Raw genomic sequence first — 120,317 nt, forward strand, 5'->3', positions numbered from 1 at the left:
GGATATTGCACTGATTTTTCTGCTTCTGAAGGAAGTACCTGGGTTTGTTTTCCCAGGACTGATGATGGTGCTGTTCATACAAAGCTTATGAGAATTATGGTACGAATTTGGGATACTCTAGTTTTACCTGCATACTTCATTTTAAACTCATTCATTTCCTCATTCATGTTGTGAGGAACACAGGAAGATCTGTAGTGGTCAGATGGTGTCCAACAGACGGTGCCTAGTGAAGGGTGTAAGAACAGAGCAAATATGTAGTGAACGTTTCTCTGAATATTCACTCAATATCTTGCAATTTGTGGCTCCAACACTCCCCATGCTGGAGGCAGTATCTTTGAAATTAATAGCCTTGCATGGATTATCTCTTCCATAATTCGGTACACAAGATGATAAAAAACAGACAATTGAGGAAATTGGAATAAATAAAGGCAAACAGTATGTTGGAAGCAGGATGAATGGTAGGAGAAAAAGCTGAATCATGAAAACAGGAATTGATACACAGTATATGGGGTGAAGAGCTGGGGAGGAAGTGTGATGAAGTCAAAGAAGGGAGATATTTGTGTCTAAAACCAGGAATTTGACATAAAATGAAGGAACAAGAACAACTGCTGTGGGACACAGACTAGAGATGAAAAGAGTGATAGAATAACTGTGACTGCATCCCAGGCATCTCTCTTACTTCTGTCATACCTTTGACAAAAATAACGCTTTTACCTTCACCTGCGTAATATTTGCTCCACTACAGGGCTATTCCTGCAATGACAGCTGATGGATTTCTTGCTCACTCACTGACCGAACAGTGATGTTATTTTAGACTTGCTCTTCACATACAGTGAGGGTACTGCAGAATAGCAGCCTACAGAAAATAACTTTGTTCTGGGAGTGTGCTGATTCCTTTAAAACTCGATGGAGGAGTAGAAAATGGATTTGCAATGGCAATTTTCATTTCCAAGTGGCAAAGTCTGAGAAGTTAAGGAAACCAATTACCAAAGCCAGAACAGCTAAAGGAATTGAACATGGTGGAGGCCTGGAATTTGTTAAATGACAGGTGACAATGATTTTAAATGAGAGAGGTGGTGGATTTAATATAGCCAAGACAGTAGGAAAACAACTGGCAAAGTACTAGGTAGGAAACAGTGACTGCAGTGGAGGCCTTGGTTTTTATAGATGACTTGTGCAAGGCAAACCTGGCAGCTTGAGCCATACCTACTACAGACCACAAAGTTCACCCTAAGAACATTTAAAAATTATATATATTATATTATATTATATATATTCTTTTAAATCAGTCATGAGAACACATGTTTCCAAAAGCCACCTGAGACCTCTTGCTCTTGGGTCCACCTAGTAAATTCCTCCTCGTCCACTGGCTTTCTGCAGGGTGATTTATAATGGGGCTGCTTCAGGCTTTGGCACATTCTCCTTGACTGGCGTTGGGGAAGCCCTCTCCCGCCGGCTGTGCCAGGCAGAGCCTGTGCAGGGCTGTGCTGTGAGGCACCTGGCAGCAGGGCTCTGCCGCCTGAGCCGCATTGCAGAGCAGCCGCTGCAGGCAGAGCCTGTCGTCCTCACCATGTTTTAATTTGCTATCCGCCAAATGGCTTCTTGCAAGTTTTTCACAAGACTTTTAAGACTGCTTTGGAGTCTGAGGTGCTCCTGGGGGGTTTTGACTGCATGATCCATTTAGCATTCTGGCCGGGAACCTCCTCCTGTAAAATCTACCGCAAGTCTCAGTGGCCTTTTGAAGTTTTCTGGTGAAAAAGAAAAAGCTTTCTTGCAGCTATCCGGCTGAGATCTTTCCTTTGTTCATCTGTTCTCGACGCATCCTGAAGAAACTGTATTTTTGGATCTGTCTGCTAAAAGCGGTGTCAGATAATCCCATTTCCCCTGTAATGAGAGGCTTCGAAGCTGCATGCTGGCTGCACAGGGGAGCTATGTGGTCTGCTCTCCTCTGTCTGCCTATGTTGTTCTTTTCTTGAATTACTCTGGTTTTAAAAACTTTCCCTGATAGCCAAAGAGCATGTCACTGCAGTTGAGTTTTTAGTGGCTGAGGAAGGCAGAGCTCCTGGCTGCGGGACACAACTGCCCTGGAGTTCCCTAAGAAACCCATCCTGTCTCGCCTCGATTTCAGCCACGGCTCTGCTCCTGCTTGACTGCAATTCCCTGAAAAAATCCATGCCTAAAGGAAGCATTCAGATTTCTGCTCCTGCAGGCACTTTTTCATGTCTTTATTAAGACAAGTCACTTCTAGGGGGTCCTCTGTGCCTTTTTTCTCTAATGACTTCCTCACTTCCTTCAAAAAGCCCTGTACACAGGGGAACACAGGCTTGGCCTGGAGTGAGACTGCACTGAGGAGCAGTGGAGCGATGAAGAACAGTGGAGCGGTTAATAAATTAAAAGCTATTTCATTATAGGGAATGAATGTTTAATGAATGTGGGATGACGTCTAGACAGTTCTTCAGCTCCAAATGGTATGCTGTCCTAGCGGAGAGAGTTCAAGCTACATAGCCAGCGCACTCCCAGCCCCTCTCTCCGCCTGTCCCAGCTTGCTGCGGAGGGGGAAAGGTTCAGCAAAGCTTTCCCGAGGCAGCAAGGTCCCTGCTCAGACTTGAATAGGGGCTGTGTAGGACTGGTGTTCTGACTACAGCATGGAGGTGGCATGGTGAAGATCTTCCACATCTTAGTCTCCAGCATTTCTGCAGCTGGACCTTGAGCCTCTCCTGGTGAAGCCCTGGGAAATAGCAGCCATAGCAGCATGAAGGTGCCTACAAGGGGAAAGCGTGCCTCCTACCATGCACGCAGCCAGAGTCTCCTGCCCCGCAGCACCCTACCTAAGAGCCCTGCAAGACCAGGAGATGCCAGTGGATCCCACGAAATAACATCTCAGCCTTTACCAGGTCATTGGCTCTGGAGTCATGAAGATACCCTGGCTGAACTCCAATAGGCATTCGCCCAGGACAGGGGGTGAGTGGCTGGGAGTCTTTGCTTCTTGGTCTCATGAAGGCCTTGTGTTTTATAGCTGCAGAAGAGGGGTTTCAAATGTAGAAATGATCTTATTTAGATGTAGGTGCCCCAAAGGTCCCTCTTGCAGTGCCGGCAGCACTAATTAGCACCTGCAGAAAGCTGACGCTGAAAATGTCAGAAGCCTTGTCTCCCTGTTATGGATTCCGCCCCCCCGCCATGCCCTCATCCTGGCTCTGAGCCCCTCCAGCAGCACCTGCAGCATCTCCTGCCTGGGTGCCCAGCCCAAGGAAGTGTTTTGTTGCATGTGGAGCTGGCAGTGGGGAGATATTCCCTGGGGATTCCTGGAAACCACAGGCTTAGTAAAGCAGCAAGGGTGTGACTGATGATTCAGGGTTTGGACCCAGGTCTCTGAAAATATACATAGAGAGTATATATATTTTCTTTCCTGCAGATGGAAAGAGGTAGAATCGCTTCCTATGGATTTTTTCCCCCTTTAAAAAAAAATCCTTCCAAAATGCAGGAGAAACCTTTTCAAGCCTTCTGCAAGGTGATTGCTTGCCAACTGCTCTGTCAAGGAGCTGCAAACTTGTGGCGCCTAATATCCCCTTGTAATGGCTCAGAGGGCTGGTCAGACCACAGGGCACTGCAGGAGGCCAGAGAGGAGGGCTGGGTGTTACCTTTTTAGGGAGTCTTTAGGTTTCCCTCCTTCACTTGTGTTTTTCCTCCCTGCCTTGCCAAAGCATTTCTGTATGGGTGCAAGAGCTTCGACGGAGAAATGCTGGCACCAAGCTGATTTGGAGAAGTTGACCACTGTGCCCACCTGGGCAATGGTGGGTAGCGTGCGCAAGGTAACCACACCAGAGGAGTTGATGGTGCAGGCTTTGTGGCACCAGAGGAAGATCTCCAGTACTTTTTCTCCAATAGAAGCAACAGAGAAGCCAAAATATGTTATTGTTCAAAAGTGCAATGAGTTTTAGCCAGTCTCAGATTCTCTGGAGTACCTGGCAGTCTGAGTGCTGTGAGTTGCCTAACTGGTGTTTGCTACCAAGAGAGTTTGGCAAGCATTTCTTCAGCGGCTGGAGGATATTTCACTTGTAATCTTCGCTTATGAACTGCAGATGCAGATCTATGTAACAGGATGGCCCTGGGCATTTAGCAGCACCAGCACAAACTTCCTGGGCACATAGAAGCAGGTCATGCAAGATCTGCCTGACTGCTGGGAAAACATCTGGCCAGGTTTTCCCAAGATGTGTGGCTTGCTGCTGCCATATGGCAGCTGTGAAGCAATAGTTTAGGCTAGAAGCTTTGCTAATGCACAGAAATACTTTCCGGGACTCCGCTTCTGTAGTGAGCCTGCAGCTAGCAGCTCAGAGCAGGAAGTAGTAACCACAAGTTATATATACAGCTCCTGACAGAGCTGCTGTTGCTTTTGATGTGACAAAATAAGAGTGATGTTTTGCAAAGAAATCCTGCATGACACCTTCTTCCGGTGACTGACACAGAGAAGGCAGTACCCAGGGCCTGGCTTCAGGGCCAGCCTGGCAGGGAGCTGGGATGGGAGGCAGGGGAGGAGCTTTCATTGCCTCCAAAAGCTGCACGGTGCTGGAGGCTCCCTTCTGAGCCATGGCAAGCAGGAAATGTGTCTGGCATGTTGCAGTGGCAAGGCCACCCGAGGTGCTAAGGGCTCGTGCTCTGCCCATCTGGCTCTTACAAACTCTGTTCCTGTTTAACTGAGCTCTGTTTCAGATGGCGCCGGATCAAACAGCAAGCAGCACAGCTGGGCACAACATGAGGGGTCTAGGCCTCAACCTCAGCTGAAACCATCCATAAAGCTGTTGTGGAGATGGTAGTTGTTACCCTGGAGCCACTGAAGGTGGCTGTTTCATAGACAGGGAAGGGCTCTCAGGTGGAGTAGCTCTGCTGAACTGAGTCCTCCCTCACCAATCGCCATGGCCCCAGAATTGTCCTGTCTAGCCCAGCTCCCGGGTCCCAGTCACGTGTGGAAGATGTAGCCTGGCCTCAAAGGCCACTCCATGCCTGCCTAGATCCCGACTGCATGTGTCCATCCTCTTCCTCTTCTCTCCCTGCAAGCTCTCCAGCGAGCTCTGTACCCATCATCTCTCCCGGAGCCCCGGGACCATCCTGTTGGATCACAGAGAGGCACTAGGGCAGGAATGAAGCAGGAAAGGGAGCCAAGAAGCCCATGCAACTGCTCATAATGCAGGCAGGGCTGGGAGCATCTCAGCTACAGCTGTTACTCCCTGGGTCCCCCAAAGGCTTGCAGCTCCTCACGTTCTCTTGAAACCAGCCTCTGGCTCCTCCACATCTCACCCTGCCACTTTACTGCCTGCACCCTGACCCTGCTGGCCTCCCAGCAGGGAATCAGGCTGGACTTGGGGTGGGGGGAGCAAGGAGGGTGTACAGCTGCATCCTCCTCTCCTCCTCACCCCAGGGATGTGAACGGTTGCCTTGCCTCTCCCATGCTGTTTTACAGAGTGGGGCTGACTACGGCTTCCTCGTGAGACAGAACACAAAGCTCCTGAGTGCGCTGGAGGACCTGCAGCACCGCTGCACCACCCTCACCAAGGAGAACAGCCTACTGGTGAGTGGAGGACATGGCCCTTTGGCCGGATGCTGAGCTGGCTCTGGGCTTGTGTGCATGAGGTTTGGGCTGCTCCATGGGGAGGGAGTCCTGGTCCTGGGCAAGCTGGGCATTGGCCACTTTGGGCTCAGCTCGGAGAGCTGCTGACACATGGCATCTGGGGAGGGCCAGGAGGAAAGGCAAGTCTGAATGCCTTGGGTCTCTCGGGTGCATTTGCATGCCTTCACACTTCACTGCACAGCCGTTGCCCTGAATAGGCACCCTCTCTCATCATATCAAGTAAGGACATCCTTCCTTTGCCCTCTTTCCTGCCATCTTTGTCAGTGCTACTTGCCCCCGGCACCCGCAAGAGACTTTTTCTGCAGCTGCTTGTGAAAGCTGGCAGAGAGCAAGCCAAGGCAAGCTGATGGCAGGGGAGGGGGAAGTTGCTTTTGTTTCCTCTTTAAGTGGAAAAGCAGAAACACTGATTCACTTGCTGCCTTGACTTTGGGTGAGCAGTGCAGCACTGCCCCCCGCTCTCACAGGAGCATGGCGCCCAGCTGCACCGCAGGGCACCCAAAACAAGGCCAGGTGGCCCAGCACTGGCTGCCCATTTCATCCTGCTCCCACATCTTCAGGTGCTCTTGGGCAGCTCCAGGTCCACAATGGCCAACTGGGAACTCGGTAAAATAAGCAGAGGAGATGTTTCCCTTCTTGTCTCCTTGCTGAAGCCCAAGGAACATCAGCCCTTGGAAGCTCTGTCACATGAGGATGCCACCACCCTGGCCATGCATCTGGGACCAAGTCACCTTCAGCATTGGTCAGGCTTATGAGCTTCAGGAGCCACAGCTATTCAGTTCCTCACACAGGACCCTGACTTGCAACAAGACCCTTGCTCACTGGTCTGCCAAGCTCAGGGTCTGCCAGCTCAGGCCCAGCTCAGGAGAGTAGAAATACACTGTGGAGGCTCAGCCCCTCAGTCAGCTAGAGCCCAGTGCTGCAGTTAGACTAGTGTCACCCCTGGCTTGGTCAAAGCTGTGGAGGCCCCAAAAGTTCAGCTGACATCCAGTGCTTGACACACTCCAGCCTTCAGGACCTGGACAGAAGGACCAGCTCTCAGGAATGGATGGACTCAGAGCTCTCAGTATGGTTTGGTGGACGCTAGTGCCACGATGCTGATAGTAGGTTCTGCTCCAGGCAGGGGATTGTGCTGGGAAATGGGGCTTACCAGTAACCTTGTTGCTGAATGCCACTGCACAGTGCAAGGGCAAGGACCTTGCTCATGCTAGCACTGTCTGTGTTGTGCTCCCTCCACACACCTTTGGAAACAGGTTATCCCCCATGGCTGTATCACTCTCCAAAGGAATTTTTCCCCCCATTTCCCAGCATAAAACTCATAGTACTTTCATATCTCCTGTGCTGTCACTGTGATTTAAAAAGGATCAGAAGAAGGTGGGAAAGCATCTGAGAAGATGCCAACACAGGTTGATTTTTTCCCCTTCAAAATGCCCTTGAAAATTTGATCACTTTATTTGCTCCACTCAACATTTAAGATTCATATCACCAAATTCAAAACATATTTTAGATAATTTTCTTACTATAAAAAAATAAATCCAGTATGACCTGAACTCCAGGGGTCTTTACCCTTCACTAGTCACCTGAATTTTAGCAAAGCATCTATTGTGTCAGCTGTCATCAAATCTTACTCTTAAAAATCAGTCTTGCCCTTATAACTGAAAAGAAGCAAATAGAGCAGTGAAAAAAGCAAGCGTCAGTCGAGAGATCTCACAGCGGTAGGAAAGAAAATAACTGGAAGGATCAGTTGACCTGACATTTTTGCTGATGTGAAAAGACAGCCACACAAATCTGGACGTGACTTTGAGAGCAACCCATTGGCAAGCTGCAGCTTATCAAAATGGATGGAAAACAAATACAAGGAGATTAAGAGCATACAGAATAAATAGAAAGAGAAAAAACTTTGGTTGGTAAACATGAAAAGGTTCTTTGCTGCTTTTTCCCCATTACCCTCTAACTTGTGTCTCAAAGTTGAGAAAGAAAAGACAACAGAGAAACTTGCAGTATACTATGGCAGTTCTCTCCAGATCTGGAGTGATGTGTGGAGTATCAGAACACCAGAAAAATAAACTAGAAAGATTGAAAGCCCAAGAGAAAAAGCCCCAAAGTTCAGGGGACACAACAGGCCCAGAGACGCACATGGCCTGCCCTCCTGGCTGAGTTGGACCAGCCAGCAAAGTGAGAGCTTGCAAAGAGTGGAGATGATAACTACATGCTGCAGAGGGAAAGCAACCATACAGGACAACCTGGGAATGAGGATGAGGGGCATCTTTGGGGGACCACAAAGTCACATTAACAGTAAGAAATATCAAGAAAAACAGAGGTTTCAATGACTGGAGAGGAGACGAGAGGAGGCGGGGGGGGGTTTAATGTTTGGATCAGTTATGTAAGAACAGGCAAAGTCCCCAGCGGAAGGACTGGGAAAAGCCCTCCACTGTTCCTGTGGACACAGAGCTGGTCTTGCTGGGCTGGGGATCTGGCTATCTCTAATACTTGCAGTGCATTGCTAGAGGAAGGATGTGAGTGCAGAGTGAGAGAGCACTTCACCTCAAACCTTTCCATCTGCTTTTTTAGCGTAGGAGCTGCTTCCCTGAGACTGAGGAGAAGGTTAAACACCTAAAGAGGAAGAATGCAGAGCTGGCTGTGATCGCCAAACGCCTGGAGGAGAGAGCCCGGAAACTCCAGGAGGCAAACCTCAAAGTCGTAAGTGTTTCACCCTACACAGCATGGGGCCACGCTCATCTCGTGCTGCTGCACTGGAAGCTGAGCTAGGAGAGCTCTTTAGCACTAAGATTTCTCACTTGTTATTTGTCCTGAGAGCTCCCTCACCTTTAGGTGACATAAAACCCTTCCAGAAGCGGAATGGCCAGAATTGCTGAGTTCGTGAGAAGGAACACATTCACTGGAACATCACACTGTCACCTGGTCCTCTTGCTGCAGCTACAGCAACCCTGCAGTTATTATGCTTATTTTTATGCAGAATTGGCTGAAATAGAAAGGCGTTTTCTTTTCCCCCTCCTTAAACCAGGCAAGGCCACACAGCAAACATACTTTGTGTATCAGCAGCAATAAAAGGATCACAAAACCCAACAAGCCTATATCAGGAGGACAAATTACTAGCTTCTTCTTTCATGCTTGGAGAGCTGGTTTTGAGTAATTTCGTCCTGCCTGGTTTCTTGCTGTAAATGTGCCCACCTACCTTAAGGTATTAATTAAGGTAATTAGCTTAGCTTACCCTGGGATGGTTGTGAAAATAATTCATCTGACTTCAGCAAAAAGAAACAGGAAGTATTTGAATAAGAGTGCAGTAAAGCAAAACCGGAAGGAGTGCAGTACTTTCCTACACCCCATCCCCACCTCGCTTGCATTTGTGCGCAAACCACATGTTATTTCTTTCTCCAACTAAACAGCCGTTTGTTACAAACTCTGTAGCTTTTGACATAGCACAGGAGTGCTGGGAGATGACTGTCAAATGCAGGATCTTGCAAATAAGCATTTGAGCAAGCCTCCTAAAGGTGTCTTGCAGCAGAGAAAGGGAAAACCTTTTTTTTTTCCTGTTGGAGGAAGACCAGGGATTGTGGTGGGAAATGCTAACCCTTTAGGACTAGGAAGGAGGAAGCGAGAATTTTGCCAAAGAGAAGGTGGAGGGAATTTTCCTGGCATTGTCTCATCTCTCTCTCCCTGGGCACTGATCTGCCCGTCTGTCACTGGGTTTTGGTACTTGCAGGAGAGTAGTTACTGCCAGATGGATTTGTCAGATACTATGTTAAGAGAAATCATTTTATATACAGCCAATAGCAGCAAAGCTCCTGCAACAACTGCATAAATACTGTTTTTATTTTTTATGAACAAAACCCTGGGGTGGTCACTGTTTAATAACTGTGTGAGCGCTGGAAGAGTTGACCTGCTGGGTTACTCACCTCAGAGAAATAGCCATAAGCTGGCCCAGGTCTCCTTGCAGCAGAAAATGCTTTAGTAGTGAAGGCTCATGGCAGGTTGGCGGGCAGAGGGTGTCTCGATGCAGGGCAAAGCAGCTACATGGTCAGGGAAGGGGACCTGAGGAGCTGAGGTTAGTTTGGCAGCAGCTGATCTCAGTGCCTGCTATGTGGGTCCTGCAGAGCCAAGGCCCTGTGCACAGCTTCTGCGCATGGACAAGGTGCTCCAGAAGACCTGAGAAAGAAGAGTTTGCAGAGATGCTCTTTTCCAGATCAGGGAGGGGAGAGAGCCTTCCCCTTGCCAGATAGTCAGGCTTTGTGCACAGGAAGAGGCAGTTTGCTAAATCCAGGGACTAGATGTGGCCCTGCTGCATGGCTGTACAGAGGGCTGAGACAAGCAGAGGGGAAAAAGCTGCCTGCTTGCCTGGCTCATGCTGCCGGTACTCAGTAGGAGAATTTGCCCTAGGGACAATCACTTGTGCTGATCCTCAGGGAGACTGTGGCCAGACATGAGACCTGATGCTCTTCAGGTCAGTCTCAGCTACTGCCTAGGGCTTTTACCTGGAGGCTACTGCCCAGGCCCATCTCTCCCTCCCCTCACAGTGCTCCTGAGCTCTCCACCCTTGCTCTCCCCTGTCCTTGCAGACAGCATGTGAAGTTGAACTGCTCCTTCGGCTGAAGATCTCCCCTGCACCACGCTGGTGCCTGTCCAGGCACTGGACTCTCACTTGCCTCCCCTTTGATGGTATCTTCTACCCATCAGTGTCTACCTAGGACCCTGCAAAAATCTCCATGTCTCTTCCTGTTTTGGCCACCTCAAACCTTATTCCTGTACTGGTCTTTCCAGCTGTCATGCACTTCTCTTTGCTATCTTCAGTCTTTCTCCCATCATCATGCTTTCAGCTCCCCTTCCTACTTGCTTTTGCTCTTCCTGCAGTCCCTTGTGCTGACTGACCCCACCTGCTGAGCACCCTCTCTTCCCCACCTCTTTTCTGATCCACTTCTCTAATAAGCCCTTCCTCCTTCCTTCCACTTTTCTGTATGTCTATTGTGCTCCTCTGTCTGCTTGTCTGCCCTTTGTGGCTAGGCTATGGTTCTTGGTGGTGTCCTCTGCCCGATGGCTGTTGAGGCAATGCTTAATAAAAAACCAACACGTGACTTTCTCCCTTGCTGCTCTCTCTCTGGTGTAGGTAACAGCTCCAGTGCCTCTGAAGGGTTCCAGTCTGGAGCTGTGTAAAAAAGCATTTGCCCGCCAGCGTGCCAGGGACCTGACAGAGCAAGCCAGTGCTCTCCTGGCAAAAGACAAACAGATTGAAGCTCTACAGCAGGAGTGTCGTGAGCTGCAGGCTAAACTCATTGCAGGGAAGGTGAGAAATTTTCCGGGACATCACTCGCTGACTGGGGACAAATGATGGAATACCAGTTGCAGGAATCAGGCTCCGGAGACTGGGATAAGGCTAACTAGTCCAAGTGCAGACTGAAAGCAGAGTGCCTTCAATATGTGAGTTGGGACAGGGGAAGCTGGGAGAGTGTATGGCAGAGACAGTGCATGGATCTCTCCAGAACAGCATGTGCGAGGATATTCCACCTCTCACCCTACAGATTCATAGATCCAAGCCGTCATTTTCAGCAGCAACTAAAATTCTTCCTGTGGAAAGCACTGAGAAGCCAGGGGTATAGGATGATCTTTCATAGTGCTGGGTTTCACCCAGGATGTAGAAGCAGGGCCTTCTTCACAAATTTTTCTTTAAAAATTAAATCAGCCGATCACATTTCCAAAACTCAGTCTAAATCTATCTTGAGCTGCAGCTTAGTGACTGCTCACAGCCTTTGCGAGGCTGACAATAACTACATGTATAAAGTTTTGTTACTATTACTAAGCGTACAAATCAGAAGATAAAGATGGTTGTTCATGAAAACATCTGCAATGCTGAAGTGTACAACTGGGCTGGTGACCATATGTTTCCTTTATTACCCACACCAGCACAGACCTTGCCAGGTAAATAGTGGGATAAAAGGCATAGTTCATCTCATCCTGAGAAAGATGTTTAAAATTGGTCAGACACATTACTCTCTCAAAGCACTTTTTTTTTCTGCAGTGACTTGAAAGGCAGCCTTTGCAGACATCTGAAATTAGGTGAAATGATTCCCACTCAAGGTGACTAAAACAATCTGTCCTGGCATGTCAGATACGTCTTTGTTCACAACTGGCCATTTTAAGGTTAGGTTAGCTAAGAAACTCTCAGGACAAGCTCAGTAGCTCTAGGATTCACACTGGATTCTCCCTTTTTCACTAATACAGATGTGGTCAAATGCAATACTATGTTCCTCTTCCCAGCTGAGCTGAATTAATACTTATATTTCTACTTACCATATTTACATAAATATTTAGGTAACAAACTTCCTTGCTGAAAGCAGATTTGTTTCTGCAGCTGAACTCTCCATGTGTTCATTTTCACTATGGGTTTGAAGCTAGATTCTTCCTCTTTCCCTAATGTAGATCTAGTCAGCACAAGAATAATTGGAGTTGTTCTATGTTTGTACAGAGGTGTCCTGGTGATCCCTTCTGACATTAAACCATCGGTGTTGTCCAGGTCTGAATGTGCTTTATAGTGTCATCGAGAAGAAATTTCCTTCTTATCCCACCGATTTCTCACCACAGACCCCACAGAAGGGGAACCAGACCCCTTCAAAAATGGTCTGATCTTCATACCAGAGCATGGTGGGCATCTGCAAGGGCTAGGACAGTGACAAATTGTAGAGGAACATGACAAAGGCAGATGAGCAAGATTCATTACCATCCAAAGAAATACACATGGTACAGTCTTCAGGGCTGATGAATTCAGCTGCTGCCTGGCCAGGGCATGGGTGACCACTTCTAACTAAGAAGGCAGGACATGACATCTGTTTATATAACCTGCCAAGGCACTGACAACGGGGCATTTATACATGAGCAAGGAATCTGCAAAGAATGCTAGAGAGGAAAATACTGTCTGTTCTTGTTTTTGTCATTTCTCTATCAAGTAAGCTGTTCATAAAATTTTAATTTTCAACTAATTAAAATTCAAAATTCACCTAATCTGTCTGCAATATGCTAAATACATTACATCAATAAAGGGTTTCCTATGCAGAGATATTATGCATGTGTTCAGAGTTTGTAACCAAATCACTTTTAATCTAGTATAATTAAATCAGCACAAATATTTTAATAGTTATGAAATGGAGCTATCGAGTCTCTTTCCAGTGGCAGCACAACCTGCACATCCAACTGCAAAATCATTTATCTTGTGTTGCAAAGTCAGGGCTCTGAAGAGAGGATAAAATGATTTCCTTAGGCTCATGCTCCAGTGATGGGCTTCCAACCATCTCCAGCTACAGCTAATATCAGGCTGCAATTTCTTGCCAAGAATTAGTTCTAACACTGTTTGTAGATGACGGGACAGAAGCTGATAAAGGCATTATTGGAGTGGAAGCTAGAAGAGGGATGAACATGGTCTAGAGCTGGCCTGTGAAAAATACATACCTGCAGCCCTTGGTGGCTGCCCTCCACATCACAGAAGTGGTGGATGCATCAGAGGCTGGACACGGCACTGGACAGGCACGCTGTGTTACAGCTTCTCCAGCTGGCAGTGTTTGGAAGCTGAGTAGTTCAGGAAAGAGCAAGGCAGCTGCAGGGGACATGGATAATAGAAACTGTGAGGAGAAAACTGAGCTTTTTTCTACTCTCTTTTTCCCCCCAGAACAAGCCTCCTTTGGAGGCTGCCTGCTGAAAATAGTGTCTTTTTTTTTTTTTTTTTTTTTTTTTTTTTTTTTTTTTTGGTGGAGGAAGGGAGATTTTGTATATAGCCATGCCCAATTTTTCATAAAGAACTATTACTGTGATACCCCAGACATGGGTCTGGTACAGAAGAGGGCTCAGCTTCTAATTTCCTGAATCTTTAATCAGTTCACATTAATGTTGCCTCAGTTTCCCCTTTGTAGCATAAGAATATGTTCTTCTGCATTAATTGTATCATATTTATAAAGAACATACTATTTTTAATGCCAATCAGAAGTGAACAGGGAAGCAGATTAAATTTGTCCTGGATACCAATTATGTGTTGAATTCACTGGCTTATGAGCTTTCCAGGGGAATGAGCAATGTCTCCTCCAGCAGCACATTTGTAAAGACAGGTTTTCGTAACTAGCTTTTATGGACATGTACATACATGTTTTTTGCAGCCTCCTAAAACATGAAACCCTTTGAAGAATTAAACTGGTGACATATCTATTTTTGTGAGAGTAAAACTGTACCAGTTTCTGCTGGCTTTGGATCCAGAGTAGACAGCAGTGATCAACTGCATAAGAGATGGGAGTCCACACATACTCCTCTCCTTGAAGAAGTTAGAAATCAAAAATTAAAATAAAAATCCTGAGTCAGAACTGAACAAGTCTCAGTTAGTTTTCATTCTGCCTAGCATTTAAAATCCTAACAACCACTGTGGACACACAGGGCTCCAGAGAATGCTGACATCCCAACCCAGGCAGTCAAGCAGTTAAGACTCCTGTTTTGCTGGGAAATGAAATACTATTATCTTGACACGCTCTCTGCTGGCAAGTACAACAGTCACACTTAGAAAAGCCCTCTTTAATATGCATTGCTCTGAGATGGTTGCGGAAGCATTATCGGCTAGCTTTTTATCTGTGGGAGAAATCATCATATATTCACACACAGGATGTACAGTGACTGTTTTTGAGGCTTTGGGGACCCAAAGCCTTTGTGGGCAATGTTACAGCTGGGCCCAGTTTTTGCCAGCGTCTCTCCAAATACACTTCAGGAGCTTGTGTATTAAATCACTGCCCTGGGTCTGTTCTATCTTTTCGAGCTTGGGAGCGATACAATGTCGTGTTTGCATTTCCTGCAGGATGACCCTCGTTGTCTGAACGTCATCGAGTTTGACCACCTGTTGCGGGAATCTCAGAAAGAAGTGTTACGGCTACAGCGACAGATTGCACAGAAGAATTTCAAGGAGTGTCTACGTTCCTCTAAAATTAGTTCAGGAGGCTCTTTGCCAAGCGCTGCCACGTGCTTGGGACCATCCATACCAATGCTAAATACCTGCACAAAAGACTCAGCCGCACCGAAGGAGGCCCACTTGGGACACCCGGCACGAGGAGTAGAAGCACACAGGAAGGTGAGACAAGTGGGACAGTGATCTGAAAGCCTGGCTGTTTAATTACTCAATTAATTGCCGTTCTCTGGAAGCTTCTCGCAGTGCATGAATGCTGCCGCCCACGTGTGCGGTGAATAGGTACCACGCCGTTTTCTAAAATGACCTATTAAAGTGTCAGGGACCATCTAGTGTGGGGTGAAACGGCAGCTCCTGACTGCCCGGCGCCGAGAGCGCACGGCACCGGCGGGGCAGGACTCAGGGCGCGCGGCCGGGCCTTGGTGCCTGCCAGCCCAGGAGCCCAGGCAGCACCTCCTTCTGCCTCTGCAGCTGCTGCCCTCGTGGGAGGCCAGCGGGGGGTGGCAGTGAAACTGCTGCCGCCCTAATCCCCTGCCGCCCGCTCACGGCCTTCCCGGTGGGCCCGGCCCGTGGCGGCCGCGCGGGCCTCAACGCCCGCCTCGGGCGCTGCAGCCCGCCGCGGCCTGCGCCGCGGCCCGCCGGGGCCTGCCCGGGCGGCGCCGCTGCCCGCCCCTCCCGCCCGCAGTGGTACGGGCCGCCGCAGGGCGCCGCCTCCCGCCCTCCGCCGGCGGGCGCAGCCGCCAGGTAAGGCCGGGCCCTCGCGGGGCGCCGCCGCCGCGTCGGGGACCGCGTTGGGGGCGGGCGCGAGGCGCCGCCGGCAGCGCCTCCCCTGCGGCGGCGCCTGCCGAGCCCGGCCCGGCCGCCGCGGCACCGCCGGCCTGGCCCGACGCGGCCCGGCCCGGCGCGGCCCGCCGGGGCCTCCGCCGCGGGGCCGCACTGCTCTCGGGCCGCGGCGGCGGGGGCTTTTCCGCGGCGCAAAGGTGGCCGCGGTGGAGGTGGGGGTGGGCAAAGGGCGCGAGGCCGCCGGCAGCCGGAGGGGAGCGGGGGGCGGCGGCGGCCCCGGGGCCAGCGCGGCCCCGGCAGCAGCTTGGGCGCCGGGTGCGTGTGGGCCGGCGGCTGCGGGAGCGGGAAGGTGAGCCAGGCCCCCCGAGCCCCGGCACCGCGCGTCCCCGGCCTGCGGCGGGGTCGGCCGGCCGGCCGTCTGCGGGTATTTCTTTACCCAGCTCCTTTCTCATCCCCTGCGAGCTTTGGGTACCCGTAACATCCTGCTGCAGAATTTCACATCTTTTGCCCGTGTGAGAAATTCCTACTTCCCATTACTTTAATTTCCTACCATCTCCTTTTATTTGCTGCTCCCTGGTTCTTATCGACGATACAGCGAATATTCATTCCTTGTTCAGCTTTTCCAGGCTGCTCTACAGATCTCTGTCCTGTCCTTCAGCCTTTTTTATTGTTGTTGTTTTTATACTGGAGAGTTTTAGCTTCTTTCGTGATTCTGTGGGTGGCAGGATTCATTTGGTGCTTTCCGCATCTTTGTCTCCTTTGTACATTTTCTCTGTCATTTCTGAGTTGAGGGAAGCAGCACTGCACACGGTATCTCAGATGCTGGTGTGTCATTGATTTATATAGTGACATAATGCAGTTTTTCCTTTCCTAATAGATCTCTTTGCCTTTTGTCTAAGAATGATTTTTATTGGAACATCATTTGTCTAATGGTACTCTGTAATTTTTCAGTGTCATGAGGTGCTCCTCACTCTTTGTCTCTTTTCTACATCAGTACTTGGAGAGCATGGCTCCTGCTGCCTCTCCTCTAGTCTTCTCATTTTACTAGATATATCTCCATGAGAGACTCTTCCCTCTCATCCTGTGACAGTTTAGTGCCTTCAAAGGTCTTTCAGAGGGCCATAGCTGAATGCCTTTGGAGTACCCAGGCAGACTGTACCTATTTGATCTTCCTTACCCATTTACCTGTTGACTCTTTAGAAACTTTCTGATGGATTTGAGTGTCTGTATCTTTTTTCCATATATATCTTTTTTTCTTTAAGTGTCTGCTTAGTCTGTGTTAAAATTTCTATCAGTTTCTGTAGAACAGGTGTCTGATACACGGGTCTTTGTTTCCCCAGATCCTCACTGGAATAGTTTTGATGTTTGCACCTTCCAGTTATTTTGTATTAAGGCAGTGATAGTTAAGAAGTTGCATGCTGCAGTGCATGACTTATTTATATGGAAGTCAGTTCATGCTAGAGGGGTTTTCCGGCTCTTGGTGAACATTGTCTGATCTTGGTCATTTGTGACTGTTGGCTTCCACAGTGCTTTTACAGCCATTTCTGCCAGAGACAGATCCTCAGCTATATTCTTCATGGTTAAGATTTCTGCTCTGGTGACCCTTCACCCTCCAAATTCTTCTGTGATGAAGAGAGATACACAGACCTGTTCTAGTTTTTCTGCTCTGTCCTCATTATCTTTGAATGACCCTTTTATACCTAGATTTTCAACTGCAGATTCTGTCAGATAAGAACATGTACTGTGGTCTTTCTCACGGCTGCTCTTCATTTCTCTGTTTTAGGAGAGTCTGTCCTCATTGTCAAAAATTTCTAGCTGAAAAATATCATGGAATCCATAAGGTTGGAAGGGACCTCTTGAGGTCATCTAGTCCAACCCCCCTGCTCAAGCAGGGTCACCTACAGCATGTTAGACAGGGTTGCATCCAGGCAGGCTTTGAATATCTCCAGAGAAGGAGACTCCACAGCTTCTCTGGTCAATCTGTTCCAGTGCTCTGTCACTCGCACCGTGAAGAAATTCCTCCTCACATTCAGGTGGAACCTCCTGTGGTTCAGTTTTTGCCCATTGCCTCTTGTCCTGTACATGCGACAACTGTAAAGAGTCTGGCCCCATCCACTTGACACCCTCCCTTCAGGTACTTACAGACATTGATAAGATCGCCCTTCAGTCTTCTCTTCTGCAGGCTAAACAGGCCCAGCTCTTGCAGCTGTTCCTAATAGGGAAAGGCTAGAGATGCCCCAGTCCTCTGATCATCTTTGTAGCCCTACACTGAGTCTCTCTCCAGTAGCTCCATGTCTCTCTTGTACTGGGGAGCCCAGAACTGGACACAGTATTTGAGATGAGGCCTCCCCAGGGCTGAGTAGAGGGGCAGGATCACCTCCCTCAACCTGCTGGCAACACTCTTCCTCATGCAGCCCAGAATACCATTGGCCTTCCTGGCCAGGAGGGCACGTTGCTGGCTCATAGTCAACTTGTCATCCACTAGCACTCCTAGGTCCTTCTGTGCAGAGCTGCTTTCCAGCAGGTCAGCCCCCAGCTTGTACTGGTGCCTAGGGTTATTTTTCCCTAGTTGCAGGACTCTGCACTTGCCCTTGTTGAACCTCCTGAGGTTCCTCTCTGCCCAGCTCTCCAGCCTGTCCAGGTCTCTTTGAATGGCAGCACAGCCCTCAGGTGTATCAGCCATTCAACAAAAGTAAGTGGCTGATCAATAAAAGTAAGTCTGGTAGCAGTAGTGAATGGGGAGTAAGGAGGCTGTCACCAGTCTCTTAGCTTAACCCTGTGACATAAGATGCCGCAGTTTACATGTGTTTGCAGTTTGCGTGTGGTGTCACACTGAGGATGAAGTTAGCTCTTGAGGCAATAACCACATGGTTGCAACAGTTAAAAAAAAAAATCAGTTTGCTCTTCTATCCAGCTCCTCAGTTTGGAGTGTCAGGGTGGTGGATTCCCTTTCAGAGAAGTCCCTCTTCCTCAGAGCTTAAAGAATAAGCTTTTCTTTTGCGTTTCCTTGGAAAATCCCTGTTCTGTGTTCTCCCTCTGATTTTCCTTCTTCTTTATTTAGGGATTCTTGGTGCTGGTTATCTCGGTAGCCACAAATCATAGTTTAGCAGGGTTTTCTTTCAGTGGCAGTGTTGGCTTAAACAACCTCCTGTTATCCACTGCTTGTTCATCATAAGATTGCACAGAGTTGCCGTGACACAGCTGAAGGAATGGGTCACAGTTAGGTGGCAAATGTTCTAGGACATTCTGCCATTGATAAAAATGCTTTGAGCAGGTTCAGCTTGTTAACAAATGTACGCTCTCAAAAGTATGTAGGGTTAGGATCACCATCTCTCTTTGACAGTCAGTACGTTAAGGCACCATGCTATGTGCTGATTTTTCCATAAGCTTCTCGCATAACTGGGCATCCATATTGCCAATTAAGTGTTTTCCTTATGAGTGCGGCCTTTCGTTCACAGTGTATTTTCCTTGCTGCTACCTCCTCAGCTGCCTTCCAAGTTTTTTGAAGGAGTGAGGGGCAAAGAGACATGTTCTATTTGCTTCCTCTTGGGGCAGGATTAAAATGAATGCTTCCTGAGTGCCAGTCAGAGCTTTTTAGAAAGCCTGTAACATTTTAAATTTACTTGGTTGCGTGCTTTAAACTTTCCAGTCATTTGTCAGAACACAAGTACTTAAGTGTCTGTTGTATGTTTGATTTTAACTGGTACAGCCTGAATATGGTCACCGGTTGTGCAGTCCCATCCTGATCATTCTGCAGGGTCTCTGCCATGATCAATACACACTGTGGTTAGTGCTTGGGTAGGAAGCAGGTGTTATACAGTTAAAAATAGCTTTGTTGTTGAGCACATTCCTTGCACCTGGCTAATTCATTGAGCATCCTGCAGTCCCTGCTGTGAATGAGGTGGCACAGCTCCAGATCACAGCTCTATTCATGATGTATGCCAGCCTCATTTACCATTTGTCTACTGAAGTGATGAGTCTGGGTTCTGCAGAAAAATAACAATACATGAGCTTGTGTCTGGGTCTGTGTCTCTCTTCTTGGGGGAAAACTGAATCCATGTGGGCTAATTTAATTTTGTAATTTTTTCACTGTGCAATCATAAAGTTGTCTGTAATTAGGAGTTTAATAGTTTTGTTTAATTTTTACTGGGAAATGAATACAAACAGGCAGATTTGACTAGCGTAGCTATTTGCAGGACAGCATGGCTTTGAATTGTTAAGCATAGTATATGTTACTGGTATACAGAGTATCTAACTAGCTGATAACCTTGCTTGGGACCTTATTTTGTTACAGCTGACTAAAATGCAACATTTTCAGTTTGTGAGAGAGTGTGATTTTTCAGGGTAGGGTGAGATAGATTTCAAATGTACTTTGTGCCAGATGGCTTGAGGGGGGGAAAAAAAAAGAAGAAGAAGAAGTAGTCTCAGAAACATTTATGTATTGATTTTTTCAGAGTGAAATGTTCCTGACACCAAGTGAGACCAGGGTTCTTGTTAGATGCCTTAGTCCTGCGAGGTAATTCCACTGGCAAAAATCTTGCCTTCCCTTTGTCTGAGCTTTGTCTGAGAGCTCTCAAGGACTAGGACTCAGAAGGTGTGTGGCTTGGATGGAGGATCTCAAGAATTCCAGCTCCTGCATGGTTCTTGGGCTGCCAGAGTCCCATGCTGACCTGGTTCCATGGGGATGGTTTGACATTGCTGAAGCTCATGCAGGATGGTGGTTTCAAGGTTTTCACATTTCGGGCACTAGCTCTTTAGCAGAGAATCTGAAAATTTTGATAATCTGGGCTTGGCTGTAATCTCTTATGTATTTTTGGCTTTCTGCAGTGGAGCCAGGAATTTAGATGTAGACTAGCTTAGATGTAGATTAGATACTGTCCTAATGACTGACTGTAAAGGGGGTTCAGACTGACTAGCATGGATATCTCAGTACTGTAGATGTTCAAAGTGAAATGAGAGATTCCACTTCTGATGAGAGATCAACCAAAGGTCATAGGGTTGGATAGGATCCTAAGTTCCTCAGGCTTGTTCGTTCTAGAAGTTGGCTTTGACAATATGAAAGATCTCCTGATCCTAAAATCTATTTATGAAAAGGAACTTTAACATTTAAAATAAAACAACCCCAAAACTTTCCTTCCTTCATTCATTTCAGGCCTTACCCTGCTGTCAAGGAGTTGTCTAGGCAGAGAATGCCATTTCAGATATATCAGCTGACAGCATAAAATTAAATGATTAAGGGTATGTTTTGTTTGTAGCCCAAGTTAAAAGGCTAGGCTTTTTTTTAAATATTTGTTTAGAGAATAAGAGATAAATGCATAGAAATTCATGAGGTGTTTTAAATCTCATGTGAAACTGTCTCTAGGCCATGTACTTGAATAAAAAATGGAGATTTTTTTCCTTCTATTTTTAAGTAGATCTCTACTTCTGAAGTGGCTCTTGAATACTTTTGTAATTGGCTATTCTTTTTTCATAAGTGAGTCTGAATATACATTGTGACAGTGGAGATAGGTGTGAGAGTGGTAAGTGTCCATAAAAGATTTGCCTAGTTTCTCCCTTCATCTAATTTGTTTGTGTTGGCACACATAAGACACATAACACATGTGCTGCCATTTCAGTTCTTCACAACTACCTGCTGAGTTGAGATTCTCCATTTCTTGGCATTTCTTGTCTGCTTTTCCCTCCCTTTGGATTCTGAAATCTTCACTGAAAACCTCTTTGCCACTTTCTGCTGTTTATAAAGGTCATGTTCTCTCTTTCGATGTTTTTTCCATTGTTTTTATTGCTTTGGAAGGGCCATGAAAGGTGTTGCTGGTGCCTTTCATTGAAATCCTAGATGAAGCATGAATGGAACTCAGGCTTGAGAGCTTCCTAGAGTCAACTGTTGCACTGTGGGATCAAACAGGATCAGTTGGCTCTGGGTACCTGGAGATGTCCTGTGCAGGTCTCTCTCTGGCAGGCTGACTAGTCTCTGGCATGGAATCCACCCTTTTCATGTGTGATGGTGCTGTTCAGAGAAGATGAGGGGTTTTCACATGGAGTTTTGCTCACCCAGGCTGTACTGTCATGAAAACATCTTCTCCTTGGTGTGCGCAGCTTGCTGTGTTCTGGTTGTCTCTGAGCTCGTTGGGATCTCTCTTCCTTTTCAGGTGGAGCCAAGTTTGTTACCTTTGGGACCTGCCTGTGAAGAACATGAAAATTTCCCTCCCAAAAATGCAGTAACAGACCGAGAGAGTAGCCAACAGATACAGCAGCTGGTGAGTTGTGGCCCTGTCAGTGGGTTCAAGAGGGGACTGTAGATATAGGTCTTTTCCTTTCAGAGTGAAACTGGTGTGTTTTCAGATGAAAGAGTACAATACTACTTCTTGGGTTTTTAACCTGTGGAATCCAAGCAGAGATTTTTGGGGACAGAAGTATTTCTAGGTGCAAGTATTCTGCGGAAGTGAGGAACCTGGGCTAGGCACAACTTGGAAAATTGGTGGGTAAAGCACAGGCCTTCTCTGCATGGAGGACATTGCTGTGTGACAGCTCCAGGTATTTTGCTGAATCTTGCATGCACTGGTAGTGGAATACTTCAGGACAAAGTGAGAGGGAAACATACCAGTAGACTCTGTGCTATATTGGATATAGTCTTATATGAACATGGATTAGGTATGACTGATGTGGAACAGATGTTGTGTGAGGAATATGCCTCTTATGAATTATTCTGGTAAACAAGAACAATTCGCACTGAGGTTCAGCAGTTCATATTTATCTGGGGAACCAAGAATGGTAGCGAGTAAATACAAATAAAGGTACGTAACCAGAGGATGTCTACTCTCTGTTAGATGTCTTTTGGATTAGAGTAAGAGTTGATCTAACACAGCTAGTATTTCAAGCTGAATATTTTACACAGCTCTGTCTCCCCCCCCATCCTGTCCTTCATCCATGATGCAAATAGAAACAACCTGTGCAAATAGGAAACAGAAAACTGTTTCCAAACATTTAAAGGGTCAGAGGAGAGAAGAAAGGGCCATAAAAATAGCTGTTTGACTTGAAAAGTGTTTGGTTTTACTGCCTTTTTAAAAATCGCCCTGGGTTTCTAAACTTTTTGTGATTGTTACAAAGAGATTTTCTGAAGAAAATGGTAAAAGCTTATATGGCATTGTGTCAGAGAAGCTGGGCTTGAATTTCTTGTACTTTGTAAGAACATGAGCTTGCTGATTTGTGTGTGCTTCTTTTGTGCAGGAATTTGAACTCAAAAAAAAGCGCAAAAAATGTGAAAACCTTGAGCATGAAGTGAGGAAAAAGCATAAAAGATGCAAAGAATTGGTAAGTATTCTTGCTCCTTCTGTTGTGAGCGTAACAGTAGAAAAGTTAGATTGTTGCGTTCTCCTCTTGGATATTATTTTGTTTATCTCAGTAAGGGGTCACTAGTGTTTCTCTTAGTTTCAGCAGTGTCACAAATTTCGGGCTTTAACTTTTGAAGCTGGAATTGCTTATTTACTCTTTCAGCAGGTTGTGGGTTTCAGCATTGGATGAAACTCTATGGATTTACTAGTTTGGAGAGGTATTTACCATTTCCATATGCACTCCAGAGAAGCATTATGAGATTTCTACATCTTGAGATGGTAGTTACAGATTCCTATGGTCATTTCCTTATGCTTCTTATTTGTTGGTTAAAAACCAGCCTCCCTTTAATTTCATGGAGGTTTTGCAGGTCATATCACAGGACCTGGATTTTTCCCTTGTGTTTGAATTTTGCTAAGCATGTTGTCCAAATGTAAAAGGTGGTCTTGGTGACCATCACAGTGTTTAGTTTCACCCAAGGGTGTTTACTCTTTGAACAGATATTTCACATCTTACTCAAAGCTCAGTTCAGGTAGGGTCTAAATACCCATAAGGCATAGCTCAGCCTCGTTGCTTGTCTACTGATAAATGTTTCATTTCCAACCATCACCCTGGCCAGGCTTTGGCTTTAGGCCACTCTGTGCTCCCAGCAGTGCTTCTTGTTCATCTTACCTGCTTCTTTTAATTCCTGTATTTTTGCAAAAGTAGTTTTATCCTTTGATGCAGTGTTGATTCTTCATCTACTTTCTGTGCAGTGTTGCCTTTCATAGGATATTATGTGTTGGAAAGAGCTTTAATTTAAGTTTATTTTTTCCAGTCTATAATCTGCCTAAAACTGAACATAGCCCTGGGATTGAGAAGGAGAGAACCATCAGAGCCAAGCGGGCTGTCTTTATCCACTGATTGCCTTATCCATATTCTCTGTAGATCTTGCATTGGAGAGGGTGAAACATAACCTAATTTTTTATTCTTGGGCTTTTCTGTCTCCACTAGCTAGTGTTTCTCTACTGTGTCAATCTGCAATTCATAGCATTTGCTACTGTTTCAAGATTCCAGAAGAGTGTCCTAGTTTTGTCTTACCCTTCAGGAGCAGTCTAAAACTATTTACTTATCTGACCCTCTGGCTAGTTTCTTTGCTGTTGAGATTTCAGTCACATACTTACGTGCACCTGTATACCAGGAACCAGGTGATTGTGGCTCTTTCTTCAACAATGTGTCATGGCAAAAAGCTGAGAGAAGAGACCTGTGGTCTTGCTGCCAAAACTAGTGGGGCTTTTCTCTAGTGCTACTTGTACGATTTATTTTTTTTTTTTTTGCCAGAGTCAACACTCACACTTGTTGCCACTGAATCCAAGCTACTTGGAATAGTCTTCCCATCTGTGATCAATACCTCCGCTGGATGTTTGGTTGCTGCAGCAACTTGCAGTCAGGCTTTTTTTTTCCTAATGGAAGTGTTCATATGCCTGGTTTCAGTTTGGCATCTTGCTTTTTAGCATTTGATCTGATTCACTTGTCTCAGAAATCTGTTGCTCTCAAGATCACCTTAAGGCATGGAACAGGTCAAATACGAGAAAAAGACATAATTTTAATGTTGATCTTCTAGGGAAATGCTTTGGGAGAAGTTATTCTATTCATTTTCCTAATTTTGTAGCGCGGAGGGAAGATTTGTGTTGCCCTATGTGATCTGTAGGCCACTCATAAGAGTAGTCATCTCCAAGGCTTAGCTGTATCTTTGTGGTCTGCACAAGGCACATGTCTTCTCCCTCCTCTGCATCCCTGTGGTAGGTTTCATTACTGACACATTTCAGCAGAACTGACTGACTGCTCACCTTTTGATTTGTAGGGAAAGAGTGTACATATTATGCAGCTGAATAGGATGGTCTTTGTCCATGACAGTACTTGGCCAGACCTGGATTATATTAAGAGTGAAGCTGAAGTGCCATGTGCTTCTGCCCACACTCCTAGTGAAATGTGTTGCAGGAATAGGAAGAAAAGTGTGCTGTTAGGAACATGGTTTACAAGACCTCTTCTTTACTAAGTCTGTTTGGAGAAATGTCTTTGTTGCAAGCTGATGTACATGGTTAGGGCCAAATCTGAGTGTGCTTCTTTATCTTAGCATAAAAGTTTCGTTGGAATTCATTAAGCTTCTTGAGGATTTCGCATGAGCTACAAACCCCTAAGCTACAGCATTGAATACTGGGGAAGTATCATTGCCTGCTTGCCATACTCTTTCACTCCTGTGTAGGCATCCTCTGTTGGCCACTGTCAGCAGTAGGATTCTGGGCTAGAGTCACCCTTGATTTGGGTTATTTTGGGGTCCTTAAGAAATAAATACATCACTGGATGTAGAATTGTTGAACAGTAGCTTTTCAGGATCAAGAAAGGACCAACTCACCTTAAACTACTGGGACTGAGACTTTGCTAGCAAAGAGAATTAGTTCTTGGGATATCCAGGAAATACTTGATCTACATAAAATGTTTGGATGGAAGAGAGTGTGTGTGTTTATGTGGAGTTGTTTGTGATTGTGAAACTTAAATTTGCCCAGTGGTCTACAAAGTGTGCTGTACAAACCCTCTGCAGATGGGCTAGCCCTGGCAAAGTCTCTCCATATGTCCATAGTCTCCTGCTTGCTCAGAGACACTGTTATGTAAGGTAGTGATAGCTGGCTCGCATTGCTTTCTTGACTCCAGCCTGAATCCTGATTTTTGAATTAGACCCAGCCATTTAGAACTTTTGTTGCTGAATTTGCAGTTTAGAACTCTTTTTACCTTTGTTATTCCAAATAATTTTTTCTCCTTAACTGAAATTTGTCAAGAAGACTCTGATTGTGAACCAACAGTGAAACTTGGCAAATTGTAGTTGGAGATGGGGGATAATTCCAGACAGCAGCGTTTAAATGATGTAACATTGGAGCTCTGAGGTAGACAAAGAAATATCTTTTTTTGTTTTGGGCTTTGGGGCTACAGAAATGGAAGAAGAAGCTTAACAGAACACCTGATATAGGGCTAGTATGTGTTTGAGCAGAGCTGTGTGCTTATGCCTTGCATCAGCATCCTGCACCAACAGGCAGAAGAAGCAGTGGAGCTGCCTGTTTTACATTCGATAGAAGGTGGCAGTGGTGTTAATCAAGGACCTTGGTGGAGTAATACGTACTGTTTCTGGACAGGAGATCCAGTTGCAGGAGATACAAAATGAAAATGCACGACTGACTGAAGAGAACTCGCAGCTAAGTGAGAAGGCTGGATGGGCAGGACAGGTAAAAAGCAGTATTTTTGTTTGTCAGGTAGAGCATTAGCTATGTAAGACTTGGCTGAGAAGAACTGAGTAGTAGGTTTTTAGGCTGCCAGCTTAGTAACTGTTGGGTGCCTGTCTGTGTACTTGTCTGTCCTGGGTGCCACATGGTAACTGCAAGCAAAACAGTAAACTACCCTGTGTTTATTACAGAAATTCAAGCAAGTGAGATGCTTGAGACACTGCTCTCTTGAGAGCAGTATGCTCTGCTCAGGGCACTGGTTGAGCAGAACCTGTCTTGGAGCACGTGTTTGAAAGTGGTCACAGTTACTTCTGGCATTTTACTGTAATCCCCCCAAAGGGTTGTGTTGGCTGATGATGGGGCAGAGCTTAGAAGGCAGGGAGGAAAGCCACTGCAGTGCAATTCAGAACTGCCCCTTGCCAGGTGGAAAACCCAAAAGCTTCAGGTCTTGGGGCAAAGGCAGTATATTTGCACTGTTCTGTATGTGCAAATAAGTAACCATTGCATTAAGGTCAGATACAAATGCATGAACATTTGTTTTGAATGAAAGCAGAGGTAGAGGAGGTTGGTGGGTTTTGGTAGCATTGCAACTAGGAATCAGGTCTCCAAAACAGCCTATTGAGATGTGAAAATAAATGGTCCTCTGTTATTTATTGTCAAGCCTTTCTTTCCAGGTTGAATCTGAGAATGCTGACCTGAAGTTGCAGGTTGTTTTGGTTACTAAGGAACGAGATTCTGTGATTCAGACGAATCAAGGACTCCAAATCAAGCTGGAGAATCTAGAGCAGGTGCTGAAGGTCAGTAAGACCCATATTGTTGGAAGGACTGTTTTGACACTTAGTGCTGTTCTGGATGGCACAAATTTTCTCTTAGCTCTTTTTGTCCAGTTTTTGCATCTATGTTTCTCTTGGGGATTCTTCTGTGCTGGCACCCTGGGACATGACCTTCCAAGGTGGACAAAAGTGCTGGAGAAAGGCTGCTGCAGGGGTTTGAGTGGGAGGGGAAGTATGGTGGCTGTCACTCATTCAAGCATTCTCTTTGACTGTGTTGCTCTGGCTTGTGGTAGGAATTTCTTACTTTCTCTTCTGTTTAATGATGATGTGAAGTACAGGCTATGTTTTGATTCTATGGCCTGTGATAGGACACAGGATGATATTTCAGTAGTGTTACCCTTAAACTCTGTGAATTGTTCTGCAGCACATGAGAGATGTGGCTGAACGAAGGCAGCAGCTGGAAGTTGAGCACAAGGAAGCGCTGCTAGTCCTGAAGGAGAAACAAGAGGAAGTCAGACGATTGCAGCAGGTATGCAGAGTGTGAGCAAATGGGCAATTTGCTCTCTGAATCCCTGGAAGGAGATGGGACTCCTGCACCATGTCTTCTTGGAGGGGTGGTATAGGGAGGAGGTATGTGTGAGTTTACCAGATAAAGTAACCCGGGGAGGCGTATCTTTGTCTAGGGGAACAATGTTACCTGGCAAAGTAAGGGGCTTTTCTCATGAATTGTAATTCTGATCTCTCACTGCTCTTTGTCCATAGATCAGAGATGCCTTCAGTCTGTCCAGCATTTTAAATATATAATGAGGTCTATCAAGGTGATGATAGTATTGGTAAAAGTGAACTTAGATAGGCTGCTTTTTTATTTACTCTGTTTCTTATTTCTTCTTAGGCTCAGGCAGAGGCAAAAAGGGAACATGAAGGAGCAGTACAACTTCTAGAGGTAAGACAAAAGAAAACAAGACAGATAAGGGGCTGCAGATTTGTTATGTTCTGTTCATAATGTCAGCTTTGTCAATGCTCTGGATTTTATTGATTCTTGTGCGGAATGCTGTAAAGTGTGAGTCTGTCACAAGATAGTGCTGCTGTGCACAAGTATCAGTTGTGCTGGTGGAGTAGTCACTGGAGTTAAAGTTTTAAGAGGTTCAACTCCAGCCTGTTCAGTCCTTGAATTCGAGTACTTCATTCAGACTGTGCCCAATATCTCTTTCAAGGATGCATATAAGTAACTAACCTCTGATCTGCCTGCTGCCTTTTTCAGGATTGTCTGCAAGGAGGAAGAATACTTGTGTCTGTGTGATTTGATATTTCTTTTGTGTATATGTGATTTATGCTGTTTATTAATAAAGAAAAGAGAAACATGGCCTTTGCCTCAGCATAACAAGTAATGAGGTCTGAGGCAGGTCTTTTACGTTAGTCTGGGACCAGCTGTATGAGTTCTCTGACATCTATAAAGAATTGGCTTTGTCATGGCAGCAGAATACTTAATGGTGCAGGCTGGGAGATACGATGAGCGCTATCTCTTGATTAGCACTGTCTCAGTCTATGTCAAGATGGCATTCAAGAAGACCTTGACTGTGAATTCCTGGAGCTGTAGAGGCAAAGCACTAAGCCTTGGAACTTGATGTGATAGGAGGAAGCCAGTGCTACGAGTGGGGTTAGATGTGATAGCACAGGAGACACCTTCTGCTCTCTTGGTCCACTGAAGTCTTCTGAGTGCAAGAACACCTTAGGCTAAGCAGGGTGCCTCATTGTATACCTGAATGACAGTGAGGTCTCACGTTAATGAGGCTGAAGCCCTGTGTGTAACAGTGACATACTGTCATGAAAGGCAGACTGAATTGTCTCTGTCCACACTGTTCAAGAGCTCTGTGGTTGTTAGGAGCCTAAGAGACTCTGCAACATCATTAGAGCAAGATCGTAAGTGTCCCTGATTGAGGAAATTGCTCCAACATCCACTCCTTTGAGTGGACCTGATCTGTATCTAGGCTGTGAGATCCCCAGGGTGCCAGGCTCCTACTAGGTGAGATTGAAAGTATTGTAGGTTGGGAAAATATCGTGGGGAAGTGACATTATGTATTGCCTGTTCCCAAGTTTTTTCCTGGGCAGCTGGTTTTGGCTGCAAAGACAAGAGCTGGGCCGATACAGATGTTTTTCGTATGTCAGATGACATTTAGGTGACTTCTTAATAACATTTAAGGGGAGAAAGGTTTTTGATACTTGGCAAATGTTTTTTGAGTTCATTGCACGATTGGAGCAGCCTCTTTGGTTTCAACTAGACAGCTACTTGTGTAGAGGAAGAAGGGGAGAGTCATTATAAGCTTGAAAGGCTGGTTGTGCTGTTCGATGAGGACCTCATCAGTCAGATATTCTTGTTTCCAAGTAGCTGAGACAGAGGTGCTTTTTATGAGTCAGTGACACCAAGAGGGCAGAAGAAAGAGAAGTTGTCATTAAAAATTAATTTAATGTGGAGTAGCAGTCATTTAAATGACTTAATTATAATTGTAGTCATTCCAGGACATCAATGTAGGATAGACTTAGGAATTTTGGGGTGCCTACTCTCTATATTTTCATTTTAAATGTGATTGGATTACTTTTTGATGTCATCTCAAGGATGGATGTGTGTGATGCATTTCCCTGTTGGAAGAATTCAGCCACATGATTGTTTTAAGTGTAGTTTCCATTCCTTAGAAATATTCAAAACCTGACTAGGCAAGGCTCTGAGCAATCCTGCTCTAGCTTACTCTGCTTTGAGCAGGGGGGTTTGGGCTAGGCAGTCTCCAGAGATGCCTTCCAACATCTACTATTCTTTGATCCTGTGATAAGGATGTCAGGGGGTGAGTAGAGGTATGGGTTAGTTTCTCTGTGAAGAAATGCTGTATATAGACTGACTGATGCAGCTTAGAAAGAAGACCTTGAGAGGTATGGACATTGGGATGAAAGAATTTAGTAGTGATTCCAAAGTAAATGAGGACATAAGAGTCTCAATTGCCTTTTATGCTTCATAGATGAAAAAGGCAACAGCCTAATTTCAAGGATCCAGTTTAGAATTTTGTTGGGAAAAATGACAACTAGACCTTAGCTTAGCTTTGCTTGTCTTTTCTGACCTGGGAGCAGGGTGCATAACTGAGCAGGCTGTTAGGTACTAGAAATTCTATCAAAACTGGCTTTTGAGCTGTGTCTTGCTTCCCAGCGCTCCTTGATCTCCGACTTGGGGAAAGGTCTGATGGAAGGAGTCAGTTCTGTGGTATTTAAGAGTAGTTGCAGTACTCTGGGAAAAGAAGATTTGAAATTTAGCTTATTAAACTTACTGCTAAAAGCTTATTGAAATTTGGAGGCTCTTGAAAGGTGCATGCTTGTACCTGCATTTATTTTATGGGGTTTGGCTTTAGTTTAGCAGGCGGATGCTTGACTTGGGGTGGTAGTCTCAGTATGAAACAGGCAGACGCTGTAACTCACTGAGAAAACAATCTCACTCAAACTGAGGGGTGTGTTACTTTTGGCAGGTGGCTGATTTTTTCACTAATGTGACTGCTGATGTGATTTTATTATCTCTTTTTGCTCTTTTCCTTGCTGACAGAGTACTTTGGATTGCATGCAGGTACCGATATAATACTATCAAGTAGGATGTATTTCTCCTCTGCCCTAACTTTGACAGTTGCTTCATGTATCTATTTTAACTGTACTCTGTAGAAGATTGCAAGAGTGTCATGTCCAAATAATACATGTAATGAAACGAGCTACTGCTCCAAGGTTGATGGAGCAGCTGCTTTTCTGTTAAAAAGCTTTGCTTTCTCAATTAATTCAAATTTGGAGCTTTTATTGGGCTTTTCCAGATTTTCAGTTTTGTCATCCTTCTGATGTTACATGCATTAGAAGGTCTTTTGGGAAATACTTGCAGTCTAAGATTGAAGTGTTTATTTCAAATGAAACTGTGATAAAGACAGGTCCTGCTGGCTTTGTAATTGGCTGGAAGGCAGGAAACAGAGATATGGAGAAACAGAACAACCGTTTTCACAGAACCAGTACTAACTAATGAAATAATAAAGATGTTATACTCTGAGATCTGTGCTAGTCAAGATATTCACAAAAGATTTGGAATGAGTTTTTGTATCAAAGTTATGGGATTTGTACCTGATGGAAAACTGTTTTTGACAGTCAGCTTCAAATCTGACTTCAAAGAGCTGTGGAAAGATCTGGGAGATTAAATGACAGATATCACTGACTATCAGAAAGTGCAAAGGCATGCATGTGGAGGAGAAGCCACAGGCCTGATCAAAAAGGTTAATGCAGCAATCAGAACTTTCAGAAAAAGAATTGGCCATGGCCCAAGGTCATTTTTAGCATAAGACCACATCTTGTAGAAGTAGCACTCGCATCTGTGTGCAGTGCTGGATGTTTCTTCAAACCTGATAAAACTTTGGAGTTAGTCCTCCTTTGAGCAGGACGCTGGACTGCAGACCTCTAGAGTCTCCCCTTCTAAACTAAATATTTCTGTGATTCTCTGATCTCAAAAACATATAGCAAAAGATATGGAAAAAGGTAACAAGGGAGATCTGGATGGGGAACATCATCTATATGAGGAGAAACATATTAGAGCAGCCAAGAAAGGAAGTGTCGGGGAAAACAGGAATGTGCTGATTGTGGTTGGATCTAGCTTAGTGGGAAAATAAGAGCAAGTTACTGAATTGATGGCTAAATTTGCACCACCGTGCTCTGCTCCCTGCGCTTGCAGCCTGTTCTAGTAATCTTGCTACTCAGTTGCAGTTGGTGTCTGGCTCCTCTTTGTCTTCCTTATGGGTTACCCATAGACACAAAAGTCTCCCTTCTCTCCTGTGTCTAGAGTTTGGTTCTTGCCTTCCCTGCGGTTCCTGACCATGTCCTCAGGTTCCCCTTCCTTGTCCATCTACTTCTGAGCACTGTCCTATAAACTCACTGCTTGCCTAGTTGTGTCTGAATGTCTGAGAACAGTCTGCTAGAACAATACATTGTCTGTGATGTGACAAAAATAATTAGAGGATGCTTGTGCATTGCTTTGAATAACACAAGATATAAAAGACACTTGACCATTTAATTAGGTATCTCAGAATTAAACTCAGGATTATCTAGGATATTGGCTTGGCCACCACTATAAATGGATTTAAACTGTGATCAACAAACTTACAGGATGGAGGTTTATGATGCCATGAAGTATAACATCCAGATGTATCTGCTGGCTCTGGTCTCTGGATCACAAGACAGGAGAACATGGTCCCTTAGTCATTCTGTGCCTGTCCCTTGTCAAAGGCTCTGACCCAAAGTGTGATCAGAGACAAGGTGCTGGTCTAGGAGAAGCCCGGTTTGATCCAATAGTTGTCCTCATTGTCTATAGTTTCTTTTCTTCATTAAGACACAATGCTTAGGAAAGAGCATTTATGTTAAAACTCTTAATTGAAATAAATATAAGTGCTCATGATTGCACAGGAATCCTAGGTAACATGGCTTCAGTGACCAGGAAATCCTAAAAAACAAAAGGCAAGTAAAAGAATATCACCTGTTGCCATTGCTTACAAAAAAGTCTCATAAGTTAAAAATGGATCTCACAGTTTATTTGAACTTTGGTACTGATAAGGCTGTCAGAGCACAAAGGCTCATGCTATGTTTTTTCTGTCTGTTAAGTCACAATGCTAAAGTGATAGATCCAGGTATCTGTCTGGAGGGTAAAGGAATGACTGCAGTTTCTCTCCATTTCTGGTGTGACCTGGGGGGTAGAAAGAGTTGACTCTGAGGAAGTGGAGAATGCAGACACTTCTGGAAGCTGTTAATGAAATTTGATGGTCTTGTTCAGTATAGAGGCTGTTTCTTCTTGCCAAACATCATATTGGTAAATTTCTTAAATAGTTGTTTTCCCTTAAAGGCAGAGTGCTCCTAGCCAGTTGGTAGGAAGCAAGTGATAAACTGACATGTTTTAAACAAGTACAGTGTGATAAAGTAAAATCACGTGCATACTCAGAAGTTGGTAGGGAGTGAGCCAGAAAGATTTTTGTGGTCCTCTCAGACAAGAAAGCTTCTTCCAGGTCAGATGTGTGTTAGAGCTGCTTAAAAAAACAGACTTTCTGTCTTACAAGGTATTTCAAGACATGATTTATTTTTGAGGTGGAGGCAGGAGTAGACGTTTCAAAAACAATTTATAGAATAGCAAATTTTGAAGAGCACAGTTCAACCATCTGTTTTGCTGTGTCTTACCTATGCAAAATGATTAGATGGGTGACTAGAAATCCTGATGTGATCTCAGCCCGAAGGGAAAAAAAAGGGGAATAAGAAGTGCTCAAATGTCACCTCCTTGCAAAGCAGAGCTGCACCTCAGCTAGATGAACTAGCACCAAATTAAATTTTCTGCATGAACTCTGTTGAAGAACTACTGATTAGATAAGAAATTCCTGTCCAGCACTAGTGGTTTATGTTTAATTATTACATGAAGTCATGAGCAGGGCCTACACAGCAAATCTCTCTCGGAACCTGAAGTGAGCTGTCATATGGTGGCAAGAGCGAGAAGAACAAAAGGAGCAGTTGTGTTATCCGGGGAATGAACTTGCCACAGCTAGGAAATAAATGGGAGTGTATAGGGATGGTAGAAAGGGTGGCCAGGACTTGGCAGCATTTTGGAAGGGGAGAAGCTAGAGATGGTAGAAAAAGAATACTAAGAAATTGAAACAAATATTTTTTTTCCCTTCTCCTAATAGGGATGAGTATTTTCTTCTCTGCAAGATGTCCCCAAAGAGATATCTACATCTTTTTGCTGAGAAGTAGCTTTCTTTTACTCACTGTGTGTGTAATTCACCCCTGTAGGACCTAGCTGCAAAGTGTGCAGGTTGCCTGCATCACACACTTGTTTCGTAGCGTGGGCCAGGGCGCTGAAGCTCTTTGCCCTTCCAGGAGCCTAGAGGAGCTGAGACCCAAAGGGAGAACAGGAAATCCTGTCCAGAAGCATTTGTGGGGAGGACAGGGTAACACTGTGGGAGCTTGCTGAAGCCTCTGCAGTGGTGGGGCAGATGGAGCATTGGGATGGCAATTCCTTTTGGAGACATGATATCAGTGCTCTACTAAATGCTCAAAGCCTTCCTGGTCTTCCTGTTTTCAAGGCTTGTTTATCTTTGACACATCTCACTGTCTTGTGCAGGGTTTGGATAGGATATTGACATTCATACCCAGCACTTCAGGAATATTTTTGATTCAGGGACTCCTAAATGAGTTTGTAGTTGACCTCCTAAGAAGTGATGAATCTGGAGTTTTCAAGAATAGTATAGGCATAGAGCTGTCAGTTCCTATTGACTGTTCCTGGACTGGGGACACTTTTAGGTCTCCGGAGTTTTGAATGTCACTCAATTTCTAAAAAGATGTAGCAAAGACAAGTGCAGTTTGAGGCTTGTTGGTGGTTTAGATATGTCCTTGTACCTCACCTTATATCTCTGCCTTCAGGCCCGGGTGAAGGATCTAGAAGATCAGTGCCGCAGTCAAACAGAGCAGTTCAGCCTCCTGTCTGAGGAACTCAAACAGTTCCGGCTTCAAACAGGAAAAATAGACCTTCTCACCTCTACACTGGTGACTTCTGAGCCTCCTCTCACTCTGTGCAGCTCTACCCCGCAGCTTCGCTGGGAGAAAGGTAATTGCTGGGTTTACTTGCAGGTGTTTTGACAAGCATATTGTTATTGGTGTAAATAGAAAGATGTAAAGAAAATGATGGAAATGTTTATTTAACTTTTGATATTGCTGTCTGACTTTCTCGACCTCTTTCATAAATACCTTTTCTTTGTTTTATAGTCATCAAAGAGAACTCAGTACTTCTGATCAAAGGGAGCCCAGGGTATCTAGTCTGTTGCACTGTTAAATGAATCACATGAACTGCTTTAAAGGCACTTTGGCACTCATTGCTGGTCTTGTATTCTCGTGTACTTAAAAGCATCAGACAGATTATTTTATTGCAGGTTCAACTGTTGTCCCTGCATTGCTGACTCACCAGGATACAAAGAAGATTCACAATGAAGAGACTGAGTTGGAAACACTACAGCAGATGCCTGATGCCACTGTTGGCTCCCCAGTTGCTGCTACTAGCTCTCAGAAACAAGCCAAGAAGGTGGAATCTCAGTCAAGCTCTTCAAAATCAGAATCCATGCAGAACAGTACAAAATCCTGCCCGACTCCAGAGGTCAGTATGGGAGACCCCTCTGAGTCTCTCCTTCCTATCCAAGAGAGAATAAATGCATTGCTGAGAGGACTGTATTTCCTGAGTATTGCATTCCTTCCTTCCTGGCTGCCTGAAGGAAACAATTTCAAAACATGAGAAAACCTGCATGAAAAATTGGAAAGGCTTTGCATGCCCGTGTCCATAATTCTAATTTGTACAAATTGCTGTGCTCCAGGAAGAAAGCAGCTGGCTATACAGCATGTTGTAAAACATACTGCTGTGACCTTGGAGAAGGTGGGGAAAAGACAGGGGGTGGTGGGGTGGTGGTGGTGAGTATTTTAGGAAAGCTCTGACTAAGGTTCCTTGTGACATCTCAGCCTCTGTTGACCATATTAATGCAATGAACTGTTATTTTCAGCATTGTGAAGGACTGCCCGGACTGTTTTAGGCCCCAAATTTTGGATGAGGTTTTAGATGCTCTTAGGTGTAGAAGTCTTAAGTAGTGTAAGAAATCATGAAAGGATGTTGAGTTAGCACTGGCAGAGGGATGAAGTTAAGAGGCTTTGGTTGTTTGTCTCAGCCACATATCACAAATGACTGTTACTTCTCCCCAGGAGGTCATACGTCTAGTATTGTGCAGTGCATTTAAGCAGGCTATCATACTCACTGCTAAATATCACTTGATGGGATAATTTAAGGGAAGACAGTGCTGTGAGTGGGAGTGGCGTGGGTGGCAGCTTTTGCTGTCTTGATCCATTGATTTCTAAGTGCTAATCTGATTGAGGCCATGCAGAGTGCCTCGTTGTAACCTTGAGGATGGTAACTAACATCTTGTGCTAGTAAGGCCAGAGCATTAATGGAGAGATACAGTCACGACAGGCAGTGCCCACCGCTGTGGGAGACCTGTGTGGTTGTTAGGAGATAAAGAGAAGCTGTCCTGTTCATTGACCAAGTGAAAGCCACACCAGGAAAGGAAAAGATACCTAACTATAAATTATCACAGAATTGATAAGATTAGAAGGGACCTATGAGGTCATCTAGTCCAACTCCCCTGCTCAGCAGGGTCACCTACAGCATGTTAGACAGGGTTGCATCCAGGCAGGCTTTGAATATCTCCAGAGAAGGAGACTCCACAGCTTCTCTGGGCAACCTGTTCCAGTGCTCTGTCACTCGCACAGTGAAGAAATTCCTCCTCACATTCAGGTGGAACCTCCTGTGGTTCAGTTTTTGCCCATTGCCTCTTGTCCTGTCACATGCGACAACTGTAAAGAGTCTGGCTCCATCCCCTTGACACCCTCACTTCACGTACTTATAGACATTGATAAGATCGCCCTTCAGTCTTCTCTTCTGCAGGCTAAACAGGCCCAGGTCTCACAGCCGTTCCTCATAGGGCAGATGCCCCAGTCCTCTGATCATCTTTGTAGCCCTACGCTGAATCTCTCTCCAGTGGCTCCATGTCTCTTTTGTACTGAGGAGCCCAGAACTGGACACAGTACTTGAGATGAGGCCTCCCCAGGGCTGAGTAGAGGGGGCAGGATCACTCCCTCAACCTGCTGGTAACACTCTTCCCAAGGCACCCCAGGATACCATTGGCCTTCCTGGCCAGGAGGGCACGTTGCTGGCTCATAGTCAACTTGTCATCCACCAGCACTCCTAGGTCCTTCTGTGCAGAGATGCTCTCCAGCAGGTCAGCCCCCAGCTTGTACTGGTGCCTAGAGTTACTAACTGCCTAAGTGCTGGCCTCTGCACTTGCCCTTGTTGAACCTCCTGAGGTTCCTCTCTGCCCAGCTCTCCAGCCTGTCCAGGTCTCTCTGAATGGCAGCACAGCCCTCAGGTGTGTCAGCCACTCCTCCCAGCTTGGTATCATCCACAAACTTGCTGAGGAGGCACTCTGTCCACTCATGCAGGTCATTGATGAAGAAGTTGAACAGGATGGGACCCAGTACTGAGCCCTGGGGGGCGCCACTAGCCACAGGCCTCCAACTAGACTCTGTGCCACTGGTGACAACCCTCTGAGCTCTGCCATTCAGCCAGTTCTCAATCCACCTCCCTGTCCACTCATTTAACCCATGCTTCCTTAGCTTATCTCAGAAGATGTTACAGGCTTGGAAAAGACTGAGGAAAATTTCTGGAAGCTGCTTCTGCCGGTAGCCATTAAGTGCATTCAGGATGCAACCTTGAGCTTAGGAAGTCCCTACGTAGCTGATTGCTAGAAACTGAGAAGCTATACCTGTAAGACAGGATTTCATGCTTGCCTTCTTTCTTGGACACTTCTAGCATTTAACAGAGCCAGCTCTTTGGGTTTTATAGGGTTTTGGTCTGAACTGGTATGGCCTTCTAATGTTCTGAAAGTAAATAAACATTTTGTTGAGGTATTTGTAGGCACTACAAGGGAACTGGAGGCAAAACCTTTAGTAAGAGTGAAATTCCTTTTGTTGAAAGACAGCTCTAAATTTTGAAGCCTGAAGTCTTTGGTGGAGCTTTTACTTACTTGGACTATTTTGTTACCAGCCTGCTGGTGTGAGACAGATATGCCTGAGGACTGTTCATATGCAGAATAACTGTGTGTTATTGCAAAGTATGTTCTGAAGGACAAATCAAAATGATTTAAACTTGTTTTTAAGGCTGTCACTTCCTGCCTGAATTAAATAAGCTTAGGTCATGGCTTTGTCTAGCTGAGGTTTGAAACCCTTCAAGGTGTAGGAACCTATCCCAAGGTTTCATCCCCCTCCTGGGGAAGGAGTTTTTTCCTAATATCCCACCTGAACACTTGAAGCTGCATCTTGGAGCTGTTGCCTGTTATTGCTACTTCTGCAACTCATCAGTAAATCTTCCAAACAGTCCTTGGTCCAGTGGGCAGACTAGCAGTGTGCACCAGCTTAGATTTGTTTACTGCCCTTGAAATCCTTTGAGAATTTCTTTATTGTGGTTTGGGCCATATCTTACGCTCCATCTCATGCTTTTTTTAGGTGGACACTGCAAGTGAAATGGAAGAACTGGATGTTGACAGCATCTCTCTCATCCCAGAGCCAGGCAGCCAAGGCCCTGCAAAACTGCAAGTCTTCTTAGCTCGATACAGGTACTGTGTCATCTCTTTTAGTCTTTGAGATTAGACAGATTATCTCACAGTTGCCTTCTTCACCCTGATCTCCAGCATTAGCCACTGTTAGGGATGGGTATTAGTGTGTCTATGTGTCTGTGTATTCCTTCATGGGAATTTTTGTGACATGTATGACCTGCACAAGCAAATCCAATGCACTTAGTTTAACAAAAACATAGCAAACTCATTAGTTACTCAGTGAGCAACATTGCCTGAAATTTTTCTTTTGAAAATGTTTTGGGATGGAAAATTGAGTTTTGAATTGACACATTTTCATGAAATATGTGTCTTCTGCAGAATAGTATGGTCTTCTTCAAGAAAATCTTATACTTAAATTCAATTTCTAAATTAAAATTTTTGGCTGAGGTCTTTCTGATTTGGAAAAAAAAAAGGCAAGAAAGGCAAGCCAATTGTTCCTATCCACTGATTTACTGTAGTCAAACTGAAATTCATATTCACAATGCAAAGAATATTGACATATCATTCATCTTTTAGACTATAGAAAAGGAGGAAAAAAAATGGGATGATTCAATGCTTGAAAGTAGTAGGTTAAATGTGATCTGTGTTCTCAGTCTGGAATTTTGGGCCTATAAGGTTTTGCCTTAGCAGTAGATGCTGTTCCAGTAGACTGTAAGCTAATCTAACATCACAGCTTGAAAGTGTTACTATAAAAGTTGCTATGCAAAGTAAATTTTCTAATTGTAACCATTTCAGCTACAATCCTTTTGATGGACCTAATGAAAATCCAGAGGCAGAGCTTCCACTAATTGCTGGAGAGTATATTTACATCTATGGAGACATGGATGAGGATGGCTTCTTTGAAGGTGTGCTTTAGTAGAATGAAATGTGACTGAACTGCTGTAGAGCATAAGCTAAGCAGCCCAAACTACAGCTTTTATCCTTTTTGGTGTCCTACAATGTGTCTCTCTTTCAGCACCTTTGAAAACATGGTCCTGCTTGATTTAATAGCCAGATGTAATTGAAACTAAGAACTGTGGACTGCAAATTTGTAATAAGGTTTCTTTGTGGAGCTGGCTTACTTAACGGGATCTAAGCTCATAGCTTGCTTGGGTGCTTTGCAAGAGCTGAGACAAATGCATGCCATGTTGCTCTGCTTGCTCTTTGACTGTTCTGGTTCGCTCTTTCTACTTTAAAGCTTCTTATTTATTTATTTATTTAATTTGTGGCTTAAAGAATAAAAAGATTATTCTTTATTAACATTTTCTGCTTTCCTTGCTTTCAGTTAATTTGCTGGAGGTAGAGTTTGAAAGGGGAAAGTATGCACAATCCTTCTGCTGCGCGTTTGATTCTGATTTGATGGTTCTTATGCATACCAAGAGTTCTGTAGTATCAGTCATCCTCACGGTTTCTTTTTAGACATCTTTATTACAGAAGCTAGCAAAACAATGGAGGGAGCTAAAAAGAAGGCCAAAGATGAATACAGCACTGGAAAGATGGAATTTCATGAGGAGAATACTACAGAAAACAAATCTGTGTGGCTGGGAGAAGAGACATACCGAGAGTCTGCATAGTTTGGGAAGGCTAGAAAAAGACATTTAAGTTAGTAAAAGAGCTGTGATCAGGAACAATGGGATAATGAAGAAGGAAAAACTATTAAGCTGATTATTCAAAACACTGTCTGATTATTTGGCTCTGGAATGTATGGAGAAGCAGTGAGTTTTCTCATTGTGGCCATTGGGATCTAACTAGGATAGTAATAGGAAATGGAGTGACCTTGGCCAGGGATAACCTCCCAGAGCTGCTTTCATTCTTGACTGCAGTGCAGTTATGACCTGGCATAGAGGAGGCCACATTGTCTTCATAGATGGTTTGGAAGGTTGAAAGGTAGTTTCAGCGGTAACAGGTTTCCTGTTTTTTGTTTAGGGGAGCTGATGGATGGCCGGCGAGGGCTGGTCCCCTCCAATTTTGTTGAGCGAGTTTCAGATGATGACCTCATGACGTTTCTGCCTTCGGAGCTGAATGATCTCACCCATAGTTCATACCAGGAGAAAAGTTTTGTCAGTGCAAGCACCAGCAGTGGAGATAAGAGTGATTACTCCATTGAAGAGAGTAGCATCAGCCCATTGACCAGTAGAGCAGAAGGAGACCAGGAGGAACCTGTTAGACATACAGCAGTGCCTTATCCAAGAAAATTGACTTTGATCAAGCAGCTTGCCAGAAGCATAGTTGTAGGCTGGGAACCACCGCTTTTACCAGCTGGCTGCCCAGAAGTACAGAGTTACAACATCTATGTGGATGAGGAGCTACGTCAAAATGTGAAGAGTGGCTTTCAGACCAAAGCAGTGATTGAAAAGCTGGATTTAAAGACAAAGGCTTACCGTGTGTCCGTGCAGAGTGTGACAGAGCAAGGGAGTTCTGATAGACTGCGATGCACTTTCTTTGTGGGGCAAGTTTTTTGTGTGGCACCAACTATGCTGAAGGTCAGGAGCATCACAGCCACATCTGCAGAGGTCACGTGGCATCCCTGCAACAGCAATTACAATCATGCAGTGTATCTCAATGGGGAGGAATGTGACATAACAAAACCTGGGGTGTACTGGTATACCTTCCGCAACCTGCAGCCCAGCACTCGATATGTTGCCAAGCTGGAGGCCCAGCCCTTGAAAACACCTTGGGAAGAGCTCCCAGAGGTGCAGGAGCAGAACTCAGCTGTGATACACTTCACTACCCCACTAGCAGGTATCAGAGCAGTCATAACCATCACCACTGTGCATGGAGTGCTTGAGGCAGTAAGCTCTGTCATTATTTTGCTCTGAGGCCTTGGGGCAAAGGGAAGCAAGGTTTATTAGGTTCCAAAGAGAGAGATACTGTACTGTTTCGTCTTAGTATTTTTCTTCTTTTATTTCAAAAAATTATTACCTTTTTGTTTTTATTTGCTCTGGGAGAAATCCCCTGTGCTGATTTGAGCAGCATGCCTCTCAGGCAGTGGAATATATAGTTTGCCATGACCTTCATTCACCCTGCTCTAAGGGTTGCTGCATCTTGGCTTCAGCTACTTTTGCAAAGTTGTCTTTTCTGTGCATTAAAACTTTCGCAGAACAAGACCACCTTGTTTGCTCTGTTTTTATCTATCATTTTCCAAGACTACCATAACTATTCCAGTGTGATTCTGCAGTGGCAAGACTGGTGCGAGAGTTTTCTCTTTGCTACTGACCAAGATTTAGTTTGGTGTTATGCTGTAGTGAAGCAAACAAAACAAAACTCTGATCTGCCACAGGTACTCCTGATGCTCCTCTGGATGTCCAAGTGGAAGCTGGCCCTTCCCCAGGTATCCTAGTTATCAGCTGGTTACCTGTCACTATTGATGCAGAAGGATCTTCAAATGGAGTTCGAGTTACTGGTTACGCTGTGTATGCGGATGGACAGAAGGTATTGTGCTGACATTGTGCAGGGCTAATGTTTGTGCATGTGGTTGCCTGGAGGCTGATGCTAGGGATAGCAGGCAGACACAGAGCTGCAGGACCTGGAAAACAGCTGGTGAGTATATGCATTAGCCAAGGCATGTGATGAATGTTAGTTACTATGGTGCTCCTGTGACCTAACCAGGACTGAGAGGTAATTTGTATGTTAGTGAGGTATAAAGAAAAAGGAAGGCAAGATCATGCTCTAAAAGGCAAGGAATTGGATTTTTACTGTGAGAGGACTTTTCTAAAAAATGCGTTGTTAGCATGGTGCATGGAAGCCAGTGCTGCAGGCTGGCAATGTAGGGGCAATCCCGACTTGTGGAGTCCAGTGTGGGAGACACATTAACTGGTGAATATAACTGTGATGGCAGAACTGTTTCATGCTGGTATCCGTAGGGGAGAAGAGTCAACTCCCATGTGGAAGTGACACTGGCTCTCCTGGAGCTTAATGAGAACCTCAAACCTGAACAGAGTATTTTAGGTCCTTCTGAGGAGAGTGAGAGAAGAGGCACAGGACTAGGTTCACCTCTCTTCCACTGACCCCTGCAGGCTGGACAAAATTCCTTCTGTGCTTCCCTTTTTGCTCTCCGTGGAATGGTGATCCTCCTCCCTGTAGCAGGAGGGCTCCAGGCTAGGTATATACCAGAAAGACTATATATCTTGGTAATAATTTGGGCTAAATTCACTGGAAATAAACAGGCAAAAAGACAGTCTGTCTTTCTGAAGCTAAAGCAATTTTACAATATCCTGCCACTAACCTTGTCTTTTACTACTCACTTGTCATTTCTTTTTGTAGAATCTCTGTAGGATTTTAAACTGAATCCAAGAGCAAGGCAGGTTTCATATCTTCTTGAGGACTCCCAACCTAGTTGCTCTGTGAAGCATTCATTGATAGTCTCTTAAGGATTTGATCTCTGTTTCCCATCCCAGTGTGACGTTGATGCTGTCTTCATAGGGAACCCATTACTATTTTATTTCCTGCCCTGGCTGCTTCCATGCTCTCCATCAGCATATTGGAGTCAGTGTCTCCATCCAGCCCTGGCAGTTGGTACATAGTTCTAGTTCTTGTGAATCTGAAATTTCAGTCTATACAGATTCTCTCTTCCTCATTGAGGTGCTTAGCTCGCAAATTTGATTCTAAATTCTTTGGCACGTAGTAGCGTTTAATTGCTGTTGGCTGAAGTTTTCTTGAGCATGAACATATGCATTTGAATATGAGTCCTTCTTCCTTCATAGCTGAGAATCTCATGAAAAAGCTCTTGAGGGATCAACTGGCTAGCTAGGAGCTCATTGTTTTCAGTTAAGAGAACATCAAGCATTTAAACTGCAGGTATTACAGAAACTCTTGTAGACATTCACATTTGAAACACTTGTGTGCTCAGCATTTCAGCTTTCAAATTTCATGTCAAATTTATTTATTTGTTTATATTTTGTCCTAGAGGGGGAAAAAAGAAGCTTAGCTAGGTGACTCAAAAGGGAAAACAAGGTAATTGTTTAGGAACAAAATCATTACTGATATTCACAGGAGGAACCTGTGGTTGGGAAAGGAAGTTTTCTGAAGGGATTTGGAGGCACTAGGAGTCTTTCCTGGCTACCTGACTGTTCTCCAGAAATGACATTCTGACTTTGAGACCAGTCTTGTCCTTGACTGTATAAGCTGGGGATAGTAAGTAGTAGTGAAAGTTGTTTTCAATTTTGTTTTTGGTCTGGATGTTACTGAGCAGTGCACTAAATCTTGCTCTCCACATAGGAAAAAGGTAGAGATAGAAGAGGCTCCATAAAACTTCAGAATTGATTTGTGATCCAGTAAGCATGCCAGGAGGAGGCAGTAACAGTACTTGGCCTGGAAAGAAATGATATCAGAGAAGAGACAGTGCTGCCCCTACGTGGGCTGTTTGTTTTGACTAATGAACACCAAAAGAAGATACCTGTCTAGATTTGTGATGTGTGAACTAGAGCAATTTCTGTGGCAGGACCCTTCACCAGAAAAAAAGGACAGTTAAGAGTGTCAGCCTACTCTCTTTCATGCTAGCCTTGTTGTGACTTGGTCCTCCAGGCAGCAATGAGCTTTGGGGACACCCTCCCAGCACAGTTTCTTTCGATTATTTCAGAGCAAGAGCAGCACAAATCTTGAATCCCCAGGGAATACCCTGCCAGTTGTCTTAGCAAGTTGCCACTTCTGTGGACGTAGGGCATGGGTAGAGAGAAGTACACTCCTTTGGGATTGTCCCCAGACTGGGGTGAGGTGTAGTTCTCCAGCCCATTCCTAAATCAGGAACGGGCAAAAGGGGAGCTGTATGAACAACCCAGCGTCCAATGCTAATAGTGATAAAGCAGCTCCAAGGATTTTCTATATTGAAACTGGCCTGCAGGCTCATGCCCGTGTGATATTGTGCCATTGGTTGTGAGAGAGGCAAGCCACAGCCATTTAAGGGAGTTCAGTGCAAAACAGAGCAATGCTGTGCTGGACATTTGCTGTTTATCCTGGAAACATCTTTCCTCTGTGCAGGTCAAAAAGAAGGAATCTACAAAGTTTTACCATGACAAGAGATGGAATAGCCTTTTAAGTGTAGGGAACAAGAAGAATTAGAAACTGGAGTAGGAGGATATTTTATAGAATATCCATATTTCTCAAGTGGTTATAGTAATAAGTTCTCTTTACTGTTCTTGCTTCCCCAATATTGTGCAGAAGGGTTGAAATCCTGCATTTCTATTTTAAAGAGCTTTGGGGGCACTTGTAAACTTTGGGTTTACGAATTGGTGCCATTTCTAGAAGCCATGAGCTATAGATAATAAATAGATCTTTCCTGGTTCTTTGCTTGCAGGCAATAGAAGTTACATCTCCAACAGCTGGGAGCATCCTGGTGGACTTGTCCCAGCTTCAGATGTTCCAAGTGTGCCGGGAGGTTTCTGTGAGAACAATGTCTCTGTATGGAGAGTCAGTGGATTCAGTTCCAGCCCAGATTTCCTCAGTCTTGCTGAGAGCCTCTCGTCATTCTTCACCTTTAGATTCTGCTGTTTCTACCAGTTTTACCTGTAGGCTGCCCTGTGGAGAATCCAGGGGTTCTCTGCCTATGCGCAACCCACCTACACACCAGACAGTTTCGTTCTTTTTTCGACAAAAAGTTCCCAGTGATGGTTCAGATGCCAAATTGACTGATCTTGCCTCTAGCTGTGATGGCTCAGCACGGTCTCTACTAGAGAAAGCCTCTTCACAGCTCCATGTCTCTCCCAGTGCTTCCTTGGTGCAGGTTTCAGGCACTTCCTCACCAGGACTGAACACTGCACAAGACAAGAAAAGCCTGACTGTCCTTCCTCAGCAAGCTGGCAGCACAGTGCTCCCAACTGAGGGCACAGAGCCTCTCTCTTCAAGGGAAGCAGAATTGAAAGACCCAGGTGAAGGAGTGGAAACACAGGTAAGTGCTTACATTGCCCACCCAGAACCATGTGTGCTAGGAAGAATTATTAGATCATTTTGCAAAATGGAATGAAATACCATCGATCCTCTCTCCGGTTGTGACATGCTGTCCCCTTGGGGCCGTCTTGAGGCCGTCCAGCAGGGAGTATGGACTGCCCTTATGTAGCTAGAGCAGGGTCAAGCAGATGAATTTCACTGCTTGATTACACATGTGCAAGCAGAGCAAGAATTCAGCAGCACTAGAAGGTGAGAAGGATGTTTCCCCTGATGACGATGTCAATGTTAGTCCAACATTGCCCAGTACTCAGACCCAGATTTGGAGAAGTCCTCTCCAGTCTAATGGACTTCTGCAAAGCAGAGTAGGCTGTCTAGAAAGATGGACACTTGTTGGGCTGCATGGTGAGCTGCATCTGGAGAAGAACTGGGAAGCTCTCATGGCACTTGGTATTTTGATGCACATAGGGTGGGTAGTTTCAGAGCTCTAGAGGACAGTTGTCACAGCATCTGAGAGATCCATAAGAAAAGAAGTAGATGATCTCTATGGGGCTCAGGCTGTGACAAGAGGGAAAGGTGCATCCCGTAGGTGTGTGATGTATTATATCAGGAAGGAAGATCTTTTTTACATTCTGACATTTGACATTAGGCAGGGTTTTGTAATTCTTGCCTAGAACCGTATTCCTTTGAGAAAGGTTTTCTGCAGTGGAGGGCAGCTCCTGCACATGAAGATAGGGTCTTAGCATTCCTTAAAGGTTCCCGTTGAACTTTTTGTCCCAACACTGTGCTTAGCTTCTTTCTGCCATCAACCTGCAAACAGTCTGGCTTGATAGCAGACTGTTGGTTTAGCTGTTATATTGAAACAAAAGCAGGTAGCCCCAAGTAAGTCACAAAGGCCCTTCTAGCTTAACAGTCTTGTCAGAAAGGGAGAAAAAAATCACTACAGACCTGTCCACGGGGTGCTAGTTTCCAATGAAAAGCAGAGTGAGGCTGTGTGTTAAACAGAAGCTCCTGTATTGACCTTGCAGTGACAGGGGGCTCAGGGGAGTGCTTCAAACCATTAAATTCACTGTGAATTTATTAATCATGGCAGTGTGAGTTTGCAAAGGCTTAGGGTTAGAGAAAAGGATGAGAAGATTTCTGGTCTGGAGCATCAGCAGCTGTGTGGGCCTAAGGCCAAAGGCCAGATGAATACACAGTAGAACTGAGAGGTTAAGTCCAAAACTATGAATATGATTCTTCATCTGCTCATTTGCTGCCCATGGCACCTCAGTTGTGATTCATTTGCCCACACTTAAATATCTAGGGTAGATGGCTATCTACAAGTGGGTCACTTTGCTTCCTTTGCAGTCAGTGGAGAAAAACAGGTACTTCTAGGGTGCAAATCACCTCCTTTGTTGAGATGTCTGTCTTCATTCTGCATCAGGAGAGGGAAATGGCAGAAGAAGTCTAAGCATCAGGCTATTCATGTGATCTAGACCTGCCTATCTTTCGCCTAAGCCCAGGGGGGATTTAGACTGCAGCGTTTAAATCTCCAAGGGCCTTATCCAGTAAATATTTTCTAGCAAATAAGGACAAAGTCATGCTCCATTGCAAAATGCAGTGGAGGTGACCACCCTTTTTTAAGAAAGGGAGTTAAAGAAAGAGGTGGTTGATGAAGTTTTATCTGCCATTCCCTCTTCAGTCCTTGGGATTTCACTCCTCCATCTCCCACAGGTTTTCCTAATATGAGACTGAGCTGACTGATCATCAAAGACAGAAGGACTGCTTGGAAATAGATCAGAATATAAAGTTTCTGTAATCCCACTAAGTGACCACACCAATAATCTGTGCAGTTGTATTCTGTCTTTATATTCTTCATTTGTTCTCATTTTTTTCACAGCACTCACCAGCTTCAGTGAGTGCTGGGGCTGTTTCTTCACCTCCAGCTCAAGCTAACTGTAAGCTGGTGCTTAGGACATTTGTTTGGGACTGGAGTGGGAACTGGTCTAGTGGTGTAGGTTGGGCTCATCTTGTTCTTGCTGCTCTAAAATTGTTGTTGCCAATATGCTTTTGTGACTTATGTGACCCCATGTGGCCACATGACCCACACTGTGTGGGTCCCACATACCATGATGCTATAGTGAAAAAGGTGTGTCACCCCTTGCAGCTAATGGCAGAGAAGAATTCATTTCCTGAGTGGCTAGCTTTCCTGGCTACAAATTGAATCAAAAAATCTTCATATCCTAAGAGATAGAGAATGCATGGTATTTCTATCAGAGAGCTGCAGGATGGAGGGGTAAAGGACTTATCCATTCACAGTGCCTCCCCCAGTTTTCATTGCCCTGTGTCAAGAAGGGGCTAGGTGTGGGATGTAGCAAAGTCTCAGCAGACTGGTGAAATTGGCTTAAGAGATGCTGGAAAGGAGACAGTTCTCGAACTTCTCAAAATGTCATTGACAGATCCTTCACTGAGGAACAGAAGTAGAAAATGCAGTGGAGGGCCTAGGAAAGGTTCTGCAGCAGAAACTGTTGTTTTCCTGATGATGAACGTTTTTGGTTTCTTTTGCAGATGGAGCTCTCTGTAACCAGAGCACCAGAGCTGGAAAGCCAATCCAACAGCAGTTTGAAGACACGTATGGAGACCTGCCTTGCATGCTCTGTGGAGGATTCACCAAAAGGACCCAATGCTGAAAGAGAGGCAAAGGAGAGGCATTTGAGTCCAGAGCCACTGCCCTCCCCCAGTCAGGCTGAAGGAGTAGAGAGCATTTCCCAAGATTCAAACACAAGTGGGAGCATCTGCCAAGAATTCCTGAGATTGTCCCCTGGCAAGGAGGTGACAAAAGAAATGTCCAGAGGAGACTCTGGAGTAGTGTCTAGAGTGAAGAAAGAGGTTTGTTTTACCTTTGAATCTCTGTCTAGGAAGGGATGTGGGTTTTATTTGACAACTTTGAGCTGCAGATAGGTTTTAAGGTCTTATGCATACTGTTCTTCTCCTTCAGGCTATGAAATGTGCCTGACAGATGTGTGTGTGTGTGCACACATGCACAGGCATGTGAGACACTGCGCTGAGTGCTCTTCTTCTTTCTTGCCACTCTTTAGCTGTATGTGTACTAGAGAAAGAAGGTGGAATGAATGCTATTTTGTTGCTGAAACAGAGAAATAGCCTAGAGGTCTGAGTCTGCATCAATAGCAATCTATTTTGCTTTTCAATAGCAAGAAGAGAAAATGTCTGAAATTGGAAGACGGCAGCTGGCCCTTTTTGCTGAGCACAACCGTAGTTCTGACCTTTCAGATATTTTGGAAGAGGAGGAAGAAGAGGACCTTTCTTCAGAAGTGCTGGAAGAGAAGAAACGGGATGCAAGGGAGCCCGGTTACAGGGAGAATGAGGAAAAGGTAATTTCTAGCAGAGCAATGCTTGTGGGGAGCACCAGTGCAACCATTCCATGTCATCAGCTTACAGGAGAACATGCCTGTCTGAGCCCAGCACTCAGTGCAGTGCTTGGCTAAGTTCCTGCCTGCTCTGCTTTACCTCCCAGTGTTGTCTTAAGCTAGTAAAAATGCAAGTTCCTGTGAAAAGGGAAGGTATTTATATGTAATAAATGTGTCCAGGGTTTAATTAGCTGGAAAAATACAAAATGTAATGTGAACTTTAGAACTCAGAGTGAAAAATCAATCCCATTGATCTAATTCTTAATATAGATACAAACAATGATCATATAGGAATCTGAAGTTCACCCATCTGTAAGATCCTATATCAACCCGCCCACCCTCTGAAAGTGAAACAAGCAAGTAACGGTCCGTGCTAAATATACATAATATTGCAAATTATTTTGCTTAGAGTTGTGCCATGGCTGTTGTACAGTTCAGATGTGGTGAATGAGGAAATACTGGTTAAGCTGAACTATGAGTGTTCATGTTCATTCATGTTAGAAGTTCAGACAGTTAAAGCTAGTATGTTATAATGTGTCTGCAACAGGAAGTTTGCTTAAAACTGTATGGCTGGAAAGTGGTATGTGATCATACAAATTATGGCATTTGGGGTGAGTGTGCATAAGGGAAAGTATTACAGTTGGATGTTTGAGAAGCTAGAAAGATCTACAGGAAATGTGATATGGTTGTATTGCAAGAGACCATGCTAATTCCTTCCATGTGCTCAAAGAGCAGCTATAATTCATTGATGCTGATCTATATGGCTGCTAGCCTGCAGCACAGATGGGGTGGATCTACTGAGCCTTAATAGGTCAGCAGCAGACAGTGTGATAAATCTGGAATAAATTTGCTGCCTCTCCTTTTCCCCTTCTGAAAGGGGTTCTGCTTCCCTAGTGAGGAGGTTGGATGTGTAGTACAGTGCTTTGGGATACCAAGGAGAGGCCTCCTCTTCCAGCTGGAAGTCTGCTGAGTCTACCTGGAAAGTACATACCAGATGGTGCTTCTGGCTGTTGAGATTGTGCTGGAAATAATAGAAAAGAAGTCCAGTTTCCTTGGGAGGAAAAAAGGGACGATGAGAACAGTCAGGAATGCCAAGTTGTGTCACTTCTTCCTGGATATCATATTGGCTTGAACATTTTCTTTTTTCCTTTTTGGGGGAGGGGGAGGGGAAGAATTACACACATCCTGGTGACTTGAGCAAACTTTTGCTTCTTTACCTGATAAAATGCTTGTTTTCTGTTTTGATTGTGAAGATTTGAGGGAGTGAGGAGCACAATGTAATAACAGATGCTGAATTGGGAGAAGGGCATCCAAGGGCAGGAAGCTTTAGGGCACTGAGCTCCCTATTCTGCTGTAGTAGAGTGAGGGAAGATGATAACTGGAGTGGGTCAGGCCTCAGCAGGCCTATTTTGTAGGCCTCTGCATATCTGGTAACATTTTGGGTTATTTCAAGTCTCCTGAGCTAACTCTTTCAGGAATTGTGGGATAAAAGTATGGAGGAGTGCTGATTTTAAAATGTTTAACCTCAAATATGTTGTTAATAACTTTCTCCTTGGTTATGAATGTGCGACAGAGTCCCACATTATAGAAGTTTACTATTCTACTCCTTTTGAAATACATGGCAGTGCTTTTTCTTCAAGATTTGTCTCTTCTGAGTCCCTTGATTTATTTTGTTTCAGTATAAAGCCAAACTTGCCTAAACATACTCTTCACTTGCTAGAAACCAGTTCTTATGTAAAAAAAATCCAAACAAAGGGCACAACTTTATAGCTGGCTAAAATAAATCTGACTGGATGTAATTTATGGTTGTATTAATAAATTCTGCATACTATTATTTGGTATTGGAGGGCTAACAAGCTAGTCAGGGCCTGGAGTGCGTGTCCTGTCAGGAGAGTTTGAGGAAGCTGGACTTGGTTAGCCTGGCAAAAAAGAGGCTAAAGAGAGATATAGTAGCTTCCTAGGAGTATTTGAAGGATGATTAAAAGATGAGAGAGCCAAAGTCTTCTTGTTAGGGCAGAAATTTAAAAAGAGGCAGCAGCCACAAGTTGATGCTTGGGAGGTTCATGCTGGATGTGAAGTAAAACTTCTTTCCCAGTGGGGTGATCTGTCCCTGGGACAGGTCTCCAGAGAGATGAGCGATCTCCATTCTTTGGTGTTTTCAAGCCTCAGCTAAACAAAGCCATTGATCTAGTATTGGCGACAATCCTACCGCAAACAGGAGATTGGACTAGAGAACTTTGGGGGCCCTTTCCAATCAATTGTATTTCTAAATATAATTCAGTACCACTTCTGTTTGAAAAAAAGTTACAGAGGTGAAGTGTTCGATAGCTCACTTACAACTGCGTTTTTGTCCCATTATATTTCAGGTTTCAGTTATCTCTAAGCAGCACTGTTTGTGCCTGTAGCTTATAATGTCATGATCTAAATTGTCAGGGAGGTTGGACTGGATACCTCCAGAGTTTTCTTCCAACCTAAGCTATGTTATGCTTCTAGTATTTTACCTTTTAATTTTATTATTAATATAGCAAGAGACAAAACATAAATTACACTGTTGGTAGAAGACAAACTTTAAAGTGGAACAGCATTTTCTAGAAAGATTTTTATAATCTGGTAGGTTCTTACCCAGCTGCAAGTGAAATACAAGTCTGTGTGAGCTGTTTGAGATAAATGGTTTTCATGTTTATTCACGGCAACTCTGTGTTCACCAGGATTTACATGCAACAAACTACTGTAGAGTTGGACCTTGGTAGACCAGTTGAAGAGACTAGGGAAGGTCCTCCCACAGCAGCAACACCTCCAGAGGGTGTACTTCTGCACAGTGCTGCTTCCTTCTGTTCCAGTGCAAAGACACAGAAAGATTAGGGAGGACAGTGGGGTCCTTGTGTGAGCGCAAACTGTGTAGTGTCAATACACTGATTCTTCTGGAGGTAGGAACCTGATCATCTCTAATATACAGTCAACAGCTGTGGAGGAACTGTGCTGGTCCTGCCCCCATCATCCCAGACCCAGGATGCTGAAGCTGTGGGGAATGAAGTGGACAGGATAAAAGGTGCTGCAGAAAGTTGTGTGTTTAGAGGGAGAGGTTGGGAGAGAGCTGTTCCATGCATTGGCCTTTTTCGCTTTCCACTGCATTGCTAGCTCATCTGATTGGTGGTTTTTTGTTTTCTTTCTTTTTCTTTTTCTTTTTTTTTCTTTTTTTTCCAGAAGAACCATTGCTATCTTTTGCTTCCTACCCTTGCTTCTCTGCAGATCACAGTCTCCGCTCCATCCTGCTGTGCTGGGTGGGAATCGGCTGTAACGTTGTCTCTCTTTTTAATGCTTATTTCCTCTCTTTTTTCCTTTGCTTGTCCTGGCTGTGGCTTATCTTGGGGGCTAGGTACAGATGGATCTTTGTGATACTGACAGCGATGAGGAGATTCTGGAGAGGATACTAGAACTCCCACTTCAGAAGAACCACAGCAAAAAATTGTTTAGCATCCCAGAAGTGACTGAGGATGAGGAAGAAGATGAGGATGAGAAGTGTGTTCTGGAGGAAAAGGCAGAACCTCAAAAATCCATGGAAAGGCTTACTCACCCTGCAGGAAGAGCAGAGAAGCCACTTGACATCCAGGAGCCATTTCTAAAGCCAGATGGAAGTGATAACTCCCCAGATCTGTCTGCTCAGACTCTGCAGGAGGAGGATGCTGTTAAGGAGAGTGGAGGGGATGCTGACCAAGAGAATCATACCTTTGGGCAGCTGGCTTGGAATCAGAAAAGGGCAAACTGGACCTGGGGCTACCAGGAGAGCGATATGAAGTCTATGACTGGAGCGAGTTCCCCTTGGAGCAAGAAGAAGGGAAATAATTACAGAGAGAGGATCCGGAGTCGGCCTGAGATGGGTAGGAAGAAACAGAATGATTTCACGGAGCACTGCAGTCGTCTGCTGGGCAACTGCAGCCCGTTGGGAGGCGGGTTATACAGAGCTCCTAGCCTCAGGGAAGAGCTGAATGTTGTGAGCAGTGCTGGCAGTAAGGAGGGGTTTGATGTGTACAGTCATGCCAGACAAGGCACCTCACGAAAAAGCCACAGGAAGGCAGCGGTTTCATGTCTCACAGAGGCTCCTGTGGTGGCAACACACTGCTCTGGCCCTAGGAGCCTGGAAATAGACATTGAATATGACTCAGAAGATGATCAGGATTTGACCTGCGCATCCCCCCCTGAGATCAGGCCATGGCCAGATGGCAGACTAGAAGGATCTCAGAGCTGCCAGGGAGAATGGAGTGATTGTTCCAGTCAATGTGAGGTTGCCTGCATTGGTGGCAGAAGGGACCTGACCAGATGGGAGATGACTGAAGAACAGGGTATGGAGTGGGCTGGGTCTCCGAGCAGTCGCCTGCGATTCCGCTGCCGGGATAAGGAAGTGCTGAGGTGTGAGAGCAGCTCTGAGGAGCAGGGCTGGGAATTGGACTGTAAGTCACCTGGCTGGAGAAGGAGGCTCGAACATCCTTGGAAGGGGATACGTAGCACCTCCTTGCACAAAAGGGTTGGGTGACTTTTCCTATTCTGGCTTTGAAGCAGCTTGTAGTGGCATTAGCTTTCCTTCTGCTTCCCCAGCCTGCCTGTATCTTGCTTTGTTCAGTGCTGTGCAGAGAAAGGACTGTCCTCTAGGATTATCCAGAAGAATATCTGGGAGATTCCATAGTTCTGTGCTGCTCTGTGGCTTTTCTTGTATTAGCTGCTTCTGCTTTTCCTGCTAAAAGGCAGAGTGTCACTGATGCAGTATTCCTTTTCGCTTTGGGTCTTCCTCCCTATGACAGGAGGCTGTGGGACCCAAATGAAAATTCCTAGTGAAATAAACTGATTTGTGAAAGCACTTGTGGATGATGACTGTAATGTCATTTCCTCCCCTTGAAATGCCCTTTCCTACTTCCTCATGCTCACTAATGGTGTCATCACTCGTTTCTGGCAGGGAGCCTGCTTGTATTTGTTTGGTTTTGTTTTCCAACTCCCGTGGTATTTTCAGCTTTAGTGTCCCCGAAGAGGAATGTTGCATTTGGATGCACTGATCTTTTGTGGAGTGCGTATGAGCTGAGCAGTGTTCATGTGAGTCGGAAGGCAGAGGCTGCTACTAACTCTCTGGTGGTTCCTGTTGCAGGCTTCTGGTAATAAAGATCCTAGGGGCCAGGAGTTGCCTGGCTCAGCTGCCTGGCAGGCTCCCAGCAGAAGAGGAAACAAGAGCATAAGAAGAAGCCAAGTGCAGAAACCTTTGCTTTCTAGTCCAGGTGAGTGGGCAGAGGGGAGAGTCAGCAGCAGGACAAAGGGAGGCTATTGGAAATTTCATGGGAGAAGCTAGTAGGCTGTGTTTGAGGGATGGGCAGGTCTATGGCAGGGGATCTCTGGGACATGTTGGTGATATTCTCTCTGGTCTGCACACAGGTCCTCCAAGAAGCACAGCTTCAGAAACTGCTGTTAAAGATGATGCCATTAGGATATTTGTGGCCCTGTTTGACTATGATCCTGTGTCTATGTCTCCTAATCCTGATGCAGCAGAAGAGGAACTCCCATTTAAGGAGGGGCAGATCCTGAAGGTAAGAGCATATTTTGGTGAATATCCTCTTTGTATGAAGCTATCCTATGTTAAAGGGACAACTGAATCTTGGGAGGCAGAACTCCTTTATTTTAGCAGTTTCTTTAGCTTCCTTGTTCTACTTTCTTTTCCTGTGTGTCTTGGTCCCTGTAGCAAACTGGTCTCTGGCCTTTTCTCTTGCAGGTGCATGGAGACAAGGATGCTGATGGCTTTTACAGGGGTGAATGTGCAGGAAGGGAAGGGTACATCCCCTGTAACATGGTATCTGAAGTCCAGGTGGAGAATAATGAAGTCAAGAAGCAGCTCTTAAAGCAAGGGTTCATTCCTGCTGACGCACCGATGGAGAGTGTAGGTACTGTATCTTGTTTACATGCATGCTGTGCTTTTGCCAGCATGTTTCTTCTCTGAAATGAGGAAAGCTCAGCCATGCTGTCAAGCTATGTGCTTTCACTTGTGACTATGTGATTTCTGGTAGATTTGTGTTCTTTGGCTGCTCTAGGGTCTAGGAAGAGGAGAGTTTTGAATGAGGCTTTTTCTGCACTTGGGACATACATAGTGTTTCTCCTGTGTATATTCTCTGGTGCCCACTGATGGCTAGATGCCTGTGGTAGCCCTTGCCTGGGGGAAACATAAAAGGCTGCCCGTACCCTGCCCCAATGCAAGTTCTCAGAAGTATAAAGGAGTTTAATAGCTCTGAAACTGCATAAAAAATAGTGAATCTGAAAGTTATCAGGTAGCTGATGATGGTGAAAAAGACATGCACATGTGTAAGTGCACTGAGTGTAAGCCATTGGTTCTCTGAGCAACCAGAGTGTAATTCCTCTTCGTTACTTTCCTGCTGCCATAGACCTGTATTACAGTCTCGTAACCAGGAAACGCCATAGAGGGGCTGGTCTGGGAACTTTGTTCCACAGACTCAAATGAGCATTCTTCTTGGGATGGATGTCCAGGCTCCCCTAGAGATCCTCTCTTCTCAGTCTTTGTGAGATTCAGGGGCACTTTCAGTCGTCTGTCTATAGAGCACTGCCGTGTGTAAGAGCAATGAGTTTTGAGACAAGGGGCACTTTATGGTGCTGCATAGCAGAAGAACAAGAGAATTGAATCAAATTTCAATTAATTCAATGTTTTATGAATTGAAATAGAGAGGTTTTGACTGGATCAGATGTCTTTCTATGCCGATAATTAAGCAATGGAATAGGAACCCTGGGGGGTGGAGGTGGGGATTTCTGTCCGTGGAGGTTTTCAAGACCCAGCTGGACAAACTCCTGAGCAACCTGATCTGAACTCAATATTAACTCTGCTCTGTGAAGAAGTTTGAATTAGAGACCTCCCAAAGTCTGTTTCCACCAGAGTGATTTGATAGGATGCACTCCACGTGGCATTTTTCACCTGTTGATAGTGTGAGGTTTTATTTTCCTCTTATACTTCTGAAAGTTAAAATGCAGGGAAGTAAAGAAATTTGGCTGATGTGTCCTGTGGTTTTCCTGATGGGCATAAATGTAACGTGGATTTCTGTCTATATTTGGGATGTGGATCATGCCACATCTGAGTTCCCATACGATAAATGGAGATTTGGTCTTTGCCTATGGAAATCACAGTGTCTGCTTCCCAGGGGAAGCATGTCTTGCTATTCTGTTGCCTGTTCACTCTTCAAGAGGCTTTGCACTTTCCATTCACTGTCTGTTTCTCTTGTCTATTTATTTGCTTTTTTGGTTTTTATTAAGGAAATGGCACATTTTCTCCACCTCCACGCCGCCAAACCGTCCCTCCTCCAAAACCCAGACGCTCCAAGAAAGGTCTGTGTCACCCACTGCTTCCTCTTTGATTTTTGCAGTAGCATTGCAGGCTGCACTGAATTTTTACTGCTTGTTTCCAGGACTCTCAGATGTTTCCAGGACTCTCAGATCTTTATCTCTGTACAACTGCTAGGAAGTGGAAAGAGAGCCCATCCTTTTTGGTCAAGCAGCATTGCTCCATGCTACAAACCTGGCTCCAGTGTTAGAAGTTTTTAAGGATAATGATGTCTTCTGTAGTTTTGGAGCTTGACCTCTACTTCTTATTAGGTCCCTGAGTCATGGATCTGGCATAGGCTTTGAGTTGCATGAATGGTTTGCTTTTGTTGTTTGCTACTTTGGTCTTTGTTCTTTTTATTGTTGCTTGTCACTTGTCTGATGTGTTCATTGTTGAAAGATGAATACCCACTGACAAGCTGTTTTCTTCCCCTAACAGAATTGAATAAACAAGAGAAGTGCAAGTCTCAGCCAGGTAAGAATCGCTCCTTCCTATTAGAGAAGAGGCATGTTACATTGGTGTGATCATAATACACACAAGTGTTTTACGTTCATGGGCTGTAGCTAAGGGCCAATGCAATACCCTGTAGTCCTTTGAAGCATTGTAAGAAAAAGGTTTTTCCCAGAAAAAGAAGAGTTTTAGTTTGTGCAATTTACCAGTGGGTGCAATGGCTTTTGGCTAAGCAGGAAGTATTTGAAGGTGAAGGTTTTGCTTTGGAGGAGCAGGGAGATCTCTTATTGATCTAATGCCAGAGTCCTTAAAATCCAAGGTCTCTTACAGGGTGAGAGAGAATGGGGGGTTTCTTTGTGCTCTCTCCGCTTAGGTGAGCAGTCATCTGTTGGGCTCAGGAGACACCAAGCCTGCAAACCCCTTCTTAGTCCACCCAGTTCTGACCTGACACAGGGATTAAATCCATAAGATGAAGAATTGGACAATTTGCGTTTTTCTGTAGTGCCAAACTTTTCTTTTGTAGTCTGTCTGTGTGTAACAAAGCCAAGCAGGCAGGTAGTTGCGATAGCACAGAACTTTCTCCAGGCTTCAAGGTCTGCCTTCCATTTGTCTGTCCCGAGCTCAGTGCTCCTGTGGCCTGGGCTGTTTGTTGAAGCTGTCTTGTGATTTTGTTGCTCGCTTGGCACTTGGAGGGTAAATTTTCTAGCTCAGTGGTAGAACAGTGCATGGAAGGAGGAAAAATGTCCCTCCAAAGCCTGTCAAAGCTAAGGATTATCAGGAGCCTGTTGTTTTCTGGGTGATTTCTGAATGTAAGTAGGACACTAGGATGTTGGAGCAGGGAGATATCTGCAGTTCTCTGCTTGTAATGAAATACAAGAGGTCAAAAAGCTACTTTACTGGATATATCTGGAGTCTGTGAGATCTTTCCCCCATTCAGTTTTCCCCTTGGACTTTTTTCATACAATCCACTCAAGCACAGTGAAGGAGCTGCTGTGATTTGAGATTTTGTCCTAGAATTTCAAGCTCAGGATATTCTCTTTTATTTCTGTACTGCAGAACATAAGCATCAGGACTTTGAAGCTGAACTGCTCCCTGCTCGAAGTATGGTGGCTGTGTTTGACTATAACCCCAAGGAGAGTTCTCCAAATGCCGATGCAGAGGTAACCAGCAGCTGTTCGCTTCTCTTTTAGATTCCTTTTTCTCCCTTTTTTCTCCTCTTTTATCCTATGACACTTAGTACTTCAGTCAGAAGCTACAGAATTAAAGCTTGAAAATATAACTGATAGAAGGGATTGACTAAAGCTATAAAAAATAGAGTTTGCTTGTATGTTCTTTCATGCATTCTCTAATAACTGTGTTCACTTACCTGCAAAGAACATGAAACACTATACTCCCAATTATTTTTGGGATATGTGTCTTAGTTGCACCATGCAAGCATCATGTGGCTTCCTAGGATTCTCTAGTGCGTAGATAGGGTTATCAAGCGAGTATTTCCTGGCTGTGATTTTTTTTTCAGTAGCTCTAGTAGAAGCCTAGGCTCTCGTCCAGAATTCTTTACTCTTCAACTCAGCAGAATTGGGAGAGAACTCTTTCTGCAAAACAACCTAAGTAAAAGCATACACTGTTCTCTGCTCCTCCCTAGCAGCATTAGTCTGCTCTGAGCAAGGCTAAACAGGAAGTCTGGATTCAGGTTATTTCCATGCTTACTGAAAAGAGTGTATGGCCAAGCACAGTACAGATAATGTTTGCCTCCCCAGCTGTCTCTGAATATCTCGTGAATGTGACAGAGCCTGCTTCTAATGACAAAGTGTTTTGGGGGTGATAGATCCTCTTGGAAGAGGTGTAATGAGAGCATGTGTCAACCTGCATCCATGTAGATATTCGCACATCTGGCCAAAGAACACATCTGAGCCTTTGTTGTGAGAAAAAGGTTGTTATTTTTAGCAGTGATTTGACCTTCACAGAACCCTTCCTGTGAAGGGAACTCAAATTATTGAGACAAACTGGTGCAGTTCTGTTGCATTGGTGGAAATGCACCCCGTTCACACTGCCAGAAATTTTGGTCATCTGTTTTGCTATGAAGGTTGCAGCTGCCGTTTGTGAACTTGCCACAAGCCAGTTCTGTGCAGTTCTTTGTGTCTGTGAATGAAGTTCCCTAGAAGCTTCTTTCTGCTAGAACAAAATAATTCATGGCCAGCAGTAGGAACCTGTGGCCTCAGAAGATAAACTAAGCACTAGAGATTAAGTATAAAACCTGCCTAGAGATCTCTACAGGTCTGTTCCAGTCCACGCTTTTGTGATTCTGTGAAGTGCATATAAAGCCATACTAGCTGGAGTAGGATTGTCCATTATACAATCTGTTTGCAGAGTTTCTGTCCTGGAAAAGCTGTTTCACTGTAACTGATGGGTCCCTTCACTTAGGAGAGACTGCTTTGGCCTGCGTCTTGTGCTCTGTGGAGTACTGGCTGGGATGGCTGAACGGATGGATGGATCTGATAGGGAAGGGTTATGTGTCTTGCACAGTAATGTTCTGTTCTATGGTCAAGTGTACCTGTTGGTGCACATTCCTGCTAGTCGTGAGTCCCTGAGCACAGCACACAGAATAGACTCGTATGAAGGGAAAGAGATTACGTATTTGCATTTAAAGAAATATAAGGTATTTCTGGTGGTTGTTCAGGTTGTTTTCAATATGCCTTTCCTGAACAGATGGTAGGCATCATTTTTATGCTTTATAGAAATTGTTTTAGGAGACAGGGTTTGTTCTTAACTTGCGAAATGCTTCCTTTGCACTGCATTTCGTAATGCCTCACTTAGAATCCTGTTCTGCATCCTGGTCCTGCAGGCCCTAACAGAATGGCTTTTCTTGCTCACAGAGAGATCTTGCAAGCAGCCCGGGGTGACCTTGTGTTTCTAGTGAGAAATTCCAGACAGTGCTCCTGAACTGTTATTCTCTTGCTTTTTGCAGGCTGAACTGACTTTCAGTGCAGGGGACATTATCACTGTGTTTGGGTCCATGGATGATGATGGATTCTATTATGTAAGTACCAGTGTCAGGAAAATCCAGTAGTTATGTGTGGAGTAGTGGGAGTCCATCTAGTGGCAGGAGAGCAGAAATTAGGGGATGAAGTATTCTGCTTGTGGAACAAATGAACCTGTTGCTGCTTATTGCAGGGCAGATTGCATGTTGTAGTTCATTCTCCTCTTCTAAATCCAATATCCAAATGGTTCTGAGCTGCTTTCTCTGCATAACTTCACTGCAGGTGTCTTGAAGCCTCAGATACATCTTACTGCACATGTATTCGCATCTGCTACAAGCTGATTTCTTACCAAGGATTCTGACACTTCAGTGTTATGCAGGGCAGGAACAACATAAGAAAAAAAAAAGTGCCAACCCCTATCCTGCCACACTTCAGTGTATCAACTTGTATCAGTTTAATTTGCTGTGGGCACCTAGGGACTGTGCCTGCCACAGAGGCGTATGTTGGGCAGAGTTTTTAGTTCTTGGATCATCTATTTCTGGACAGAAAGCAGTGTATCTTCACATATCAAATTTGAGGTTCACTTACAGGTAAAGTCTGGAGGGATCATTCTGCATGTCTTATTTGACCAAGCAAAGTTGATTTGCAGCCCTAGATGTCAGTGTGCATACAGACAATGCTACAGGACAATTGTGCCACTAATACCTCAATCTTTAAACAAAAAGGAATGAAAGATAGAAAAAGAAAAAAGAAATAAATACCAGGGCAAAGCAAAGGCCCTTCATAAGTCTGTGGCACATTCATGTTCCGGTTGCTTGCAGCTTATCAGTGGAAATGTTTTGAGTTTGTAGAGTGCAAATAGGCTTAGTAATTTGGAATTTATGAGTGATCACATTTTTGTAATACATTTATCATTGCTTTCTGTCATCTTCTGTCACTTTACTCTGCTCCTCTGTATTTTTGCATTCTCTCATTGTTCCACCACTAACCAAGAATGCAAATGAAATTTGCTGAAGATACTTCCAACATGAATGTTCCTGGGCCCCTACCTTTTCTCAGGCCATAGCCTAGCCTTCTCTGAATGGGGTTGCACCTCTATTTGTATCTCCATCAGCCAGAAAACCTGATGTGAGAATTGAATGTTGATCCTGCAGGGAGAACTAAACCAACAGAGAGGGCTCGTGCCATCTAACTTCTTAGAAGCTGTACCTTTGCATGGAGGCACAGTTGAGGAACTTCTTTCAAAAGATAAAGAAGCTTTTCCATTGAGTGCTGAGAGCCAGGTAAGACTGCATGACTCTGCAGTACAGACAACCAAACTATGACATGGGTGGGAACTGGAGACCAGAGGGTTATGCAGCATGCTGTATCTGATAGAATCGTGATAAAGGTAAAGGAAAATAAATTACTGCATGCAGTTGAGTGCATCTCATGTGAAAAACTCAAAGATTTAGAGAGGATAACTAAGAGCTTTTGTTAAAGACTTGCCTGAAGTGCAAGAAAAGTCTTAAAGCAACAGTTCACTGGGGCCTCAAGTCTCCTTATGGTGAGGTGATCAAAAAGCTTCCTAGCTCCCACCAGCAAATCTTTAGATACAAGCAGGAGTCACTGGTGAAATCCTGCTACACACAAAGCAGAGCAGCTGTCTCCCCAAGACACAGGAAATTCTTCAGATGTGTTCATGTCCATGCCAGGGAGTTCTAAAGCTGTTTACACCCAAACACCAATGGCCTTCTACCCACCCCAAGTTAGATATTTTAATCCAGTCCAAAGTATTTTCCAACACACACAAAGAATGCTGAGGAATTTCCCAGATAGATCTGTGAAATGGTTCTTAATGCTTTGAGAGCAACACACAAATCCAAGAAAAACATCACATTACTCTCACTGTTTAAACATATGGCTAAGATTTGGGTCATCTGCCAGATTCAGTCAGTTCTCAGTGGGTGAGGCCAAGAGCATGGCACTTCCTATGTCACTTCTGGGCCTTCACGCTGTGTTATTCTGGAGAATGGGAGGCAGGAGGGCACAGCTTGGTCCTAGCTCAATGTACTCATCCTTCAAGCTTCAGTTTTTCTTGGAAAGCTATTGGCACAGTCAAAGGTGCCAGAACCAAAGAAATGTTGAACAGCAGGCCCAGACTGGCTCAGAGCTGGTCTTTAAGCAAGTATGTAGCCCTGAATCCTCCTTTGTCAAGCTTCCCATTGGTGTCACCCTTTTCTGCTGTCTGCACCTTCTTTCATCCTGCTTTTCATGCTTAGCCCCTCCTTTTCTCTGTACCTGCCTCCTATTTCTCTATATTTAAGTGCTTTCTGACCTCCTTCAAGTATCTCCTCCAGTCAGCCCCATCTCTTGCTTCCACAGATACGTGGGTGCAGTATCTGTGCTACAGCCTCTGTGCCTTCCTATGAAGAGAAGATGACAGGCCTAGCAGGCCTGACTTGGAAATGAAGTTTGTGCATAGTTTTCAGCTTCATCTTCCAAATTCAGCAGCTGTCTGGGTCCCTTGAACTTGCCTGTCTAGAATCTTTGCTCTCACTTCCTTTGCTCTCAACTCATAAGGGCTGGTCGAGGCTGAGGCATCAGAGGGGTTAATGAGCTGTTACTACCAGGATTTAACTAAAGCCCTGAGGTTACACAAGTCTAACTGCTTGGGTGGAAATAGGTTTTCAAAGTGGGTTTTCTTCTCCACTTTCCCTCTCAACACGATTTGTTCTTCCCAAATTATACATAGAACAGAGAGTGCCCAAGAATACCTGAAGCAGTACAGCTATAACAGTTTGAATTCATAGTGTAGCTTATTACAGATCTGTCCCTCCTCTCCAGTGCTGACTGGCAAAAATGGCCTGTTTCAGATGTCAGGGGTCACTGTTCCATAACCAGCCTGAGTCCTTCTGGAAATCTTGGGAAATTCAGCTAAGCCTCAGGGCAAAAAGATGTTCTTGCCGCTTGTAAATATGAAGTGTGTGGTTTAAATGGTATTTTATTAAAGGGAGAAAAGAGAAACCCAAAAGGGTGATAAACAGGGTACATGCACAACACATCTACCCTTATTTAAAAGCGTCCCTCTTTGCATCCCTTTCTTTTGGTTTCTTGATGAGGAAACTGTGACACCAGTTTGGCCATGCTATGTCCCAGAGCTGTGTCATGGACCATTTTGGGTAAGAAGGCCCTATCTGGCCTCCTGCTGAGTGGGGAACATGAGCTGCTCCTAGTCCTTACTCTGCAGCTTGCCTCTTCCCTCTCCATTGGTGCTAGGTTCAGTAGAGGGTGACTTCCCCCAGGATACAGCAGTTTGGCCCGAATATCCGTGCACATTCACAGCTATAAAAAAATTTTTCTGGTTCATGACACTTTTAATGAAAATTCCATTGAAACGTGATAAAATGACCTACATAAAATCAACATGTTTCAGGCTTGCCTGCCTGTTAGTACTTTACATTTGTCTCCCCTTCTCTCTACTAGAGATGCACAAAGCTTCCCCTCACTTTGGCTTTGAGTCTGCAAAGCAAGAAGCTGCTGCCTTAGGTCAGGATAGATTTGGTGGCTGTGGGACTTGGCTGGTTCAGGCACTGCTATTCTTTGTAGTCTGTGATGTCTGGGAACTTGGAAAATTCAGCTGTTGATGATTAAACCAATTTTATTTCAGTCGGAATCGAAGTTAACTAGCTAGGCATGACTTCCCCCCACCACCACCCTGTCTTGATGCCCCATTTTGTGTAGTGACAGGGCTCCCACATTCACTTGTCTTGCTACCTCCGGATCCTTTTCCTGAGTGATTCTAGCTGAGCTCTCTTTAACAGTGCGTAGTCCTACATGCTGCTTGTGCTTTGCAATCCAAGTCTATCTAAACAGATTCCAGATATGAAGGGCATATTTGCCCACTTTTAACAGGAGTGCATTTACCCTTCTTGTAACCAAACCTGTATTAGTTAACTAAATTTAACTATGTTTAGTGATTACCAAGGGGAGACAGAACTTGACCCCAGTGTATTCTGGGCTCTGTTACAGGTTCCCAAGTTATGAGTAGAATATCTGATGAGTTAAGCTGGAGGAATATTTCCTTCTGTTAAAAAATACATATTCTAAGGGCCAGTCCTGAACTGAGACAAACTCTGACAGCAGTGCAGCTATACCTGGGGCTTTCCAAACTCCAGGGACATATTTGCTTCTGTAGATTTAGGAACTTGCTAGTTAAGTATATTGTTGGCATATATATCTAGGCACAACACAGACAGATGGGTAGATGGCTTGATGGGATGGGATGAGTTCTCACCTTAGCTGCTGCTCTTTGGGAAGGAGAGTGGGGCATTCATCAACTAGTTGGAGTGTGCAAAACATCAGCAAAAGCAACAGATGCATGGCAGCCTCTAGAGAAATATTATTTGAATCTTTTGAAAGACAGCATGATAAGTACTCTTCCATCAAAATTACTAACCCCAGCCTGAGACCAAAAAGATCAGGGAGCATGTGTATTCACCATGATATCATAACAGAGCTTTGGGCTATATTAAGGCTAGCTCTAATCTTAACAGAAGCTTCTCCAGCATGATCATGAGTGATTTTTAAATCACTTATAACTTCTTGGACTTAAAGTTTCCACTCAGTTTGTTTTTCCTGTTTCCCTTCCCCCTCCTATTATGTCAAAGACCTGTGAATAAGGACAGTTCACTTTCCAAATTGAACTGAGAAAGGGTGGGTCATTTGAATTACTTATGAGTACATCTTAAAATACTTGAAACCAAAAAAGATGAAGAGATTTAACTTTCAAACTGGCAACATTTTGAGATTAAGCTAAGCAAAGAAAAATGCAGCCCAAAGAGGACTATCCAAGAAGTTATGATCACAACCTAGGGCACTGAAACACTCATGTTCACTAACTTAAAGAAGTTGTTTTGATGCTGTGGCTATGGAATGGATATTTTTGCATTGGTAATACGCAGTTTCTCTCAAAGACTGATTGTAAAGCATCTTTAGAAAGTATTCAATTCTAATTAATTTCATGTATTTATTTCTGCCTATATTGTGCACCCATGGCGGTTATTTTCTTCAGAGAATGAGGAGGAGAAGAGTCCAGTGATAGATATGAATGATACGTAGAGAGAGAGAGAGAGAGAGCAACCATGTAAGTTTGTGTGAGAAGATCTTTTCAATCTCCCATTTAGCCTAGCACATTAAAAGGTCCTGCACCTGTAGTTCACTCATTTTCTTGTTTGTAGCTTGACTGCCTGGCTTGGGGCTCTGCTAGCAAGTCCAGCCTCAAGTCATGTGATGGCAGACCTTTACCTGCCAAATTGGGTCTCTGTTAAAGAGAAGCTGTGATCAGTTCAGCACATGAAGTGCAGCTGTTCAGAACAATTATCTGGTGGTTTTGGGGACTGTGAATGGGAGTGTAGGAGTTCTGGGTATTTAGGTTTAGAGAAGACCTGCTTTGTAATTCAGCCTATCCGTTGCACCATTGTGCAAGCGCATGAGCAACCAAAGCTTCCTTTAGCCTTTGCAGAATCCTGCTCAGGCTGACTACACCGTATATTCAGACTGTATTTTTCTCTTCTTGATTTTACTTCTTCCAAAGTATAGTCCAGAACAACTCCTGCCCACCAACAACTGAAGAAAATAGTAACAGCTGGTCCCTAAAACTGACCCTGTGTGGATAATTGTTCTGTCTGACAGCACTTAAAATAATAGTTTCATGGGTGAGGGGTGAGACCCCTGCTTTTTAGGGGAAGGGGTGGGAGATCTGTGTTTTTCTTAGCTTCAAGCATTCTGTTTTTATAAAACTGTGCAAATAATTATACCTGAGAGAGCATTGAGACCCCTCCCCGCAAAAAAACCTAACATGACTCTTCTGTTTGTGGACCATAATAGCTTTTATTAAGATCTTGCCATAGCATTTTTTTTCCTTTTTTTTTCCTTAGGGAAGAAACCCTGGTTTTAATATCATTTTCTCTTACCAGTTGAATCTATGAACTGTTCTTATTGCTTTTCTGTCATACAGTAATTTCTGAGAATATCTGTACATGTTTATGTGTGAGGGTGCCTGTGCATGTGGAAATCTGCCTAGGCATTTTGTACCACAGCTTGGAATCAGAAGGACTTGCCACCACAAAGACAGGAAACTACTAGCCGTTTCTTTTTGACTGTTTGATATTTGATAACGATGTTAGTACTGTGGTATCCTTATTACAGTAAATAATTGCAACATTTGTGAGTTAGCCTAAGTACCTGCATCTCATTTTCCATGCAGTTTTTAGGCCTAGCCCTTGAGGAGAAATTCTGTTGGGCCACTTCAGACTTGCTCTGAAATTGCCCCACCTTTGCCAGAGAGATGATTTTCAGTGGTGCATGGGCACAGAGCCTCAGCCACCCTGGCCATGCAGGGGGCTTCACACCCCTCTTACATCCTTTGAGGGTGCTGTGAAAATGACCCAATGCCCAAAGTTACTGCAGTGGGAGTTCACCGGGGAGATTTCTCACTGCGGGTTGGTGGGAGCCTTTCTGATGTTAGCTTAATGTTTCTGTGCATTTTATCCAAAGAATTTGCAAAATACATAAATAGCACCTGGACCAGCACCAGGGTTTCTTACCTTTTGCAAAGCAGCTAACCTAGTTGGCTACTAAGTTAGCCCATGTCTGGCTTACTCTGCCACCATAAATCTTGCATTACTGGCAGAATATGGCTCATTAACAGATATTTCTGGATTTCTCAGAGTTGTCTAGCACTTGTGCCATCAACACCAAGTATTATGTCTTGCATGTGCATGCTACAAGGAGATGTTGAGATGGCTGGAGATATTGTGGCTCAGCTGGAGGATTGGACCTTGCATACAGAGTGGTGCACTCACAAAAGCCAAGTTGTACTGTCAGCATGTCCCTAGCAGATGGAGCCTTTCAACAAAGACAAGAGTATTGCATACCTGGAGAATGTAGAAGTCCTCTGAATGAGTGGGAACAAAATTGCCAAGTGGAAATAGAGGACAGGGTCAGGAAAAATCACAGAATCACAGAATCCGTAAGGTTGGAAGGGACCTCTGGAGGTCATCTAGTCCAATCCCCCTACTCTAGCAGGGTCACCAGGCATGTTAGACAGGGTTGCATCCAGGCAGGCTTTGAATATCTCCAGAGAAGGAGACTCCACAACCTCTCTGGGCAACCTCTTCCAGTGCTCTGTCACTCGCACAGTGAAGAAATTCCCCCTCACATTCAGGTGGAACCTCCTGTGGTTCAGTTTTTGCCCATTGCCTCCTGTCCTGTCACATGGGACAACTGTAAAGAGTTTGTCCCCGTCCCCTTGACACCCTCCCTTCACGTACTTATAGACATTGATAAGATCGCCCCTCAGTCTTCTCTTCTGCAGGCTAAACAGGCCCAGCTCTCACAGCCGTTCCTCATAGGGCAGGTGCTCCAATCATTTGATCATCTTTGTAGCCCTATGCTGAATCTCTCTGCAGTAGCTCCATGTCTCTTTTGTACTGAGGAGCCCAGAAATGCACACAGTACTTGAGATGAGGCCTCCCCAGGGCTGAGTAGAGGGGCAGGATCACCTCCCTCAACCTGCTGGCAACACTCTTCCTCATGCAGCCCAGAATACCATTAGCCTTCCTGGCCAGGAGGGCACCTTGCTGGCTCATAGTCAACTTGTCATCCACCAGCACTCCCAGGTCCTTCTCTGCAGAGATGCTCTCCAGCAGGTCAGCCCCCAGCTTGTACTGGTGCCTAGGGTTATTTCTCCCTAGTTGCAGGACTCTGCACTTGCCCTTGTTGAACCTCCTGAGGTTCCTCTCTGCCCAGCTCTCCAGCCTGTCCAGGTCTCTCTGAATGGCAGCACAGCCCTCAGGTGTGTCAACCACTCCTCCCAGCTTGGTATCATCCACAAACTTGTTGAGGAGGCACTCTGTCCTTTCATGCAGGTTGTTGATGAAGAAGTTGAACAGGATGGGACCCAGTACTGAGCCCTGGGGGGCGCCACTAGCCACAGGCCTCCAACTAGGTTCTGCTCCACTGATTACAACCCTCTGAGCTCTGTCATTCAGCCAGTTCTCAATGCACCTCCCTGTCCACTCGTCTAACCCACACTTCCTGAGCTTATCTCAGAAGATGTTATTATGGGAGACAACGTCAAAAGCCTTGCTGAAGTCAAGGGACACAATGTCAGCTGCTCTCCCCTCATCTACCCAGCCACTCATTCCATCATAGAAGGCTATCAGATTGGTTAAGCAGGATTTCCCCTTGGTGAATCCATGCTGACTGCTCCTGATCACCTCCTTTTCCTCCAGATGCCTGGAGATGACATCCAGAATGAGCTGTTCCATCCCTTTTCCAGGGATGGAGGTGAGGCTGACCAGCCTGTAGTTGCCTGAGTCCTCCTTCTTGCCCTTTTGGAAGACTGGAGTGACATTGGCTTTCTTCCAGTCCTCTCCTGTTCTCCATGACCTTTCAAAGATGATGGAAAGCAGCCTGGCAACAACACCTGCCAGCTCCCTCAGTACTTGTGGGTGCGTACCATCAGGGCCCATGGATTTGTGGATGTCTAGCCTACCCAGAAGATCTCTAATCCTATCTTCTTCAACCGAAGGAAAGTCTTCTTTTCTCAAGACTTTCTGCCTCACATCCAGGCTCTGGGATTCTTGAGGGCTGCCCTGAGAACTGAAGACTGGAGCACAGAAGGCATTCAGTAACTCTGCCTTCTCTGTATCCCCTGTCACCAGGGCCCTCGCCCCATTCAGTAGTGGACCCACATTTTCCCCAGTCTTCCTCTTGCTACTGATGTATTTGAAGAAGCCCTTCTTGTTGTCCTTAACATCTCTTGCCAGAATTAATTCCAAATGACCCTTGGCTTTCTTTGTTGCATCTCTACATAATCTGACAGCATTCTTATAATCCTCTCAAGTGCCCTGTTCCCTCTTCCACATTCTGTGTACTTTTTCCTTCTGTTGGAGTTTTGCCAGGAGCTCCTTGCTCATCCATGCAGGTCTCCTGCCGCCTTGGCTGGATTTTTTTCTCCTTGGGATGCTCTGCTCTTGAGCTTGGAGGAAGTGATGCTTGAATAATAGTCAGCTCTCCTGGACTCCCCTTCCTTCTAGGGCCTTAACCCATGAGATTCAGCCAAGTAGGTCTCTGAAGAGGCCAAATCAGCCACCATACTGGTCACTGTAAAGGAGAGAGGTGCCTGGGTAGTCCAATGCCTTAGTTCAGGCAAGAAAGAGTCTGGTAATACTGTCAGTTGTGTCAGTTTAAAGTGATTGCTGCAAGACATTTGTTGACCCTCAGCTATCTATAGTTGGGAGGAGAGAGATATCCACACAAAACCAGAGTTTTTTTCATAGTCCTTTACTCTGATCTGCTCAGGATTAATTTCATACGTATTGTAGGTACTGTGGCTTTGAACTCTGGCTTTCTAGAGAAGAGGTTTCTGCTTATCTTGTAACAGAAATACTTTCTTCCTACAAAAGAATGAAGTGACTGGAATACAGTAGGCATAACTTCAGGCTTCGAGGTGAAGAGATATTATAGCTGCTTTTTGTGCTCCTCACACAAGGAATGGGGTGCTGAATCAGCAGTGGGTAATAGAGCAGTGCTTCATTTGCTTTTAACCTCAGGAAGTTTTAAATATATGAACACACCTAGAATCAAGTATGAGAGAGTTATGGCGATGGCAATAGTGTCATGTCTGCGCATCAGCTTAATTCCCAGGAGCAGCATGCAGCTAGGACCAAAGCATGTCCATTCTTGCCAGTGAACTACAAGTAGCTGCTGCTGTGACTCTAGGCACAGTTCCTCTGCAGGGCTAATGTCTTTGCTCTTTAATAATGCTTGCTCCTTTGGCAGTGAATCATGCGGCCTGTATCACTCTTCCCTGACAGAGCCATTGGCTGCTTGAAGACCTCTTAAGGAGCATGCACTTGTCTCTTAGTGGCAACCAAGCACAGAGTCAGTGAGGGCTATGATGTTTCAATTTGCTAAGGCAGAACCCTCTTCCTTGGCACAGCTCCAACCTCTGTCATGTTGTGTTTTGGAGAATAACAAGATAGGATATATGGCAGGGAGCTGGGAAGATTATTCCTCTGTCAGGCACGTTGAGATGGTTTGTAAAAGCTATGTGGAAGAAAATGCAGCAGGACAAGGGTTCTTCTAGGCTCTAGCAACCCAGAAAATCTCCCCTGGCAAGCTTTGCAACTTCTTGGGAAAGCACTTGCTCTCAAACACCGAATGGTTGCTGTCTGTACACCTAAACACGGTGAGAGCAGCTCTCAGGAAGAAGGCTGCTGCTGGGAACTGACTTGTTGCTAGCATGTGAGGAAGATGCTAAGCCAAGGACCAAAGCATTTTCTGACTTCCAAAAGCCCCTTCCAGAAAGAGTAGTGTACAGTGGGTCATTTGGAACTGTGGATCTCAGATAATATTCTAGAATGTTTGGATAACTTAGGCGTAAGAGTAAGTTTCCTTCTTTGAACCTGTGAAGGTCTTGCCTAGCCCTTGCTCTTATTACCTCGGTTTCTTCCTAATGGCTTTCCTTCTGTCCTAGTATGTACTAGGAGTCTGCTGATCTCTCCCTGGCTTCTGGTAGCCAGCAGGCAGAGCTGGATGTTTCCAGAGTAGTCTACTGGGCCCATGTGATAATCCTGTTGATATCTTTACCTCCTGGCTCTTAGGAGGTACTCGGACTGTAGTTTCCTCAGCTGTGAAGTAGTGTCTTTTAACACGTCCTCAATGGGAGCTTTTCTGCTGTACTGTTCTTAGCCCAAAGTGTGGAAGAAATTTTGGAATGTCTGAGCTCAGGTAGGGTCTGGATGGGGGTGGGGATGGGTGTTAAATCCTTTGCAAGCTTTCTGGCTGAATCTGCAGCTACACAGAGTAGCTGAGCCTTGCAGGGCAAGGCGCAGACCAATGGGGAGAAGGCAAGATTCTGTGGTTGAGGTTTATGTTGGCGTAACGTCCTTATTTGGCTCTAAAGTATGCTTCTTTCTTTTGTTGTCTCTTTTCTTGCATAGTTAAATCCAGATGGGTCTGCTGACCAGAGAGACTTCTCACCAACTCCTCCTGCTGTACAACCCTCCTGCTTTCTCATGGGCGAGCAGTGTCCAGAGCAGGCATCGCTGGCAGTTCTCAAATGCAGTGATTTACCTGATCAGAGTAAAAAGAAGAGAGGCTTCTTCTTCAAAGGGAAAAAACTCTTCAAAAAACTTGGGTCCAATAAGAAGAATTAACAAAGAATTTTTTTCTGTGTGTACGTTGTCCACACAGGCACTGGAAATTCAGGAGAAGTCCTCTGCAATAGGCTTATTAGAGTATTTTCATAGGGAAAAAGTATACATTGAACAGAGAAAACCCTTCAGTGGGTTTGCAAGCCACGGTCTCTGCCGAAAGCCCACCCAGCACAGGCAGTGGCTCTGGACACAGTATCATGGCACTGGGGTGTATGAGGCCTCAGCTCTAGGATACAGCTACGTCCACAGTAGTGTGTCCTGCTCCATGCAGCCCTCAATACACCAGTTCTCTGTAAATATTTTAATTTAAAAATTATATTCTGCCTGTAACTGTAGCTAAATGGCTTTTCCCAGCAAAGCCCCAGCCCCTTAGGAAGAGCTCCCTTGTACTATACACCCTGGTATCACTAGTCTAAAGGAGATTGTCTCGACTCCTTCGCTTCCTTCAAAGAACATTTGCACTCTTCTGTTCCCATGAATCCCCTTGGCCGTTTCTGGGCTGATGAGTGAGTTATTTGTACTGTAAACCTGTAAATATGCAGCTGTGCCTAGGAGCGTCCCACACTGCCTCAGTCATATTTCAGCACAAGGGTTCTCATGGAGGAAGGAGTGATACCCTGAATGGGGCCAATACTTCTACATATAACATGGGCTGCTATAAGCTGCTGTTGGCTTGTTCACCTTGACCACATGCTGGCTGGGGACTCCGCCTTATTTATTTATTTATTTATTTATTTATTTATTTATTTATGTCTGCCTCTTTCATGGTTTTGTTTGGCTGTTTTAATGGACTGCTCCTGAGTTGGAGCATTTGGAAAGCAGAGCTGGGGATGAAGAGTTTGCAGCTATTTTCATATGATATGATGTGTTTCTTGAGTTAAGACACATCCCTTTATAAGCCACGGAGAGTTTTGTACTATATGGTTTCTATCCTTTTCAGTGTTTCTTTCTTTGCATGTTTCAATAGGGTATTTGTTTTAAGAAAGACAGTTATGTGAGGTATGTGAATGATGCCAGCACAATGTCCACAGTGTTGATTATATAGTATGTTTTTATTTAATATCAAATTTTATTATAATAAAATCTATTTTCACAAAAATACATTTTTCCTTAAAAAACAAGATTCACTGGTGGTTATTCTATATGTGGGATGATATCAATCACCAGTGTCTTGAGGATGATCCCCAGCACCTTACACAGGATTTCACCTTGCCCACAATCATCCTGATAGCAGCCCTCTCTGGGAGTAAAAACCTTTTACCTCTCCAGTCTCAGAGACATAATTCTGGAAGAGGCCAGGGTGCAGTTATACAGCATTACAGTGTCCCTACGTGCAGTTATGTGGTGTCTGGACCTCAGCCGTACATGCACGTAGCACTGTATTGTGCTGTCTGGCTGCCCTCATGCAGCATTAGTCCCTAATTCTGGGCTCTGGGCTCCTTCACTGTGGCACCAGTGAGCCCTGGAGGGGATCTGCACAGCCATGGTTCTGTTCTCACCTGCGTGTAGGTGTTCCTGTTGGAGCACATCTGGTTTCTCCCTGGATATGCTATGAAAGGCGTGGAGCTGAGGTAACTGCCCAGACATCAATGCATTCTGCAGGGGACCCTGGCTCCTGGGTTTGCATATGGGCAGGGAGGGTTGCCAGGCTGGAGAACTGCCGGGAGCACCCAGAGGGCACAGATGCACTCATGTTTCCCTGTTGTGTTGCAGTAGCAGGACAGTGAAGGCAGTATCAGGTGAGTTGGTTAAATCCAGAAAACAGTGTTTCATTCTCTGTTAATTTTGTTCTAAGAGCAGAGCAAGAGTTAAGAGAAGCATAATGGTGGGTTTTCTCAAGACGCCACTCTTTCTTTTGAGTTTTAGATGCTTTGGGTTTTTTTTCCATTTTTGGATCAGAATTTTTGACCCCCAAAAAGGAGGAGGAAGAAAAACGTTAGAGGCCAAATGAGAGGGTGCCAGTGCACTGTGCCATTGTGATACCAGGAGATGAAGGTCCTCAGCAAGGTCATGTTGGCTGGAGAACAGAGGGTTGAAGTAGGAAAAAAAAATAAAGTCCCACGCATTGCCCCCTTGTCTAAACAGTATCTCGTGGGATATGCTTTCGAGAAGCTGTGCCTGTCTAGTACTATTATTATATATAGTCTATAATCTAGGGTTATAGACTTCAACTCTATTCTCCTGGAAGTTGCTCTCAAAAAAGTGCAAGATTCTGTGCAGCTTTGTTCTCTGCTTAGGCTGGCACAGTTCATTTTTTAAAATAAATTTCTGTAGTATACTTTGGGTAAAAACATGAAAAATAAGAAAACCTGAAAAGTTCTGAGGTTGTGCCATAGATCTTGAGTCTTACGACCTACTGAGTCATGATGCTTCATAGCTCCATCTGTGGAAATATGGACACTTGAAATGGAGACTGCAGTGTTAGATGAGGCTCTGTGAAGGCCCCATCTAATGTGTAAAGTAATATATAAATGTTGGATCAGTTGCATAAAGTTTTGTACATCTGTCCTCTAGGAATCCAGCTGAGGGGTCAAAAGTGACTGGGGATTTCTGGAGATTTTGCAAAAGGATTTTCCTGATTGGGAGCAGGAGGGACCTGGTTGGGAAGCTGCCACTCGTTAGAAGTAAAAAATTCAGGAGGATCTTGATATGACAGTGCACAACTGTCTCCTGTAATGCACAATAGCCAGGACAAGTACAGCTTGAAAAGTTTCAGTGATAAAGTTGCTCTAGCTTCAAATGCTGAAAGTATTTTTCTAAACTTCTGAAACAGGCTTAAGTGAGGAAAGTCATTGGTAAGACAGTCTTGAGGCTGGCTGGATGTCTCCCGCATCTCTGCATGCATGTGAGACCCCTCTCTCCTCTACGTTGGGGATTTTCTTTCCCTAACTGTAGGATGTGAGACTTGCACTATGTACAGAGCTAGAAATGCTTTCCATGCATTGTAATCACTGTAATTTATCTTCCGCCTGCCCTGCCTTGGAGGAAGCTGGTTGCAGTTTTAACTGAATTTACCAGCTATAATTTCCTAAGCAAGTTGTTGAAGGTCTTTTGAAAGAAACTGTCTGTTGTTGCACTTACTAATTTTTTCTTTGCAAGAGCACTTACAGAAATTTTCTACTTGCTTTTTCCTAATGCCAGACAGAAAAAGAAATTTTCATGAAAATATGATACAGTACATTCGTTGAATGAGAATGGTTTGCATAGAGATATAATATATTGAGATGGCAGACAGAAGCACTAAACTGATACTGAGAAACATGTGCGGGTGGGTAGGAGGTATAGATAGAAAAAAGCAAGCTAACATAAACAAAAAACTGCCATGGCTGCAGAGAGGCAGTCTGAACATTTGTGCAATGTTTCAAGGGAAGATGGACTAAAGAGCAAAACCTTTATGAAGAACAGCGAAGACTGTGGCATGCTAGGGTCTGCCCAGAGCCAGAGGCTGTCTGTGTGTGTGGGCAGGATGGCTCGCTTGAGCCTGCTGCTCCCTTCGTCCCTCCATTCAGCTGTGCCTGTGCTACTAGCAGGTGCACATTGTTGCTCTGCTCCCCAAAAATATGCTGGACTCCCTTTCTGTCTTGATGTGGGCAGATTTTACTGTGGTAGACACAAACTCCTGTCATTTAACAGAGTCCACATCAATTCAGTTGGTTCTCCAATACCAAGCCAGCTTCATAGAAAAGCTGAGAATTCTTCTTGAAAAATGTTTAAGACTTCCAGGTTTTGATAGCTAAAAGCAATAGACTGCAGCCCTCCTTCCTCTCCCTAAAGTAAGGTAAAATGTCAATATAATCTAGATGTTCTGCTTCTGCATTCTTTGCTTTGAATTGTTTGCTATGATCAAGCTATTGATGACACCCCTGGTGACTTCCAAAGCTCTGGATAGATATTTTTGGTTTCCTTCTCTGCCAAACTGTACCTTTTCTGTCATATTTCATCATGGATTTTGCTTTGGATATAAATGCAAGTGCAGCCAATGGTCAACTGGGGAGTAGATGTCCTCTACGGACCTGGGAGTTACTCCTGTCTCTGAATTCATGCAGAGTCAGGGAATAGCTGTCGTGCTTAGGTTTGTTTCTCCCATCTAATGTGGGTGGCTATGTTTCCATTCTCGGGCCTTTGATGAGCAGTTATTGAATGTGCGTTCTCTTCAGAAGCCTGATGCCTCTGGGATGTTCATGGTTTTTGAAAGACATTATCAGTAACAACTCTGAGTTTGTTCATTACCAGACACGGTGGACCAGGCACAGGACTCTTCTTTCCTTCTCCAGTATCCATCAGATTAGGACCTCCTGATTCACAGATATCCTCTACAAATTAAAGTGCTGAAGGAGGTGGGAATGAGGACAAGGCCTGTAGACAGAATTGTCCATATTCTCATAAATATAAGTTTCCTCAGTGTCTTCTTAATCCTATACTGGGATAAAAGATCAACGTGTGGTTGGCTATAATTCTCAAGGTGGACTGGAGTACCTGAGCTCTGACAAGTTTCTGAGTTCACAAAACTTATTGCAGAAGAACAAGACTTGAGCTCTTTACAGAGCACAGGCAATGTATGAGTTAATCTTTGGTATCGCTGTATATCTCTTAATAACAAGCTCTAAAAACTGAACTGAAAAGTCTAGAAATACATAGCCCGCATAACCAGTTGCTTTCCTAGACATGTGCTTCTCCAGCATCAAGACAGACTAGTGATCCCATCATTCAGTGGGACAGACAAGTACGATCAGAGCTATTTACTGCTGTTACTCTAGTGCTGTGTACAGTGGGAGAAACTGTGGGTCTGCAGCTAGTGGTATCCAGAAGATTCCAGGATAGGGCCAGAAGGACTTTTACAATGAAGCTTAGATTCACCAGTGGCCTGGAGCAGGATAATGATAAAGATAGAAGATTTTCATGTGGCTGGTGCCATGAGCAAGATGCAGTCATTATAGAGCGAAAGAAGTCAGAGCTATAGATAAAACCCTCAATCCTGATGGATGAAAGTAAGTCAGAACTCACCCTGGGAGAGACCAGCTGAGGAAAGCTTGACCTGGACTAGGGAATCACTGCCATGGTCCCAGAGAATGAGGGAAGTGGCATGTGGTTTTGAGTAGGATAAAGGAGTGCAGAGGGGTTGGAATTAGATCATCTATCACAACAAGCCACTTATTATGGAGTCTTGAGTCCAGAGCTGTGTATTGTCCAGAGCTAGCACATCACGTCTTCCTGGGCGTGTGCTGTAGCAGACAAGTCAAACACAGCCCTTAGCTCTCACTCTGGAGGACTTGTTCAGAGCATGACTGAAGAGATCAGCCACTTTCCCTCCTTATGTAGAGCATTTACAGAGTGTGCTGGGAATGTGGTTCAAATCCCTCTTGTACCGTCCTAACCTGTCCCCCCAGCATAATCTTCACTTTATTCTTCTGCCTATGTTATGGTTGCCCATTCACACTGTTTTTTCTTGGATAAAGTAGGTTTCCAAACACAGTGTAGACTTCAGGGACCCGCTTCTAAGTGCGTTCCTCAGTCTCTGCACTACATTTTTCACGGCTGGACCCTGTTAATGGGCAATTACTCTCCCCTTCCTTCCAGATGTCTATGGACAGGATGTCCTGTGTGCTGCAGCCCTTGGAGATCTATAGCATGGCTGTGGGGAGCCTGAATACTGGTCTTCACCCATGAAATTGGAGGACCTTTGAGCTGGAGACTGCTGGGGATCCCTTGCTTTTTGCTGGCATCCATGAGCACAAGCAGACCCAGAGGCAGAGGGATCTTCATGGTGGGCTTCTGGGGGATGGGGAAGTCACACCCGGTTTTGGTCTCATCTTAATCACTGGTTTAATGTGGGAGCACAGAGCTACTGGCCAGGCTATGTGCTTGGTTATTCTGGGGCTTCTGGCTTCTCTTATTCCAAGCATGTCTCTTAAAAAAAAATGCATTAGATGTATGAAGCTTTTCCCAAAGATCAGAAGTGGTCTTATTAAGTGTCAGTGCTACTGTCTCTGCTGCACTGCTAAGGAAGTAATTGTCTCTGTGAAAGTCTTAACTGAAAACAAGTTTTTGTATCTGCCATACTTTCTTCCTGATGGCTGGGAAGAGAGGTGCTATTTTCCAGCGGTTTTCTCATGAAAATATGATTTGCTTTGTAAAAAGGCATCTATTTTGTCAAGAAGCCATTTCCTGATAGAAAACTTAGCCTGGCAGTTTGGAGGAGCCGAACAGCTCAAAGGAAGCATCATAAGGGCAGCCAAATCTTTTCCTGCTCACCACAACAAGGAGCTTCACTATCTGAGCTCAATAATTTACTCTTAAGTATAGCTGGAGAAGGCCCTTGCTCCCATGAGCTACACCTGAAGGTAGAGCATCCTGATCAAGCCGTGGATCTGATCCTGATTATTCAAGTCAGGGGTTGAGCTACAGACTCCAGAAGGACCTCTCAACCAAAATTATTCATGGAACTGCCCTGTTGGCACAGTTGAAGCCCAACAGTGATGACTGAAGCCAGGCTCAACCAGGATGGGTCTTCTCTGTCCCAGCAGCATGAGAAGTTCAGTGCCACTGAGTCTTCCCCATGAGTAGTCCAAACACAACCACCACTATAGTATTTCTTACCAGGTATACTTGGGGTTTCTTAGTGTTGCTGAGACACCAAATGCTTAGACCTGACCGTCCCAGCATCCTGCTGGCTCTACTCAGACTAAGCCTAAAAGATTCCTTGTAGCAGAGCACTAGGGAAATGCCTTTGCTCTGAAGCAGCATTGCTTGATCTGATGCATTGTTGCTTCTTTATTCTAGAGGAGCACTCTGTGGTCTCTCCTTTGCTGTTAGAGGTGGTAGCAGGAAGGGCTCAGCACATGCATTGATGTTCAGCAGAAGGTTCAGTTGGATCACAGAATCACAGAATGGTTGAGGTTGGAAGGGACCTTTAAAGATCATCTAGTCCACCCCCTGCTCAACTCCTCCCATTCAGGTCCCTCTGAATGGCAGCACAGCACTGTGGTGTATCAGCCACTCCTCCCAGTTTTGCACCATCAACAAACTTGCTGAGGAGGCACTCTGTCCCTTCATCCAGGTCACTGATGAAGAGGCTGAACAATTTCAGACCCAATGTTGACCCCTGTGGTACACTGCTAGTTACATGCCTTCAACTAGACTTTGCACCACAGGTCACAACCTTCTGAACTCTGCCATTCAGCCAGCCTTCAATCCACCTCACTGTCAGCTCATTCAGCCCATTCTTCCTCAGCCTGTCTATGAGGATGTGGGAGAGTGTCAAAAGCCCTCCCGAAATCAAACTAAACAACATCCACTGCTCTCCTCTTGTCTACCCAGCCAGTCATCCCAGCATAGAAAGCCATCAGGTTTGTTGAGCATGATTTCCCCTTTGTGATTCCATGCTGATTACTCCTGGTCACCTTCTTTTCCTTCATGTGCTTTGAGATGACATCCAGGAGGAGCTGTTCCATTGCCTTTGCAGGGATGGAGGCAAGGCTGACTGGCCTGTAGTTTCCTGGTTTTTCTTCTTGCTCTTCTTGAAGGTGAGAGTGACATTTGCTTTCTTCCAGTGTTCAGGCACCTCCCCTGATCCCCATGTCCTTTCAAAGATGATTAAGAGTGACCTTGCAATGACATCAGCCTGCTCTCTCCGCCCTTGTGGGTGCATCCCATCAGGGTGTATGGACTTGTTTATGCCCAGTTTTCCTAAGTGATCCCTAATCTGATCCTCCTCGACCAAAGGAAAGTGTTCCTTTCTCCAGACTTTGTCTCTGCTCTCCAGGGTCTGAGATTCCTCCAAGTCAGTCTTACCAGCAAAGACTGAGATGAAGAAGAGAGAGAAGGTATCTCTGTCTTTTCTGTATCCTTTGTCACCAGTGCCCCTGCCTCATTAAGCTGTGTGCTCACATTTTCCCATAGTCTTCCTTTTGCTACTGATGTACTTATGGAAACCTTTTCTTGTTGTCCTTGACATTCCTGGCCAGATTAAACTCCAGATGGGCCTTGGCCTTCCTAGCCCTGTTGCTGCATGATCAGACAACATCCCTATATTCCTCTCAGGTTACCTCTCCCTGCTTGCACCTTTTGTACACTTTCTTCTTATGTTTGAGTTTTGCTTGTTCATCTATGCAGATCTCCTACTCCCATTGCTTGACTTCTTGCTCATTGGGATGCATCAGTCTTGAACCTGGAGAAGACGATCCTTGAATATCAACCATTTTTCTTTGATTCCCTTCCCTCTAGAATCTTATCCCACAGGATTCTTACAACAGGTCCCTGAAGAGGTCAAAGGTGGCTCTCCTGAAGTCCAGGATTGTGATCCTGCTCCTTGCCGTGCTCCTTCCTCACAGGATCCTGAACTCCACGAGATACAGGGCTTTTCCCATATGCTGTCATCTGGGAGTGAGTTTGAGGAGCTATCTTCATGGAAAATGAACTTTAAAGAGACAAAGCAACTCCCAAAACCTACTACTTTCATGTTTCCTGAAGCGGTTTTGAGAGTAATTAAGTAAGTTCCTAATTGTGAAATGGAGTTATCAGCACAGATATGCACTAACCGTCTCATTAGCACTTTAAAAATCCTTATCCTCTTCTAACTGGTGAACTGCATGATACAGCAGAGGAAGTACACAGATAATGGCTTCAAAAATCTGCCAGCTCTGCCCTTTTGCACAAGAACAGTACTGCGCTTGCTGTTGTGCAAGCAGGTGGTGGTGGCTCAAAGAGTGGAATTCTGCTTCAGTCTTCAAATAAGTTGAGCTCACAGGATCACAGAAAGGTGCAGGTTGCAGGCACCTCTTTAGTCTCTGGTGCAAACCCTGCCCAGACCAAGGCTAACTCCAAGGCCAGGTGAGGCTGCCCAGGGCCTTGCACATGTGAGTGTTGAGAATCTCCAAGGACAGAGATCCTACTGCTTCCCTGAGTCCTGTTCCAGGGCTCAACCACTGTCACAGATGTTTTCCTTATGTCTAACAGGAATTTCCTTGCAGCACCTTGTGCTCATTGCCTTTCATCCTTTCACTGTGCGCCAAAAAGGCTCTATCCCTGTTGAAGCCAATAGTTAGATCCCCTAACCCCTTTCTTCTCCAGTCTGAATAAATCCAGCTTGCTCAGCCTCTTCTTAAATGCCTACCTGGGTTCACTCTAGTTCATCCACATCTCTCTTGGACTGAGGGGCTGCAAACAGGAAACATACTCCAGAGGCAGCCTCACCCATGACTCATTACAGATTTTTGTCCCTGTGAGAATATGCAGTTTCTTTAAAACGGTAAAGTACTAACATACACTGTGTTAAAGGGGTATGGCTCCATCTGTAAGTGAGCTTTAGGGACACAGACACCTTCAGTCACTGCCACAGATCCTGTACAACTAATATAGTTCCTAGAATTCAGCAAGCAGGGAACGATTCAACTAACAAGTATTTATTTAACCTACCCCTGGTGAATACCAGTAGAGAATTGAGCACACTCAGCCTACTTGTGTTGCTAACTCAAGAAATGTATATTGCAGAAGGAAAAACACAATTGTACTAAGCAGGAGTCCCAGTTAGAGGTGAGCTGAGGAATTCTCTTGCTTCTCTGGACAACAGCTTATTCAAGTACATCATTTACTTGATTCAGCAATATCCCTTTTCCCTGAGTAATTAAACAGTTGTAACATGGCAAGGATTTAAGTGAGGTAGTGTTGAAAAGCTCTGCCTCTCAAGTAAAGAAAGAATGACCTTAACATGATCCTGGACCTCCTCTGCTCTGGGAAGTGGGCGCTGCCTTGCCCTAGCCTCTGCCTTGCCCTCGCCTCGCCCACTCACAGGAGGGGGAGTTCCCACAGCAATCTGTGGGTCAGCCTGCGGCACATAAAGGTACAGGCACATAGGGGTTGTGATGAGGACAGCAGAAGATTGCAGGTGAGAGTGTGGCCTATTTCATGCTTGCTTTTGCTTTTATGGAGCATTTGCTTCTGTACTCTGAGTGGAGGGAGCCAGGACTGTGTTTGGAGCATCTGGGGGAGGTCTGTGCTTCCCATTGCTTGTGTGATGGCCTCCTCCACTTTGGTATAGGGCTAACAGAGCTGCGCTCTGCCCTAGCAGTAAGGCTCAGCTGGAACATAGTGAGGGTCTGGCTGGATTGCCTTGCTGCTGTTGCTGAGGACTCCTCCACAGGGAGAATCCTGGGTTATCTTTGCCTGCTGCTCCATGGTGGGTGCTAAATGATGCTCTGCTTGCACAGTTCACAGCCAGGGGCACTGTTCCTGATAGAGATTTGCTTTGGAATCGCCTTGTTCCACACTGGAGGTGAATGAGTAGGGCCTGAGTTAAGTCAGCTCTAGGCAAAAACAGCCTGATTATCTGCATGTAGAGGACCTCGCAGGCTGCTCCAGCTGAGCCCTGTACACATTCAGCCAAATCACTGGTAGCAGCTCTCCTAAACCCATACATGAGCTCTCACTACATGGATAGGGTAGCTCTCTGGGCTCACTGGTAGATCAGCTGCCTGCCCTGGTGACAGCGTGTCCTTCCCTCAGCTGCCTGCAGGGACATTGCTCCTAACAAAAGCATTCACTGAGTATTTGGATGATGGACTTCTAAGTTGCCATGGAGATCAATGGTCTTCAAGATGAGGCCCGTTAGAATGGGGAGGAGAGCTGGGACCAGGCAGGGTTTCCAGGGTGCACAGGCTGGGAGAAAGCTGTCCAGGATGGCAAGGAGGCTGCAGCAACGATTGCCTGGGAACCTCTGCATTCACTGGTACGTTTTGCAAACCCTTGCTGTGTCTCTGCTTGGCACCAGCGCCTACCCTCCCCTTCCTTCCTTGTATCTACTGCTCGTATTGGAGCCAGGCAGCAGGACGTGGCAAGGCAGCACAAGAGCAAGGGTGAACACCCGTGAATGGCTCCACTTTGCCGTTCATTTAGGTGCTACGACATTTGCTGAATCTTGACACTCAGCCAGGTGAGTTCACCGTTTTTGTGTTGCCCCCCACAGTAGATGTTGCCCCAAAGTGGTGCACTCCCAACAGTGTCTGAGGGCCCAGAGACAGTGAAGAAATCCCCTGAGATAGGAAGCACCTTGTTTTCTTATTGCCAGCTTCTTCCACCTGCTCTAGAAGATTCAAGTGAATTCTAAAAATACAGCCTTTGAATTATCAAGCTGCCTTGGGCAGGGAATCCTCTCTACAGTTCGACAAAGATGTAAGGTGAGGTCCTGGGGCCCCATGGCTTGTATCCTGTGGAGAATGTGTAATTGAAAAACTCTTGCCTGATCCTCTGAGCCATGAGTTCATACTGCGGGTTTGAAGCACTGGCGCGGAAAAGGCTGGCTCAGGATGTGATGCTGCTGGATTAATGGGGAGACTCCAGAGTCCCACACTTATTTCACTGGGCATAGGCCTATTCGTCATTTGCCACCATAATCATCATGTCACTGCAAGGATGCTTGCTCTCAGGGAACATTGTACTGAGAAGAGGACACCTTGGCTAGAGCTGTGGGCTCCCTTAAGACGTGCCCTCAGCAGTACAGAGACTGACATTTTCAATGCATGCTGAAATCCGTGGCTTCGTGCTCTTCTTTATTTCTTGCATTTATTTTTTTCAGGGATGAAGGCAGAAATCAGCTTTCTGGGCTTTTTGGTGACCCTCAGCCTGTTCCAAGCATCTGTATTGTCTTCACATGGTACTGAACTTTTCTCAGGTTTAACAAATCAGAGGCTTTTACGTTCTGAGTAGGAACAAGAATACAGTTTAGTTTAACAGAACCTGAATTACTCTCTTGTAAACAGCTAAGACTCCAAGAGATATTCGGAATGTAGCTTCATGTACAGTTTGTATCTATCTACTACACAAGCAATCCTGAATATTTTAGTTTTTTATCAGTTAATTTCCTATCTGATTTCTTAAAATCCCATTAAAGGAGAGCTTAGTTCTCAGAACAGCTCTTGTCCCCTCCCCACAGTACAGCTGTCATCCCACCCCGCATGCTATATAAAACAGACCATGAGGCCCTCCTTGGTGAGCATGGCTTGACTGTGCCTGGGCTACAATGCTGGTAGCAGGTAGCTCCATTATCACATTCAAGTTATGTTTTTATGGAGGCTGGAATTTGAACTCCTCACTTCTTGGGGGAGCTGATTCTCACTCTCAAAGCATGGAATGAATTAGTGTCTCTTTTTGAAGTGAACTAATTTCAGCTGCCATAGTAATTGAGGAAGCAGAGCTACCATTGACTCTGGTGTTTAGGTATAGAGCACTTGCCTGGCAGTCTTCCAGCCTTGCATTACTCCTCTAAAACCTACAGAAAACTCTGACTGTTAATTTATCATTTAAAATTCTTATGGAAACTACATGCCTTACCTTTCATTTGTCTCAAATATTGGTTCAGACAATTAGTATTCCCACCATGATTGTCAAAGACGTGAACTCTAAGTTAATCCAGGAAGATATTTAAAGACTCTAGGAAGAATCTGGATATTTTTTCCCATTTGTACTGATTTCTGAATCTTTTTCCTTCCCTAGAAGCTAGAGGAAAATGCTCTCACTTAGAGCAGCAAAACAACGGTTGTCCTCTCCTGTTCCGTAACCCACAGATATTAGATTACTGGGACACAGTCCTTGTGCCTCTCATTCACTTTCAGGAGCTCCCCAATATAGAAGAAAATGCAATGAGAAGGGCAGGGAGTTGCAGGACATTTGTAGACAGATAGACAGGGGAAAGTAGTGGCAAAATCCTTCTGCTTTGTGGTATAAGGGAGATACATGAGCTACTGCTTTGGCCAGTTGGTGCTAAGGGGAAGCAATCAAACTCAGCATATGTGTATCATCAAATGTAGATACAACCAGTCTAGCAGAAAAGGAGTGAGGATAAAGACAATGGTGAGAAAAAACAGGAGACAAGAGAGCTCACTGCTCATCATGGCAGCCAGCAATATCTGGATTTTGCACAGGCCCTCTGCAGGTAGCTATTGCTGAAGTCATAGAAATAAGAATTACTTTGATTGGGGCTGCAAAATATCTTAAAGAAATATCAACTACTCCCTTATAAGGCAGGAGTAGGCAGATCATGCCTGCATCTCTCATGGTGGCTGTGTGAAGCCTCTGCTGATGGAGATACCATTTTCATGCCCAAGAGCGACTCTCACTGACTCCTTTGAGAAATACATATATATATATATATATATATACACACATATGTATACGCATACGTGTATATGTATATCTCCTTCAGGTTTCATGAAATTGAGCAGGGTCTGATAAAAAGTGGAGAGAGGGGTGGCAGTTAATTCCAGCACTGCAGTGCCTGTATCTCTGGATGCTGGAGGCACAGAGGGCTGTCAGCATAAGCATCCTCGGCACAGGGAAACTCTCACATCTGAAGTGAGCAGGGTGGAAGACAGTGTTCTCATCTCTGTCCTTTTCTTTCCTTTGATGAGATCTCTTAGAGGAACTGTCAGATGCATCACTCCTGAGCAGTGTTAATGAAGCCAAACAGCTAGTGGATTCAGCCTACAAGCTCACACGTGACAAGTAAGAATCGAGTCTGGGCTTAGCTGCTTGAATATGCTGCATGCTCTCGCTGTGAGATGATTCGACTGTGTCATGCAGTCCTTCAGTTGCAGAACAGCTGGCTCTTCCTCCTAACTCCCAGTATAGCATGTGAAGATTCTCCATGAATACTGCATGGCTGCAACCCAGCATTTTACCCAGCTGGAATGTCAGAGTGTTATACTTCAGGCTGAAATTAGATAAAGACTTCAAAATGCACTTAGTGCCACTCCCCTGGCATGGTCCTAGGCACGATGATTCTAGATACAGCCCAATAGGACACACATGAGACACCACACTTTCATAATGCCTTCTCATTCTTATGGGACCTGTCAACGGCCTGGGCTCCTCTGTCATGTTTTGGAGATTCTACAGTCTTTCACTGCTGGTGTTTCATTCTCTCTTTCATATATGACTTCTGGTTTTCCTACCTGTCTTGTGCTGCTCACTCTCGTCTACAAATCCTCTGGTGAGCAACCACATAGGGCTTTGCTACTCATATTCATGCAGCTGATATAGTGCCACCTGGTGCCTACTGGCTTCCCCTTACTTTTACATCATGTCACCAGTCTGTGGGGTTATTCTGGGCTGTAACTCTTGCCTTCTTGCTACCTGCTGTCTCTCCCAGCTCAGTATCACTTGGCTCTGTTTCATCCTTCATAGACATCCTGAGAAGGAGTGGAGCTCCTACTGTATTTCAGTTGTTCACCACCTATGAAGGCAGTGAACTGCTGTAGGTCATAGTGAGGGCATTTTGTGGGATCTGACAGGAGAGCCCTGCTTTTGCCACCATGATTTGGGGGTGTGCAGCTTCCTCCCAGCTCATGCACATCTTCCATCAGTAGTTGTCTTCTGAAGTCACCTGCTGGCTTAGGGAATCCCTGGTTTGAGAGCCTTTCTGGGCTCAGGGCTTCAACTACCCCAACAACATTAAGACAGTATTACTTGGAGATGTTTGAGACCTTGTGAACCTTTGGATGGAGACAGGCATCCACTGGTGTTAGTTGGGGAATAGCTGAGTGAGGTTCGACTGCCTCAAGGATGTAAAGTCCTAAGAGCTCTGAAGTTTGTCTTCTGGAAGGTGGAGCGCTGTGATTTAAGGAATTTCCTTCATGTTACCTACCCTGCTTCTCTGCCAAGAGTGGCAGGAACAGCCCTGGTCTCTCCAAGTTTAAGTACAAGATATTAGACTGACCCTGCCTTTTTTGGTAGTTCAGACTAAAGTTCCAGCTGGTGAGTTGGGATGCCTGAGGCTCGTGTGGGTAATCTGCAGGACTCTTGGATTTGCCCCGGTGCAGTCTTGCAGAAGACATTTCTTTTTTCCTTCTCCCTTCCAACCTTGTAGGATAAAGAAGAGTTTGCAGAACAGTGCCTTGACCCCAATACAGCTCCTAGGATATTTCAAACAGCCAGTGGCAGGAACTCGCTCCGTAGTTCGGGCTGCAGATTACATGGAAACCGCCCTGACCCTTGTCAAGGAGAAGCTGCAATGGACTGTGAAGGGGGATTTCAATGTCACAGGTATGGATGTCACTTTGCTAGGAGGAGTGCCATTTCATGAAGATGCAGGGCTTATTCAACAGGCTTTTGTGGGACCCAGGAGGAAGGAGTAAAAGGGAGGTTATGCTTGGTCACTTCTCAAATCCCTCCCATCTGGCTGCGGAGTGAAGCATCGTGGTGCTGTGCTGAGGAACAATCTCCTCCACGAGGAGGAGGTCCTGGCCTACCAGCAAAACCTGTTTGCTAAGAGCAGAGGGCAAGTTAGGGGCAGTTAGAAAAACAGTCCAGAAGGAAATGGGGAGGGCTATTGTCGTACAATAATGAACTCATGGGGGTCCCTGGCCTTAAGGCAAAACACTGACAGGCCAAGACCTGAAGCCCTGGCATCACTCTATCTAGGGTGCAAGGAGAAAAAGGAGGAAGGGCTGGGATCAGGTTTTCTCTGGGAAGCTTGGCTTCTCTTATATCACTGCTACCAGAGGAGAAACAGATTTTCCTGCACTTCTTCTAGAGCATGAGTCAGAAACGGCCGCTTCGCAGTTGCTGTGAGGGACTGACAACTCATTTGTCCTCCTCAAGCTTCTTTCTCCCTCTGGGTGTCATATGTTCTCTGTAAGCAGCTGCTGTGGACTAATGTCTATCTGGCATGCACAAGCAAGAGGGCTGTGTAGGCTGGCCATCCATCCAAGAGGTGCGGGCTGAGCATGCCTAACTCCTGCCTCTCCAAAGTCAGAGCTCTGCTTCTTAGTACAGCAACAAGCTCACCTGACCACATGTCTGCAACCTCTCATCAGTGGGCATCTGCCCAAGAGGCAGCAGTTGCTTCTTAAACAACACTGATGAAACTATTGGTGGCAGTAGTGTCTAAGAAACATCCAAAAGACTCAAGATGTAGCGTGCTAGCAGCAATGGCCAAAAAGTCAGCCACTTATCTCCCATTTCTGGGGGAATCTTCACAGTGGAAATGCAAAGCCAGGGTCCCCTTGTGGTGTCCGGAGGTCTGATGGGTTCTTCTCCAGACAACAGTCCTCTCTCTGAATGTGTGCTGAGCAGCAGTGGTACATGCTGGTGGCTGTTTCCATAGGGAAAGAAACTTTTAACAGATCACTGGGACAACTGTAGCTCTTATCAATTTATGGTGGAAATAAAGGGAAGGGGAGAGGAAAAGAAAAGAATTATTAATGCTGGAAAATAATTCCTCTTTTGCCCATTCTTAACATACAAGGATTGAACACAGCATTGTGGTCTTTGCTGCCATTCCAGATCAAAATGAGAGCTTTGCTGCTCTCTCCTGAGAATATCCTCAGTCCAGACATGTCTGAGTAGGATGACCTTAAAAGACAGTCCCTTGCGTTCTTCCTGCAGAAGATCATACTATGAGAGGAAACCAGTTCAGGATTACAAGAAGGGAATGTTTTTCCTGAGCCTGGGAGACAGCCCTACCCAGCAGAACCAGTATGTTCACTTCTTATCGTTATCTCACAGACATGCTCACACCAGCTCAGCTGGGGATGGTTTTCAAGGCAACTGGATGTGACCAGCAAAATAAGAAAATAAACTGTGAAGCTGCTTCCCACTACCGAACGATCACTGGCGAGTGCAACAACAGGTGAGGAGCTGTGGCAAAAGCAGGATGGATAAATGGTTCCTCTATCAGTAGAACAAGACCTATATACTCCAGGGTGATCCATATAAGATGCCTTCCTTAGGGTTTTACAACCCATTGTATTGTTTCCTAGGTATGTGGAGATTTTAATTCCAGTCTCACTTCAAGGGCTTTTGGTGTTGTACATGAACTATCTCTTTAGCCAAAATGCAAACAAATCAGTGTTGGTTACTGACCCTGCCCTGACAGCGTCCTAGCTCTGTACTGCAGCATGATCTGGTCTGGCTCCATGCCCTGTACTGTGAACCCTGTGCTCAGGAAAAAGTCTGGGCCTGCAGGCTGGGAGAGAGCACCTTGACTGTGTCCCTTGGTTAAACAAATGGGGTACAGGACTGTAAGGTGGAATATAAAATGTGATTTCTCTGTATATCCAAAGCTTTCTTTGTGTAATGAAGAGGGAAGCTGTGCTAAACAGTGGGGTGGTTACAAAAGGACCATATATGAGCCCATCCTTCCAGAGTCACCGAGGCAGAGCATCTCCTGGGACATGTGGCCAAAAAGCACCTCAGGCAGAGGAAGGAGTTTAGACATATTGGTTTGCGTAGAGGATGCTTTAGCTTTCAGATTTCTGTAAAAGAAGAGGGGAGAGAGCTATCTGCCGCCTTCCCTTTTCAGAAAGTGGTGGCTTCATTTACAAGTGAGAGTCTGGCTTCTGCGGTGGGGATAGGTCTGTCAGACCTGAGGCAAACCGTGAAGCCCTGGTGTGCTGTGTCCCTCCATTGCCTGGGCCTAGGCAGTGCTATATCCATGGGCATTATGGGCAATCAGAGAACACACTGTATACATGTACCTCAAGATGAAAATTTATTAGTCTTACTAAGGCTTTAAAAGTTTAATCAATATATAACAACTACTTTTATTCCAGTTTCAACATAGTAACACTCACAATGCAAAACACTCAATTTCTATTAAGAACATTGGTAATTCAGTAAAAGCAATAGGCATAAGTTCCTGCTCCTTTTCTCTGATGGTATAAGGGCCCTTCTTCCTTGGGTAGGATGATTCAGTGAGTTTTCAGAATCCACAGTTCTTATCGGGGAGAAGTGCAATGATGAGGGTTTCTTCCTCCTTGGTCTTGGTTTCCTTTGGGATTGTTTTAATGTCTTTCAATGTCACTTTTGTAATATTCTTTGATGTAATTTGATATACTCTTGCAGTCTTTAGCAGACCTCTACTATTGGTCTACATGGACAAGTTACCATGTTTATTTAGGTTAGTCTTTCTCCATATATTATTTCTTTTAAAAAGAGAACCATTTGGAGACAGCAAGGCAAAACCTAAAAAACTAAAATGAGTAAGGTAATAATATAATTACAACAAGCTCAGGATCACAGGGCAAGCAACAGACACTGACTGTTGTCTCTTTTTGCTTCTGCAGCCAACTCAACAGTCATCTGATCATAGAACAAGTTGCAAGCAAAGCAAAAGATTCTCAAATAATTTTTGGATATAGGTGAAGTTAGGCTCAGCTATTTTCAAGACTAGGCAAGTCCAGGCAAGGCCTAGTAAATACTGAGGCCTAGTGTGTATTATTATTATTATGATGATGATGCCTGAGGCTTATTGTTGGAAGTTGGCAACACCAAACTGTTTGGACCATAGAGCTTCTACATCTCCCCTGCTATTGTACCTATGTGTGTTATCCCTTTCCAAGGTTTCCATCCTTATTTAGGGATTAGGCACTTACTAGTTAGGTACAGCAGGACTCTGTTTTTTTTTTTTTCTCTTGTGCTTATATGTCCCTCCAGTTTCACTGCTTCATTTGAGGGACTATGAGGCATTAGGACATGCTCACGTATTTACTGGGCTGGATTAGGCCTCGAAGGCACTCCTGTACTCACTTAAGCATGAGGTGAAGAAAAACTCCATCACCCCGTAGGAAGATGCTATGTGGTGTCCATCTGCACAGTGTAACAGTATCGCATGGAGGAACTTGCCGGGTCACAATTCATGAGCTCTTGGCACTGCTACAATCCGAATGCTACTAATGGTTTGCTGTTCTTTCATTCACTTGTACAGGAGAAATCCATCACTAGGAGCTTCAAACAGAGCCCTTGTCAGATGGCTGCCAGCAGAATATGAAGATGGTGTGTCACTCCCCCGTGGGTGGACAGAAGGAAAGCGTTTCTCTGGATTCTCTCTTCCATTGGTAATATTTCTAATATTCATCCAAAAATGCAATAACAGTGTTTAGAGATTGCCAGTGCTTTGATATAACACAGGCCTCAGATGTAACTCCACCAAATAGCGTGGTGGGAATCAGTGGGCAGGAAGCTTAAATCTCCATCTGTAGGTGTCATTTGATCATATGTGAATTTCCACTGTGAGTTAATAGAAATATTTTCTAACTTCCCATGCTTGCAGATGAAGCAAAGGAAAAATAATCTAATTACTGCAGAACCAGAGGACAAAGACAGATGATGCATTCTTTTAAATCAAGTGCACTTAAACAAACTTATGTTGTCTTAACTCATCTTTTTCGATTTGGTTTTGCCCTGAAAAGCAACATGCTAGCAGATAAACAGAACAAGCGACTCCACTTGTCACAAATTGAAGAATATCTAGCTAGAAACTCTGTGTGGGAGTTCATAGGTGTGCATGGTCTATGGGTGTAAGCGTACAGCTTCTGTACTGCTTGAAGGAAGAGGCACTATAAGGTGGCTTCTGATCAGTTGAGCTCAGTGTGATAAGAGCTGTAATGAGGAGCATTGAGATTTTCAATATGTCAGGTGCCTTCTGCTCATGTTTTCATTGCAATTTTAAACCCTGTTATGTAGCACAATACTATGGCTTGAGCAGAATTTTGACCACTTCTTCTGTAGTGGTAACTGAAGAAAGAACTGGTGGAAGAATTGTAATGGAAGAGAGATGAATGAGAAAAGAAGGGACTTGGGAGACTATCCTGCCTATGAGAGGAGTATAGCTTACCAAAAGGCATTTGCTCTGTGAAGCATTATAACTAGAGGAATTCTTACTAGAAGTAAGTTAGCAGAAGGAATTTACTGAGAAAATCTTCAGAAATTCCCAATGACCTTTTTTTTCGCATTGCTATTTTATTTCAAAACAGTATTTTAAAATCTTATTTTGTGCCCATTTCCTGATCTATTCAGTAGTGGCTCCTTCTTAACTGCTTCCATACATCCATGAATGCTCATACTTGGCTCATGCTAGAGGCTAAGAGATCTGGTTGGCACCAGGAACAGTAAAATGCTCAGCAAAAGGAGCATCCAGCTGTGCCTTTCAACTTGGACAAAGGCTTGTTTTTTTCTGCTTAAGAGGAATTCATGTTGATAGAATTTTTGCTGATGACCCCAAGAATTGATATGCTCACTCATTCTTATGGTCATTTCCTAATATACATGCTCTGTCTTAATCCCTTACAGGTTCGAAAAGTGTCAAATGAGATTGTTCGTTTCCCCCCCGAGCAGCTCAAGCTGGACCAGCAGAGATCACTCATGTTCATGCTGTGGGGTCAGTTCATTGACCACGACCTGTCTTTCAGTCCCCACACGCCCGCTAGAGTTTCCTTCAGGGGCAAGGTGGACTGTGAGACCAGTTGTGCCAAACAACCCCCCTGCTTTCCTATCAAGGTACAGTCAGCCAGCTTCTTTCAGGGAAGGAGGGGAGGGTACCCATTCACTAGCTGGAAGATTTTAGTGACTCTCCCTGTATCTAAGACAGGTGAGATTTTAAAAAGGAGAAGAAATTATTGTGAGCATCTAGTCTGATATGTTTTATATAGGCCAAGTCTCTGTCCACTAGATTCAACTGCCCCTTTACAAGAAACCTTTTCTCCAAGTCAAGTCTCTTAGATGGCAGTCTCCAATTTAGCAGCTCTCCAGCTGTGGCTCTTTTGTCTGCAATGGGGTATGGACATGAGCTGTCAGTGGATAATGCTGGCTGAGGTAGTCCTTGCATACCACAGGAGAGTTTGAGCCTATGCATGCAGCTCCCGCTGTATCCCTGGCCACAGGACAGCCTCCCAGGGCAGTCCAGGGCAGGGTGAGACTGCTGCCTCTGAGGTGGTGGTGCTGGGTCCCAGGGGCTTCCCTGGCATATCAGGCACAGCCGCAGCCTGTACTTTCCCCAATTCCGGCCATTAGCCCCCTCTCCTTCAAAGATACAGTTTTTCCCTGGAGATGTAGTGCGATGGCAACACGGATGGTGTGATGGTGGTAGTGGGTGTGCCAGAGGCACCCACATTACAGTCTCAATTTTGATAAATGCTTAATAATACACACAGTTGACCTACTCAAACAGCAAAGACTGAGCCCTAATCCAGGGAATATAAAGTATCCAGGAGTTAGAGTACTCTCAAACGATGGGAGAACTGTGCTCCAAATCTGCTCTGAATCTTGATCATTCATTTGTGAGCCAATGTGCTGGGGGAAAGTAGGTACCAGATCCCCTTCTACCCATGTCTGGGTGGGCTCAGAAAACATATCCATCGGGTAGATACTTGGGGAAACACTATGCTGTGGACTTTGGGTCCTGTCTACACTGCAGGGCAGAGGCATGGTCCATCCTGCAGCCCTGCTCTCCTGTCAAAGACTTTTGAACATGTATTGAAACTCTTGTCCCCTCATGAAACTGTATTTTCTTCCAAAGAAAATTGTGAAGGGATAGGACATCCCCTGAGTGCCAAATGTGTACTTAAGAATATAACCAGAGTTAAAATTTGCAGACAGCTGTCCGCAATGTAGATATGGACACTAAACTCCGGTGTGGGAAAGGAGTACTTTGGCTTGCAAGATTCAGATACGTACATATCTAGAGGAAAAAGTAGTTATAGGATTTTCTTTATGGAAATGTAAGCATCTTCAGGCTTTCATGAGTATTTAGGACTTGGGTTTCCAAAATAGCATCTCTGATGTGAATGTTACCCTTCATGTCTGGGATTTATGACTGATCTCTACGCTACCTACCATGGGAAATATCTCTGAAATGGTTCTTGCTTGGCTTTTCTTATCGCTGAAGTATCAGTGCAGAGTTTATGCATCCCTGAAATGGTGATGAATTATCCTTTTATCTTTATGCAGATCCCACGCAATGACCCACGAATTAAAAACACAGAAGACTGCATTCCATTCTTCCGCTCAGCTCCTGCTTGTGACAGAGGCAAAGCAATTCGAGATCAGATCAATGCGCTCACATCCTTTCTTGATGCTAGTATGGTGTATGGCAGTGAAGCACCTTTGGCCAACAGATTGAGGGACCAGACCAACCAGCTGGGCTTGATGGCAGTTAATAAAAATTTCACTGATAGAGGGATGGCTTTTATGCCCTTTGGCAATGCACAGAAGGACCCCTGTCTTATGGTCAGTGGGAGATACAAAATCCCATGCTTTATTGCTGGTAAGTTGGGAGATGGCATCCAGAAGCTCCCTAACACTGAAATCTAGAGTGCACAACTCCACTAGCTTTATTTTATTTTTTTGATTGCTTGTTTTTCTTACTTAGGTAGAAAGTGGGGCATAGCAAAACATCATGAAAGACTTAAATAGGTTGCTCTAGGCAAGCTCCAGGTATGAGAGAGTCTTCTTTGTGACCATGTCCGTGCAGTGAAAATATCCGAGCTGCACTCAGAAGCCCTTGAGTAGGACCTGGTAAGCACATGGTGCTGGCAAAGGGCACTGGGAACCAGTATCAGATAAGGTTCATGGATGGAGCTGAGCAAATGCAGCAATAGCAGACTAGTCCAAAAGTGCTGGCTGTTTGGGCTTGTCATTTGGCATCTGTCTCTCCCTTCGGGACAGGTATGGGTGTGCTCGTGCTGGGTTGGGTCACTGCTGCAAAGCATTTGCCTGTGCTGCTGTATGTTGCTGTTTCTACTGTACTGTGAGAGGATCTCAGGTCCTAGCTGGACCAAGAATGACACAAGCTGCAGACTAAGGTGGCCTTTTAAGATGTGCCCCCCTCACCAAGAGGGCTGAGGCTGCACTAATTTTACACTCCAGCTGGACACAAGCACAGGCCTTTAACACACTGAAATGGCCTCCGACTCTGTTTATCAGCTCAGCCTCCCAGGAACCCTTTATCCTCTGTCAGTTTTCTGGCATCCTCTTGACCACCTCTTCTTTCCTTCTGTCATGCACAGAGCCTCTAGAAAACATGCCCCCCACACCGGTCAAAATACTGCACAGCCACCACCACTTTCTCATCTGCCGCTGTTTGCTCTCTTCTCATCTTCCCAGTGCATGGAGGCCAAAAACATCTGATTCTCAAAGTTCTGATCATTGCTTTCTTCTCCCTGGTGCCTGTTGGTGGGGATCATCATGCTGCCACAAGCCTTTGGGGCCCCAAAAAAGAATGTTTCTGATGCATCTTGTGAATTAGCATCTTACTCCTTTGTCTTTTTTTTTTTTTTTTTTTTTGAGTCAGCAGGACCTTCTTGCTAAACTCCTCCTGGCTCTGGCCACATTGGGTTGCTCTTGGCACCAGCACTGGGCTGCTCATGGCACCAGAGAAAGCTTGAAGGCATGCCAGATCTCCTCAGCTGTGGAGCTGATTTCTATTCCCTTGGTACCCCAAGGGAAAAGAAATCAAGGACCAAGGAAAATAGCAATCCACGAACCATCCTCTCAGTCCTTAGATACAATCAGAGACTGGCAGTGGGACTGGTAGGATAGCTCTGTTTGAAGCCATTCTCCAGTTCCCTCATTTTAAGCTCTTGGTGTTTCATATTTCCTTCTACCTCTCAGCTATATCTATTTTCCCGTCCATTGATCCATGTCTTCAATTGCTTCTCCAGTTCTGTGTAAGTCTTTCCTCAGTGAGGATCCTGCAGGAATCATGGCCAAAGGTGGATGTCTAGTGAGGAACAGAAGAATAATCAGGCATGTTGGATGTTTCACAGGACAGTCACGCTGCCTCCAGTACTTTGCAGCCTAGGGGCTGCCTGAACAGTTTCTATGTCATGTTGCTGATTACATAACCATCAGCGAATTTCTAGTGAAGATTTTAGGCTTACTCTGCAGCACTTTGCATCTCCTTGCAAACCATTTTCAAAATTCAGTGCCATATTTGTAACTTTTCCAGTCCCTAAGTATTGATGAAATTTTGTGTGCGCAAGTTGGCTAGCAGGGTTCAATGATTTCATACTCAAGCCCTAGGAGGATACTCTCCACTCATGGCGACTTTCCAGTGCTTGTTCTGTCAGTTATTCAGTAGTCTCTTACAGATACTTTTGGACAGAGTCTTTGGTGGTTCATAAAAAGACACTGACATGGGAACCTCACAAGTTCTGCTGTGAGGAGCAGAAGCAGGAGCAAATCCTTGCTTTGAGTATGGCATTATCTTCTCCAGGTACCTCTTCCCACTCTCATCACCTGCTTGCTCTTGTGTTTCCGACTGTAGATGTTTGAAGAAAGATTCAATATTTCTTTATGGTACCTTTTGTAATTTATTCCTCCAAGGTTGGACTCACTGCATGTGACTCATCATTTACTTACCAGAGCACTTGGTCCTGTCTGCTTGCTTTGGCTGTAGTTTCAGTCAGTTTAGGGATGCATGCTCTCTCCTTTAGTCATCCCAATTTCCTTCTGCCTATTGTCATTGCTCTTTTCAGCTATGAGACTGTGTCTTTAATATGGGGCCTAGAGGAAGCCTACTGGTATTTAATGCTTTAAGTCACCTTTTTATTCCCTTTTTAACACACCTTCCCATTTCTGGGTCATAGCTCTTTCTAAGACTGAACATAACAGTGGTGGAGTTTCTGCTTTTACTGCTTTGGTAGGGATAAGGCTTTCCACTAGAGCCCTTCAAACCTCTGGCCCCAGATGCAGTTTTCCTTCTACTACTGTGTCATCTGCTTCATGATGAAGACATCGATACGTCTAAATTTTCTCTGTGTATTGTTCCCAAGTGTGACATTTGCTTACTCCTAGTGTAAAGCAGCCAGGCACACACAGGTCAACACTTATTTATGATACTTCTAGGTGACTCTCGAGCAAATGAGATGCTGGAGCTGACGTCCATGCACACACTTTTTGTGCGGGAGCACAATCGCCTGGCTAGAGGGCTGAAGAGATTAAATCCCCACTGGAATGGAGAGAAGATCTACCAGGAGGCACGGAAGATCGTAGGTGCCATGATCCAGGTATTGGCCACAATGTCATATGTGCTAATGTCTGTCCAACTCTTCCTCCTTGTCTTGCAGTCTCACAAAATTTACATGATGGACTTTGTGGATAATTTCTGAAGACTGCAGTATTTTGAGGTGCACATGATCAAATGCCTTTTACCTGCCCTTTCAGTTAAAAGCAAAATCATCCAGAGATGCCTGAAATAAGCACAGAAGGGTCCACTTGAATTTCTGATGTCTGTCTAATGTTGCTGTCTCCAAATTGTTGATGTGTTTTAAGCTGCAGGTTTTTGTTTGAGGAACACAAAGAGAAAAAATTCAGAGGAAAAGCTTTTCTAAACAGTATCGTATGTGCTAAAAGTACAGTTGGTGATGGTTTTAAAAATCTTCAGGTTGTGAGTCTCTTTCTCTAAAGTGCTGGCAGGTACAATAGGCTGTGATAATCCTCTGTCCTTACTGCTTTTGGTCAAAGAGCCCCTTCAGGACTGTGTCTGCGTCACAGATTTCCCTCTGATTGAGGTCCTAGGGTCATAGAAAGCTTTCTCTGCTAGAAAGGGACCTCTGGAGATCCCTAATCCAGATTTTCAAAGCCAGATCAGGTTGCTCAAGTGTGATGTGTCAGAAGAGTCCAGCTTATATGGGAGAAAATGTCTTTACTGTGAAGGTGCCTGAGCACTGGAACAGATTGCCCAGGAAAGTTGTGGAGTCTCCATCCTTTGAGATACTCCAAAGCCATCTGGACAGAGTCCTGGGAAATGTGCTTTAGGTGACCCTGCCTGAGCAGAGGGCTTGGACGAGATCATCTCCAGAGGTCCCTTCCAAACTCAAGTGTCCTGTGATTCTGTGTCCAATGGTAGTCCTTAGTCATACGCAATTAAAAACCTGTCTTCTGAGTTGGTTTGACAGAAAACAAGCAAATAAAAAACTCTTTCAGGAATATCAGAAGGTTTAAGTTTTCAAAACTGTCAAAATTAAATATTATGGTATTACTGAATTAGTATCTCACAGATACCCCATATATCTCACTATGCTCCATCACTATGTGTACAGAAAAAGCCTTAAAAATGTTAGATAAGCCAATGTGGAGAGAGTTGAACAATTGCCCTAGAAGTATTGAGTTCCTCATTATATCTAGACCAATGCTCCCATCTTCTTGCAATTTTGAGACAAATAAGATATTTTCATCCTGCTGCCAATGGATTTAATTTTCTGAGTTATCTTCAGCAGTCCCCTCAATATCCCAAGAGATTCTAAGACCAGGATTGGAAACCTTTGCTGTGAGAGCATTAATATAGCTGCCCTGGGGTGGTGATAACATCTGTTTCAATAGTGCTGATTTTTTATGTCATCCGAGGCATACAGGACAGGATGGAAGGAGGAACTGCAGCTCTACCTTGCTGCTGGGAGTGACCTCTAACTATATTACCGTGAGGGAATATTTGGGAGGATTTGGGAGGCATTGCTAGTTTTTATCTTTCTCTGACCCACCGAGCTGCAAAGCTAGATGAGGGGCATGCCTGGGGATATCTAAGTGCCAATTCCTCAGCACCATGGGGCAGAGGATCCTGGGGCACACACAGAGGATGAGTGTGGGATAGGCAGTAGCAGTGTCCATGCTTCCTATTGCCTGATGTTGCTGCAACAGTTTTTTCCGCTTTACATTTTCATGGCCTTATCAGTGCCAGAGAATGCTGAGATTGCACCACACACGGCTGGAGGAGCCAGGAGTCGAGGCAGTGGGTTGCAGTGCCTATATCTGTGCCTGGAGCTGTGCTATTGGCGACATGATACAGTGGCCAGGTGAAGAAGCAGCTTTGAATCAATGCCATAGAGCTAAAGAAATAAAAATGTCACTCAGCAATGTCACAAGCGATCTTCACTAGACTATGAAAATGATTGGGTTACGATCTGATGAGGTGAAAGATAAATTGACTCTGGGTACTCTCTCCACTCTCCATCTTGTGCTAGCAAAATCTCCTAGAGAAATCATTTTGAAGTAGTTCAGTAGGACAAATCCTCTAGTTTGAGACATGAGTGAGAACTCTCTCATCACTGTACTTCCAAAAAACTGATGTTTAAGTAATTAATGATTCATCCTTTCTGTGTTTCCTCCTAGATTATAACCTACAGGGACTACCTGCCTCTTCTACTGGGAACTAGTTTCCAGAGAATGATACCTTGCTACCGAGGCTACAATGATTCTGTGGATCCTCGAGTGTCCAATGTCTTCACTCTGGCTTTTCGTTTTGCGCATGCTTCAGTTCCCCCATCTGTGGAGCGCTTAAATAAATATTACAAGCCTGCACACCCCAAAATCCAACTCAGTAAAGCCTTCTTTGCTGTATGGAGAATTGTGAAAGAAGGTAAAGTCTTCACTTTAAGTGAAGTACACCTTGCACTGCTGGGTGCATTAGCCCTTTCAGCCCTCCCTGGATGAGCTCTTGCTTCAGCCAAACTTAAAAGCTATTTTCAATAAAGGAACTTCACCATTAGCCAGAGTTTTCCACAGCATAGCTGTTCTCTGCAGTCAAAATGTGACCTTATTGTGAAGTATACAGTTTGATAACTTACTTAGTGTTGTTTCTAACATTATTCAAGATATTTTCTTTTTAATGCTTTAAGTGCAGGAAAATTGATTCTGATATGTGGTATTTGTCCCTTTTCCTAGGTTATCCAATTCCTTCCTTCCTTTGATGCATTTTCTTTACTATAGTCAGCATCTCATGGAGCACACTTATCTCATTTTCCAGAAAGGGAACTAGTGATGTGACATACAATGAAATCACAGGAGCTAAGATGCCTCAGTTAAGGTGCAACAGTTCCTACTAGAAGATTTTAAGTAAATATAAGCAATATTCAGCTTGCCTGAGCCTCTCTCAATACCCTTTCCACCCTACACTGCTCAAAGTTACTGTGTAATTGTTGCAGGTGGTATTGACCCTCTTCTCCGGAGCCTGATGGCTAATCAGGCCAAGCTGATGACACAGCAACAAATGGTTGTGGATGAGCTCCGGGATCGGCTGTTTGAGCAGGTTGAAAGGATTGGGTTGGATTTACCTGCACTTAACATGCAGCGTTGCAGAGATCATGGCCTCCCAGGTAAGTTGGGAACAGGGTATCCAAAGAAAAACGGATGAAAATCTGGCACTCTTGTAGCTGAACACAGAGAAAGCTCTCCAACCTCCATTCACATGCCCATGCTTTGACATAATTTGTTTTGGCTGAAATTCCTCAGAGGTCTTTCTCAATTTTTTCCATGTTTTCTGTACTGCTATAGTAAATAAATAGGAAGTTATACAATATAGTAAATAAATAGGAAGTTATACAATGAAGTTAGAGCCTGGCTGGAACTGCAGGAGTTACCTGGAGGCACACCATCAAAAGAAACTTTTGCATTGCACAGATAGAAGTCAAGTGTTCAGTAACTGACTTGCAGAATCAAGAATCACAGAATGGTTGAGGTTGGAAGGGACTTCTGGAGATCATCTAGTACAACACCCACCCTCCCACCCCCCCCACCCCTCCCCACCCCCCCCCCCCACTCAAGCAGGGTCACTTAGAGCACGTTAGATAAGATCATATCCAGGCAGGTTTTGAGTGTCTCCAGAGAGGGAGACTCCACAACCTCTTGGGGTTTGTAGGCCCCAAGGGCTCTGTTACTCTCACAGTAAAGAAGTTTTTCCTCATATTCAGGTAGAACTTCCTATGTTTCAGTTTGTGCCCGTTGCCTCTAGTCCTGTCGTATGGCACCACTGAAAGAGTCTGGCCCCATCCCCTTGACACCCTCCCTTCAGGTACTTATACACATTGATAAGATCCCCCTCAGTCTTCTCTTCCCCAGACTAAACTGGCCCAGCTCTCGCAGCCATTCCTCATAAAAGAGATGCCCTAGTCCTCTGATCATCTTTGTAGCCCTACGCTGGACTCTCTCCAGTAGTGCCATGCCTCTCTTGAGAGAGATAACACACACTGTTATTTAAATAGTAAAACCAGGTATCATTAGTGGAACTGAGGCCAGAAGTGCACTGTGGCCTCTCTCCAAGCATGTATATGCGTACAAATCTAGTCCAGCCACACAAGTTTGGAAGAGCAGATCGTGATGTGTGAATCTCATCCTATTTTCTCCACAAAGATTCTCTCCCAGAAAAGAACATGTCAAAACTACTCACAAGGCTGTGCAAGATGCAAAAATGGTGTAATGACATTGCAAGATTGTCTTGAGAAATAGATTAATGATAGGTATTTACAATTGGATTTTGGGTGTGCCATTGCGTAACAGTGCTATCAGGTTGAATGAAAGCTGATGAAAGATGCCATCAGTAATATGCTGGGAGTGGTAATACGGCTTACTTTGAAACTGTGATGAAAATAATGCTAGATTCACGTGTTTTAAGCCTGGACAGATGTTTGCAATACATTCAAATGCATGATCAAGCCATAGGATTGCTCTGCCTTTCCTAGAATTTGATTTTCCAAGCTACAATTGGAAATAAAACACAATCGGAACCAAAATATGGAGTTCCTATCTTCAGCTGTTGAGTTACCGTGGTAGAATTAATAAGCATATTTAGTGTGAATCAGATTCTAGCTTTTGAGTTTCAGCCTACCTCTGAGTGCTGCTGTATTTCTTTACATCAGACTTGTCTAGGAAGATGCAGCAAGATCAAAAAAACTTCCTAATTCTTTTTCTAATAAAGTAAATAGTTGGTCTCATTGAACTGTTTGTTAAGGTTGTCATCCAGGCATCATATGCTGCATCTTTTTCTCTGAATTACATCCAATTTTTAAACATCCTGCTTACAGCAGAGATGTATGCTGCAGCATCATCTCTTCTCTGCATCTAGCAGTTCATTGACCCAGCAGGAAGAAGGATGCATTAAGGCTCCATAGACTTTTCCTCTACCTAAGCAGTCATTTGATAAAATACAGAGAGATAACTGATTCGTAGAATGCCCTTTGCTGAGTAAGTGGCCTGTCCAGCGAGATGTAGGCTTGCACCCCTGTTCTGTTCCAGCAAATTTTCATTTATTTGCTGTACACAAAAATCAGTCTTGCTGGCAAAGTACAATGTCCCTCTCTCACCTGTAGTTACTCAGGTCATATAGAGCTCGTTTGTAAGGTGGAATGGCTTGTCCCTGTAGCTAAATAGAAATGCAAATGAATCCAAATCTGGAGAAGTATTTGCCCACTATTATATTTTACAGAATGTGGTAGTATCAACACCTTGCCCAAATACAGTAACCTCATAAGTTTTGCGAGGACCTCTGTCCTGTTGTCTTCTGACTGAGCTCCCAGATCCCTAGGTTCTTGATTTGCAGTGAAGATCAGGTAGCAACTGGGCAAGTCCTGGTCTTCATCTTGGCACCCAGAGAACAGAGTTAGGAGCAGTCACAGCACACTCAAGATGTGGATCAAATGCATGAACACAAGTCTCCTTTGCTATTTGGAATGTCCTAGGGTCTCTCCTCTGGCTTTGTGCTGCAGCTTCAGCAGGCTATGGTTCTCCTGAAGTTCCTGTATCACATTGCTAGGAGGTTGTTTCAGGTATGCCATGACACTAAAGTTTTTGTGCAGGCATCTGCATTGGCACTGAGTGGAAAAGCAAAACAGCAATGGGAAGTGATAGAGTGACTCCTTCTTGCAAAGCAATGGCCACCAAAATGCCAGGCAAGAAAAACTGACTCTGGAGGTGTGGAAATGCAATGTATTAACAGAAATATGGACAAAATTGGAAAGAGATTTTAAACATACAGGGAATCTACTTGTGCCCTGGATCTGGGAAAGAGAGGAAAAGTGTCCTTCCCAGGAAGGAGGAGTGAGTTATTGACTGCTCTCTGCTCTAATACCTGATTTTCTTGCAGGTTATAGCTCCTGGAGACAATTCTGTGGGCTTTCAAACCCTCGTGATTTGAGGACACTTGCTCAAGTGTTGAAGAATCGTAGTCTGGCAAGAAAATTCATACAGCTGTATGGGACACCAAAGAATATTGACATTTGGATTGGGTCACTTGCAGAGCCCTTTGTAAATGGAGGAAGAGTTGGTCCTCTCATGGCTTGTATCATTGGCACACAGTTCAGGAACCTACGTGATGGAGACAGGTAAGAGAAGAGCCAGGTACGCAGTCTCCAGAGGACAGAGAGAGACTGGGGTTATGCAGATTTGTTTATGCACAGTTCGAAACTGATTTGAGTTGTTTTTTGTTACTCTTCCAGATATTCTTTTCATTTTCTGGCAATGTTCTTATTTCCAGTCTAGGTCTTCCATGGTTGGGATCCTAGGCTGAGATCCCTTCCCAGACAAGCATTTTCTCTTTCAGCCTGTTCAGCTGACTGTCCTTACCTGTGCAAATTGGATTGCCTTTCTCCACACTGATGGTGTACAATGCAAATGTTTGAGCTCTTTGCCTGTGTTCAGATAAGTTATTGCAAGGAGGACCACATTATTGTATGTTCAAACACCAGCTGACTTGAGGAAATGGAAATGTGTAAGTAACCTCTAACAGAACAGAGGGACGGAAGAGGAACAGACATACCAAAGGGACAGCTCAAAAGATAGAATCACCAGCCATTAGATGGTTTGACTCCACTAGCTAGAAACAAGCTGACAGGTTTTATCAGCCTAAGTAGCTTGCACTGATAGTCCTGTTAGATGCTCAGTATCTGTTGATTTGGTGGCTAGTGCCTTGAGTAGTTTTAAAAATGTACCTAATTCACCTAAAGAGTAAAGATGGTGTAGGTTCCACTAAATGGAGATTTGGTTCAGTCAGACACAAGCTAAGTGTGAATGCATGTTAGCTGATTTTTCTCAGTGAGAATGAGGCTGGTAGGTTGTCTGTTTTTAATCAGTCGCTAAACTATACAGACTGGAAAGTGCTTATGGACTAAACTTCAGGACTGTGTATAAGTCCAGAGTTTGCAGGCCAAAGGATCTTGCTAAAGGGCTAACACACTTTGAGGTCTGTAGGGAGTAAAGGAGATTTAATGCTCTCTCTTGGCTAAGTTTCAGCTCAGCCCACACTGCTTCCACGGGGCATTGACAGTGTCCCTGGCCACTCTCTGCTGGGAGAGGGAGATTGCTCCCTCTGGGCTGCTGTGCTAGAATCTGTCAAAAACACACGCAAGTCTACTTTTCCATCTCCTGAAGTTGCAATGCATAACTTTGCACTGCTCTAGTGTACTTCACCTCCAACTGTTGTCTGGAAAAAAGTAGGATCCAAAACAAGATCAATAAGAGGTGTAACCAGCACTATTAGCACTCCAAGGAGCCCCCGGAAATTCATAGCCTCTGTAGCTATGAGCCACTCCGGTGGCCCAACATGCAGCAGTGTTTGGGCTTAGCTTGCACAAGGAGATGGTGGTAAGGGATTACTTGTCAGTCAAAATCATTTAGGCATTGCTGTGCTTTCGTCATAGGACGGTGCTTTCGTCCTCCTCCTCCTCTGTAGAGTTGCTCAGAGCATCAGTTGCAGCAGCAAGCTATGTGTCCCATTTTAAGTGATGTTTCCCAGTCCTTTGTGAAGCAGAGTCCTTGTATGGTTTAGCAGTATTTCCTGAGGGCTCATGACCTGTGTTTCTGGGAAACTTCTGTGCCAGGTACAGACCTAGAAAGACTTACTATGAACTCATAATCTGGCACTGGGAAATTAAAGGTACACATGGCTTCTGTTGCATGTCTAGGAATGGTATTGACATTGCAAGCTATAGGAATCCATTAAAAGAAGAAGAAGAAGAAGAAGAAGAAGAAGAAGAAGAAGAAGAATGATAGGTCTCATTTTAGTGTGGTAGGTCTTGACTTGAATAATATAAATTTAATTTTATTCTTGGTAACAGAAATGTGTTGTTTGTGTTGGACGCTTAACAGGAAATAAAATATCAAGAGTCTTGAATGTAGAAAAGCCTAGAGGACAACATCTATTGTGTCATTTTCTTTCTTCTGTAGGTTTTGGTGGGAGAATAAAGGGATTTTCACTCCTCAGCAGCGCTGTTCACTGGCCAAAATATCCTTATCACAAATAATATGTGACAACACCCACATCTCTAAAGTGTCAAGAAATATCCTTCGGGCCAATAGATATCCTCATGACTTTGTGAGCTGTAGTCAGATCCCAAAGCTGGACCTCAGACCTTGGAAGTCAAGGAGGACTGAAGAAGGTACAAAATGAGTTGTAAGGTTCAAAGAGTAGACAGTTCCCACTTGCAAATGTGTGAAGTAACTAAGTTAAATCAAAATTTGAAGCATTTTCAAGTTTCTAAGCAACACATCAGAGTTACACAGGAAACTAGCTTTCCTAAATACTCTTGAAAACACCAAGAAATGGCTGTTGACATGTTTAGGCACTCAAATAGCTCTATACCTGACCCTGAGGCTCTAAAACAGAGCTATCCTAGGTCTCAGTACATGTGTTTAGATGAATACATCTGTTTCATTAGGTCCATTGTGAGTAGATTTTACAACACTGGCATGATAAGACAAAGCTAACTGCATTACTCTGCCTTTTTTTTCCTGACAATACTCAGTTTAACTCTTCATTGATGTTAATGCTTTTCTGCATGGGAAGTGATGTCTGGATCAGGGAGGATAGTCCTTCCATCTAGGCAGTTGGTCTGTCTTATCTTGCACAGCTGTGAGAGTGCGGTCAGCACATCCTGGTCAGACCAAAGGCAGCTTTGCAGCTGAATGGATATTTCCACTTCATAGAACAGTTTGTGGAGTTTGATTCCAGCAAGGAAAGATTTTGAACACAGTGATTTTGCCTGTATTTATGGTATGTCTCCCAGCTAGCTTCAGGATTTGTAAAGTTTTGGAATTTTAACACTTTTCTTCCAAAATGCTCTGTGAAATTCCTGGGAAGTGGATGTACTCAAAAGTGACTCTCATCAAGAAAAGATGGGATGCTTTGGTGCCTTAGGACCATACCTTTTACTAAAAGCCATGATATTTCCCTTGTTCCTAGAGTCAGGCCCTTCCACACGATCATGCCCAGATCCAGACTGTGAGAAAAGACAAGTATCTGCAACTAAAAGCAATATTTAGAACCTTAGATAACTCCAGCTGCAGTCAGCTTCCACTTCCGGGAGGATCTTTAGTCACATTTCCTATAGGGCTATGGATCATGAACTTAAATCTGTGGCAAGGTACAGCCAAGAATGTGACCTTCATGGTGCCAGAAAGAGAGCAGACAAGAGAAAAATTGGCTTAGCATTAGGGCTCTTCTTGGGGAGGAGAAAGAAGATCTTTGGTCCTGATTTGGCCACTGTTACTGGCAACCTGCAGCTCTGCTCCATCTATCTGGAGAGCACACTGCCTCCCACAGCCATCACCTGCAGGTAGCTCTGGCCAGAGAGTTGTAGTACCACAGAAATCTGTAGGCAGGAAGGGGATCCCTGGATATCTCTAGAGCAACCTCCTCCTCAAAACAGAGTTAATATCAGGCTTAATTGTCTCACTCTCCCAGCTTAACCCATGGAAATAAATCACATAAGATAACAGGGAGCCACAGTATGTCCTTCTTTCTTCTGTTAACACATTGTTTTTTATATCCTGTAGCAGAAGCACCTGGGGACTTTTAATGATGAGTGTTGAGGATTTCCCCAGACGTCTTGACTTGGAAGCAGCTCAGATGGATTCTTTTTATTGTGTTTATACTTTCATTGCTGAAAATGTTAGACAATACTTAGTTTGCATGAAACCTTTTCTGTGCAAGAGAATCCAGCAATAAAAGAACTTTATTAAAAGATGTTTTGGTTCCATGCAGATTACTCAGTATCATGGAGCAGAACAAAACGACATCTCTAAAAAGACTGACTACTGATCAAATCTACTCCTTGCTTAACCAATTTCTTATCTAATGGATTTCAGTAAGCTTTACCATCAAAATCATGTTTTGCACTCTCCTTTCACATGACAGCAAATAGTTGCCAGCCCACACAGAAAGAGATGGTCTAATTGAGGCTTTGGCATGAACTTTTCACTTCTCTTGCTTATTTTTGCTCTCGAATGTTTGATTTCAAAAAAATACAGATTTCAATTTCCAGGAAAAATCTAATTGCTAATTACATGGTGCATTTAAAGGAAGCAGTGCACTGTCATGCAGAATCATGGAATTGTCCACATGGAAGAAAGACCATGTTGTCTAATCAATTCCTGCTCTTACTCCAGAATGATTAAGGCATCATCTAGTATAAGGAAAAACCGTGACAACATACTTCTGTAGCCAGAAATGAGCCTGTTTGACTTACATCTGGTCTGTAGAGGTGATGGGATGTGTCTTGGCAAAGTCTAGAACAGCCTAAAAATCAAAGTCCAGTGACTACTGGGGTATCTTAACCATGCTCTCTTTTTCCTATCCTCATCTTGCCTGCCTCCTGCGTTGCTGGCAGGAGGAAGGTGGTAAGAAAGCCATAAGGGCATTCTTAGGAAGGAAAAAAAATCTCCCAGCAAAAGTCATTCTGGATTGAGACTTTTGGCAGATGCACTTTAGAGCTGCTTTGCAATATCAGTCTAGTGCAAAGAAATTTCTGATGAAACAGAGCCTCCATGTATAGCCTCATATACAGCCTGATTTTGGAGAGCCAGGCTACTAATATAGAGGATCTTTTAACTTAAAATTATCTGGGGTAAAGCTACCAAAGACCTTCTAATATGAGAAAGCAGTTGAGAAACAAACAGCAGTCTTTGAAAGCCATACTGACACTATCTCTTCTGTTCAGAAAATTACCTTAGATTACTGCCTCTGCCCTGTGTTATATCAGAACTGTATTGAGTTGAAGCTGCATCAGAATGAGCTGCATCTTTGTTCTAACTGTGCTAGTGTTACAAGCTCCTCTGCTGGCTCAAAGACATGATAAAAAAAAAATCTGTGACTGCTTCTCTATGAAGAACTGCCAGTTTTCACGGAAATTTGGTACATGGTCCTCTGGATATGAACAAACTTCACTTTTCTTACCTAGTTTCACTCCAAGTTTCCTCAAAATCTTTTGTTGAAGGGAGCAAATCTGTTTTCTCCTCCTGTAGTTTGACAACATATAAAAATGTAGTTTTTTCTATCAACAAAAGACATTTTGAGCTGAGACTAAAATGTTCCTCACATATTGTAACAGGTGCAGTAACCACAGGAAGGTGGAGGATGGTGATATGTTTTATATGGGGATCTTGCACAAAACGTATCCAAGTGAACAATACACTTATTTTTAACAAAAGAAAGTATTCATGGAGGATCCTCTGGCCTGTGCTTCTCTGTCATGTGGCACTAGTTTCCTTAGAGAAAGGGCCAGGGCATGATCTGGTTCTAACAAATAATTGACAATAATCTTTTCACTATCTCTTCCAAAATGGAAAAGGGTCCCTAGGAAGTACTCAGAGAAAAGGAAGAAACACTGATACAGATTCTGACAGCATTTGGCTAGGGTGGAGAGGTGATGCTGGGGTTATGATGCACCCCAGCTATGTAGGCTGACGAACACAAACATGAACTTACTCTCAACATCGGTTCTTACATGCAAATATCCCATGATTTCTTGGATATATTCCTGGTGCCAAGTGTTTCAAGGGAGTTAATAGATCTGATGGGTGTGAGATGCCTGACTACATAGGAAATTGTATGTCTCAGTATCTCTAGCTTTATTTTTCCAGTATTAATTATTTAAAGTGCACTTCCAAATAGTCAGTGTCTGCTCAGTCCACTGGTGACAGAGGAAGTTTCATTCATTACCTGTGACTTCAGCAAATAACTTAAGAGAGAGAGAGAATGACTGGTTTAAAATCACACGTGGTCTCTGTGCTAAGCACAGAGGACACATTCCTCCAACTTTAAATGAGCATGAAGTTGACATTTAGAAAATTTAATCAACTCATCAGTTTGATCAAACTGCTTAATCAAGCTCATGGAAGTGCAGGAGGGTCCTGGAGTGTAGTGGAATCAGGGCTATTGCAGCAGGACTGTCCAGAGAGTGCCTCTCCTGCTTGGAGGAGCCACAGAGCTGGAGAATGCAACCTGCAAGATACAGGTACCTCAACAGAGCAGGGACAGGGACATTTGTCATGCTCAGTCTATACTGCTGACTTAAGAAATGCAGTGCTCTCTCCTAGCTCTGTCTGGGACCTCTCATACACCTTCCTTCTCACTCACAGCCTACTGCAGGTGCATCAGCTTCAGGAAAGGATGAACACCATGGTTCCAACTTGCTCAGGACCATCCCCCAGCAGTGAATGTACTTCACTTGAGTGGAGAGCTACCAAGATGTTCAGGGCACTGAAGCACATGATCCACAAAGGAAGGCTGAGGAAGCTGGATTTGTTCAGCCTGGAGAAGAGAAAGAAGAGAGGGTGATTTCATTTTCAGTCTTCAACTATTTAATAAGTAGCTATAAAGCCAGATGCCTCAGTGAAAGAGTGAGAGCCAACAGACAAAAGTAGCAATAAGGGATTTCCATTAGGCAAAAAAAAATACATATATATATATACATATATACATATATATATATATATATATATATATATATAGTCTTCTCCATGAGAGTGGTACAACCCTAAGACAAGGACCTGGGAGGCAGTAGAATGTCCACCCTTGGAAGTACTCCAAACTTGGCTAGACAAGGCCCTTAGCCTAATCTGTTTTTTGTAATTCCTGCTCTGAGCAGATGTTTCGCCTACAGACCTCCAACTGTCCTTTTTACCTTAATTTTTCTGTTTGATTCTGTGATTTTCAGTGATAAATTGATTTATTCTCCAGTCCTCTGTTCGCCTGGCTGTGCTGCACAATACCTCTGTGGATTCCAGCCTGTTGCATTACGTTTCTATCACAGCTATAATGAATTGCTCCAGGGCTCCCTGGATGCCATGGAAATCTTCATGAGCCCCTGCATATTTTCTCACAGAAACTCTCCTTCTTCTGTGATCATGGAAATTTGCAGCTATTTCTTCTCTTTTAAGTGAGTAGCCAAAGTTAATGTGTGTCTTGTAGAACTGAGTTATGCATAGATTTATCATGAAGTTACAACCAGAGCATGATAACTGCAGTTTCCTGAGTCCTGATGACCTGTTTCTAATATATTTATCCTGGAACCCGTTTGATGTTCTTTTTGCCACCTGTCTAGTAACTGTATGCAATACATGCGATACCTTTAGTACTTCTTTCCTTTCAAGGACTACATGGCTGATATGGTCCTTGGCATGGGGCAGTCCCAAAGCTTTATCCTTTGACAGCTTGTTCCAGTCTGTTGCAGTGGAACTGCTTGCACCAGGAGCTTCCAGTGGGAATTGCTCCCATTTCAGAAACCGCTTCTCGCATCTCCATCTTGAAAGCATTCCTTAGAAGTCAATTATGATCTTTAAGTTAAGCAGCCCTTCTCTTTCTCTCCAGTTTTTCTGTACTGACAGTAGCCAGTTCTCTCCTTGGCTTTCATTTGCTTAAATTTTCTTAGCCTTTTCTCATTAGATTAGATTGCCTTTCCTGTTTCCACCTCTCTCCCCTGGCCAATGTGTGGCCTAGTAGAGGTGGTGAGTAGGAGTGTCATTATAGTTGCACAATAAAAACTCATGATACAAGCAAGCTCCTCCTCCCTTACTTAAGACACTCTTTTCAGAGTGCAATAACCCAGGGGCAAAAGGGAGTCAACTGAACATGGATATTTTTAGGCTGGAAATCAGGACCTTCATTAGCGCTGCAGTTTCTGAAAACGCCTTGCAGGTTAGACAAGACCTGACCACTTTTGAAATGAAAGCATGATGGGTCTAGATGCTGCAGCTCCTTGCAACAGAAGAAAATTATATCTGAGGATTTTAGTATCTGTGGGTTTGGAGCCTAAACATTTTGTTAGATCTGAGCCAACTATGCTTTTGTGGTGAGCTGGCAAGGGAATGTTTTTTATTATCTCTTTTGGTCATTGCTTTCTCCCATACTCATCAGAGATATTTACTAACTCTTGAAAACTCCATATACATTGAACCTAGCTTCATACTCTTGAATGTCTGATGCGTCCTTGAGACCATGTCTGTCCTTAGTGCTTTGAGTGTTCTGAGTTCCCTATTCTGTATGGAACAGCTTGTTGATGCCCAGATTATGTTGGTGATTTCCCCAGTCTCATGATGTCATGGAGAGCTGCTCCACTAGCAACTGAACATGTTAAAGGACTAACAGATTTTCACACTTGTAAATCTGTTTATGTGGGTCCTTCTCTTGTTCTATGTTTAGTTTTGATCATGTGGACACATGAGCTGGTGACATTTTTTCTGTGTTTTCCCCCGGTTCAGAATCTTGTGTTCTTGTATTTTAGCTGTATTTTGGGGTTGCTGTGTTCCTCTGGATAAGACACCAACCTACTATAGCTTGATACCTGTTTTGTAGTGCATTTACATGCTATACAAGTATAATTTCATTACAGGCTTTGCTGAAATTATTTGAAAAATGCTGTCTGTCACTAAAAATAAATCTCTTCAGTGGTTTGTGATATCTCTGTTTGCATGCTTTCCTGTCCCTAAACATTCTAGATGAGTTTTTGTGGACAGAGTTGTGTAAGATTTTCCTCTCTCATTAAGTACCAGACAATGGCAGCCTTGATTTGAAAGCTGCAGCTCTCCTCCTTGCAGGAGGACTATTCAAATTCTCTTTCATTGGCATCACCTTTCAGAAACCTCTCCCATGGTAGCTCAGAATGAATGAGTTGGTTGTCGAAACAACTTCCACCCGATTGTTAAAGAGTGTAACTGATATTGATGAGATATTGGGAAGGTTAAGAGGCATCAGGAGTGTAACAATTTCCTCAATCAGAACTTGGTTTCTGGAAACACATGAAGTGGCTGTCATTGGGTGTCTATGAATCAGATCCTAAAGGGAGCTAATCACTGTGGTGCGAGCACTGAGGGCTGGATGCTGGCTGGGGAATTAAGAGTACCTGGACTCTGAATGTGCATGAGGTGCCTATCTTTTGTATATGCTGATGCAGGGAGACACGGGTGTCTGTTCATGTCAGGGAGGACTTTACTGGGTTGACCATCCCCCAAAGCGGTATGTCCACCTTCTTTGCTTTGGCTGCCTCTCCTGTGGTTGCAGGAAGAGCTCAGGAAAGCTGAGCAGTGTTAAAGACAGGAGGAGCAGAAGAGATGATGTTTAAATCATGGAAGTAGGGATTGGTTACCTGTCTTTATTTTCACGCCTTTCCCCAGCTTCTTCATGAATTATTGTTCAGGCTTGTTCATTTTACTATTCCATGGGATTTGATCTTATTTTCCAGCTTGCAAGTGATGATTAGTGTGGTTTAATGGGTCCTCTGAATTCCTTTGATAATCTGCAGCTCCTGGTCCTGTTTGGAATTTAGTATTGTTACTCCTCTTCTAAGTGATAGCTGCTTGAGCAAGGCCTCTCGTGCAGCTGATGAAACACTAAGCTATTGTTTTTCAGCGTAGCCATTACATTTGTTGCAAAGATACTTTTCATACTTTGGTTTTAGGAGTTGAAATACTGATGGAGCACTCCCACATTCTACTTGGTTTTTCCTGATTTATTTCTTACAAATGCAGATGCTGTCTAAACATGTACCTGCCTCTAACTATGCAAACATCACGAGTAGCTGTTATTGCTGTCTTTTTGTCTAGACATGTGGCAATTATGTTACTTATTCCACTCTAATCGAGGAATGCCCAATTGCTAAGACCGGTCTCTTTAAAGACTACATTTGTGAGGCAAGAACTGGCTGCTGCGATCACTGATTTTCCCTTTCTTTCTCTCCTCCATAATACTGATTTCTGATTTCTTGTATCTGCTGGAGTCAACTCACTTCTACATTGATGCTTGATACTTCCCAAAGGAGAGTAAAATAACTGAGACAATACCTCAGCCACAGGTTTATGCTATTCTGCCCATCCTGCTCCCTCCCCTCCAAGACTTTCTCACATTTTTTGTAGTTCCCATGCACAGAGCTTGACATAAAGACATGCTTGGGAGGCATGCTCTTGTCCCAGAAAGGAGGACATACCTTCAGTCATTGCTCTACCAACACAGATTGCACATTTCCTCCTTTGCAAAAAACATATTGCTATTGCATGTTTTGCTCTACTTGCTAGCCTACTCTTACACGCAATTCTGCTGGAGCTTACTTGCTAAACTGGCTTTCCAATGTTATTTTAGCTCCAAGCAGCAAACAGCCTTTCTGAAGTACCGCTCCTGAATCTTGTTCCAGCTTTGCACCACACCCATGTAGCCAATCGAGCAAATCTAAGCTCTGCCCCAAAGTATCAGATGCTAGTTACTCATTTACTGCTTTGTGTAACACTCATCCGATTAAGTCTGAGCTGAAAGGATGGAGATAGTGCCCATTCACTATCCCTTTACTTTTCTGCTCATCACCTTTGTAGTTTTTTATCATGTGAATCCCAGATTCAGATATTTCTGCAAGATGTTCTTCTATAAGTTGTGGATCTTCATCTTTTCCTGTCTGGTTATTATCATGAGTCTTCCTCGTGGACGTGATGTGGAAAACATGAAGTAAGTTGTCTGTGAGTTTTTTCTGCTTTAAGCATTGATAGAATTGCCTTATACTCTAGTTTGGAGGCTCATGCAAGTTCTGCTGCAGTGGGGAGGAATTAGTTGTGTATTGGTGTGGAGAGTTGCCAGACCATGTAATTCAGGGGAAAGATATAGTTTTCAGGATCTTATTTGTCTGCAACAAGTTGCAGGACTTAACTGGACACTGCACAGCTGAATGTATTCATGTGAGCTGTCATTAGCAGCAATTTATATTAATAGACAAGCTCTTTGGGGTGTGGATTAAGTGGAGGGCTGAAAGTTGAGCAAATATTCACTTCTACTGTCTCTGCTACAAAGCAGTAGCTTCTGGTAGATAGAGCTAGTACTCTTTTGAAGTGCTACAAAAGAAGGATTTATTACTTCAGAATATATTTGGGTAGAGGAATAGTGTAGGGTTGTCACACCTGCTTTACATGCTGAAGGTTCTGGTTTGAAGCCCCAGTGGAACCAGCACCAGGAAATCTTTGGGAGGTTGGACTAGATGATCTCCAGAGGTCCCTTCCAACCCTACTGATTCTGTGATTGTATGCTGCTGTGGGAATTCTCCCAGATGTACCCCCTGCTTGACCCTCAGCCTTTCATTTCAAGAAATTTTCTTCCATTCTTAAATTGTTTTCTTCCTTACTTATATTCTCTTCCTTTTAACACCTGTTAATGATATATAATGACAAAATGAAAAAATGAGCTGAAGGGTCATACTGGTTGCTGTGCTCCAAGACGGACAAGTCATGGATCAAATCTGGGACAGAAGAGACAGGCTGCTTCACAGGCATAGACTGTGAGATGGACTAGTTCTGATGGGTGGGGTTTGGCCCCTTCATCCAATTTCAGCCTCTCTCTGGCTCATGTCTTATCTTTGTTTTCCAGGTTTCTTCGCATGATGTTACTGCCACTCAAATACATCTTCGGTATCAAGATAATGGTGAAGGGCAAAGAGAACCTCAGAACTAAGCAGCCCTTCATCCTTGTGTTGAACCACCAGACCTCCCTTGACATTATGGGTATGTAGAGATCGTGCCCGCCCTGCTCTCGGCCCCAGGGCTCTGGGCAGGACAGGCAGTAGTATGAGAGGAAATCTAACTGTTCCAGGGGGCTTGCTGGCAGGAAGCATAACTTTTGGCTTGTCCCTTGCAGCTTCTACCAAGCAGCAGTACCATAGGCAGAAAGGCAGGAGTATTGACTGTGTTGGCAATGGTCCTGCTCTAAGTGAGCAGGTGGTCTGGAGACCTCCAAAATCCCTTTCCCAACATGCCTATAAACCTTTGAGCTGGGTGGTCTAGTAGGAGCTGCAGGCATGACATCTCCCAGAATAGTATGCTAAAGCCTAGAGGCTGGAGGGAACCTCAGGGCAGGTGTCAACTTGTTCTGTCCCTGTTCTCCCCTTCCAGTGATGATGGAGATACTACCAATTCGCTGTGTGCCCATTGCAAAGAAGGAAATCCTATACATGGGTACTTTTGGCCTGGCATGCTGGTTTTCAGGCATCTTTTTCATTGACCGTAAGAAGAGAGAAGAGTCTATCAACACCTTGACAGAGGTGGCGCACTCCATGCACAAAGAGAATGTGAGTGGGGAGAACAGTTTGGAGGGGAGCAGGAGGCACTTTGTGCCACTTGAAAATGTAGACCTTGATGTGACTAGAAGCGGATGTTTGTCTCTGGCTGGGCATAGAGCACAGCAGGGTAAGAGAACCTCAGGTGGAATAGCTGTGTTGCATGTCCTGAAAATGTTTGTGACAGAGGAAGTGGATGTATCTGCATGATTGGAAGCAGACAGGACATTCTTAAGTGGTGTGTAGTGTCAAAGATGGTGCTGGGGCTCTTCCTCCATGTCAGTGTTTTCTTTCTCCTGCAGTTCCAAGTCTTGATCTTCCCTGAAGGAACTCGTAATCACAGTGGGTCCATGTTGCCCTTCAAACGTGGGGCCTTCCAGTTGGCTGTGAAAGCCCAGGTGAGAGCCACCTTCCTCCCACCCTACTGGGATGTAGTTTGCCTGCCATGGTGTACCATCAACCCAGGGCTACAAGGCTTCCCTTTGGACTGAGTACCCATTCAGGAGCCTAGCAAGAGCTAGGAGTAGCACAGGCTGGGGCAGGTGGAAAACCTCTGTGACTCAGCTTGGAAAAATGATGGAGGGACCCTGACAAGAGCCCTGGATCTGCATGGAGGTGTTTCTCCACAATTTCTGCAAAATAGGCCACTATAAATAACGATTTGGCAATCCATGCATTGTTGACCTCAATACAGAAATGTAAAGCTGAAATCCAACAGAGAGAATATTGGGAGATATGGTTAAATGCTCTAAATAACTCTCTGAAATTCTACTAGAAGCTGTCTAATTATCAGCAATATGCCTAGCTCACCTGAGAACACCCGTTCCCTTTTTGGGGAGGAGGGGGAATAGGGAGATTTGTAGACACACTCACTGTAGACTTCCTCCCCTCCAGGTCCCCATTATTCCTGCAGTGATCTCTTCATATGACAGCTTCTACAGCCAGAAGGAGAAGAGATTTACAACAGGTAAGGGTTACTTTGGGCAGAGAGAAATTCCTGATCTCTCTCTCTGATTATGGTCTGGGTGTTGGTACTAGAGGAGTCCTTGCAGGGAGCTATGAGGTGGACGTGCAGAGGACTTTGTGCAACATGAGGATAGCAGCCAGACAAACGTAGCTTCTCTCTCTCAGGAGGGGAGAGAGTCTGAGATTTCAGACAACACTTCTGCCTCCCACTGTGAATTTCTCACAGCTTACTCAAGACCTGTACCAGAGAACCTTGGAGAAGCAGCAGAAACTTGGAACAGATCAGTATCTGTTCTCCTTGCCCCACCACACTGTCCTTGGATCTGCAGGTGCATGGAGAGTTGAGGAGCAAAAGGAAACACAGAGCTCTCATAAAATGTCACATAGAATTCAATATCTCCTCTCAGTTACTACATTTTTTCCATGTTTCATCCATTTGTGATGACAAACTCTCTGCTGGTCACTGATAAAATTTCACAGAGATAAAAAAAAAAGACACAAGTCTTGGACTTCAGAAGGAAAATGCAGAAAAAGTCTGTCAAATACCAGGAGCTTTTTGATATTGGAAGCATTCCCCTACATGGGAATCAGGAGCATGAGCAAGAATTTTACCTGTCTGCTTTGCTCTGCTAGCCTGCCCCATCTCCTCCTCGCTCATAACATCGCTGTTCAGTTGTGCAACCAAGATAGAGCACTTTCTTAGTAAATCAGAGGGGTTATCCTAGTGAAGGTCATCTGGAGTGGAGAGTGTCCGCTGGATTATCCAGCCTCTTACTTCAAGGAAAGCTAGCTCCAAAGAGAGAGCAGATTGCTCTGTGCCTTGTCCAGAGCAAGGAAGGAGATACCACAACCTTTCTGGACTTTTTAGGAAAGACTATTTGCAGCTGAATGTACATTTGTCTTTATAATACTTTCACCCTAGGTATTTGTAGTTAACCGGTATTTTTGTGACCCCTAAGCACGCTGCTGGGTGAGTCTTTCCCAAACTGCTGATTATTAAACAGGTAGGACTTTCGCTGCTGGAGAAAGAACCACAATGAGCTTTTCCCTAAACTTTCCCTCCCCAACCCAGCTCATCTGGAAATTTTGCCAGGACTTATTTTGAAGATGTGCTGCACAGGGCCAAGATTTCTTCATGTCAGAGGTCTGGTCCTTTAGGTCAGAACAGCTCTCCTTATAAGCAGGGAGTCAGGGTATGCTGATGAACTTTTGGAAAGCCCAGTCTCTTGCCTGCTCTGTGCACACTGGAGGTGTCTGGTGCATGTGGGAAGTCTGTTATAGCCTGACAGCGCTACATTTACAGCACAGCCCTGTCATCATTCAGATTTTTCTGCAAGGCCAAGAGAGGTGTAAGAGACTCCTGAGATACCACGCTTAGCTTTGAAAGGAATGAACTTTGTGGGTTTGCATGCAGGCAGGGAGAACATCTTCTTCTTCCTTATGAAGGAAGCTTCTCTATGCTTTTGTTTCACCTTCCTTGCATGGTTCTGCTAGCAGCTCTTCTGGATTTCATTTCATAGCACACATGTAGAGACATGAAAATATGCTAAAAAGTTAAAAAGTAAAACAGACCCTCTCTAGGTCTTCGGGGGTGGGGGGGGTGTCTATATACAGCCAGCATCTTGTCTTCACTGGCAAGAATAAAGGCCAGTGGATAGAAGAACAAAAGAACATAATGATAATTTTTCAAATCATTCATCCTGTTTCCAGCAGTCTGTTGCTTAATTGTGTTGTCTCTTGGCCGAACGGAGAGTTCTGGCACGATTTCTCTCAACCTGAAGTGCATTTCTGGAAGGGACAACCCTGTTATATTGAGTATACGTAGATCAGAGCATGAATGTATTGTATAACAGACATCTCATCCTCTTTGCCCTGATCTGGGCAGACCCTGAAGTCCAGAACTATGCTGTTGTGAGTGCCGTCTTTCCACTGTGAAAACTGTTCATTTATTCCTATTATTGCTTGTTCCCTGCCTGGCAACCCACAGCAGCCCCTTATTCCACATGAATTATTGCTTTGGGGGTTAATGTACAGAAGAGCTTCAACTGTTTCTGTATTTATGATATTGTGGTGTTTAGGGACAAGGAGACTCTGGTTTGGATTTCTACTGTGTTTATTTGGGACACAACTGGGTTGCAGTGTGGAAGAGAGCATTTCCATTTGTTTCTGACTTGTTTCTTCATTTGCATGGATCCCTACGCTACACCCTCTCCGGCTTTTCTATAACCCTCACATTCTGCCTTCCCCCTCTCTGACCATCCTGTCTTACTTTTTCAGGGAAAAGCACTATCCAGATCCTGCCAGAAGTAGAGACCCTTGGCCTGGGTCCAGATGATGTTCCCAAGCTCACTGAGCAAGTCCGTGACTCCATGCTCGCCACCTATCAGAGGATATCAGGAATGATAAATGGGGCTTCCCATTAGAGATCCTATCTTTCAGCTCTGGTTTTATTTGTAGGAGCTTAGGGAGAGGTCATGACAGTCACAGGAAGATCTGGAAACAGGCACAACCCTGGACTGCAACATTGACATACCAGTGATGGGCAAAATGTCCACAGAGGAAGGAGAACTTTAAGTGGAGCTGGTGAAATTATTCCCTTGTTGCTTCTAAAGAATGACCTGTGCTACCTGAGCTGTGCCCTAAACACACTATGGTTAGCAGGACATGTCTTTTAATCATAACCCTAAGAGCTTACTTCCAACTGGACCCAAGCCAGTCTTAGACAGAGCTGGACCCTTCTTGTGATCACTGCTACATGTTTCTAATCACCTTTTTCTATTCAAAGCCAACAAGGTGGAGACATTTATCCCTGGGCCCATGGCCATCCCAACAGACGTTAGGCCCCCCAGCTGACACCCTTGGGAAAGAGGCTGTACAGCTTGGGGTGAAAGGTTAGCACATTCACTTGGAAGCACATTCAGGAGGTGGCAACCTCCTGCCTCTCAGGAGGGAAGGACTGAGGGTAACTTCTCCCACCAGATGGGAGAGCCAAGGCAGCTTTGGGAGACACAAAATAAAGATTGATACGTTCCTTACATGTGTCTGCAGAGGCTGGTGATTTCTTTGTTTTTCTCAGATTTCCTTTTAAACAAAGCAATATTTTGCTTTCAGTAGTTGGGCTTGAAAATGTGAGGGGAATGTGCTGAAGGGATTTAGGTGTCAGAGGCAAACAACAGAAATGTATTGCTTAATACCCTGGCTGTGGCCTGAAAAATCTCTTGATTTTTAACACAATATAAAAAATTTTCAGTCCAAGTGTATTCTGAAAGTACTGATTTTTAAATGCTGCCTGGTTTTGCTCTGTCTTCTAATATCCTAAACACAACATCTGTGGCAAGCAAAGGACAACAGAGCACTACAAAACAAAATAAAACAAAAAGCCTGAGATTCAGGCACTTTTAGCTTCATTTTTGCTGTGAGCTGTATTATGATTAAAAAAAAAAAACAAAAAAGATGGTACGTATTTGTATATGGGTCCGCCTTATGGCCATAACCTGAAAGATACAGCAGCTCGCCATGACCCCCAGAAAGTCCTGCAAGGATACATCTGAGAAGTGAGTGAGGCTCTGTTAGCGTAGGAGACCTTAATCCAGTCAGTGCTGTCTGGAAAACCAGGCTGCACAGTATCTTGTGTCACTCTGCAAAACCAGGTTGCAGGTCTCTGGAAGCAGAAGTGCGTGGGCACCTACCAGCCCATAGGCACCAGTTACAAAAGGGTCAAGCATGTACTGGGGGACATTACTGGAAACAGCCACCACTTGTAAGAAATACTGCCATTAATTTGGCTTTCCTGGAGATTTGCCTTTCCTCACTGGGGGTCCCTGCAGCCTTGACCCATGGCCCAGGCTCATTAAGCAGCATATTCTCCGCTCCCCATCGCTGAGCCCAAGGCCTTGGCAGTACAGTTGGTCTTCATTGGGCTCTCTGGGTCATGTCTCGTTGGCCTTCTTAGGGCATTCAGGAGTGAAATGGGCTTGGCTTGCCAGCGCATCGCCACAGCAAAGCCTACATGTAGGCTCTGTAGCCATGCGATATCACATGGCTGGTACCAAGCACCTCTATAATGACCCCTCATCAGAGGCACCTGTTCCACCAGTAAACTTCAAATATGATTCTAATTTAGATTGCCACTGCTTGTAACTTATTCTTGCTCACGTTTTCTGCTCTCCTCCCCAGCTGCACCAAGGAGAGATGGAAACAATATAATTTGTGCATGTTGGTATTTATTGAATTAATAGTGTCTTGGGAGTTATCACTCCAGCCAGCAGATTGATTTTTAGTCCTAACTTTTGTGAATTACATACCAGCCAGGTTATGGCTTGTTTTTTCATGCTGCTAGGTCTAGCTATGAACTATAATTAAAGAAGTTCTGGACAGATGTTTAATTCGTACTAGAACTGATGCCTAAAGTAGATGAATGCATACAATGTATTTTACTAATGCCCAGCACACCCAGACTCACCCAGAAGTTCACTTTAGGATTTAAATAACAGATGCCTCTAGGCATCAAGATATAGCAGCCACTCTCCAGTATCCTTATAGACTGAAATCTCTGTGCTAATTACAAACAGTCCAAACAATTTACACACCTGTGCAAAACAAGGAGATAAGGCAGGTTGTGATAATGATTGCTAATTTCTGAGCAGGTACAAAGGATAAGGAGTTTGACTTAGAATGCTAAATTAGTGTTTAATAAGTTGTAATGCAGAGATTGTAAACAAAGATGACATTTAAAACCTGTTTCATGAGAGCGCTTTAGCTTCCGGATTTGCCACCACTTCAGAATGGGAAGTAGAAAACTTCTTTCCTGGTTTTTAGTGTCTTTGGAGAGTTGTAAACAGTATAGAGTCTAACTGAACATTTGTCAACCTCTGAACATTTTTTAGGACAATAGAAAACAAAATGTCACTATTCCTTCTGTCTGAAGAGTTGTACTGCTGGAAGCTTTTGCAAATGAATGAAATAAAAATCACAATATGGCAGATAGAACAGTAGATGCAGTTTTGAGTTTCTTTCTAGCAAAAGCATGTGCAAGAGGTTCAACTGACAGCAATCAGAGTAAGCGTGATGTAGGCAGCAGTTCTCCAAGGGCAGCTCTGCACCATTAGGTGTTCCCAGTGTTGGTCCAAAGAATAAGATTAGAAACTGTCAATAAAGCAAAAAAGGCTACTGAGAGGCAGAAAGTCTTTCCTGGACACAATATTTCATCTCACATTTTTACTTGATTTCACAGATTAAAACAGTCATTGGTTACGGGTATTTAGTTTCCCTAAACACCCGGTATGCAGAGGCAGATACCCAGATTTGCCTGTTCATCATTTTAGCTCTGAGACACTGCCATGCTTCTAGTCTTTTCAAAAGGTATCTTCAATGATCTAATGCCAGAAAGCCTGATAGACTTGTGCTTTTGGGGGCAATTTTTGGCACTTTGAATGTTTAACTTTCAGCAATTGATGTTTAACACCCTGGCATTGCAGTGTTGCTAAGTGATGCAAACATGGTTCAGATCCTTTCCAGCCTGATGGTAAGAAAGGCCACAGCTAGTGGCTCAGAAAATTTCAGTGACCATAAAGTTAAGTAAATAAAACTAATCAGGAAACCTCTATTGTTTAGAGAGAAGGAGAGAGGCAACTGGAAGAGAATCCTGAAGAAGGGGATAGAATCACCAAAATTTAGTCCATCAAGTGGGAGCATGCCTTGCTTAAAAGCCATTCTCTGTCTCAAAAACAGTCAATCACACTCAATACAGGAACTGCATGGAGAGGTTTTCCAGCCTGTGGCTTGAAGAAAGACACAGGTGATCCTAATATATTGTGATAATCTGTACATGGGTTGCTAGAAGGAAAAGTTCAGTCAAATCCATTCTGCTCAAGCCAAGCCTGCCTCAGTTCTCTCTTCATCATTTCCATTTGGGAGAGCCCATGCCAAAAATATGTCAGCAGGAGGACAAAAATAGTTCTAGTTCCTCTTCTCTTCTACATAAACACTGTCTTACTGTCTTTCAGAATGTGGCAGATCACAGTCACTGATTGTGTTATAACAGTATTGTGGAGTCAGGCCATACAATGTTAAAACAACTCAAAATGCCTTAAGATGCTTTAAAGGTTGAGGAAAGGCAAGGGGAAAGTGTGGTCTTGGACCAGCAGCGAGTGACTTTGAAGCAGACAGACTAATACTGATTGCTTCCTTTGTGGATACTCTTCCTGTGAAGAAAAATCTAATTGTCTTGGGACAGATTATGCTGACTTAGAAAAAAAAACTCAGAGGAACACACATTTAGAGTGGACAAAACAGATTGGATTACCTGGAATTTTT

General features: G+C 44.5%; 3 protein-coding genes across 8 annotated transcripts; all 3 read left to right on the forward strand.

The window, feature by feature from the left end:
• Positions 1-15,258: 15,258 nt before the first annotated feature.
• On the forward strand, positions 15,259-71,299 carry TSPOAP1 (TSPO associated protein 1). 6 transcript variants are annotated; one of them, XM_062592349.1, is made up of 26 exons: positions 15,259-15,305; positions 21,491-21,598; positions 22,569-22,652; positions 25,838-25,927; positions 26,599-26,721; positions 27,122-27,226; positions 27,590-27,640; positions 34,156-34,339; positions 34,662-34,882; positions 37,831-37,940; positions 38,676-38,785; positions 39,846-40,661; positions 41,200-41,351; positions 44,212-44,802; positions 47,349-47,669; positions 47,993-48,172; positions 51,585-52,730; positions 53,343-53,469; positions 53,624-53,775; positions 53,958-54,126; positions 55,499-55,570; positions 56,004-56,039; positions 57,072-57,175; positions 58,981-59,052; positions 60,148-60,276; positions 69,985-71,299. In XM_062592349.1, the coding sequence occupies exons 6-26, from the start codon at positions 27,125-27,127 to the stop codon at positions 70,198-70,200; spliced, it is 5,061 nt and encodes a 1,686-aa protein (XP_062448333.1). In that variant the 5' UTR covers positions 15,259-15,305; positions 21,491-21,598; positions 22,569-22,652; positions 25,838-25,927; positions 26,599-26,721; positions 27,122-27,124; the 3' UTR covers positions 70,201-71,299. The 6 variants fall into 6 exon arrangements, with proteins under 6 accessions (XP_062448333.1, XP_062448334.1, XP_062448336.1 ...); XM_062592350.1 differs by lacking the exon at positions 15,259-15,305 and adding an exon at positions 15,544-15,556; XM_062592352.1 differs by lacking the exons at positions 15,259-15,305; positions 21,491-21,598; positions 22,569-22,652; positions 25,838-25,927 and adding an exon at positions 64,047-64,118 and having other exon boundaries at positions 26,640-26,721; positions 69,985-70,073.
• A 9,749-nt stretch (positions 71,300-81,048) lies between these two features.
• Positions 81,049-103,123, forward strand: MPO (myeloperoxidase). The gene is made up of 13 exons (XM_062592847.1): positions 81,049-81,127; positions 81,770-81,847; positions 83,601-83,694; positions 85,058-85,233; positions 86,698-86,821; positions 88,898-89,027; positions 90,262-90,468; positions 91,918-92,233; positions 94,816-94,976; positions 97,078-97,324; positions 97,890-98,060; positions 100,823-101,060; positions 102,901-103,123. The coding sequence occupies exons 2-13, from the start codon at positions 81,772-81,774 to the stop codon at positions 103,121-103,123; spliced, it is 2,163 nt and encodes a 720-aa protein (XP_062448831.1). The 5' UTR covers positions 81,049-81,127; positions 81,770-81,771.
• Positions 103,124-111,257: 8,134 nt separating this feature from the next.
• On the forward strand, positions 111,258-116,425 carry LOC134149488 (1-acyl-sn-glycerol-3-phosphate acyltransferase alpha-like). The gene is made up of 6 exons (XM_062592643.1): positions 111,258-111,442; positions 112,352-112,485; positions 112,873-113,048; positions 113,339-113,434; positions 113,931-114,003; positions 116,280-116,425. Exons 1-6 carry the CDS (start codon positions 111,258-111,260, stop codon positions 116,423-116,425), a joined length of 810 nt encoding a protein of 269 aa, XP_062448627.1.
• Positions 116,426-120,317: the final 3,892 nt, after the last annotated feature.

Source organism: Rhea pennata, chromosome 20, assembly GCF_028389875.1.
Source record: "Rhea pennata isolate bPtePen1 chromosome 20, bPtePen1.pri, whole genome shotgun sequence".
In the NCBI taxonomy this organism is placed as follows: domain Eukaryota; kingdom Metazoa; phylum Chordata; class Aves; order Rheiformes; family Rheidae; genus Rhea; species Rhea pennata.

Bases quoted from the DNA above. Each gene is read 5' to 3' on its own strand.
- TSPOAP1 (XM_062592349.1), top strand. From the start codon at position 27,125: ATGAGAGATGTGGCTGAACGAAGGCAGCAGCTGGAAGTTGAGCACAAG. The intron at 53,776-53,957 runs GTAAGAGCATAT...TTTCTCTTGCAG, and splicing joins AGGAGGGGCAGATCCTGAAG to GTGCATGGAGACAAGGATGC. The intron at 60,277-69,984 runs GTAAGACTGCAT...TTTCTTGCATAG, and splicing joins CATTGAGTGCTGAGAGCCAG to TTAAATCCAGATGGGTCTGC.
- MPO (XM_062592847.1), top strand. From the start codon at position 81,772: ATGAAGGCAGAAATCAGCTTTCTGGGCTTTTTGGTGACCCTCAGCCTG. The intron at 81,848-83,600 runs GTACTGAACTTT...TCCTTTGATGAG, and splicing joins ATCTGTATTGTCTTCACATG to ATCTCTTAGAGGAACTGTCA. The intron at 94,977-97,077 runs GTATTGGCCACA...GTTTCCTCCTAG, and splicing joins TCGTAGGTGCCATGATCCAG to ATTATAACCTACAGGGACTA.
- LOC134149488 (XM_062592643.1), top strand. From the start codon at position 111,258: ATGGAGATAGTGCCCATTCACTATCCCTTTACTTTTCTGCTCATCACC. The intron at 111,443-112,351 runs GTAAGTTGTCTG...TTTGTTTTCCAG, and splicing joins CGTGATGTGGAAAACATGAA to GTTTCTTCGCATGATGTTAC. The intron at 113,049-113,338 runs GTGAGTGGGGAG...TTTCTCCTGCAG, and splicing joins ACTCCATGCACAAAGAGAAT to TTCCAAGTCTTGATCTTCCC.